The sequence below is a fragment of the Carcharodon carcharias genome, chromosome 19 (assembly GCF_017639515.1).
Source record: "Carcharodon carcharias isolate sCarCar2 chromosome 19, sCarCar2.pri, whole genome shotgun sequence".
NCBI lineage: Eukaryota > Metazoa > Chordata > Chondrichthyes > Lamniformes > Lamnidae > Carcharodon > Carcharodon carcharias.
Window position 1 is genome coordinate 50,761,915 of NC_054485.1, and position 144,179 is coordinate 50,906,093.

General features: G+C 43.9%; 2 protein-coding genes across 2 annotated transcripts; one reads left to right on the plus strand and one right to left on the minus strand.

The window, feature by feature from the left end:
• Positions 1-15,879: 15,879 nt before the first annotated feature.
• Positions 15,880-82,040, plus strand: maneal (mannosidase endo-alpha like). Its single transcript, XM_041213477.1, has 4 exons — positions 15,880-16,375; positions 51,394-51,503; positions 80,370-80,446; positions 81,308-82,040. Exons 1-4 carry the CDS (start codon positions 15,880-15,882, stop codon positions 81,942-81,944), a joined length of 1,320 nt encoding a protein of 439 aa, XP_041069411.1. The 3' UTR covers positions 81,945-82,040.
• Positions 82,041-89,285: 7,245 nt separating this feature from the next.
• Positions 89,286-105,438, minus strand: yrdc (yrdC N(6)-threonylcarbamoyltransferase domain containing). Its single transcript, XM_041212104.1, has 6 exons — positions 105,120-105,438; positions 102,135-102,330; positions 101,403-101,517; positions 101,086-101,205; positions 95,987-96,129; positions 89,286-89,899 (listed from the first exon to the last, which is right to left on the minus strand). The coding sequence occupies exons 1-6, from the start codon at positions 105,283-105,285 to the stop codon at positions 89,833-89,835; spliced, it is 807 nt and encodes a 268-aa protein (XP_041068038.1). The 5' UTR covers positions 105,286-105,438; the 3' UTR covers positions 89,286-89,832.
• Positions 105,439-144,179: the final 38,741 nt, after the last annotated feature.

Genomic DNA, 144,179 nt, shown 5'->3' on the forward strand with positions numbered 1-144,179 from the left:
GGACATGGAGGGCATCCACTGCCAGTGGCCATGAAAGTGATTACAATGCTCAGTTTCTAGGTCAGTGGCTCCTTTCAGGGCTCCACAGGTGATCTCTGTGGGATATCACAAGCCTCCTACATTCTCAGTCAGTCACAGATTCCTGAGGTTTTCCGGGGTCCACAGAAGCTGCAGGGTTGGCTCCTTGGGGACAAGGGCTACCCACAGAGGATGTGGCTGATGACACCTGTACAGTGGCCTCAGACTGCAGCAGAGCGAAGGTATAACGAGGCTCAAGCTGCAACTCGCAACTTGGTGGAGCAGACCATCGGGATGTTGAAAATGAAGTTCTGGTGCCTGGACCAGTCTGGTGGAGCCCTGCAATACAGTCCTACAGTCCACAGAGGGTTTCACGCATCATCATCACCTGCTGTGCCCTTTACAACCTGGCGCTGCAACTGGGAGAGGACCTGGCTGAGGAGGAGATGGAGGAGCTGGAGGTCGCTTGCAATGAGGATGCTGTTGGGGACGAGGATGAGGAGGTCCTCAAAGGCAACAATGACGGGGATGAGACCCTCACACTGGCCAGATGAGGCAGGTGTGCTCAGGAAGCCCTTATAGCTGCTAGATTTGTGGAGAATGATGACGACATGCAGTGAGGAGACATCATAAATCCTCACATTGCATCTATGAACGTTTGACTCCAGTATGGCTTATTGCAACACACATACCCTCTGTAATAAGGCTCCTGTCATGGAGATGCAGTGGAGGCCTTAATAGTTGTTTGATTGCAGGAGGATGATGACAACATGCAGTGAGGACACTCCATAGATCTTCACATAGCTTCTGAGAATGTCTTGACTCCTGTCTGGCTGAGGGCAGCTTGCTTGCACTCTGTGATGAGGGTCATATTATTGAGACACAGCCGTAATACTTTAAAAGCATCTGATCCTTTGTCCACCTTCAGCACCTGAGCCCTTCAGGAGCACAGCATTACTGGTCACTGATGCTGAAGAGATTGGGGCCAGCCCCGCCTTAAAGGTGCTGGGAGCACACAGACAGTATGAAGGAACTCTGTGGCACCTGCTCACAACATTCTGGCAGTGATGACCAGCACCACCAAGGTGCAGGCATCAGTAATGTTTCCAGAGAGTGTGAGGCTGCACCATCACTTTGATCTGAAGGCTGCAGAGAGCACAGGGAAGAGGCCCTGGACTGAGATGCCTGCCTTTTATCTTGTGCAGAAAGGTTTCGCATCTGAGTGACAAGGATACTGCTCATCAGAACAAGGAGCCATAGGCAGGGTGACAATCTTGGGCGTTTATTGACAATAGTGAGCAGCATGTATAAATGATTAGCGCCCGTTCCCAGGCTGTGCAACTACACCTTCTTACACTTTCCTAACTCTGCCGCTACATCTTGGTGCTCCCCCGCCATCCACAGTGGAGGTGGAGGCAGCCTACTGACTACTACAACCCATCTGTGATGACTCTGGCGGGCATCCTCTGGTGGGCAGAGACCTGGAGGGCCCCAGCCTGCTTTTGGGGTCCTGCTGAGTGGTAGTGGTACCCTCTTCGACCTGTGGAGCTGGAGCTGCTGGAGTCACAGGAAAAGTGGATTTGGATAGCCTGACACTCCCAGAGTCACCTGGCTGGTTGGCCCTGGAGGTGTGTACCTGCTGATCCTCCTTCCTATGGGTGCCCAACGGCTCCTGTCTGACTCCTTGAGCAGAAGGGGTAGCTGGCGTTGAGATTGAGCTGCCCCGCACCTCTCTTGCTTAAACAATGCTTGAGGCCAACTACGGAATCAGTGAAGGAGTTGAGCCCGTGCAGCAGTGCAGGATCGATGTCCTGGACCAAGGTCTCCATGGCGGCCGCCATTCTACCAGTGTTGACCTCGATGCAACGACATGCCAGTGCTATCGCCTCAGCCTGCAAGCAGATGAACGCCTCCATCATGCCTTGCAATCGGAGGAGTTCAGTGGTCATTCCCTTCCTGATGTTCCCAAGCTTGCCTTTGCAGCTCCAGCAACTGTGACATAACCAAGTCCAGAGGCTCATCACCTGACTCAGAAGTTTCTGGCCTCCAGAAGCCCCGTGAGTACTGGACACCAGAGAAGTCCCTGCCACTGTCTGCTGTGGATCTGACAGTGTGATGCGCTCAGATTGTGATCCCGAGGTTTCTGTAAAGCTAGGTCCCACCAGTGTGCGTCTCTGTGCTGGTGGAGAGTGTGGGTTTGTGATGGGACTTCAAGGAGGGTGCCTCAAAATTCCTCTTCAGAGGTTTCTTCAGAGCTTGATTGGAGGTCCTGGGTCATGGACTCTGTCGGCTGTTTGGCAGATGTGCCTGCAGAGGCAAGGAGAGATAATTAGTGCATGGCAGTGGCCTGTGGAAGATGACACATCACTCAGGGCATGGTTGTCTGATGGATGTTGCACTGCTGGATCCTCACTTGGTAGAGCACCCCTGACCTCCCTGTCAGCACAAGAACTGTCCAGATCCTCGCCGGCCAGCTGGATGACTCTGTTTTTAAAGTCCTTGAGGACCTTGATTTCACGCATTCCTCCACCAGCCTGCAATGTCTCCCTGTTGTTGTGTGCCAGCTTGCCCTACATGAATAGAGATGGAGAGAGTGTAAGCTGGATGCCTGCCTGGCCAGATGATATGTATGCCTGGCATGTGCGGATGGTGAGCGATCCCATAGATGGGATGAGGACAATGAAGGTGTGTGTAAGAGAGTGAATGGTGATGTCCCTTGAACTGGCAGTGAGTGAGACCCCGGTGGATGTGTGATGGGTTTGTGAGTGTGTGAGTTGAGAGTGATGAGAAGAGTAACTTACCCTGGTGGAACGGAGGAGGTCATTCATCCTCTTGTGGCACTGGGTGGCTGTCCTCCTTTGAAGGGCATTGGTGTGGACCACCACTGCGACCGCCTCCCAAGCCAGATTAGTGAGGTTCCTACCCATCATGCGGCCAGAGTGGGGATAGAGGACATTACAGAGAGCCTTCACTGCATTCAAAAGGTACTCGAGGGTCGTGCAATTGAACCTGAGGGCTGTAGTCTTTTTGCCTTTCAGGGCCATGTCTTCTTTGCAGCAGTCATGGGTTGGAAGCACTGAGAGCTGTGCACACGGCTGGACTTTAAATATGGCGCCCAGCATGCTGAAGCAGCAAGGTGATAGTATGGCGGGCGAATGAGACCCCTACCTGCCATGGAAAGGGGCGTGTGTCCCGGGAATGCATAATTAATGCGGTGGATTTGGGACTATGCAGTGTGAAAGGCCGCCATTGCTACCGCACTTAATGCAAATCTGGGACAATTTTGCCCATTAAGTTTAATGACCATCAGTGACCTTCCTCCTGCCCTGAATACATTAAAATTGAAGGGTCAGTGGGAGGACACCTTTTTTGCATGGGTCAGGTGGGTGAAAGCACTATCTTCGGTATCTCCCCACTGTCCGTCTTCCCCACGTCTGCCAGAAACTATGGAGGGGGCTCGTTAATCCATTGCTGGGTTGCCCAGGGCCTCCACCTGCCTAGCTTTAGTCCTATCAATCCCCTTATCAACACTGAGTTAGACTATAGCTCCACCTCACCTTCTGATCAGATAAGAGAATCTCTGTGTAGGTACAGAACTCCACACACCCCCAGTTAAATTTTTAACGCTGGTGCTGAACCGGTGCAACTGTCACCTCTTCATTGACTCGCATCATTTGAAAGCATAAGTCCAAAACCTCCCCAAGTGGGCCAACATTTTGAAATTTCACTTCAGACCAACTGCAGTTGCACTGTGAAGGATCAGTTACATAGCAGCCTTGCAAAAATCGAGGTGATATCAATCATGCTGAGATGTCACATCACTGCACCACCAGCATACTGCAGATTTCCCATTAACATGACACATGAAGCTTGAAGTCAAACTGGCACTGGAGAATTCCTCAAAGGGAACAAACTGACCCATGGATGAAATATGCAGAACAAACAAGAATAAATTACACATACAAGATGCCTCCTTCAATGCTAATATATTTAAAAATTGACTGACGTCCAAGTATTTATGACTTAACCTGAGATTTTTAAATTGACCTTTAAGCTCTCTGTCACTCTTGCTTGAGATTCTACTGAAAAACCGCTAAGAGAAGTAATGAAGGACAAACACACATTGAAAATTAGTTCTGCTACAAAAGCTTTACATAAATTATCCTGATATTTACATATTAGCTGCACAAACAGAAACTGTCTGTTACCTGGTGGGCTTTACTTCCATATCTTTCTCATACACAGTATCAAGTATCATTGCTGTAACTTAAACAAACAAAAGCAGAACACTGCGGCAGAGGAAAAACTGAAAAACAGCAAATGATGGAAATACTCAACAGGCCAGACAGTAACTGTGGTGAGAGAAACAGGTGCCTGGAGTATTATTGCCCATTCAAGACCCTCAGTCCGTCGACACCGCTAAAAAATAGTTGGGCAGTGGAAGGCGGGCAAAAGTAAGAAGGCCAATTTTTTTCACCCAAGCTGGTGAAAAGGCGGGAAGAAAGGGATGCACATCCTTTGGTGGGGTGTCCTGTGCGCATCGAGGGCACCTCCCCTAAGATCGTACTCCCCCTTTGTGCCACCCCACCTGCCTTCCAAAACCCACCCTCCCCCTACATTCCTCAACCCCCTCCCTAGGGTGTCTGATCCCTCTCCACCCAAAAAGCCCAGAACTTTCCTGTCTCCAGCACCAATAACACTTCATCATGGGACTGCTTCCAATCCCAGCAGCGCCCACTTCTGGTGCTATTGGGACTACAAGAGTGTTGGCAGTTCCCAAGGGCGGGACTCCCTTCCACTGACGGGTGGAAGTCCGACCCTCAGCTTGTTAAGGCCACCCACTGCGTGTTATCACTACAGGGCAGCCTTTTTTAAAGTCAGTCATTCCGGAATCCAGCTCAGAGCTAATGTTTCAGCTCAATGATATTTCATTAGAACTTGATGATGGCAGAGATGCAACAGGTTTTCAGGAAGTATGCAGGGAAAGGGAGAGAGCAAGGGTAGAAAGAGCAAGAGGGAAGGTCTGCAATAGGGTTGTAGATTGGAGAGATTAATTGATCAAAGAAATGATGCATATGAGAAAGGGAAAAGGTAATTGGACAAGTAAAGAGAGAAAAACTGGGCCTAGATAGCATGTAAATGGGAAAACAGAAACATTACCAAAAGCTGTTGAACAAAAACATTGGATGCAATGGTTATGGTTGAAATTGTTGAACTCAGTGTTGAGTCTGAGACGCTGTAAAGCGTCAAGTCGAAAGATGAAGTCCTGACCTTTGAGCTTACATTCATATTCATTGGAGAAGTGCAGGAGGCAAAGGACAGAGAGGTCAGAGTGGCAGTGGGAGGAAGAATTAAAATAACAGGTGACTGGAAGCTCCAAGTCATGCTTGTGAACTGAAAGGTCTTCCACAAAGCAGTTACCCAATCCACATTTGGTCTCCCCAATATAGAAGAGACCACATGCAGCGAATGCAATATATTCAATTGAAAGGAGTACAAGTAAATCACTTATTCGTCTGGAAGGAATGTATGGGGCTTAGGGTGGGGCGGAGAGAGGAGCTAAAAGGGCAGCTGTTGCATCTCCTGCATTTGCATGGAAAGGTGTCTTCAGGAGGGGAGGGGTTGTTGGGAGTGATAGAGGAATTGACCAGAGTATCGTGTAGGGAATAGTCCCTTCAGAATGCTGAAAAGGGGAAGGCGGGGAAGATATATTTAGTGGTGGCATCATGTTGGAGGCGGTAGAAATGCAGCAGGATGATCCATTGAATACAGAGACTGGCAGGGTAGAAGGTGAGGACAAGGGGAACCCATATCAATCTTCTGGGAGGAAGGGGAAGGGGTGAGAGCAGAAATGTAGGAAATGGAATAGACACAGTCAAGGGCCCTGTCAACCACAGTGAGGGGAGTATTTGGTGGAGGAAAGAGGAAGGCATATCAGACTCACTGTATGGAAGATTGTATTGTTTAATAAAAAGAGATAACCAAGATGGAGAAACTGGGAGAATGCAATTGAGTCCTTACAAAAAGAGGGGTGTAAGGAAGTGTTGTCAAGATAACTATGGGAGTCAGTGGGCTTTTTTTTCTTTCATGTGATGTGAACATCACTGACAAGGGCACCATTTAGTGCCCATCCCTAAATACCTTTGAGAAGACGGATCTAGCAAATATTTTCTGATAGCCTATCTCCAGAGATGGAGATAAAAAAATCAAGGAAAGGAAGGGAATAGTCAGAGATGGGTCATGTGAAGGCACAGGAAGGGTGGAAACTGGAAGCAAAGTTGATAAAATTGTCCAATTTTGGACAAGAGCAGAAAGTGACACCGATGTACTGGAAACAGAGGTGAGGGAGGGGACCTGAGTAGGACTGGAACAATGACTATACCACAAATCCTACAAAAAGGCAGGTATAGCTGCAATCCAGGTGGGTACCTATAGCAGCAACTTTATTTGGAGGAAGTGAGTGGAGTTGAAGACAATGTTGCTCAATGTGAGAAGAAATTCAGGTGGACAGAGAAGGATGGTGTTACACGGCGACTGATTGGGCTCCTGTTCAAGGAAGAAGCAGAGAGTCCTCAGGACGTCCTGGTGGGGCTGAAGCTGTAGAGAAATTTCCATTGTGAAAAGGAAATGGTATGGGCCAGGAAACTGGAAACTGTCAAAGTGACAGAGCACATCAGATGAGTGCAAAGAACCTGGACAAGAGGAGAAAAAAAATAGGGTTGTGCTGGGAAGAAATTAGTTCCATGGGGCACAAACAGGCTGAAAAGATGGGTGTAACATGGCAGCCCTTTTTGTGGATGTTGGGAAGGAGATAGAAGCCGGCTGTTCAGGGTTGGAAGACTATGAGGTTTGAGGCCGTCAGGGAAAACCATCAGAGAAAACGAGGCCAGTGACAGTCTGGGAAATGATGACTTGATTTCTGCTGGTGGGCTCATGCTGTGGGGAGGTAGGAGGAAGTGTCTGGGAGTTGGCATTCAGCCTCTGCAAGGTATATGACAGTTCACCAAACAACAACAGAACCAGCCTCATCCGCTGTTTGCAATGTAAAGGTGGACATGAGAGAATGAAGTGCTACACATTCAGTGGAAGATAGGTTAGAGAGAGTGCGGCGAGCATAAAAATTGAGACAGCCGATGTCACGCCACCAGTTCTCAATGCAAAGATTGAGAGAGGATAAAAAGCCAGAGGGAAAGGTCCAGATCGAACAAGACTTTGCTGTGCAGAGAGAAGGCTCCTGGCCGAAGGAGTGGAGGTGAAAGTGATGAAAGTAGAGCCCAGTTTCATGCCAAGTTCGAAATTCATTGAGGTGGGGTTTTAAAACATTGAAACTGAGGCCTTTGCTGTGGATTAATTGTTCAGGGCAGGACAGGTCAGAGGGCATAGTGAAAACATGGCAAGAGGTGAAATTGGAAGAGGAGAAAAAAGGATCCGGAAGCTTGTTAGTGTCAAATGTTGTTGAACTTGCGCTTCTTGACATCTGAAAAAAAGTATTAAAGTGCCAGATGAAATGAAGAATGAAATGAAACTGCGGACCAGGACAACTTTGAGGTAGAACTAGTTGGTGCTGCTGCAGAGAATGCGGCAGCTCGTGGCATTGAGTTTGGATTTCAGGAACTGCGAGAACAGCGGTTTAAGGAACACTAGAAATATCTGTAACTGCAGGCGGACCTGAAACATGAAGGATGGGGTTTCAGTTGGACTCCATGTGGAAGTCCAGTCAAAGCTTGGGACAGTTGCAGATTGAAGAGTCGTGGCTTGAGAAACCAGCTTCAGTGGGTACACGGTAAAATACAAGAAAACAAACAAAGCAATGAAGAGGAACAAGATAAAAGAAACAAATGAAAATCCCATCAGAATGAACAGAAGAATCTTTTCAAAGTGGACATACCTGGAAGAGGAGTGGGAGCGAATAACATACTAATACAAAAGCAAAAATTCTGCAGATGCTGGAAATCTGAAATAAAACAGAAAATATTGAAAATACTTGGAAAATCTTCTCCCCCATTTTTTCAGACGGTAACTGCTGGCAACGTTTCTGCTGTTCCTACTTACATCTCCTCTTGACAAATCTCTTGTTTTTTTACTTGTCCCACTTCTTTTTGACTTGTACCATCAATCCTTTCACCATTTAATCTCTCCTGCCTTCCAGCCTATCAGAGAGCTTTTCTCCCCACCCCCTTCCCTGTTTGTGTGTTTGCTTAAAACCAGCTACTTAGCTAACGTTTTCCAGTTGAGAGAGGCTATGATCCAAAACATTAACTCGCTTTCTCTCCCCATAGATACTACCTGATATGCTGAACATTTCCAGCATTTTCTGTCTTTATTCTTGTAAGTGATCCTTTGGTCTCTGTAAGTCAGAGTATGTACGTTACATGCACAATATCTGGGAGGCTAGATGCTGTATAAGTCATAAGCCAGTTTGTGATCTCCTAGGTTTCAAAGGGCAGTATGATAAATGCTCTATCAGATGGTGGCTTCATGTTTAACTTACAGTAGTAGCAAACGCGTAGTAGCAAAATCAATAAAGCAGATTACAATAGTGTACAGAATGTTGTCCATGCCTCGATGTAAAAATAACGAATGTGCAACATTTGGCTAGATCTCTCAATAGCAATGAAACAGCCTCCAGTGCATAATTTACATAGAATTACATGGGGTGGGATTTTCCGGACCTGCCGCTGCTGGGATCGTCCAGTTCCACCAAACGTCAATGGACTTTTGGCTAGGTCACCGAATCTCCCATGGCAGGCCCCGCCACGACAAGGAGGAAATTCCCAGCCATAGTATATACAGCAGAGAAACAGTTGACTCAACTAGTCTTTGCTGATGTTTATACTTTACGTGAGTCTCTTAACTATTCCATCTACCACTACTCAATCTCTCAGCATTATCTTTCTATTCTTTTTTCCCTCAAGTACGCACCAAATTTCCTTTTGAAAACATCTAAACTATTTGCCTCAACCACTTACTGTTGTAGCAAATTCCACGTTCTAACCATTCTCTGAGTAAAGAACTTACTTCTTATTTCCCTATTGGATTTATTTGTAACTAGTATTTATAGTCCCGTGTTCTGGGTTCTCCCATATCCTCTCTACATCTATTCAGTCTAACCCATGGGTAACTATAAAGACCTTTTAAAAATTACAACATGAAGTTTCATTTCACCCCACCAAACCTCAAACCTCTCTCATGACTTCAGTGGAATTGCCACAAGATAGGTCATGACAATGCTTTCCATATCTTTGAAGTTTGAACAGGGATAAACTAATTAAATAAAAAATATTTTCCAAATCAAATAAAGCTACTATTGTATGTAGAATTAAACGCACTGAGAATTTCTGCAGGCATTGGGCCAGTGGCGTGTCAGTAGATTCTATCTATTAGCTGTTCTTAATATCCGTTTTTTCACCATGTTTCAAGCCCCACTAGCCTTGATCGACCACTTCCAGAATAAAGCCAGCAATTAAAAGGAAAGTGTCCTAGTTAGATCAACTGAATTGCTGCAAGACTGCCATTAATAATTAATAATACATCAAACCCATTTTTCTCAAATTGGAAGGTTTATCTCTTAGAGTGGGTGCACTGGCCTAATGAAAATGTAGCTCTTAAACTGGATTATTCCTTTAAGTGTATCTGGTTTTAACCCTGAAGAAAATGAAGAGAAAGAAAAGAAACAAAAATACTCCATTTTGTGACGGTTCTATGGAAATTGAGAAACACATCATCTTCTCTCCTAGTAATATACAACAGATAGACTGAATTGTATGTGCCGAGAATATAATACTGTTCACTAACACATGGAAGCTTCTCATTATAAAATTCAATAATGTCAAATCTCAGAATTGAAAACTTCAAATTATCATCATAAAAGCATTAAAAGAAATGAGGAGCTAAAACCTTCTCCTTCAAAAAGCCATGCCTCCCGAGAATAACAAAATGGTTTTAAAATCTATTTGATGAAAATCATAAACCATACTGAGCTGCATTAATACCTGAAATATGTTTCAGGCCTATCACTGAATCTCACTTGGGTCTTTCAAAGGATCGCACAATTAGAATAGATTACTTTGAATGCTCCTTTGGAGGCTTCCTTGTGGATTATAGCTGTGACAACAGAAGTATGCTCTAGAAGCTCCTATTAATAATAGTTTTGTTGCTGCCTGGGCTGCCTCACAGGGAGACAAATCCTCCTGTTCCAAACACCAGCTTCCAATTTAATGTGCTGCATGCCTGGGTCAGCCATTTGGTTCAACCTCTAACTTGCATTAAGTTGGCTAATCTCAGTGCAATCAGCTTGTGTTCTCTTAGCCTGAGAAAAATAATATCAGCTGGTGTTTGCACAACTAATCACTTATTCTCCAACTCCTGTAGGACAGGGCACGTGTGAACATTGAGTCAGATTTGGCACAGCTGGGAAAGTCCACTGGTTGAATATACAGGCAAGAAAGTGGAGTTAAGGCCACAATCAAATCAGCCATGAACTTACGGAATAGCGGAGTGGATTCAATGAGCCAAATGGCCTACTTTTGCTCCTACTTCTTATGATCTTTTGATCTTATGAATAGCCACTCACCATCTCTGACCTTGCTGACCTGCATCAACTCCTAATCCCTCAATTAAATGAAAGTAGGAGAACAGCTAGGCAATAGTGGCCATAACATAATAAGCATTAAGATGGTAATTGAAAAGGACATAAGTATGACGCAAACCAAGTTAATAGATTGGAGAAAAGCTTATTTTGAGCTGAGAATAGAACTTGGGAAAATAAAATGGGCATCAATATTGGCAATACAATTTTTAAATTTGCAGATGGCACCAAATTGCCAGGCAAGGTGAGGGGTAGAGCAGAATAGTCGATCCTGAGAAGGACTGCAACAGGTTACAGCAGGAATTACTATTAATTACAGCAGGAAGTGCAGGATGGGAAAATAATTGGCAAATGAAGTTCAACACAGATAAATGTAAGGTAGTACATTTCAGTAGGAAGAATAGGGAGGCCAGTTATTACTCGGAAGTTGAAAGGCTAAGTGAGGTAGAGGAACAAAGGGATCTTGGTGTACAAACACAGCAATCACTAAAGGTTGCATCACAGACTAAAAAGGCCATAAAAAAAAAGCAAAGCAAGCACTGGGCTTTATTTCTAGAGGCAGAGAATGGGCTGCATTTTTAAAGGACTGTGGGGTTGGGAATTGCAGGCAGGATTTCAAAATCACGGTCCCAGAAGTCACCTCAAGATCCTGATGTTTCCAGGACAGTTTGTAATTTTTAAAGGTAGTGAGGAGGAAACCCATTTGCCATCAATTAACAATCTCTGAAGGTCTTTATCAAGGTGCCTGTCTGGTGCAGAATTAGATTTTCAAATTTCATTCCAGTGAACCTGAACTGCCTGTTGCATGTTAGTGAACAGCTGTCAGGTTCGCTATGGGGACAAGTGAAATTTACTTGTCTTAGTGCTGAAATTGTTTTTTAATGGAGTACCTGTGTCTTTGCGAGCACTGGGCCTTCATTTTTCCTGCATGGCCCCTTTCATCCCCATCAACACTACTGGCCCTGTATGCAGCTGCTTGCTCTATCCAGCAAGGCAAGCAGCCCTTACTTCCTGGAGACACTTGATGCCACTAATTTGCTGCCGAGCTCACTCCTGCCTAATTAGGACATTTACACTTAAGAACAGCTTTGTAAGAGTGACACAGATTGGGCATGGAGACAGGACCCAGGATTCAATTCAAAAATGCCACTCAATTTTTCAATTTTTGTTCCTAAGAAACTCCCATTCTCAACTTCAATGAGAACTGAGCAATATGGCTATGAAAAGAACATATGAGGTGGTTTCCTGTTGCCTTCATCATGTGTGCTTAAAGGAAACACAAGTCCTCATCCCAAAGGATCCTCCACCTGGAAATAATTGCTTTCTCTTGAGGTTCTTGCTCTTCTGCCATCTCTACCAAAAATTCATCGGCTCCCTCTGAAAACTTTTTTTCTAGTACATCAATGATTGTATTGATGCCGCTTCATGCTCTCATCTGGACCTGGAAAAAAATTATTGATTTTGCTTCCAATTTCGACCCCTCCTTCACCCTCACATGGTCCACCTCTGATTTTTCCCTTCCTTTCCCTGATCTCTCTGTCACCATTTCTGGTCATAGGCTGTCCACCAATATTCATTACAAGGCCACTGACTCCCACAGCTACCTCAATTACAGCTCCTCACACCCTGCTTCCTGTAAGGACTCCATCCCATTCTCTCAGTTCCTTCACCTCCGTCGCAACTGTTCCGATGATGTCACTTTCCAAAACAGTGTTTCTGACATATCTTCTTTTTTCCTTAACCAAGGGTTAACACCCACTGTGGTTGACAGGGCCCTCAACAGTTTCTGACCCATCTCCCACACCTTTCTCCTCACCTCCTTTCCCTGTCCTCTCTTTTCATCCCATCAGCCTCCACATACAAAGGATCATGCTCTGCCATTTCCGCCAACTCCAGCATGATACCATCACCATTCCCTCACACCCACTGTTAGCATACCATAGGGACCATTCCCTCTGAGTCACCCTGGTCCACTTCTCCATCACCCCCGACTCTTCATTCCCTTCCCACATCACCTTTCCATGCGATCGCAGAAGGTGCAACACCTGCCCCTCTACCTCCTCTCTCCTCAACGTCCAAGGACCCAACCATTCATTTCAGGTGAAGCAGCTCTTCACTTGCACCTCCTTTAATTTGGTCTACTGCATCCACTGCTCCCAATGTGGTCTTCTCTACACTGGGGAGACTAACCCCAGACTGGGTGACCACTTTACGGAACACCTTCGCTCAGTCCTCAAACATGACCCAGACATTTCCTGTCATTTGCCATTTCAACTCATCTTCTTGCTCTCATGCCCACATGTCCGTCCTTGGCCTGCACCAGTGAAGCCCAATGCAAACTGGAGGAACAGCACCTCATCATCCAATTAGGCACGTTACAGCCTTCCGGACTTAACATTGAGCTCAACAACTTCAGACCGTGAACTCTCTCCTCCATATTTACCCCCTTTTTTTAATCGATTCATTTATTTATTTTTTCCAAACCTCCCACCCCACCTACCTCCCAGGGTCACTTGTTTCTATGTTCTGCTATTAACACATTCTGCTATCTTACCTTTATGCCACTATCAGCACCTTCTTTAGTCTTTAACGCTACCATTAACATTCCCTTTGTCCTGTGTCCATGACATCTTTATCAAATTTCTCCTGAGCTCCCACCTATCCCTGACCTTCTATTTTGCTCCACCTGCTTCATCCCTGCTTAAACAGTATAAAATCCATCACAGTTCTATCTCTCTTTAGCTCTGAAGAAGAGTCACACGGACTCAAATCATTAGCTCTGTTTCTCTCTGCACAGATGCTGCCAGATCTGCTGAGTTTTATTGTTTTTATTACATATTAAATAGAATTGGCCATGGACCAGCCATGATCAAATTGAATGGTGGAACAGGCTTCAGGGGCTGAAGAGCTTACTCGTAGGAACATACGAATTAGGAGCTGGAGTAGGCCATTCGGCCCCTCGAGCCTGCTCCACAATTCAATAAGAACATAGCTGATCTGATTGTGGCTTCAACTCCACCTTATGCCTTCCCCCAATAACCTTTGGCTCCCTTTTTATTCAAGAATCTATCTACCCCTGCCTTAAAAATAATCATTGACCCTGTCTCTATCGTTCTCTGGGGAAGGGAGTTCCAAAGATTCACGACCTTCTGAGAGAAAAAAATTTCTTCTCATCTCCCTGTACGAACTGTTCTATGTTCTTATACATAGACTAAACCTAGAATAATATTTCTAAGTACATCTGGCTAATATGACCACTGAGCATTAATTTCAATTAGCAAAAGCCAAATTGCAAACAGACATGGGAACTATTTAAAAATAAAAAAACTGCAGATGCTGGAAATCCAAAACAAAAACAGAATTACCTGGAAAAACTCAGCAGGTCTGGCAGCATCGGCAGAGAAGAAAAGAGTTGACGTTTTGAGTCCTCATGACCCTTCGACAGAACTTGAGTTCGAGTCCAAGAAAGAGTTGAAATATAAGCTGGTTTAAGGTGTGTGGGGGGGGCGGAGAGAGAGAGCCTTCTCTCTCTCTCTCTCTCTCTCCCCCACCACCCCCCCCCCCCCCCCCCCACACACACACACACACACACACACACACACACACCTTAAACCAGCTTATATTTCAACTCTTTCTTGGACTCGAACTCAAGTTCTGTCGAAGGGTCATGAGGACTCGAAACGTCAACTCTTTTCTTCTCCGCCGATACTGCCAGACCTGCTGAGTTTTTCCAGGTAATTCTGTTTTTGTATGGGAACTATTTCACTCTTTGGGGTAGATTTTGACTTTATGCAATAAGGCGAAACAATGAGGAGAATCAGCAGCTCCTTTTACATCTCTCAGAATTGTTTCCATCAAAAACCATGGGGAAGAAGGAGGGACATATAATCCAATGCCAGGGAACCACTCATAGGAATGCTGGGGAAATCTCCCAATTGTACCAACCTGCACACAACACTCAACATTGAAAAGCAATCAATGACGGCTTGCATTTGTATAATGTTTTTATGTAGTAAAGCAGCCCAAAACTCCACAAAGCAGGTAAACACACAAAAAAAGGGGGAAAATTAGGACAAAGGTTGATCAGAGAGTTGGGTTATAAAGTGCATCTCCAAGGAGCTGAGCGCATGATGGAGAGGCCGAGAGGTTTAGCGAGGGAATTACAGAACTTAGGGCTCAAATGGCCATCAAAATTGGGGCAAAAGATGTGGAAGCGAGAAATATAAATAATTAAAGTGTCAGCATTCTCTGCGTTTCGAAGATTCTGAATGGAAAAGCTCCACCTTTCATCGTTCAAAGTAGAACTCAAAAAGTTTTAATATTTTAATCATCTGTTAAATATTTATCTATCTTGGCATTAAAAATTAAGATTTATACTGCCTTATTTGATTACCTCCTGGCTTTTGTTTTAAATCCACTTAAAAACAAGTGATTGTGTTTTTAAAAAAATTCCTTTCAAACTGGTGACAAGGATTGACGTGTGATTTCAGGGAGGGTGGCAAATCACCTCACCGCCTAACCGCTCCCTGCTTCTCCCGCCCCCCGGGAACTGCTGTGCTTTCATTTGAAAGGTGGGGGGAGGGGAGGGGAGTGGGGTGGGGGAGAGCCTCATGTGGAAACAATCAGTCACCCAGACTCAACAATCACAGCTTCAAAGAGCTTCTGACACCCAGACGCCCCTCCCAGTCAAACTGACAAGAGGCAATCAGCTTCTGCCAAAATAGAGAAGCTGCATTCACTTTACAGTGCAGCGCAATCCTCTTCTTAAATCCGACCATCAGATGCCGGGTCTGGGGTGTCTGCAACTTAAAGAAAAGAGCAGGACTGGTCTGGACATCTTCTTCGCTGAGTCTCGGGGTTGGGGAGATTTTTTTTTTTGGTGTGCGTGTGTGACTGACGATCCCTTTGCAGATTGCATTTGATCGGCGGCCTCCCTGGAAGGTACAGCTTGCATTAAGAGCATCCTTTATACTAATAGCTCCATCCACATATTGAAGAAGGGCAAGGGGGGCGGGGGGAGAGAACAGGAGAGGAGGGGGGAGAAACGAGAGGTTGTGGGGATGTTGAGACTGTCACTGACCCAAGGACCTGGATTTATGTGGGTTTGTGGAAAGCTATTTGACTGAATGTTATGTATCGCCAGAACGATGAGAGTGCATATGGAGCATAGATTGGTGGATTTAAACCGAGGCGTCTTTCTCTTTTTGTTCTAAATATATATTTTTTTGAAATAAAAGAAAAAATAGAGCAACAAAAGACTGATTTGAGAGATCATGGCCAGATTCCGCAGAAAAACCTGCATCGCCTTATCTCTCTTCACACTCTTCATTTTCGGCACTATGATGGGTTTGAAGACACTGAAACCGACCGATGGCTTCGGAGAGCTTGGCCCTGGACTTCACAGGTTGCCCTTTGCGGAGCGAGTGGACAGCAGGCGGCCCATCTCGGTCAAAGCCATCTTGATGCTTCCCCCCACCGTGACCAAGGCGAACGCCGCCCACCTGGCAGGTTACCCTCCCACAAACTACGACATCCACATCTTTTACTACGGCTGGTATGGCAACCCCCGCTTCGACGGGAGGTTCGTGCACTGGGATCACCTGCTAGTGCCTCACTGGGACCCCAAAGTGGCGGCGAGTTACCCTAAAGGCAGGCACAACCCTCCTGAGGACATTGGCTCCAGCTTTTACCCTGAACTGGGACCCTACAGCTCCCGGGATCCCCATATCATAGAGGAGCATATGAGACAACTTCGATCTGCAGCCGTAGGTAAGGAGTCTGCAAGCATTACAGTGAGACTGTGTTAAATGCTCGCCAATATTTTAACAATGACCTTGCACACTGGAGTGAACCAAACTAAATTCTTAAAAAGTGATATGATGTGCGTGCAATTTTAAAGATGCATTATTATATAAATTCGGTGTTTTGTCTTTCACCCGTCCTTGCTCCAAGGGTTGGCCGCACTACGTACAATCTTTTTCCTCTGATTTCTATTCTCCACTGCCTGCCCCATAGAGAGGCCAGTCCATGTTCTGAGATTATCCATCCATGCCATTTTAGGTCTCCCTTGTGCACATTTGCCAGGTGCCTTGCCTTGCATTGCCTCCTTTTTTTCCAAACACTCCCCTCCTGCACACATCAAGTGTCCAAAATATGTCAGCTTCCTTAGTATCACTGCCTCAAACAAGTTCCTCTTAACACCACCTTTCTGGAGCACCCACTGGTTTGTCCCCTTGGCCCTCCATGACACACGTAATATCCATCTGAATCCTTTCATTTCAAATGCTCTAATTCGAGCCTTGAGTATTGTATGTATGTGTATTGTGTATTGTTTGTGCATTGTATGTATAATATCAATGTATAACATGTGAGTATATACAGAATGGGCATAACATAATAATGGCTACAGATAAGCATCACTCAGGTTTAACCCTCTAGCACCACATTTTACACAGGTTTATTCCCTGTTGTGCCTTAAAGAAACATAATCAAGGTTTTTGTTGCAGAGTTTGATCACAAATGTAACTGCGGAGGTTAAAGTCTCTTAGCAATGAGGTGAGCTTTGCTAACTCTGAAGAAGAGTAAAGGTCCGACAATGTTTTTCAAATGAAATTAGAAAATGCTGGACTTCCTCAGCAGGCCAGGTAGCGTCTGTGGAGTGAGAGGCAGAGTTAACATTTCAGGTCAATGACTTTGTGTCAGAACTGAGGAAAGTTAGAAATGTGATAGTCTTAAGCAAATGAAAGTGGTGGCGGGGGTGTGGCGGAAGGTGGAAAAAGAACAAAAGAGAAGACCAATGATAGGGTGGAAGACAGGAGAGATTAAATAACAAAAGAGCTGGTGGTGCAGGGCTAAAGGGAGTGGTAATGGAACAAGTAAAGAGACAAAAGACGTGTCCTGACTGGCAGAATGATGAACAGCTGCTGGTCCGAAAGCAAAAACATGGGAACAAGAAGACTAAAACCAAAACCTGCAGAGAAAGGAAACAAAATGGAGGCAAAGATTATAGTCAGAAATTGTTGAACTCAACATTGAGTCTAGAACATTATAGAGTGTCTAACCAAAGGATGAAATGCTGTTCTTTGAGCTTACGTTGAGTTTCACTGCAGGAGGCTGAGAACAGAGAGGCAAGCATAACAGCAATGTGGAAAATTAATATAAAAACAAAAAAACTGCGGATGCTGGAAATCCAAAACAAAAACAGATTTACCTGGAAAAACTCAGCAGGTCTGGCAGCATCGGCGGAGAAGAAAAGAGTTGACGTTTCGAGTCCTCATGACCCTTCGACAGAACTGGGACTGTCAAGTTCTGTCGAAGGGTCATGAGGACTCGAAACGTCAACTCTTTTCTTCTCCGCCGATGCTGCCAGACCTGCTGAGTTTTTCCAGGTAATTCTGTTTTTGTTTTGGAAAATTAAATGACAGGCGACTGGAAGCGCAAGGTCATGCTTGCAGACTGAACGGAGGTGTCCTGCAAAATAGTCGCTCAATCTGTGTTTGGGCGCCCCCCCCCCCCCCCCCCCCCGCCATTGTAGAGCAGGCTGCATTGTGAATACTGTATACTAAATTGAAAAAAACTAGACACAAATTGCCATTTCACCTGGAAGGAGTGTTTGGGGCCTTGGTAAGGGAGGAGAGAGCAAGTAAAAAGGCAGGTGTTTCATCTCTGCACGTGCAAGTGAAGATGCCATGGGAAAGGATGAAGGGGGTATTGGGAGTGACTGAGAAGCTTGACCAGGGCATCATGTTGGGATGTGTCCCTTCAGAATGCTAAAAGGGGAGGGGAGAGGTAGATGTGTTTGGCGATGGCATCATGCTGAATGTGGGGAAATAGTGGAGGATGATCCATTGAATCCTGAGGCTGGTGGGGTGGAAGGCGAGGTCAAGGGGAATCCTATCAAGGTTCAGAGGGGGAGGGGAAAGGACGAGATCAAAAGTGCAGGAAAGAGGACGGGCATGTCTGAGGCCCTGTTAGCCTTGGGGTCGGGGGTGGGGAATTCCTTAGTTGAGGAAAAAGAGCTATCAGGAGCGGGCCCTCGATAATGCCTATCTTCAGCCCTCCAAATTCAATACTGTGTTCAACAATTTCAGACTGTAATCTCTGCCTCCATTTTGTTTCCTTTTCCTCTGCAGTTTTTGGTTTCAGTCTAATTTTTCCTTTGTTTTTGCTCTCAGATAGCAGATGCTCCGCATTCTACCATTCACACCTCCTCCAGACACATCAATTGTTCCTTTACTTGTTCCAATACTACTCCCTTTGGCCCTGCTCCACCAGCTCTTTTGTTATTTAACCTCTGCTGTCACAGGCCTTCCCTTTCGTTCTTTTCACCACCCTCCCTCCCCTTTCACATGCTTAAACCCTATTGCATTTCTCATTTTTCTCAGTTCCGATTGAAGGTCATTGACCTGAAATGTTAGCTCTGTTCCTTTCCCCGCAGCTGCGGCCAGAGCTGCTGAGTATTTCCAGCATTTGCTGTTTTTGTTTCAGATTACCAGCATCCACAGTATTTTGCTTTTGTGCCATGATTTTCACGAGTGCAAGGAGTTAAAAGCTTAAACAATCCAGTACTCATTTTGGAAATGTCTTGATATTTGATTTGAAAGAGAATTTATAGACGTTGACTTAATAATAGTCAATGTGGCACCAAGATTGCAATTCTGCAAATGGTTGGAGCATCTTAAGAAGTCTGCATGACAAAATTTGTAAGCAGACGCTGTGGCTGCTGAATGCGAAATTGCGTAAAACCCATAATAAGATCCAGACCCCCCAGTCCCAAAGACGAGTCAAATTGGACTCGAAATGTTAGCTCGGTTTCCCCTCTCCACTGATGCTGCCAGACCTGCTAAGCTTTTCCAGCACTTTTGTTTTTACTTCGGATTTCCATTAACCACAGTATTTTGCTTTTGTTCCAGATCTCCCTACATGCGTTCAATGCTTGGATTCCTGAAAACAGTGGGGCAGAACTTTTCACTCGCTGTATGGGTGCGTGCCCGACACGCTCGAGTGTAAAATGGGGTGCGATGGCGTCGGGTGAGTGTCCCGATGTCATCGCGCACTTGCACGATATTTTGCTTGGTAGGCACACACATGTGCCGGAGCCGCGCTAACCATTAATTAAGGGGCCAGTTAAGGCCATTAAAAAGTCCATTGATGCCAATGTTTCATTGCCCGTGCAATTTTGCGCTCATTGCACAGGCAAAACGGGCAGGCGGCCAGCCGACAATTTCAAAAACCTCATCCACGGGCAGGATAAACAGGGTCAGCCACATTGCCACTGTGAGTAGTGAGGAGTTTGGTGAATAGTTTGCTGCTGGTGACTTATTGGTATATGACAACTTCATCTCTGTTCGGGGCTCCATAGTTAGCATTTCCAGGCTTCATTTCAGGACTCCTTGGTGTCTCCAAGGACCCCGGAGAATTCAGACCGTGTAGGCCCTTCCAGCCATCAGACAGCCTTCCCTTACCCTGGTAATGGGGATTGTGGTCTCTGCTGGTGGCACCTCCTCCTCTGAGGAAGAGGGGCAGAAGGGAGAGGAGGCCAGGTGTCCCAATGCAGCTTCCAGTGGAGCGACCTATGGGACAAGAGGCGCAGGCACAGGAGACGCAGGGCCAGCTGGCAATACGAGGCAGAAGAGGCCACAGAAAACGTCACTATCCTGCTGCCAGGGTTTACAGACAGCAATGTAGCTATCTCAATATGTCCAAGGTGCAATGCCGAAGGAGACTCCGCCTCTCCAGGGAGACTGTGACCTCCATTTATCAGATGTTTGGACCCGAGATCACCTCCAACTGATTGGGTGGACACCCCATGCCAGTGGCTCTGAAGGTGACAGTGGCCCTCAACATCTGTGTCTCTGGCTCTTTGCAGCGGTCAGTGGGGGATCTGTGTGGAGTCTCCCAGTCAGCTGTCCACAATTGCGTCAAGCTGGTGACAGAAGCTCTGTTCAGGCAGGTCTTGACTTTCATCCATTTCCATACAGATAAGGCCAGCCAGGCTGAGCGAGCCAGAGGCTTTGCAGCAATTGCTGGGTACCCCTGCGTCCAGGATGCAATCGAGTGCATACATTTGGCCATCAGGGTGCCAGCAGGTCAGCCGGCTGCCTTTGTCATGCAGATAATGTACGATCATATGCTGCATATTCTACAATCTGTGCAAAGTACACTGGCAGCTCCCTTGACCCGTATATTTGGAGACACTCCCGGGCGCCGAGACTCTTCAGTGCTCCAGCCTGACTGGATGGATGGCTGCTGGGTGACAAGGGCTACCTGTTGAAAAGGTAGCTCATGACAATTCTCTGCCACCCAAGATCAAAGGCAGAGCAGCGTTATAATAGGAGTCATGCCTCCACAAGGGCAGTGAAAGACAGGGCCATAGGTCTTCTGAAGATGCGTTTCTGATGCCTGGACCATTCAGGGGGAGCACTACCATACCCCTCAGAGCCGGTGTCACTGATAGTGGTTGCATGTTGCACTCTCCACAGTCTGGCAAGTGGGGACCCACTGGAGGAAGAGGATGTTGACATAGCTGCACAGGCCACAGAGGATGAATCCAGTAGTGAGTCAAGAGAGGAGCATGGTGAGGAGAACACTGAGGGTGTGGAGGCAGACCCCTGTAACCTCCGGGGAGGCAGGGACACCTTGATCCAATGTTCCTTCAACTAAGCTGCCAAATACGCGCTACCACCTCATGCCAGGGCTGCCGTCTGTGCTGGCCCTGCCTGGGAGGGAGCGGCCAGTTCCACTGCTGGCATCTCCCCAGTCATCACAGCCACATCAGATGCCATGGTCATTACCAGAGGGGCAGAGGAGCTGCTGTTGTCATCCAAAGTACCCTGAGAGGAGACCGCAGAGATGACAGGCAGCTTGTGCACCAACGTGAGGGTGTTCTGGACCTCCCTGCTCACTAATGGTGGGCAGGCACCTAGTTTGGATCCTGGGTGCCTTATCCATCTCCCACACTGACACTGACCACCTGAGGTCATTGCCTGTGTGAGGGCTTGCAGGTCTGAGCACAACCGCCCCCGGGGAACCCTGATTGCGTTCCTGGAGCTGCCTCTCCATGAGAGTTGCCACTCTCTCAATGGAGGAGGCAGTGCGCTCGACCATGAGGGTCAACGCAATGCTGATGCTCCGGATGGACTCTTCCATAACGGAGGCCATGGCACGCACACCCTCATGGGTCTCCGCCAAATCCTGCCACACACCTCGCTGGACATCCAGCATCTGCCGCCTAATGGACGACTCCAGAGGCACATCATCTGCCTTCGACTCAGCATTGTCCTGGTTTCCAGCAGTCCTCTGACTGCAGGTGCACTGGGCGTTCCCTGCCTCTGCCTGCACCTCAAGCCTTTCATGCTCGGCGGGCCTCGATTGGCCCACCAGTGTGAAATCGCGCTCGGGGGTCAATCGCAGGCGGCGGGCCATTTCCCACCCGCTCCTGGGCCCACCAACCGTTCCCGCCCGCTGAAGTCAAAATTCTGGCCTATGAAACAATAGAGCATCAGGGCCTCAGAATGAAAGGGAAAATTGAGTGAAAAACTAGTCAGTAATTGACATAAGGGAGCCTGGTGCAGTCACAGGCAAGATATGTTAAATGGAGAGCGTGCATCCTCCATCAAGCCTTTTTGTGACAGTAAATCTTGCAGAGCCTTGATCAAACAACTGTGTGATGTGTAAATCACAACCAACAAAGGGCATGATAAAAGTAAAATGAAAACATCCATTTCCCTACAAATTAGAGAACCAGCAAATATAATAATTTCAACTTTGAAGAGAGAATCTGATACTGGATGTACCAGTGAGTTGCTACAATCCTAAACAAAATGTAACTTATAAAGAATTGCTGATTTTTGATGTGTGCAGAAAATGGGATCAGTATATGCCTGAAGGACAGACTGTCAAACCCACGAACTAACAGAATCACAGTTTGTGGTGTTCCAGATAATTGTCTGAGAAAAGAGCTGCCAGTGAAACAAGGCCTTAGCTTATCAGGAGCTGTGAACTAAGAAAAAAAAAACCTTCTGTGCTATAAATTGTAAAATGAGCTTAAATGAACAGTAATCATAAATGCTACCCACCTTCGGGAAAAGGAACTAAGAGAAATTTGTGTGGATGGTATGGTATGGATGGATCAGTATAGATCCAAAAGTTCAATGAGTAAATGGCAAACTACCAAAGCATAATTATTTTCCAAAACAATTGTAGTTACCAACTAAGATAAAAAACAAAATACTACGGATGCTGGAAATCTGAAACAAAAACAAAGATAGCTGGATAAACTCAGCAAGTCTGACAGCATCTGCGGAGAGGAATACAGTTAACATTTCGAGTCCATATGATTCTTCATCAGAGCTAAGGAGAAACAGAAATGAAATGAAATATAAGCTGGTTGAGGGGGGGTGGGACAGGTAGAGCTGGATAGAGGGCCAGTGATAGGTGAAGGCTAAGAAGAGATTGTCAATGATGTCATAGACAAAAGGACAAAGGGGTGTTGACAGTGGTGATATTAGCTAGGGAATGTGCTAATGGTGACATTAAGGGTAGAAAGCAGGACAAGCAAGTGACAGATATCCCAAGTCAGGGTGGGGTAGGGGGAAGGGATCGAAATGGGCTAAAAGGTGGAGATAAAACATTGAATGGAAATATATTTAAAAATAATAGAAATAGGTGGGAAAATAAAAATATATATGTAAAGAAAATATATATATAGAAAAAAATATAAGTTATTAGGAAAAGGGGGATCGGAAAAGGGTGGGGATGGAGGAGAGAGTTCATGATCTGAAGTTGTTGAACTCAATGTTAAGTCCGGAAGGCTGTAAAGTGCCTAATCAGAAGATGAGGTGCTGTTCCTCCAGTTTGCGTTGAGCTTCACTGGAACATTGCAGCAGGCCAAGGACGGACATGTGGGCATGAGAGCAGGGTGGTGTGTTGAAATGGCAAGCAACAGGTAGGTCTGGGTCATGCAGACAGACCGAAGGTGTTCCCCAAAGCGGTCACCCAGTCTGCGTTTGGTCTCTCCAATGTAGAGGAGACCGCATTGGGAGCAGTGAATGCAGTAGACCAAGTTGAGGGAAGTGCAGGTGAAGTGCAGCTTCACTTGAAAGGAGTGTTTGGACCCTTGGACGGTGAGGAGGGGGGAAGTAAAGGGGCAGGTATCGCACCGTCTGTGGTTGCATGGGAGGGTTTGAGGTGTAGGGGGTGATGGAGGAGTGGACCAGGGTGTCCCGGAGGGAACGGTCCCTACGGAATGCTGACAGGGTGGGTGAAGGGAAGATGTGTTTGGTGGTGGCATCATGCTGGAGTTGGCGGAAATGGCGGAGGATGATCCTTTGAATGCGGAGGCTGGTGGGGTAATAAGTGAGGACAAAGGGAACCCTATCGTGGTTCTGGGAGGGAGAGGAAGGTGTGAGGGCAAATGCGCGGGAGATGGACCAAACACGGTTGAGGGCCCTGTCAACCAACGTGGATGGGAAAGCTTGGTTAAGGAAGAAGGAATTCATGTCAGAGGAACTGTTTTTGAAAGTGGCATCATCGGAACAGATGCGACGGAGGCAAAGGAACTGAGAGAATGGGATGGAGTCCTTACAGGAAGCGGGTTGTGAGCAGCTGTAGTCGAGGTAGCTGTGGGAGTCAGTAGGCTTGTAATGAATATTGGTGGACAGTCTATCACCAGAAATTGAGACAGAGTGGTCAAGGAAGGGAAGGGAAGTGTTAGTGATGGACCATGTGAAAATGATGGAGGGGTGGAAATTGGAAGCAAAATTAATAAATTTTTCCAGGTCCAGATGAGAGCATGAAGCGGCACCAAAGCAATCATCGATGTACCAGAGAAAGAGTTGTGGGAGGGGACCTGAGTAGGACTGGAACAAGGAATGTTCCACATACCCCATAAAGAGACAGGCATAACTGGGGCCCATGCAGGTACCCATAGCCATACCTTTTATTTGGGGGAAGTGAGAGGAGTTTAAGGAGAAATTGTTCAGTGAGAGAACAAGTTCAGCCAGACGGAGGAGAGTGGTGGTGGATGGGGATTATTCGTGCCTCTGTTCAAGGAAGAAGCGGAGAGCCGTCAGACCATTCCAGTGGGGGATGGAGGTGTAGAAGGATTGGACGTCCATGGTGAAGAGGAGGCAGTTGGGGCCAGAGAACCGGAAATTGTTGATATGATGTAGGGCATCAGAGGAATCGCAGATGTAGGTGGGAAGACACTGGACAAGGGGAGAGAAAATGGAGTCAAGATAGCAAGAAATGAGTTCCGTGGGGCAGGAACAGGCTGACAAGATCGGTCTGCCAGGACAGTCCTGTTTGTGGATTTTGGGCAGGAGGTAGAAGCGGGCTGTCCAAGATTGGGAGACCATGAGGTTAGAAGCTGTGTAGGGAAGATCTCCAGAGGGGATAAGGTCAGTGACAGTCCTGGAAACAATAGCTTGATGTTCAGTGGTGGGGTCATGGTCCTGGGGAGGTAGGTGGAAGTGTCTGCGAGTTGACGCTCAGCCTCAGCGAGGTAGAGGTCAGTGCGTCAGACAACAGCACCACCCTTGTCAGCGGGTTTGATGACAAAGTCAGGGTTAGACCTGAGAGAATGGAGTCCGGCAAGTTCAGAAGGAGACAGGTTAGAGTAGGTGAGAGGAGCAGAGAAATTGAGATGACTGATGTCACGCTGACCGTTCTCAATGAAAAGATCATCTTCCGATTAGGCATTTTGCAGCCTTCCAGACGTAACATTGAGTTCAACAACTTCAGATCATGACCTCTCACCTCCATCCCCACCCCCTTTCCAATCCCCCTTTTTCCAATAACTTATATTTTTTTCTATATATATATTTTCTTTATATATATGTTTTTCTTTTCCCACCTATTTCTATTATTTTTAAATGTATTTCCATTCACTGTTTTATCTCCACCTTTTAGCCATTTCAATCCCTTCCCCCTACCCCACTCCCACTAGGGCTATCTGTCACTTGCTCGTCGTGCTTTCTACCCTTAATGTCACCATTAGCACATTCCTTAGCTAATATCACCACTGTCAACACCCCTTTGTCCTTGGCAATCTCTTCTTTGCCTCCACCTATCACTGGCTCTCTATCCAGCTCTACCTGTCCCATCCCCCTCATCTCATTTCTATTTCTCCTTAGTTCTGATGAAGTGATACAGACTCGAAATGTTAACTGCATTCCTCTCCGCAGTTGCTGTCAGACTTGCTGAGTTTTTCCAGCTATTTTTGTTTTTGTTGTAGTTACCAATTATCTGGGCTAGTTTGACTAAGAAGCTAACCATTAATGAGACATGGAAGTATTACTAATGGCTGGGTGTGATTGGCAACTTGGAAGTGGGGGTTTGGTTGTGTGTGCTAAACATGTTGATTTAAGAAGATTGATTTGTAGGTTCATACAGTGCAGAAGGAGGCCATTTGGCCCATCATGCCTGTGCCAGCTTTTGAAAGAGTTAGCCAATTCATCTTCTCCACCCTTTCCCTTTCAAACATATTTCCAATTCATTTTTAAAGTTAAGTTGAAGTGTATTGCATCGAGATATTGTATACTGTATTATATTGTATTATTATATTATATCTAAGTGTATTGGACAAGGAAGAGGCAAGAGGGCCTCAGAGTAAAAAGACGACAGAGTAAGTATTAGGAGTTTGGCCTGAATTGGAATTCAGAACTGGTTTGAAATGACCTTTAACCCATTTATTATTACAGGATAGTGAAATCCAATAGTATACGGAACATACGGAACTTGCATGATACGGGAGTTTCTAGAAACTTTGAGGGTCCAGGGCAGTCACAGTTGTAAGAAATGTCTCCAGGTAAACTCACCTGAGCTCCAAGTTACTGAACTCAAGAAACAATTTGAGTCGTTTTATACTGTATTGTGGGAGGTTGGGTTTCTACAGCAAACATTACAGGAGGCAATCACATTACAACTTGGGAGAAATAGTGAGACACAGAAAAAGAAAAGTGGGTGATCATCCCCCCAGGGAAGAAGGAGGATTCAGATGGAGGCAGTTCAGAAAAGCCCAGTCTCCGGATATTTGTGATGGAGGCAGGAATCAAGAAGCAGGTTCATTTCCACGGCTGAAACCCATCCCTGACAAGATGTAGAAACTTATCAGCGTTTTGGTGGAGAGCTGTCATTTGGGCCGGGAACAGATTTGCCGGCTAATTGGTGGCTGGAGGGAGGCAAGAAAAGAAGTGAGTCACTGAAAAGAGCATGTTCTGACTTGCTTAGGCAACCATTGTTGTGACTGCTGTTTGATAATTTTTAAATTTGAAAAATGGAGAGTGCAAACTTTTCACATATCAGAAGACAGATAGAGGCCTGGAACCCAGGATAGGGTAGGAACCTGAGAATCTGTTGAAATATTTTTAAATTTTTCTGTGATGGGTCTGCTCCATCGAGCCTCTTCATTGTCACTTATCAGTTGATCTCCTCCATTCAAAATGCAGCCGACCCTGTTCTCGCCATTCTTCAGCTGATCAACATTGGACAGCTCCTGAATGCGGCCCAGCCCAGTGAGAATTTGGAAAAGATTCAAAGGCAAGCTCTTAATGAGCTCTTTAAGTGTCTCAACTGGCCTGATAGTGACTGTAGGCGAGTTCACTAGCCTGCCCTCCTCCCAATTTCACGAAAATCACCTGAGCCAGGAATGGAAGCGGCAGATCAGCTCACAAAGCGTCAGTGCTACTTTTTTTTGGGGTTGCCCACTTCCATTCTGGCCTGCTCCCAGCACCGAAGAACCGGCCAGAGTCTGAAGTTGTTGATGTTAATGTTGCAATCCTGTCATAATGAAGTGCATGCTCTAGTTGTAAGTGAGAGCAGCTGTTACTAACTGGGGGAAAGGGTAGGGCATTATTCTCAAGTATATAAAAGAACTGGTTTCCACCAGTGTGGAGAGAAGGGAAAGGAAGTCTGTGCTTTTGGGCTTTGTGAATCAACCTATGTTAAGTAGAGACTGACCCCAGATTCTTCCCTTACTCTGTAAATGAGCAATGAATTATAATAGTTGATAGAGTGTCCAACATTGTCTAGCTATGGCACAGAGAAGGATGACAACTTGGGGTAGAACCCACAAACAATGCCCAAATTTAAAATAATCTCAAAAATAATTAAATAGTGAGATCAGTAAAAAGACCTTCACACGGAGCATAGTTAAGCTTTGGAATTTTCTGCCACAAATCATTGTTGAAGCAAGAACCACAACATAAATTCTGTTAAAGGACAGCAGAGAAAGAGGAATGTGAAAGGGAATGGGAAGTGAGTTTGAGAGTGGGGTTCGACTATGTGGCTTGTACATTGTCTCTATGCTGTAACAGTTTATGATTGCAAATCACAGAACAAGAAAAATCAAGTACAATCTATGGAGAATATAGGTCATTGGAGAAACTTTACTTTAGTGTAGCAGTTGAAAGGCAAGTGAACAAGAGCCGCTGGCAGTACTAAAAGCATTACACTACAGTATTCAAATTAAATAATGGAGCCCAGGTGAATGCATTGCCTGGGCAAGATTACAGCAGATTACAGATTCAGCCAACAATAGATTGGGGCTATGGTATCATAGTGTTTATTTTACTGGACTACTAATACAGACGCCTGAACTAATGATCCAGAAACTGGGGTTCAAATTCCACCATAATAGCTAGGGGGATTTAAGTTTAGTTAATTAAATACATCTGGAATTAAAAACTAGTCTCAGTAATGGTGATTGTGAAATATCTGCATCATTATAAAAACCTATCTGGTTCACTTGAGAGAAAGAAATTTGTTGTCCTTACCCGGTCAGACCTATGTGTAACTCCAGGCCAAAGTAATCTGGTTAACTTTTAGCTGCCCTCAGAAGTGACCTAGCAAATTACTCAGTTGTTTTCAAGAAGGCAGCTCACCAACACCTTCTCGATAGCAATTAGGAATGGGCAACTAGTACTAGGCATTCCAGTGATGCACATTTCATTTGAATGAAGAAGAAAAAATTCTTGAGAACAGACTTAACTCATGCAAAGTAGGTGAGTTGCTTACATAACATAGAAACAAAAGACTTGAATTTATATAGTGCTTTTCATGAACACAGGGCATCCCAAAGCACTTTTTGAAGTGTTCACTGTTTCAGGAAATATGATAGCCAATTTGCACAAAGCAAGATCCCACAAACAGCTATGTAACAATGATCCAATAATCTGGTTTTGTGATATTGGTCAAGAGATGCATTTCAGCTAGGACAGTACGGAGAACTCCCCTGCTTGTCTTTGAAATAGTGCTATGGGATCTTTTACATCCACCCGAGGGTCCATAGGGCCTTGGTTTGATGTCTTATCTGAAATATAGCACCTAACTAGAGTGTAGTACTTCCTCAGTACTGCACTGGATGGTCATGCTGGATCAGAGAGCCAGAACTGGCAATCAAGCAATGTTTTCCCTGGGGCTCAGGTGTTTCAGTGCTCTAATGAGTTTCTGGGCTCTCAGCCAAGCCTTAGGGAAAACATTGCTTTATTGACAGCTCTGGCTCTCTGATCTCTTCTGTCAATTGCACAATGTTCATTTACACAAGATAAAGAGGTTTCAAATGCATGCAGTTTCAGATATTGATACTATAAAGAGGGTGGATAATTGAAACTTGCATTGGCCCATAGTAAAAAGGAGTTTTTTTAAGAAAATTGAAAGTTATCAGTAAATGACTGTTTTTTAAAGCTTTTTTTATATATACTATTGTCACTATAGGATTCATTGGATCTATACTGTGTATAGTGGGTGAATGGGCATGCAAGTGCCATGGCTTGGCATGGGGGCATGAGGGACCATAGGGAGTGGTGGGAACCGTATCTCAGCATGGGGAGTCATGAGGGGCTGTTTGGGGCATGAGGTGGCATGGATGGGGCATAGGGAGTGTGTGGGGTGTGAGGGCTAGAGGGCCTTACTTTTTTCAGAACTGGGACAAAATCCCACAGCACCGAGGCATGCCTTTTAAACAGAACTGCCTCAGCACCCAGCAGCCCCTGAGGCTGCCTCCGAATGCTTTCCCAGGTCGGCTGGCCCGACTGCAGTTTGCACCCGACCACCCCACCCCCTGCCCCCAACAATGAAAATCCCGTTTTTCCTGGCACTTTCTCACAAGGCGGGTGGGCCTGAGCCAAGAATTATCCCAACTCTCGCTACCTGCCTCGAGGATGAAAATCCAGCCCAGTAAAAGGGAAAACCACAAGCTTCGAATTTAAAATGAGATTGTAGCCTAGTTTGCTATTGCAAGATACCGCAGCAAGTCAGATCCATTCTGGCAACTGAAACTGAATGAAGCATGTTTCATGTTTCGGCATTTACAGTACTTCTTATAAGAGGTAATTATAATTATGACTGCCCTTTGACATCATTCTGGAAGTTTGTAGTTAAACCACTCTTAACACACAGAGCAGATTAACCCTATCTAAACACTAATGGATGGCAAAATGATGCAGTGTTCATCCAAAGGGGAACATAAAGATCAGAAGATACTTAAAGTTATCGGAAGAATCGACATAAAATTCAGAGATAAATATCTACTTGGAGCCCCTGAGCTGAGTTTGTTGCTGACATCACCGCTGGTGACAATGTTCAATCTGGCAATGTGAAAGTCTTACAAGTACTACACTATCCATACTAACTCCACCAACAAGAGAGATGTGGGGAAGTTCCTAGGCATTATCGATCAACTAGCACATTCACGTCAAATTTTCAAAGGAGAAAAATGTATCATATTTTGCAAAGCTGCGAGAAAATACTGCTGAATGGAGCTAGTTCTTTTACAACAACAACTCTCATTTATATAGTGCCTTTAATCTAGTAAAAGTGCTTCACAGAAGTGTAATCAAGTTAAAACAAAAAACATTGAGCCAAAAGAGACATTAGGACAGGTGGCCACAGAGATAGCTTTTATGGAGAGTTTTAAAGGAGGAGAGAGAAGTCAAGAAGCGGACCTAAGGAGGCAATTTCAGAGCCAAGGCCCTATGTGGGTGGAAGCATAGCTGCCAAGTATTGGGTGAGGGATGTGAGAAATGCACAAGAGGCGAGAACTGGGGAAACGCAGATTTCTCAGAGTTATAAAGCTGCGTGAAGTTACAGAGATAGAGTGGGCCGAGACCATGAATGGAACAGTGGAATAAGAATTTTAAAACTGAAGCCAGGGAACCAATGATGATCAGCAAGCACTGGGACAATGGGTGAATGAGTTAGAATATAGGAAGCAGTGTTTTGAATAAGCAGGAAGAAATGTGGCAAACCATAAAAGGAAATGCTCAGGTAAAAACTGGTTCCAAAGTTCTATGATCCTGAAAAGCCAATAAAGATTCCAAGTGATGCATCACCGGTGGAATAAGTCACTGCAAAAGTGTGATTTATGGCATTAATTCACCGGTACAGATTTAAGATATCCAGAGATCGAGAACAAGCTGTTAATCTTAGCATCTTCCTGTGAAAGTTCATTCAGCCTGTAATGGCTCCAACATTAGTCTTGAAAAGACCCTGCAACAATATTAGGTGGCAAAAGTGAAGGTATCACACATACTGGGCAAATTTTAAGTGCAGCACTGATCCAGCACCAAGAGCAGTAGACTAGAATGCAAATGTTAAAACAGACGAGGGTACTGCATAACAAAAACAGAATTACCTGGAAAAACTCAGTAGGTCTGGCAGCATCGGCGGAGAAGAAAAGAGTTGACGTTTCGAGTACTCATGACCCTTCGACAGTACTGCATGGCTAATGGCTATTGTAGATATTGTAGAAGCTAATCAGAACTCAGAATGAAAGGAATAGGTCCTTTGTTATACTGAAGTAAACAATAATGAAGGATGGGCACACGTAAAACAAGACATGAAAAACTATTAGACTTGGAAAGAGGAATTAATAGTAAAAGATGGAATTATGCAAGTGAGACCATGCAAAAAATATCAGCAAAAGATTCATGAGGGCATACAAGCGAAGAGAAACATAAAAATTGGGTTTAGGGGGTCCTGTTTTCATCCAGAACAATTCAGGACATTGATCATTGTCTAAAATATAGACTAAACCATTGAAGCTCAAATCAACAGTACAAGAGTGTCAGTCCTGTTTTGTTCACTTGGCAAGGGAAAGACTGCTCACTTGTGACTAATTACTATTCCATTTACCCAGAGGTGAGTAAACTGCACAACGTCACTTGCAAAATGGTGATAAATTGCATGAAACCAATTTTCTCCAGACATGAAATACCTAATGGGATACAGTTTGTAAAAGATTACTTCAGGCAGCATGCCAAAGAATGGGATTTCATTTCACACCTCTTCAAGTCCAAATTTTCCGCTGTCAAATGGACTCCTGGAGGAGTCAGTGCACACCGTAACGTAGAAATAATAGGACAGCAAGAGTGATGGGTATGGAACTCCCATAATTTAGTGCGGTACCCTAGTACAGAATGGATTAGCATTCGTACAAGCACTTACAGGAAGACTGATCAGAGCAAATCCACCTGCAGGGAGAATTACTGAAGACTACTAATTCAAGGTAGGTTAAGGCAGAAAAAAGAACAAAAGTTTAAGCAGAAGTAATCTTACACCCAGACATCTCCTGATAGTGCCTGAAAAATAGAATCACAAGTACATGAATACAGAAATATACACCAAGTAGCAAATGTATCCACCATATATACACCAATGTAAGTTGGTGTGATCATACAGAACAAATAGAAGCCATTTGCTTCCACTCCCCTTTCAGGCAATGCACTCTCCATCATAACAATTTGTGGCATAAAGAATTTCTCTTCATTTGATACCCATAATGTAGCTCATAATGTGCTATAAGCATAGAGTTTTCATACCATTAGAGATGGGTTTCTCATGCACGCATATATTTTTTATGTACGATGTATGATTAAGTGCTTTTGAAAGTCGTGGTGACCCAATTCTGAAATGGATTCCAAGCTCTTTCCTGAAAACTAAAATGGTTGCTCTGAGACAATAGATTGCCTCAAAGCTGCTGCCATTCTGTCACCATAGTATCACCAGAAGCCTTAATTTTACCACACTTCTGAAGGAGTTATAGAGGGAGCAGCTTCAAGGAAATTCCCCCAACACTTTCGACTTGCAGGTAAATGTCTCCTCTGTGACTAATACCTGTTGCTTCTATCTTTCCTGGCTCTGTGGCACAGATTGATTCCCAATTCTTGATCGTTAAGTATTAATCTAAGCAGGCCATTCCCCAGGGAGTCCAAAGGAAATTAATTCACCATCCCTCTGTTTACTAAGATGCGGAGAGTGTTAATGCTATTTTTTTGTTAGACCACTGAAGAAATTGCTTCAACTTCAGAGGGGAAAATAGCCATCAATTCCATATGTCTTCCAGTATGGAGCTGTGTCAGCCATGGCTCAGTGCTAGCACACTTGCCTCTGAGTCAGACGTTTGTGGGATCAAGCCTCACTCCAAAAGTTTGAGTACATAATGCAGGCTAACATTTCGGTGCAGTACTGATGGAGTGATGCACAGTTGGAGAAGCTGTCTTCCAGATAGGCCATTAAACTGAGGCTCTACCTGCCCTCTCAGGTGACTATAAAAGATCCCATGGCACTATTTTGAAGAAGATCAGAGATTTCTCCCTGGAGCCTTGGCCAATATTCATCCCCCAAACAATATCACAACACCAGATCATCCAGTTACTCATCGCGGTTTGTGGGAGTTTACTGTGAGCAAGTTGGTTGCTATTTTTCCTAAATTACAATAGTGAGTATACTGCTAAAAAAAACCTACTTAAATGGCTGTAAAGCACTTTGGGACATCCTGGGGACATGGCAGGTGCTGCTAAATGCATCCTTTTTATGTTTGTTACATGAAAGTTGAAAACTCCCTGTGTAATATTAATGATAAGCATCTTAATATGAACTTCATCTGCTGTTTTAAAACAGCCTTTAATGTAAATGGATTGACACATTTGTTAAACTAATGGGCAAAGAACGTTTCAATATATTTGTTACTAATGTCAAGCAAAAACAACATGCATTTGTGTAGTGGTTTAACATAGAATGATGTCCCAAAGCACTTCACAGAAGAATGGTCAAGAAAAATGGGCACCAAGGCAAAAAAGTGGGATCAAATACATCGGGGTTGAATAATACAGTAGAGGGGTTGGGGGGAAACAGATTGCATACTTCCTGGAAACCATGTCAATGTGGAGCCTACATGCTCCACACCAACCTGCTCCATAATCCATGAAGCATTGCGGGACAGACTAATAAGGGCCAAGTGGAACTTCTGCCCCTCATTCTACCACCTTCTGCAGCTGCCAGCCAATCCGATTTGTCGGCAGCTCCATCAGTTCCGGCAGCACCAGGAAGGCAACAGTGGCCACTGCCGCGAATGCAGGGGAAGAAAGGACCCAAGGCCTTGGATCCCCGGAACAGGTAAGTCCAGGGTCTTGAGCTGGGAGAGTTTGGTTAGGTTAGGGAGAGGTGCAGTGGGGTTTAAAGGAGGGACCGGGTCAGAAAGAAGGAGGAGTTCAACCTAAGATGGGCCACCACGCAATCTGCAGAGGGCAGCTCCCAAAGAGTGAATCCTCCCTTCCTTCCCACCCTTTAAGCACTTGAGGTAAAAAAAACCTGGCTTCCCACTCCTGCCACACCAAACCTTTTATGACATGGATAGTTCATTATCAGGGTTAATTGGCTTGATAACAGCCTGAATTGACCCTTAATCGTTAATTTAAAAATGGCAGGCAGGCTGCTGATTTCAGCGCCCGCTCACCCCCTGTATCATGGAGGAGAGCCCAGGGGTACATATGAACATACAAAAATATGAACATGGAGCAGGAGGAGTAGGCCATTCAGCCCCTCGAGCCTGCTGCGCCATTTAATAAGATCATGGCTGATCTAATAGTAACCTGAAATCTGCATCCCGCCTACCCCCAATAACCTATCACCCCCTTGCTTACCAAGAATCTATCCACCTCTGCCTTAAAATTATTCAAAGACTCTACTTCCACTGCCTTTTCAGGAAGAGAGTTCCAAAGACTCGCGACCCTCTGAGTGAAAAATGTTTGCCTCATCTCTGTTTTAAATGGGTGACCCCTTATTTTTAAACAGTGACCCCAAGTTCCAGGTTCTTCCGAAAGAGGAAATATTCTCTCCACATTCACCCTGTCAAGACCCCTCAGGATCTTACATGTTTCAATCAAGTTGCCTCTTACTCTTCTAAACTCCAGCAGATACAAGCCTAGTCTGTCCAACCTTTACTCATAAGACAACTGACCCATTCCAGGTATTAGTCTGGTAAACGTTCTCTGAACTGCATCTAACGCATTTACATCCTTCCTTAAATAAGGTGACCAATACTGTACACAGTACTCCAAAAGCGGGCTCATTAATGCCCTGCACAACTGAAGCATAACCTCCCTATTTTTGTATTCAGTTCCCCTCACAATAAATGTTAACATTCTATTAGCTTTCCTAAAAACTTGCTGTACCTCCATACTAGCCTTTTATGATTCATGCACCAGGACACCCAGATCCCTCTGCACCTCAGAGCTCTGCAATCTCTCACCATTTAGATAATATGCTTCTTCTTTATTCTTTCTGCCAAAATGGATAATTTCACATTTTCCCACATTATACTCCATTTGCCAGATCTTTACCTATTCACTTAACCTATCTATTTATATCTGTTTGTGGCCTCCTTATGTCCTCTTCACAACTTACTTTCCTACCTATCCTTGTGCCATCAGCAAACCATACCTTCAATCCCTTCATCCAAGTCATTTATATAAATTGTAAACAGTTGAATTCCCAACACTGATCCCTGTAGCACACCACTCATTGCGCCTTGCCAACCTAAAAAAGACCCATTTGTGCCTACTCTCTGCTTCCTGTTACACAGGCAAAGTAACACACAGCAACAGTAACACAGGCACAGTAATAGACAGTCACACACAGACATAATAACACACAGACACTGACACACACGGACATGGTAACACGGGCAGACACAGTCACACACAGGCAAAGTAACAGACACAATAACACAGGCACAGTAACAGATACAGTCACACACACAGACACAGTCACAAGCAGACACAGTAACACACGTTGGCAAGGTCACATGCATAGTAGCACGCACATACATGGTAACAAACACACATATGGTGACACACAGACACAGTAGCACACACAGAGACGTTCTCACACACAGACATGATCATACGCACAGATACAGTAACACACAACGACAGTCACACACAGACACAGTAACACACACAGACACACTAACACACACAGATACAGTAACACACAGACATAGTCACAAACACAAACACAGTAACACACATTGCAGACATGGTCACACACAGACGCAGTAACACACATGGATACAGTAACACACAACATAGTAAGATGCACAGACATGGGGCAGAATTTCATGCCTTGCAGACGGGCGAGCGCCCGACCTGAACAGATGTGAAATAACGCTAGATGATGTCAGGCAGGAATCCTGACATCATCCTGCATGCGAGCAATCTTTGGGTCAGACGCACCCGCCATCGGTTAAAAGGCCACTTAAAGCCATTAAAAAGGCAATCGTTCACAATTTCACATTGCCTATGTGCTTTCACGCTCATCGCACAGGCAAAACAGACAGCCGAGCAGTCCGCTTATAACAAAACCTCATCTAAGGGTGGGATAAAAAGGGTCGGCAGCATTGCCAGTGTGAGTAGTGAGGAGTTTAGGAGATAGTTGGCTGCTGGTTGCTTATTTGAACCTGACAGCTTCATCTCCATTCTGAGCTTCAGTCTTAGCATTTCCAGGCTTCATTTGAGGACTCATTGGTGTCTCCAGGGTCCCCAGAGAATTTTAATCATGTGGACCCTTCCAGGTATCACACAGCCTTCTGTTACCCTGGTAATGGGGATTATGGTCTCTGCTAGTGGCACCTCCTCTGAGGAGGAAGAGAGGAGCAGAAGGGAGAGGAGGTCAGGTGTCCCGTTGCAGTTTCCAAGGGAGTGACCTGTGGGAGGAGAGGCACAGGCACAAGGGGTGCAGGGCCAACAGGAAGTCCGAGGTGGAAAGGGCCACTATCTCGCTGCCAAGGTTTACAGGCAGCGATGCAGCTACCTCAATATATCTGAGGTGCAATGCCGCAGGAGACTCCACCTCTCCAGGGAGATGGTGACCTCCATTCTTCATCTCCAACTATGTGGGTGGACACCCCATGCCAGTGGCTCTGTAGGTCACAGTGGCCCTCAACTTCTGTGCCTCCGGCTCTTTCCAGGGCTCAGTGGGGGATCTGTGTGAAGTATCCCAATCAGCTGTCCCCATTTGCATCAAGCCGGTGACAGAAGCTCTGTTCAGGTGGGTAATGGCATTTATTCATTACCATACGGACGAGGCCAGCCAGGCTGAGTGAGCCAGAGGCTTTGCAGCGATTGCTGGGTTCCCCCACGTTCAGGGTGCAATTGATTGCACACATGTGGCCATCAAGGCACCAGCGGGTGAGCCTGGTGCCTTCGTCAACAGGCAGGGATTCACTCCATGGATGTCTAGATAGTGTGTGATCACAGGATGCAGATTCTACAAGTCTGTGCAAGGTACCCAGGCAGCTCCCATGACGCTTACATCCTCAGCCATTCCCAGGTGCTGAGGCTCTTCAGTGGTCCAGCCCAGCTGGATGGATGGCTGCTGGGTGACAAAGGCTATCTATTGAAAAGGTGGCTTATGACGCCTCTCCGCCACCCAAGAACAGAGGCAGAGCAGCGTTATAATAGGAGTCATGCCTCCATACGGGTGGTGATAGAGAGGACCATAGGTCTTCTGAAGATGTGCTCCCAATGCCTGGACCGTTCAGGGGGAGCACAACAATACCCCGCAGAGTGGATGTCACTGATTGTGGTAACATGCTGCGCTCTCCACAATCTGGCAAGGGGGGACCCACTGAAGGAAGAGGATCTTGAGGCAGCTCCACAGGCCCCAGAGGATGAATCTGGTAGCGAGTCAGAAGAGGAGCAAAGTGAGGAGAACAGTGAGGAAGTGGAGGCAGGCCTCTGGATTCTTCAGGAAGTCAGGGACGCTTTGATCCAACACACCTTCAGCTAGGCTGCCAAAGATTTGCTTCTACCTCATGCCAGGGCTGCTGCCTCCATCCCAGATGTTCGAAATGACCCTTTCCTTTGAACCCAAAGTCCACTCAGTGCCTGTGCAATAAAGTTTAGAGCCACTCATGTCCAGTGTTAGATACTGGTGTAGTGAAATCAAGTGAAGCATACTCAGGCCATTCAGATGAAAGCAAAATTTATGTCATTTTGACATTCACAACAAATAAACAGAGCTACAGTAAACATATTATCAACACATGGCAGAACAGAAGATCACCCGTGGACAGTCCCTCTTGTGCTCATGGTGCCTTAAACTTATGTTTGCAAGTGCTGCATCTTGCTGCAGCCCCCTTGGTAGCGGCATTGGAGGCAGCCTGCTGACTGTGATGTCCCGTTGGCCTTGATGATCTTGGCAGTCTTCCTTTGGCCAATGGAGTCTGTGCTGGCCCTGCCTGGGAGATTGGCATCTCCCCAGTCATCAAAGCCTCATCAGATGCCACGATCATTGGCAGAGAGGCAGTGGAGCTGCTGCTGTCATCCAGAGCTCCCTTAGAGGAGCCCCTAGAGACAACAAGCAGATCATGTGCTAGTGTGAGGTCGCTCTGGATCGCCCTGCTCGCCTTTGATAGACTGGCACCTAGCTGGGATACTGGGTGCCTCATCCATCTCCCACACTGACACTGACCACCTGAGGTCAGTGCCAGTGTGAAGGCTAGCACAACCCCAGGAGCCCCTGATTCTGTCCCTGGAGCTATCTCTCCATGAGAGGCACCACTCTCTAAATGGAGGAGGCAGTGCAATCAGCGATGAGGGTCAACGCAGCACTCATGCACTGCATGGATTCCTCCACAACAGAGACCATGGCACACAAACACTCGTGGATCTCCAACAGGTCTTCTCTCACATCCCACTGGACACTCAGCATCTGCCGTCTAATGGATGACTCCAGAGGCTTATCATCTGCCTTCGAATCATTCTAGTCTCCAGCAGTCCTCCGACTGCCGGCGCCATGGGCACTCTCTGCCTCCGCCTGCTCCTCAAGTGAGTGTGAAGTGCCGTCACTGCTGTGCACCGACGTTCCAGCCGATGATCTAATGTCCACCAAGGTGCTGGTAGCTGCACTGGTGCCTGGTTCAGAGAGTATGACGCAGGTGCCTCTGAAAACCGGTGGTCCTCTGGCGTCGAGGGTGGCTCTTCAGGGTCCTGCATTCAAGTGTGTGCTGGCGAATCTAAGGGAGAACAATGATGTCATTAGTTTAAGTCACCATACTGTCACTGTGCCTGCCAGGCACCCTGGTGAAACAATGGAGATCTGCATCAGGGTGCCATCGTCTTTCAATGATCAATGGGGACTCCAGGTTTGAGGCTCCCATTAATGATGTGTTGCATAATCCAACACTCTCACCTCTGTGCACTGCACTCTCACCTTTGTCAGAGACTCCTGCCTCTCCACGACCAACTGACCGAGGTGGGTGGCAGCTCTCCAGCTCCAATGAAACCATTTTGTACTCTCTCAAGATTAGGATGCCTATCCGTGACCTCTCGGTGTTATTATGGCTCCTCTTCTCCTGAAAGGAGAGAGGAGCATTGATTAGTCCACTCTCTACCTGCAGCGCCATTGCAGCCTGGCCAACTCCACCTGAGGAAAATCTCACAGGGCACATCCAAGCCACGGCGCTCGAACTGCAAGACACTCAGTCCAAGCACCCAAGGCTCACCCACTTGGCCGGCTCTGACAGTTGGCACTCAGACACTAACACCCCTGAGCTTCACAAGGGGGATGGCCAGCCCTTAACACTTATCCACACTGATCCACGCCAACTCACACCAATTCACCTTTGCCGAGCACAGCAGGTCATTGAACCTTTTTGTGGCATTACACCCACGTGCACCTCACAATGTCATGGCTGCTGACCTCAGCTGCCACCTCCTCCCAAGATTTTTTGGTCTGGAGCGGTGGCCTCCTCCTGCCATCCGTGGGCACGAGGGTGTCCCACCTGACACCCACCTCCTCCACAGGGACCATGAGGCATTCGTCTGAGAAACAGGGAGACAAGTGCCCACCCAACCTGCCCTCCTGCCTGATGTTTCCTGCCACTGGTGAGGCCATTGCTTCAGTCTCCGGACTGAGTTTAATGATTCTCCCCGGCAGCCTTCAGGGAGCTGCCTTTGCCGGTTTTTTTTATTCATTCACAGGACGTGGGTGTCACTGGCTGGGCCAGCATTTATTGCCCATCCCGAGTTGCCCTTAAGAAGGTGGTGGTGAGCTGCCTTCATAAACTGCTGCAGTGCATGTGGTGTAGGTACACCCACAGTGCTGTTAAGGAGAGAGTTCCAGGATTTTGATCCAGTGACAGTGAAGGAACGGCGATATAATTCCAAGTCAGGATGGTGAGTGACTTGGAGGGGAACTTCCAGGTGGTGGTGTTCCCATCTATCTGCTGCCCTTGTCCTTCTAGTTGGTAGTGGCCGTGGGTTTGGAAGGTGCTGTCGAAGGAGCCTTGGTGAATTGCTGCAGTGCATCTTGTAGATGGCACACACTGCTGCCAATGTGTGTCAGTAGTGGAGGGAGTGAGTGTTTGTGGCTGTGGTGCCAATCAAGCGGGCTGCTTTGTCCTGGACGGTGCCAAGCTTCTTGAGTGTTTGTGGGAGCTGCACTCATCCAGGCAAGTGGGGAGTATTCTATCATATTCTTGATTTGTGCCTTGTAGATGGTGGACAGGCTTTGGGGAGACAGGAGGTGGGTTATTCACCACAGGATTCCCAGCTTCTGATCTGCTCTTGCAGCCACAGTATTTATATGGCTAGTCCAGTTCAGTTTCTGGTCAATGGTAACCCCCAGGATGTTGATAGTGGAGGATCCAATGATGGTAATGCCATTGAATGTCATGGGAAGGTGGTTAGATTCTCTCTTGTTGGAGATGGTCATTGCCTGGCACTTGTGTGGTGCAAATGTTCCTTGCCTCTTGTCAGCCCATGCCTGGGTATTATCGAGGTCTTGCCGCATTTGGACATGGACTGCTTCAGTACCTGAGGCATTGCAAGTGATGCTGAACATTGTTCAATCATCAGCGAACATCCCCACTTCTGACCTTATGGTGGAAGGAAGGTCATTGATGAAGCTGAGGACCCGGCCTGCGGACCCAACCCACCGGGCCACCATTGGACGCAGTGCCCGACAGGACTCCGCTCCCACCCAGCCCTTCCCGACCATTCAGAAACATATTTCATGCTGGGCAGACCTTAATTGACCATCCAATGTAAAATCACAGTCAGGGCTTGTTTCCCATCCACTCTCAGGCCCACCAATCGTTCGCGCCCAACGAGGGAAACATTCAGGCCATGGTCACACAAATAGAAATGGTCACACACACAGACACAGTCACACACACAGACATAGAAACATACACAGACATGGTCACACACAAACACAGTAACACACACAGACATGGTAATACACACAGACACAGTCATACACTCTCACGGTCACACACAGATCCAGTCACACACACAGACACAGTGAAACACACAGACATGGTAATGCACACAGACATGGTCACACAAACAGGCACAGTCACACACGCAGTCACACACGCAGACAGGATAACACACACAAATACAGGAACACACACAGTGGTGTCTAGTTCTGGTTGAATATATTCCTGAAGGTGAATGACCTGCTCCCCCCCACCCCCCACCCTGCCCAGAACACTCTGATCCTGTTCTTCATTGGATCACAGGTTTCATATTTCTGGAATGTAAATACTGATGTATATTTTTCAGATATTCTCACTTTCACCACTTTTATGACACTGAAATTCTGAAGCCAGATTCTGTTCTGTCTGTGGAGCAGAGAGTGTGACTCCTCCTGTGTGGTTCATCCATACCAACCAGCTGGTGAGGAAACTCACACTTTGGTTGAAGTTGATTATCTAACTGCAGACCAATCAGACACAGCTACAGATCCCAATTTAACCCCTGATTGCTGGATAAGGCTAGAGAAATGTAAACCTTATTGGCCTAATGCAACGTCCACCAGATTTAAGCAAAAAAGTAAATAGAACTTTCACCCATGGCACTGTGTAATATTCCTGAGAATTTAATGCATCTCATTCCTTAATCAATGTTAAGAATTGGAAGTTCCCCTCCAAGCCACACACCATCCTGACTTGGAAATATATCGCCGTTCCTTTGGTATCACTGAGTCAAAATCCTGGAATTCCCTCCCTAACAGCACTGCGGGTGTACCTACAACACATGGACTGCAGCGGTTCAAGAAGGCAACTCGCCACCACCTTCTCAAGGGCAATTAGGGATGGGCAAAAATGCTGATCTAGCCAGAAACACCCACATCTCACGCATGAATGAGAAAAAGAACAATCTAAGAGCCAACTATCAAAATTATCGACTGACCCGGCATTTTCTACAAGTAAGGCATGACTGAAATACTAAACTCTGATTTCATTTTTAATCGGAAAACCATTCTCTGACTCTTATCGAGTTTTTTGCCTTGGAAATTGTCAGGCTATCACAATACACCCACTTTAAGAGGACTGCGTTTGCAACAGCCATTTTATCTAAATTTCTAGCCACAATTCTTCACAACAGCAGCTTGCATTTACATAGTGCCATTCACAATCTCAAGATATCCCAAAATGCTTCAGAGCCATAGTGTTTTGGAAGCATTATCACTGTTGCAATTTTGACAAACAGAGCAGCAAGAGAAAGATGTTGACTACGGTAACGATAAATAGGGTGCATAAAGACATTGACCCAACAGGCACATCATTTAGCTAAGCTTCTATTAACTGCTTCTTCACACAATATGCTTTTCCCTTTTCAGAAACTCTGCTAATAATTGCATCAACTCACATTTAAACCTTGTATTTGGATCACCTCACAATTAAATTTCCTCACATTTAGATCAATTTGCAATATATTTTATCTGTTCTTGGGATTTTCAGAGGTCATTTACACATTGCTGTGGGTCCGGAGTCACATAGGCCAGACCAGGAAAGGACAGCAGGTTTCCTTCCCTTAAAGGCAATTAGTGAACCATTTGAGTTTTTATGGCAAAGGTTTCATGGTCATCATTAGACTTTTAATTACAGATTTTTTTTAAATTCAGATTCTACCATGGTGGGATTTTAACCCAGGTCACCAGCAAATTAACCCTGGGTCTCAGGATTGTCAACCTAGTGACAAGACCACTATGCCACCACCTCCTAATTACATTGCTTTGAATTTGTAACTCTTTCGAATACAAACACATTTCCATCTGTTCCTATTCAGATGAAGTTACATTGTTTCATAGTTTACCATTGTGAGATTTGAACTCTTGATCTTGGGGTTACAAGCCCAGTACCATAACCACTCGGCACCTCACAATTGAATCTCTTTCTAAATAGCTCACCATGTAATTAACTCTCATATTTAGATCACCTTGCCTTGTCTCTTCTCAGCTCAGAATCCCTGATGTTTCCTTTCACAAACTTCTGTTGAGAACAATAACATCCATTCTATTGGTGATAAAAATTCCACACTATTTTCCAAATGGAGTGCCGTCAACATTTATTACAAAAGTAATATAACTTTTTTATTAACTCTGCTTAAACGATCCAGCACCATTTTGCCTTTATCTGTGTGTTCATCTCTGAAAAAGATGTAGAGGTAGCTATGGCACCTTGGTGTTAATATCCTTTGTTATTATTTCTCCTTACTTGCCCTTCCCTCTTTGTAATTTCCTACATACTACCCTTGGTCTTAAAGACAGCAGACACCTGCTCCAAGGACTCTAACATTGTCACTCTTTGGCCAACTGTGAGGAGGGGGGAAAGGGTAGCAGGGGATGACTCACATGCTTTTCCCTGAAAGAACTCGTCCTCGGACTGTACGCCCCTTTGACATCACTCTTGAGAGTCACTGGATGGGATACAGATGCCTCTATTCTGTGTAATTCAGTTTCCTGGAGACAAGTGACCTCTTTTAAGGAAATTTTAATCCTCTTTTTCTTGGGTTTTCCCACACTACTCATGACCAAAAACATAAGAAATAGGAGCAGGAGTGAACCATACGCCTGGTGAGCCTGCTGCGCCATTCAGTACTATCATGAATGATCTTTGGCTTCAACTTAACTCTCCAGCCCGCTCCCCATATCGTTTAATTCCCTGAGAGGCCAAAATTTTGTCTATCCCGGCCTTAAATATATTCAACAATGGAACATCCACAACCCTCCGGGGTAGAGAATTCCAAAGATTCACAACCCTTTGAGTGAAGAAATTTCTCCTCATCTCTGTCCTAAATGATCAACTTCTTAGCCTGAGATTGTGCTCCCGTGCCCCAAAATCCCCAGCCAGGATAAACATCCTCTCAGTGTCTGCCCTGTCAAATCCCTGTGTGTCTGACCATGTCTCTGTGTGTTACTGTGTCTGGGTGTATCACAATGTCTGGATGTGTCACTGTGTCTGTGACTGTGTCTGTGTGTGTTACTGTGTCTGGGTGTGTTACTGTGTCTGTGACTGTGTCTGGGTGTGTTACTGTGTCTGTGACTGTATCTGCGTGTTACTGTGTCTGGGTGTATCACCATGTCTGGGTGTATCACCATGTCTGTGTGTGTCACTGTGTCTGTGTGTATCACTGTGTCTATGACTGTGTCTGTGTGTGTTACTTTGTCTGTGTGTGACTGTGTCTGTCCGTGTCACCGTGTCTGGGTGTGTCACTGTGTCTGGATGTGTCACTGTGTCTGTGTGTGTTACTGTGTCTGGGTGTGTTGCTGTGTCTGGGTGTATCACAATGTCTGGATGTATCACTGTGTCTGTGACTGTGTCTGTGTGTGTTACTGTGTCTGGGTGTATTACTGTGTGACTATCTGCGTGTTACTGTGTCTGGGTGTATCACCATGTCTGGGTGTATCACCATGTCTGTATGTGTCACTGTGTCTGTGTGTATCACTGTGTCTGTGACTGTGTCTGTGTGTGTTACTTTGTCTGTGTGTGACTGTGTCTGTCCGTGTCACCGTGTCACCGTGTCTGGGTGTGTCACTGTGTTTATATGTGTCACTGTGTCTGTGACTGTGTCTGTGTGTGTTACTGTGTCTGGGTGTATCACAATGTCTGGATGTATCACTGTGTCTGTGTGTGTTACTGTGTCTGGGTGTATTACTGTGTGACTGTATCTGCGTGTTACTGTGTCTGGGTGTATCACCATGTCTGGGTGTATCACCATGTCTGTGTGTATCACTGTGTTTGTGTGTATCACTTGTGTCTGTAACTGTGTCTGTGTGTGTTACTTTGTCTGTGTGTGACTGTGTCTGTCCGTGTCACCGTGTCTGGGTGTGTCACTGTGTCTGGCTGTGTCACTGTGTCTGTGACTGTGTCTGTGTGTGTTACAGTGTCTGGGTGTATTACTGTGTGACTATCTGCGTGTTATTGTGTCTGGATGTATCACCATGTCTGGGTGTATCACCATGTCTGTGTGTGTCACTGTGTCTGTGTGTATCACTGTGTCTGTGACTGTGTCTGGGTGTGTTACTTTGTGTGTGACTGTGTCTGTCCGTGTACCATGTCTGGGTGTGTTACTGTGTCTGGATGTGTCACTGTGTCTGTGACTGTGTATGTGTGTGTTACTGTGTCTGGGTGTATTACTGTGTGACTGTATCTGCGTGTTACTGTGTCTGGGTGTATCACCATGTCTGGGTGTATCACCATGTCCGTGTGTGTCACTGTGTCTGTGTGTATCACTGTGTCTGTGACTGTGTCTGTGTGTGTTACTTTGTCTGTGTGTGACTGTGTCTGTCTGTGTCACCACGTCTGGGTGTGTTACTGTGTCTTTGTCACCATGCGTGTGTGTGTGTGTGTGTGTGTGTGTGTCATGGTAGAGGTGGAGGTGGCTTAGAAGGCTGAAGAGCCAACAAATTTGCCCTACTGCCTAATGCCCCACTTAGGGGGATATTGAGACTGTGGCCGGGATTTTCTTGCCATCAGATTGGCCCCCGCTGAGGTGGAGGCTGGCAACATCTTGGAGGCAGTCACCGGCAAGGCCATTGGAGCATTATCTCACTAATCACATGAAAGCACCACAAAAGTGTGAAGGCTGCAACCTTGATCAGAACCCTTCCTGTGAAAGGGCTTCCTCTCCATATTGATGGCCCTACAAGCTGTGGGTTCTCCACATTTTAACATATTAAAAAGACTGCCAAGGGCGCCTCCATTTTGAGGCACCTTCGCTCTTCCATACCTGCTTCAGCAGCCCCACCTCTGCCATTAGGGCAGCTGTCAGTCCATTGCTTCCAGCCCTCCTACTGGGCTGACTGCATCAGGAACATGCCCACCATCCTTAATTTGATGACAAATGCAAAGGAGTCCTCTTATTTGGCCATCTCGAGAAAGATTCTAACTGTCACATATCTCTGGTCGATGTGGGATTGGGGCCTGGGAATTTTCCAAACGTTGGGGCACTGATGATGTCAGGAAAATTCAGCCCTGAGTATGTGTTAGTGTCTGGGGGTATGTGTGTCTCTATGTGTGTGTGTGTGTGTGTGTGTGTGTGTGTGTGTGTGTGTGTCCGTGTGTGTCCCTTTGTTTGTGTGTCTGTGGCTCTCTTTGTCTGTTTGTGTGTCAGTGTGTCTCCCTGTTTGTGTGTCTATGTGTATTTGTCCATGTGTGTCTTTGTGTATGCATGTGTGTGCTTGTGTGTGTGTGGTCTCTTCCTGTGTGTGTCTCTATGTGTGTACATCTGTGTGTTTGTGTGTGTGTGTTTGTGTGTCTGTGTGTATTTGTCCAAGTGTGTCTATGTGTGTCTGTGCATGTATGTTTGTGCTTGTGTGTGTGTGGTCTCTTCCTATGTGTATCTGTTTGTGTATATCTGTTGTAGATCGTGCTGTCATCTTCACCATTCATTTTCATATCTTTTCATTTCATGCCCCATATTCCAGTGGTTCTCAGAGTATGGCCCTTGGACTCACTGATGGTCTGTGAAGGTCCTCCTTTCAGCATCAAGTCCAAGTCCAGCTCCCGCTCTTTTTAAATCTCCACTCTGACACTCCACTCAGCTGCAAAACACAAGTCACTGACACACAACATCATGCTGAGGCTGTATGAGAGAACAGGCCAGAGTCCTCATCCCCATCACTTCATGATGTCCACAACCAGGCAGGCTACCAAGTGTTCAGCATAAATCAACATAAGCACGAGCAATAACAATGTTGTTTCATAAGCAAGATTTATGTTACTGTTGATATAGTTTGATTAATAAAGATGTAAGTTAAGCATTAGTTTCTCTGAAGATTATAGTTGATGGTATAACTCATATTAGAATACTTCAGACAAACATGATACTAACTCCAGGTCCACTGCTCCTATTGTGGAAAAGTTAGGCGTATTTGACAGGCTGAATTATGCTGCTCAACTTCTCGCACTTCCATGAGAGGAGTGACTGAAAAGACCACATCTTGGCTTTCATTGGTTTGATTTTAAGTTCTAGTCTTTGGATTTGCCCCTCCCTACCTCTGAAACTTCTTACAGTCCTAGAACCTTCCAGTGGTTTGCATTCCTCCAATTCTGGCCTCTCCTGCATTCCCAAAATTTTTTTTTCATGTAATATGGGCATCGCTGGCTAAGCGAGTATTTATTGCCCATCTCTAATTGCCCTTGAGAAGGTGATGGCGAGCTGCCTTCTTGAACTGTTGCAGTCCCTGTAGTGTAGGTACATCCACAGTACAGTTAGAGAGGGAGCATCAAGTTTTTTGACCCAGCAACAGTGAAGGAACGGCGATATATATCCAAGCCAGGATGTTGAGTGGCTTGGAGGGGAACTTCTAGGTGGTGGTGTTCCCATCCATGTGCTGCCCTGTCCTTATAGATGCTTGAGGTCACAGAATTGGAAACTGCTGTCGAAGGAGCCTTGGTGAGTTGTTGCAGTGCATCTTGTAGATGGTGCACACTGCTACCACTGTGTGTCAGTGGTGGAGGGAATGAATGTTTTAAGGTGGTGGATGGGGTGCCAATCAAACGGGCTGTTTTGTCCTGGATGGCACCGAGCTTCTGGAGTGTTGTTGGAGTTCTACTCATGCAGGCAAGTGGGGAGTATTCCATCACACTCCCGACTTGTGCCTTGTGGATGGTGGACAGGCTTTGGGGAGTCAGGAGGTGAGCTACTCACCACAGAATTCCCCAGCCTCTGACCTGCTCTTATACCCATAGTATTTATATGGCTGGTCCAGTTCAGTTCCTGGTTAAGTTAACCCCCAGGATGTTGATAGTTGGGGATTCAGCGATGTTAATGCTTTTGAACGTCAAGGGGAGATGGTCCTATCCTCTCTTATTTCACTTCAACATTGAGAGCCATACCTTCAGCTGTCTAGGCTCCAATATCTGATATGCCCTCCCAACCTCTCTGCCTCTCCACCTCTCTTTCGTCCTTTAAGATGTTCCTTAAACTTACTTCTTTGACCAAACATTTGATCACCCATTCTAATGTCTCCTTCTTTGGCTCAATGTTTCTCTGATAGTTCTTCTAGGAAACACCTTGAAATGTTTTGCTTCATTAAAGCGGGTGTATAAATATCAATTATGTTATAATTAATTTTTTTATTCATTCAAGGAATGTGGGCTTCGCTGGCTAGGCCAGCATTTATTGCCCATCCCTATTTTCCCTTTATAAGGTGGTGCGAGCCATTCTAAACTCCATTGACTTTGGTGGATATGTAAAATCCTGCTTCCGTCCAATTCCGTCCAATGTTTTGAGTCCATATGACCCTTTTCCAGAGCTGAAGAGAGGTAGAAATGTGATGGATATTATTCTGTTTAAGAGGAGAATGAGCAGGTGGAGAAAATAGAAAATCAGGGATAGGTGGGAGCTCAAGGGAGATTCGACAAATATGTCATGGATACAAAACAAACGGAATGTTAATGGTGGTGTTAAAGTCTAAAGAAGGTGCTAATAAAGGCACAAAGGTAAGATAGCAGAATATTTAACAGGAGAACAAGGGTCAGCGCTCTGAGAAAGCAAAACATGAAAACAAGTTACAGTTGTCCCTGTGGGGAAGGGGTTTGGGGAAAAAAAATTTAAAAGATCAAAATGGAGGACAGAGTTCTTGGTCTGAAATTGTTGAACTCAATGTTAAGTCCAGAAGGCTGTAAAGTGCCTAATCAGAAGATGAGGTGTTGTTCTTCCAGTTTTTCATTGGGCTTCACTGGAACATTGCAGCAGGCCAAGGATGGACATGTGGGCATGAGAGCAGGGTGGTGAATTGAAAAGCAAGCAGCAAGAAAGTCGGGGTCATACATGCAGACTGAGGGAAGGTGTTCCACAAAGCGGTCACCCAGTCTGTGCTTAGTCTTCCCAATGTAGAATATCAGAGAATACAGTGGACTAACTTGAATGAGCTGCAAGTGAAGTGCTACTTCACCTGAAAGGGGTGTTTGGGGCCTTGGTGAGGAGGGAGGAGGTAAAGGGGCAAGTTCCCGCGATTGCATGGGAAGGTGCCATGGGAAGGGGATGAGGTGTTAGGGGTGATGGAGGAGTGGGTCAGGGTGTCACGGAAGAAACGGTCCCTACGGAATGCTGACAAGGGGGGGTGGCATCATGCTGGAGATGGTGGAAATTGCAGGGGATGACCCTTTGAATGCCGGGGCTGATGGGATGAATGGTAAGGTCAAGGGGAACCCTATCATGTTTCTGGGAGGGAGAGGAACGTGTGAGGACAGCAGTGCGGGAGGTGGGTTGGTCACGGTTGAGGGCCTGTCAACCACAGTGGTGGGGAAACCTTGGCTCAGGAAGAAGGAAGGCATGTCAGAAACGTTGTTTTGGAAGGCAACATCATCTGAATAGATGACGCAGTAACTACTGACATTGCAGCCAGCCATGTGGGACACTATAGCACTATGCTGTTTAGGCTCAAGGCTAGGGGTTGGAGTTAGTGGTTTGGGCTAAGGGTTAAGGTTTTGGTGTTGAGGTCATTGGTAAGGATCGATGGTTCTAGTTAGAAGTTAGTGGTTAAGGTTAATGATTAGTGCCCAAGGTTAAAGTTACAACTGTTATTACCAACACATTTGTGACTAGACATGTCCTTAAATGTCCATTGCTTCCTGTGGAAATTTGTATTGAGAGCATGAAGCAGTTCAGGCTGCCCATCCCCCATCCTCTTTCTTTAGACTGGAATTCCATAACTTTGGAACAAATAAAAAGAAGTGTGTTCATTCAAAATTCCAAAATGTGGGGAAAATTTAGTTCCACAGAGAGAATTCAGTTTCAAGCAAACAATTAGGAAGGACTTGGCATCATGATGGAGGTCAGTTAGAATAGGTTTATCACATTTCTCCACTCGAATCAACCAGCAACAATCTGCAAAGCACTAACCAGCTCATTTGCAGCTGTGCAAATGAATATGCTAATAGTTCTTGTGAGCTAATCAGTTTAAATGCCTCATCATTCCTGAACTGGTCAAATGAAGTGTTGAAATAAACCTTTCAAATGTGCTATTATTGCCAACTAAAGTGATACTTTACAAAGTAAATGGGTTTGTTCCCCATGCAGTGTAGTGGGTATTCTAGATTTGTGAATAAACTCTGCAGAAAATCTGTTTTACACTTAAGTCCTTGCAGGCCTTGCTAAGAAGATCTGAACAAAAACTAATGGGAGATGAAGCCCATACTTCACATCAATGATTAACTTATTTCGGCCCATAAACTGCAGTGAGATTCCTGGCTGCATTAAGATTCTAATTTGAGAGCTGTACTGGCAATCCTAATTCAGGAGCAAGATGCTGCTGCAATTGCACATCTGCACTCATTTGCATTGCCGTAAAGTTGACGCTGTGAAAACAAAGCCCAGCGATGTTGTATCAGTAAATGTGAATTGTTTTGTTACAGTATTAATTGTGTGGCTCACTGAATCATATGCTGCAAAAGCCCCTGAAAGCTTTGTAATCTTGGGTGGAATTTTACACTTCTCCAGGGGCAGGTTGGAAGGCAGTTGGCAGGGTGGGGGGGGTGCGGGGTGAGGGGCCATAAAATTCTGTGCACTGCTATGGGTGCTGCTCCTGCCACCTACCCACCTGCCCCACCTTGCCACAATTTTACGAGCAGTGGGGATGGTGTCAGGCAGCCCGCCCTCCTGCCCACTAATTAATGGCTGCTTAGTAGGGTTGCCAACCCTCCAGGACTGGCCTGGAGTCTTCAGGAATTGAAGATCAGTCTCCAGGACACTGCTGAATGCAACCCTGGAGAAAAAATCATTAAAAAAAATTGGGTTTTTTTTGTCATTCTCTTTGAACATTTCTCTTTACCAGATATAAAAATATTGTCCCATGGGGAAGAAAATCTGCCTGTTCCGGCATACATGTGACTCCAGACTCACAGTAATGTGATTGCCTCTTAACTGCCCTCTAAAATGGCATGGCAAGCCACTCAGTTCAAGAGATGGGCAACAAATGCTGCCTTGCCAGTGATGTCCACATCCCATCAAAAGAATTTTAAAAATGCCCAGCTGACCAAAAGCAAAACATTTGCCACCAGATCTGTCATGATGTAAGGCAATGGCTCACAGCCCCTGTGCAATTGTCACTGCTCCAAACTCATCCATGGGTAATGGGACACATTGAATGACTGCAATATAATGACAGCAGCTGTATCACATTTCAAACAGCAGTTAATTGAAAATATATGGTTTCAACTTTATTTCTGTGCAAACATCACTATATGCCCTCTCATCCAATTCCAGGTGTACTGGTGTTGTCCTGGTATCCTTCTGGATTGGAAGATGACAACAGCGAACCGGTGGATGACCTGGTACCTGCTATAATGGATGCTGCAGACAGATACAGTCTGAAGGTAAAATTGTGGGCGGCCAGCAATATCTACTATTCAGCGGCACACCTTCACATTACTGTGTCTGAGTTGATTTTGTCTTGCTTTGCTGCTCCTTCTTTCACTCTTAGAAAACCTTGAGAAATACTGAAGGAGTAGTAGGGAGATAAAAAGGGAAATTTGAAATGTTAAATGTGAATATGAAAATATGCTAGCAGATAACATAAAAGGAAATGATAAATCTTTTACAATTATCAGAAAAGGCAATTAAGAGAAGGCATGACTGCTTAGGATGAAGTGGGAAATTAATTAAGGAAGGTGAAGGTATGACAGGGACATTAAATAATTAGTTAGAAGATGTTAGAAGTGATCATAGAAAGATGTACAAGTAAACCATTGTTTCACCTGGAAGGAGTTAAAAACAAAAAACTGCAGATGCTGGAAATCCAAAATAAAAACAGAATTACCTGGAAAAACTCAGCAGGTCTGGCAGCATCGGCGGAGAAGAAAAGAGTTGACATTTCGAGTCTTCATGACCCTTCAACAGGAGTGTTTGGGCCCTTAGTCGCCGTGAAGGGAGGAGAAGGGGAGTGCAATTTACTTGTACTTTTTTCAGTTTAGTAAATTGGATTCACTGCTCACGATGTGGATCCTTCTACAGCTGGGGAGACCAAATGCAGACAGTGAGACTGCTTGGCAGAACACCTCCAGTCTGCAAGAGCTTTTGTCATTTTAATTCTCAACCTTGTTCCCACTCTGAACTCTGTGACCTTGGCCTCCTGCACTGTCCAATGAAGTTCAATGCAAGCTCAAGGAACAGCACTTCATCTTTCGATTAGGCACTTTACAGCCTTCGGGATTCAACATTGAGTTCAACAATTTCACATTGTAACCTCTGCCCCCATTTTGATTCCTTTGTCTTTGCCGGTTTTGGTTTTTCTGTCTTTATTTTGCTTTCAAATGGTGTTCTTGATTCTGCCATTCACAGATCCTCTGGGTACATCATTTGTTTCTTTACTTGTCCCATTACCAAACCCTATTGATTTGCACCGTCAGCTCTTTTGTCATTTAATCTCTTCTGCCTTTCACACTATTACAGACCTTCCCTTTTGTACTGTTTCCACCCTCCCCCCCCCATTCACTTGCTTAAAACCTGCTACATCTCTAGCTCTTCCCAGTTCTGATGAAAGGTCTTCGACCTGAAATGTTGTTTCTCTCTCTCCACAGATGCTGCCTGACCAGCTGAGTATTCCCAGTATTTTCTGCAGTGGTTTACTATTCAGCATCTGCAGTATTTTACTTTTGTATTAGTGCTGCTTCTATACTGTATAGTTCACAGAATCTTAACGGCAAAGAAGGAGGCCATTTGGCCCATTGTGTCTGCACTGGCTCTCCAAATGAGCATTATGACCTAGTCCCGTTGCCCTGCCTTTTCCCTGTACCCTTGCTTTCTATTCAAATATTCATCTAATGTCCTCTTAAGTGCCTCGATTGAACCTGCCTCCACTATACTTCCAGGCAGTGCATTCCAGACCTCAACCACTCATTGTGTGAAAAGAAATTCTCACGTCACACTTGCTTCTTTTGCAATCACTTTAAATCTGTGCTCTCTTGTTCTTGATCCTTTTACGAGTGGGAGCAGCTTTTCCCTATTTACTCTGTCCAGCCCACTCATGATTTTGAACATTCCTATCAAATCTCCTGTCAGCTGCGGTCTCTCCAAGAAGAACAGTCCCAACCTCTCCAATCTATCCTCATAGCTGAAGTTTTTCATCCCTGGAATCATTCTTGTAAACCTCTTCTGCACTCTTTCCGATGTGTTCACATCCTATAATATGGTGCGCAGGGCTGTACACAATATTCCAGCTGAGGTCTAACAAGTGTCTTATATAAATTCAGCATAACCTCCCTGCTCTTGTACTCTATTCCCCTATTAATAAAGCCCAGGATACCATATGCTTTATTAACTGCCCTCTCCACCTGTCCTGCCACCTTCAATGATCTAGGCATATATACACCCAAGTCTTTCTGCTGCTGCACCCCCTTCAACATTTCACCCCTTATTTTATGTTGCCTGTCTATGTTCTTCCTACCAAAATGCATCACCTCACACTTCTCCGCATTGAACTTCATCTGCCACCTATCTGCCCACTCCACCAACTTGTCTGTGTCCTCTTGAAGTTCTACACCAACCTCCTTGCAGTTCACAACACTCCCAAGCCTTGTATCATCACAAACTTTAAAATTGTCCACTGCACACAAGGATCTAGATCATTAATATATATCAGGAAAAGCAAGGGTCCCAATACCGACCCCCGGGGAATTCCATTACTTCTCTGCTTTCTGCCCCTTCTTCCTTTCTTCCATGAACACTTCCTCCCTAACTTCCTCTATATCTATTGGCTTTCTTGTTCTCTCTTGACAGTTACATTCTCATTCACTTTTCATAACCTACTCTCTCAGTGTGATTGCTTTCCTCCTTTGTCTCTGTCTCCCTTTCACACATACCGTTGAGCCAATAACTCAAGGCGTTTCCCTTTAGGCTGATGGAATTGAATCACTGATACTTTGTTTTTGTATGGAAATGAGGAGGACAGTGTCCATGGTTACCATATTATGCAAATATACTTCCACCATTGTTATACACCTATAATAACAAAGTCATGGATTGGACAGTGTGCAGAGATGAGCAATTAGAAAGATTCCCAAATGTGAAGGACATGACCTATGATTAAAATGAAAAATTATGAAAAATAAATTTTAAACAATTATTCAGAAAAATCTCTTTATTCCAAGAATGCTGAATATTTTCAATAATCTGGCAGGCATGTAGTAAGGACAAAGACATCTGAGGAATTTAAAATGCAAATGAATACACAGTTTGGAGGCTCAGGGTAAAAAAGGCATCAATGCGATGAGTGGACTTTGTTCAGAAGAATATAGGAACAGCAGTAGGACATTCTCTCAAGCCTATTCCACCTCTCTATTAGATCATACCTGATCTTTCACTCCATTTCATAAGGGATGAGATCCCTTCAGACCATGAACTCTCTCCTCCATCCCCACCCCTTTTTGATCCCCCCTTTTTATCTTATTCAGTTTTATTTTTTAATTTTTAAAAATTTATTTCCCCTCCCCCGTACTTATTTTCATTATTATTGTTTTTTTGAATTTATTTCCATTTTTATTCATTGTTTTATCCCTAGCCTTTAGCCTTTTCGATCTTTTTTCCCGCCACCGTCCCCTCACCCCACCCCATCCCCACTAGGGCCGCCTGTCACTTTCCAGAGTGCTTACCCTGTCCCGGCCATTATCACATTCTGCTTTCTACTCTTAATGTCACCATTAGCAACTCCTTGAGCCAGTAACACAGCTATTAACAACTCTTTGACCTTTATGACATCTTTCGCAATCTCTCCTTTGCCTCCACCTATCGCTGGCCTTCTATCCAGCTTCACCTGTTATACACCCCCCCCTTAAACAGTATATATTTCACCACATTTCTACTGCCCTTTAGCTCTGAAGAAGTCATATGGACTCAAAACGTTAACGCTGCCTTTCTCTCCACAGATGCTGTCAGACCTGCTGAGTTTTTCCAGCATTTTTTGTTTTCCTTTCACGCCACTTGCCTTCAGTCCACATCCTTTTCCTAATCTCTTACCTCAGTTTTAAAAATTTTAATTGGCCCCCACCCTCAGCTGACTTTTGAGGGAGAGAATTGCAGATTTCCACCACCCTTTGTGTGTAGAAATGCTTCCAAACTTTACCCCTGAATTACCTTTGTATTTGATTGAAGGTGAGAGGAGAAAACTTTAGAGGAGATGTGCGGGGCAAGTTTTTTACGCAGAGGGTAGTGAGTGTCTGGAATTCGCTGCCAGAGGAGATGGTGAAAGCAGGTACAGTAGTGTTGTTTAAGAGGCAGCTTGATAAATATATGAATAGAATGGGAATAGTGGGATACGGACCCTGGAAGTGCAAAATGTTTTAGTTTGACAGGCAATATGATCGGTGCAGGCTTGGAGGGCCGAAGGGCCTGTTCCTGTGCTGTACTTTTCTTTGTTCTTTGTTCTTTGTTCTTGAGTCTTGTTCACACAATGGATGTCTTTGAAAAGATTGTCAAACACAAAGGCATAGAGTTTCTGTTAGTTTGACTAGGGATATCAGCATGATCCAGGCAAAATCAGATAAATTGAACCAGAAGATCAGCTCATTTCAACGTCAAGCAAATTAGCCTGAAGGCACAAATGTTCGTGTTTTCTGTGAATTTTGTTTACACCAGTTTAAGATTCATTTCTCCAGATCAGGTTCAGTCACAAGATTGACCACGGCTACAAGTCAAAATTCCGAGATTCTGTCGATCGCAGGTGGCTCAGGAAGGCTCTTCAAATTGCATTCACTTTCTTAGGTGATTTAGGCACAATTCAACCTATGCGCCTGTGTTGGCTCTTTGAAAAAACTATCCAATTATTCCCACTTACTCTGCACTTTCTCTATTGCCCTACAATTTATTTTCTCTTCAAGGGTATATCTCTTTGAAAGTTACAATCGAGTCTTCATCCACCATCCTTTCAGCCAGTTCATTCCACATCGTAACAACTCACTGCATAATAAACATTCTCATCTCACCTCTGGATTTTTTGCCAATTATTCTGAAGTTCTGTCCTTTGGTTACCAACCCTCCTGCCAGAGGAAATAGAATCTCCTGATCTACTCAAGAAAAATGCTTTGTAATTTGAACACCTCCATTAAATTTCCTCTTACCTTTCTATACCGTAAAGAGAGAAATCCCAACTACTATGGTCTCTCCACGTGATTGAATTCCCTCATCTCTGGTACCATTTCTAGTATATCTCTGTGCAGCTTCTCGAAGGCCTTGACATCCTTCATTAGGTGCGACATGCCGAATTTGACTTTTTTTGCATTAGATATTATAATTTCATGTAATTAAATTCTGTTCTCTTCCTCACTAGCTCCTGAGAGGAATTATTTGTTTCTCTGCTTCTTGGTTTAATAGTGTCTTATGCTTGATTATTAGCTGAATGAAGCAGAATGACTAAAACTGTGACTGACTCCATTGTGCTCATGAATCATGAGCTCATTGTTTTTCTTGTGACCTAAAATATGTTTTCAATAAGTGGTTAATTCTGCACAGGTTTATAAGCTAAATAGGATGACTTTGTACTGTGGACCAAAAAACAATATTCATCGTACAGTGGGCAAACATCCTGCCCTTTCATCTCAGAACTTGAATCAGTGAAGGGAAATTAGGTGGAACATTGCTGGTATCCCGCTATTTACAGCTTGCCAGTCTAAAAATGTTCTGTTTATTCCTACTCTCTGGTTTCTGCCCATTAAACAATCCTGAACCCATGCTAATATATTGCCCCTAAATCCATGAATCCTAATTTTGCATATTAACCAATGTGTGGCATCTTATTGAATGCTATTTGAAAGTCCAAATATGTTACATTCACTGGTTCTCCCTTATCCATCCTACTAGTTATATCCACAAAAGAAACTCTAACAGATTTGTCAAACATGATTTCTCTTTCATTAAATTCATATTGAAACTTTGTTCAATCATGTTATGATTTTCCAAGTAAAAACAGAAAATGCTGGATGTTGCCAGACCTGCTGACTTTTTCCAGCATTTTCTGTTTTTATTTCAGATTTCCAGCATCTGCAGTATTTTGCTTTATGATTCTCTAAGTGCCTTGTTACCATGTCCCTAGTAATAGATTTTGCTGACTACTGATGTTCAGCCATCTGGTCTATAGTTCCTCCTTTTCTCTCTTCCTCCTTCCCTAAGTAGCAGGGTTATGTTTGTTACCTTCCAATCCTTGGGAACAGTTTTAGAATCTGAGGAATTCTAGAAATTCAAAATGAATGCACCCACTGTCTCTGCAAATACTTCTTTTAAAACCTAGGATGCAAGTCATCAAGTCCAGAGGATTTATCACCATTTAGTCCCATTAATTGCTCCAGTGCTATTTCTTTACTTATACTGACCTCTAAGTTCCTCATTCTTACTAGAACTTTTGTTTTCCATTACCTCTGGAATTTATTTTGTGCCTTCTAGCGTGAAGACAAATTCAAAGTATTTATTTAATGTCTCTGCATTTCCTTATTGCCCATTATAAGTTTATTAATGGCGCAGTGTGTCTGATTTTAGTGTCCCGTCCAACCTTACAGTTGGCAGACGGACAAATCAACCAGGCGGCCTTGGCATTTTTCATCAAGCCTCATCCAAGGGCAGGATAAAATCTCCGATATGAGATAAAGATAAATATACGTGGACAGCATTTTTATGAGATGTGCTTTCAGGTGCATGATTGTGATGCATGGATATTTTATTGCAGCTTTTTAAACCTTTATTTCATCACTTGCAGGTCTGCAGCTGTCTGAGGCAGCTGTCTGCCTTCAGGGAGCTCTCTTGCAGTGCTCATCCATGCCCGCGATGACATCATCGCCCGCCCTCTTCCTTCCCCCACCCCAACAGCGCTGAGCTTTTCAGCGCGTGTTTCTCGCTGGCTGACTGTTAAATGGCCAGCCAGTGTGAAATCGTGGTTGTGGGCCGATCGCCCACCAATCATGCGCACCCGTCAAGAGTAAAATTCAGGCCTATGTGTCTCTGCCTCTAATGGGCCCACATTTGTTTCACTAATCTCTTCCTATTTGCATATTTGTAGAGAGGTTTCCAATCTGTCCTCAGATCTCTTGCTAGTCCCTCTCATATTCTGTTTTCTTTTTCCTTATCAATTATTCAGTCCTCTTTTTCTGAATTCCAAAGTCCTGTAAAACCTCAGGCTCACTTTTCTTTATGGCAGCATTATCAGCCTCTTTCTTTGATTGAATACAATCTTTAACTCCTGTTGTTAGCTGTGATTGAAGCATTTCTTCTGTAGGGCTTTTGTGCCTTAAAGGAATGTAATACCTATTACAAATTATGTTTTAGTTTTTAAGATACTAGTCATGCTTGTCTACAACATATATTGAGATGTAGTTTCCCAATCAACCTTAGTCAACTCACCCTGCATACCTACATGGTGTGTGTGGAATAAGGGAGATTCTTTGTCCTGGATGATGTCAAACCCCTTGTACTCATCCAGGCAAATGGAGAATATTTCATCACACCCCCAACTTGTGCCTTGTAGATGGTGCACAGGCCTTGGGCAGTCAGGAGGTGAGTTACTCACCACAGAATTCCCAGCCTCTAACCTGCTCTTGTAGCCACAGTATGTATATGGCTGGTCCAGTATAGCTTCAGGTCAATGTCCAAGATATTGATGATGGGGGATTCAGCAATGGTAATTCCAAGGGGAGATGGTTAGATTATCTTTTGAAGATGGTCAGGCACTTGTGTGGCATGACTGCCACTTGCCACTTATCAGCCCATGAATGTTATCCAGGTTTTGCTGCATATGGGCATAGACTGCATCAGTATCTGAGGAGTCGTGAATGGTACTGAGCATGTACAATCATCAGCAAACATTCCCACTTCTGACCTAATAATGTTTCTGCCCAATTTCAAATTGGGAACCTTTCACGTGTTAGATGAACGTGATAACCATGATGGAGGGAAGGTCATGGAGGAAGCAGCTGAAGATTGTAGGGCCTAGGACACCACCCTGAACAACTCCTGCAGTGATGTCCTGAGGGTGAGATGAATGGCTTGCAATGACCACAACCATTTTCCTTTGCGCTAGGTATGACTCCAACCAATGAAGAGTTTCTCCCTGATTTCCATTGACTCTAGTTTTAGGCTTCTTCATACCACACTCTGTCAAATGCTGCCTTGATAAAAAGGGCAGTCACTGATACCTTACCTCTTGAGTCAAGCTCTTTTGTCCAGGTTTGGACCAAAGCTGTAATGAAATGTGGAGCTGAATGGCCCTGGCAGAACCCAACCTGAGCATGGGTGAGCAGATCATTTGCTGTGTAAGTACTGCTTGGTAAGACTGTCGATGACACCTTCCATCATTTTGGTTATGAGTTGAATAGACTGATGGGGTGGTAGTTGGCTGGGTTGGATATGTCCTGCTTTTTTTTGACAAGACGTACCTGGGCAATTTTCCACATTGTCAGGTAGATGCCAGTGGTGAAGCTGCACTGGAACAGCTTGGTTACAGGCACAAGCAATTCTGGAGCACAAGTATTCAGTACTACTGCCAGAATGTTGTCAGGGCCCATAGCCCCTTGTATCGTATTGTTATTCTCACCATCCCTTTCTGATTCATTCTATTTATTTTTACCAAATACGCTGCTCTGCTCGAGAGCCTTGACATTTCCCTTGCTGGTTTTGAATTTACTATTTCCTGAATCCCCCCAACACTCTCCCTCTCTTATCGGTTTAAGTCCCTCTCTAATGCCTAGTTATTCGATTCACCAGAACGCTAATCCTAACCCAGTTTAAGTGGAGCCGTTCCCAATTGGAACAGCACCCTCTTTCTCTAGTACTGGTGCCAATGACACATGCCTCCCATCATTTTTCTTCCAGTCATAGCATTTAGCATTCTAATCTTTTTATGCCCATGCCATTTGATATGTGGCTCTGGTAACAATCCAGAGATTATTATCATGAAAAGTTTGCCTTTAATTTGGATCCTATCTCTCTCAGCAAAACATCATTCCTATTTCTACGTAAGTTGTTTGTTCCCATGTGGACCACGACAACTGGCTTTCCAGCATCCCCACCCACTTCCCTCCTCCCCCCCGCCAGCACCCGCCCTCCCCTTCCCCACCGCCCCGACTGACTCCAAGTTCTTCACCAGCTGCGAGGAGATGTCTTTCACCTCTGCAGCTCAGGTTGTAGCTCAATTAATTTGAACCTAAGTTAATTGAGCTGCAGACACTTCCTGTCATGTTGTTATTATGACAGAAAGGCACCAATCACTCATAAGAGATTGTGTAAACAAGCTGTGGGTCCATTTATTTAAACTAGGCATATGAGAACAGGTATACATGGTCAGAAAGCTTGAAGACATCAGCAGTAGAGCTTTGTGTGTATGCTCTGCTCAAAAGCAAAAAGTGAAACTAAGACTGGATCGCATGACACATTTCCCTTCTAGTGATGTCATGCTGCTATTCCTTAAAGGCATATTACAACATTTCCTAAAGATATGTCCAGGATCACAATGCCCTCCACAAGCTCCCACATATTATAGTTATGGTGTGACACCTGCTCTGCCATGTCTCTTAAATCTTATTTATTTACTTGATTAGCTAATTTGTTAACTTTTTAAATTATTATTTTAGTAGTATTAATTAATTCTAAGTTGCTAATTTAATAAAGTAATAGTGAGTTAGTTTCCTTGCTTAGAAAGAAAAAAACACTCACCGGCTACTGGGGGATAAAAAAAATCAAAAGCAACACCTCCTTCTCCCTCAGCACTGCATTCTCACTTACACAATATTCTCCTCTTTAGGGCTGTGTTAACAAAGCACTCTTTCGTAATCACATTCTGCACAGCAAGCTGCCAACACTGAAAGAGCACCAGCAGGCAGCTCACCCATGCAAGGTGCAGGACATCTGGCAACTGCTGTGTAGATCCAATCTACAAAATTAGGTGTATCTTTAAAGTGGGAGCAGGAGAAGGGTCAATCCCGTCTGAGGGGCATAGAGGGTGGGTCATTCCGTGGGAAGATTTTGAAAGGTCAGAAAGAGCATTAAAGTCACAAAAGTCACTCTATATAACTATCATTGTCACCATAATGTACTATCCTGCTTCATCTTTCTTGAGCGCTCGTCAGTCTTCAACACAATCAATCACTCCTTCCTCCAGCAGTTCATGGGACTAGTGTTGATGGGTCCTGGTCTCAGCTAACCAAGCTTAGTCATTGCACCTTCAGCAGTTGCTTCTCAACCAACCATTATTGTCATCTCAAGAGTTCTCCAAGGATTCATTTTTGGCCTCCTTCTCTTCCTCATGCTGCCCCTTAGCCATGGGGATCACCTCCTAAAAGCACGCTAATGGTCCTTCCACTGCCTCCTGTTTTATCAGAATATTTCCCCAGTGTCAGTTTTTGAATTAATCACAATTTCATCTAGTTAAACATTGGGAAGACCAAACTCATCCTCTTCAGCCCCCACCCTCTCCCTGCCCTCCACCCCACACGTTTCCTGTCATTAATCACACCCCCAACCCCTCTCCACCATTGGCCCCACCCATTTAACTCTCGCTAACTGATCCCACTCCAAACCCCTTCCTGCTATTAACCCCACCGCCCCTTCCTGTCATTGACCCATCCCTCCCGCTCCCCACAACCGACCCCACCACCTCCCTGCCACAGGCCTGATGCCTCCCACCACAAGCTCATGTATTTTTCTTTGCACCTCTTTGATACACTTTGAAACACATTTTTCCACATTATGGGTATTATATCAATGCAAGTTGTTGCTGTATTCAGTTGACCCTGAACTCAGGAATCAAGGGGTATGGGACTGGGCAGCAAAATGGAGTTGAAACCCAAGATCAAACATGGCCATATTGAATGACAGAGTAGGCTGGACCCCACTCCTATTTCTTGTATTCATATGTTCTTAGTGAGTGTACATGGTGTAAAAGATTTATGATGGTGTTTTGCAATAGTGTTGGAGGCAACATTTACATCTTTAATAAAACTATAGTGTCCAATGCACATGCACCCAAAAAAGAATCTAAATCCTGTCTTACATGGTCCTATATTAGGGGAACATAAGAGCTGGAGTAGGCCATTCAGCCCTTCAAGACTGCTCCACCATTCAATAATAAGATGATGGGTGATCTCGTTGTGGTCTCAATTTGCCATCTGGGCCCCTTAACCCTTGACTAAATATAAGGAAAGCTGATAGTCAAGCAGAGATAGAGATTATGGTGAAAGTCATTGCACCCCCATGATCTTCTCCGTTGACTTACATGCTTTGGCTAAGCCATTGCTGAGCAATACTGGCAATTGCTATATCACAGGGAGGGAAAACACCCATAGTTGATGGCTCACACCTGCTGGAAGTTAATAACCTGTCCTCCCACAAAGAGAAAAGTACAAAGAGTAAGGAGCATCCAATCTGTCTTCAGTTATGTCCAGCTCCAGCTTTGTAGCTATGTTGGATCAAGTGGACATCAAAAGAGAAAGAATTGCATTTATATAGCATTCTTCGTGACCACTGGATGTCTCAAAGCACTTCACAGCCAATGACATACCTTTGAAGTGCCATCAGTGTTATAATGTAGGAAATGCAGTAGCCAATTTGTGTATAGCCACTTACCACAAATAGCAACTAGATAATGACCAGGTGACCTGCATCTTTTGTAGTGTTGAATAAGGAAAGACAGCTCAAGCAACTTTTATGAGATTGAGAATCCTCAAAAAGACCCCTTGCATTCAAACAGTGATGGCATACATGCAGGCTGTTGGTAGTACTCCCACCTCTGAATCTGAAAGTTGTGGATTGAGGCTGTAGCTGCAGGACTGATCTAGACTGACACTTCAGTGCACCACTGAAGAAGTGCTGCACTGTCAAGATGTACTAACTTGCATTGAATTGTGTCTAGCAGATCTGGTTTGAAAGATCCCAAGACATTATTGTATTTGAAGAACATTGTAGAGTGTTCCCAGTGCCCTGGTCTCCCCTTAATTAACACAACCCAAAAAAATAAACAAATTAACTATTCATTCATTCAGTTTGCAATTTGTTGTATCTTGCTGTAGCCATAATTACTTTTATAACAAGAGTGACTGCACTTGAGAAGAAATTCAGTGAATGGGAAGTGCTTTGGAGTGTCCTAAAATTGTAACCAGTCTCTAAGTAAATTCAAGTTCTCCCTTCTTGTACTCCTGTGTGGTTCTACAAGAATCAGTCATCTCACATAAGCTGCGTAAGTGGCCATTTCACACACAAGCCTAAACATCGACATCAGCAGGTTGCTTTACCCTGGAAAGCAAGGATTATGGTTGAGTCCAACCCTATCCTCACCAGATACCCACGCATAAAATGAGTCATGCAACAACAGTCAAAAAGAACCCATCCAAACATGTACGCGTGTCCATGGGATCTAGATCTTTCTGAATCAAAGCATCACACCAGAAAAAAAGGGTTCAGCATCTAATTGCACAGGAGGTCTTTGGTGCAGTGGGCGGTGCTCCTACCTCTACGCCAGAAGCTCTAGGTTCAAGTCCCACTCTGGGACTTGATAGCCACAGAAGATGTTTTCATAACATGGTTGATTATCAGCCTGTAAATCCTTCCAATGTGCCTGAGGGCAGGCGGTAAGAGCGGGAGAGTTTCCTGGTTGCCCATACTGCAGAACAGCAAACCACTGCAGTACTTTGCCAAGCATAATGATGGACCAATCCAACGAAAGTCCATGGTTGCTTGGGGCAGGGTACCTGAAGGAGGATCTAATGTGTAAGGTGCTTAAACAGTGATAACAGGGGATGACTTTGATTAAGCTCACTTCGATTTTAATGGAAGCCGAAATTTAATTCTAATAATTCCACTGAAAAGATGATACCATGATGTATTTTGTTACTGCTTACTGATCCCTACTTCAATAGTGATGAATTGCACACACGACAGCTTAATGTACAATCTAGTCAATAGCTTCAAAATCATCAATAAGTAGACAGTCTACAGATGCCTGCAGTCACAGGCGACTAGCCCTATTGCAACATATCAGTTTGTAATTAAATAATAATGCATCTGCAGGTTCATAAACAGGTCATTTGGATGTCATGGTAGGCTTTTATTATAATGCATTTCAGGCCTGCTACTTGGGTTTCCTTCCTACAATGTTTAATTTCATTGCTACAAATTTTTTAAGATTTAATTCTTGCCCTTGTTTTCAAATCCCACCATGACCTCAACCCTCCTTATCTCTGTAACCACTTCCAGCCCCACAACCTTCCAAGAACTCAGTGTTCCTCCAATTCTGGCCTCTTGTGCATATCTAATTGTAATCACCTCACCATTGCCGGCTGTGCCTTCCATTGTCCAGGCTCTAAGGTCTGGAATACCCTCCCTAAACCACTCCACTTCTCTTTCCTTCTTTAAGATACTTCTTAAAGCCTACCTCATTGGCCAAGTTTTCGGTCACCTGTCCTAATATTCTTTACCTCCGTGTCAATTTTGTCTGATTATCGTCCTGTGGAACGCCTTGAGATTTCTGGAAAAACTCAGCAGGTCTGGCAGCATCGGTGGAGAAGAAAAGAGTTGACGTTTCGAGTCCTCATGACCCTTCGACAGAACTTGAGTTCGAGTCCAAGAAAGAATTGAAATATAAGCTGGTTTAAAGTGTGTGGGGGGGGGGGGGCGGAGAGAGAGAGAGAGAAGTGGAGGGGGTTGGTGTGGTTGTTGGGACAAACAAGCAGTGATAGAAGCAGATCATCAAAAGATGTCACCAACAATAGAACAAAAGAACACATAGGTGTTAAAGTTGGTGATATTATCTAAACGAATGTGCTAATTAAGAATGGATGGTAGGGCACTCAAGGTATAGCTCTAGTGGGGGTGGGGAGAGCATAAAAGATTTTAAAATATTTAAAAATAATGGAAATAGGTGGGAAAAGAAAAATCTATATAATTTATTGGAAAAAAACAAAAGGAAGGGGGAAGCAGAAAGGGGTTGGGGATGGGGGAGGGAGCTCAAGACCTAAAGTTGCTGAATTCAATATTCAGTCCGGAAGGCTGTAAAGTGCCTAGTCGGAAGATGAGGTGTTGTTCCTCCAGTTTGCGTTGGGCTTCACTGGAACAATGCAGCAAGCCAAGGACAGACATGTAGGCAAGAGAGCAGGGTGGAGTGTTAAAATGGCAAGCGACAGGGAGGTTTGGGTCATTCTTGCGGACAGACCGCAGGTGTTCTGCAAAGCGGTCGCCCAGTTTACGCTTGGTCTCTCCAATGTAGAGGAGACCACATTGGGAGCAACGAATGCAGTAGACTAAGTTGGGGGAAATGCAAGTGAAATGCTGCTTCACTTGAAAGGAGTGTTTGGGCCCATGGACGGTGAGGAGAGAGGAAGTGAAGGGGCAGGTGTTGCATCTTTTGCGTGGGCATGGGGTGGTGCCATAGGAGGGGGTTGAGGAGTAGATGGTGATGGAGGAATGGACCAGGGTGTCCCGGAGGGAGCGATCCCTACGGAATGCCGATAGTGGGGGTGAAGGGATGATGTGTTTGGTGGTGGCATCATGCTGGAGTTGGCGGAAATGGCGGAGGATGATCCTTAGAATGCGGAGGCTGGTGGGGTGATAAGTGAGGACAAGGGGGACCCTATCATGTTTCTGGGAGGGAGGAGAAGGCGTGAGGGCGGATGCGCGGGAGATGGGCCGGACACGGTTGAGGGCCCTGTCAACGACAGTGGGTGGAAAACCTCGGTTAAGGAAGAAGGAGGACATGTCAGAGGAACTGTTTTTGAAGGTAGCATCATCGGAACAGATGCGACGGAGGCGAAGGAACTGAGAGAATGGGATGGAGTCCTTACAGGAAGCATTCAAAGGATCATCCTCCGCCATTTCCGCCAACTCCAGCATGATGCCACCACCAAACACATCTTCCCTTCAACCCCCCTATCGGCATTCCGTGGGGATCGCTCCCTCCGGGACACCCTGGTCCACTCCTCCATCACCCTCTACTCCTCAACCCCCTCCTATGGCACCACCCCATGCCCACGCAAAAGATGCAACACCTGCCCCTTCACTTCCTCTCTCCTCACCGTCCAAGGGCCCAAACACTCCTTTCAAGTGAAGCAGCATTTCACTTGCATTTCCCCCAACTTAGTCTACTGCATTCGTTGCTCCCAATGTGGTCTCCTCTACATTGGAGAGACCAAGCGTAAACTGGGCGACCGCTTTGCAGAACACCTGCGGTCTGTCCGCAAGAATGACCCAAACCTCCCTGTCGCTTGCCATTTTAACACTCCACCCTGCTCTCTTGCCCACATGTCTGTCCTTGGCTTGCTGCATTGTTCCAGTGAAGCCCAATGCAAACTGGAGGAACAACACCTCATCTTCCGACTAGGCACTTTACAGCCTTCCGGACTGAATATTGAATTCAACAACTTTAGGTCTTGAGCTCCCTCCCCCATCCCCACCCCCTTTCTGCTTCCCCCTTCCTTTTGTTTTTTTCCAATAATTTATATAGATTTTTCTTTTCCCACCTATTTCCATTATTTTTAAATATTTTAAAATCTTTTATGCTCTCCCCACCCCCACTAGAGCTATACCTTGAGTGCCCTACCATCCATTCTTAATTAGCACATTCGTTTAGATAATATCACCAACTTTAACACCTATGTGTTCTTTTGTTCTATTGTTGGTGATTTTGATGATCTGCTTCTATCACTGCTTGTTTGTCCCTACAACCACACCAACCCCCTCCACTTCTCTCTCTCTGTCTCTCTACCCCCCCCCACCCCCCCCACACACACCTTAAACCAGCTTATATTTCAACTCTTTCTTGGACTCGAACTCAAGTTCTGTCGAAGGGTCATGAGGACTCGAAACGTCAACTCTTCTTCTCCGCCGATGCTGCCAGACCTGCTGAGTTTTTCCAGGTAATTCTGTTTTTGTTTTGGATTTCCAGCATCCGCAGTTTTTTTGTTTTTAGCCTTGAGATTTCTTTTTTGTTCATCCATGGTACGTGAGTGTCAATGACGAGGCCAGCATTTATTACCCATCCTTAATTGCCCATGAAAAGATAGTGGTGAACCACCTTCTTGAACTGTTGCCTCCATGTGCTAAAGGTCCAGGCATTGTGCTGTTATGGAGGGAGCTCCAGGATTTTGCCCCAACGACAGTAAGGAACATTTTTACTTTGTTTAAGGCACTGTACAAATGCCAGTTACTATTGTTGTAGAGGTCCAACTGCATTATTGTGACTTTACAGAGGGTAAAAGTCACACAAGGTAGGACTCCCACTCTCAATGGGCATCTAGTGATTGCTGCTGGAAAATGCATGCTAGTTAGGGCAAGGGTACAACTAGGCTCAGCAGCGATTCCTACTATAGTTGGATAGACTGAACATGCTTCATGCTCAAGGTTCAAACAAGATACCAGAGGGAAGCCACTGCTGAGAGGACTGCACATCAGGAGAGCAGGGGAGGTCATTAGAAGGTCAAAAAGAATTGAGATTTCAGTGTCAATGGCAAACACACATATCTATCCATGGAATGCCTAACAGATATTAAACCTCACTAACTACACTCCACTCATTAGTAATCCCTTTTTTAAAAATGTAATGTATGCTCTCTGAAGCTCTGAAATGTTCTTTTTTCACTTGCATAAATGCAATGTGTTGTGCCTGATGAAAGCTTTTAATTAATTTTCTGGACTGTAATTAGATGCAGAACTCTGTTGCTCCCACAGGGCCTATCTTGCGTTCATGTTTATTATCCTGACAAACAGGGAATAAGTTCAACGAAGCTGCTTTCATTTGGCTGATGAATAAGTGTTCCTACTTAATGATGCATTTTCCCCTGAACTTAGCCTGTATTACACTTAAAGCAAGCTCCCGGCAACCTCCATGTTGAGTTGGTAATGTAATATAGCTGCTAGACCCTGTAACTGGGTATGTCTTCATCCAAATTTAGGGTACGTAAAGAGCCTCTCAAAAGCAGTCCTAAATAAATAAGAAACCCTTTGTTTAAAACAATTTTTGGGAAAATATTTAATCTTCGTACACATAATTTAATATGCATGTGTGATATATTAATATTCATGCGTTTCCTTTAATTGCTCCTCCACCAAAGTCACAAGAGGGATGGCGCAGCTGTAGCCAGTCTGCCAGGGCACAGCTTTTAACCCACTGGGACATGCCCTTAAAATGTACACAGACACATTCTTCATTGCCTCAGTGAATGCGTTGCCCCTGGACACACTGAGCTAATTGCTGCGATTTACAGATTCCTCAGAAACAGTAAGGGGGGGTGCAAGCACGCATGCTACAAAACTTTTAACGAGCTGTGTTAACACTGTGTAGTATTCTCAGAATCGGATGGGATGCGGCTGCATCTGTGCATTTTAAAGCCTGTACTGAAGCTGTCAATAAAAAAAGAGAATGGTTTATACTATTAATGCACCTTTTATGTCCACACAACATTCGAAAGCACTTTTTGTAGCCCATGCTTTTCAAGTGTAATCACTGTTGTAATGTAGGAAATACTGCAGTCAACTTACAAAGCCAGCCCCACAGACACCAATGAGATAATGACCAGATAATCTGTGTTTGTGATGCTGAATTGTTTGTAGCACACCCACAGAAAATGTCACACCATCTAATAATGGGAACAATTTTGAAAGCCGTCTCTGGTCTGAGAGTAATAAGAAGGTGCTTTGTTTTAATTGTTTTTTTTTACTGTGCCATTAATATGATTGCAAAATGTAATGAGTCATTGAGGCAGTAATTAATGAGGCTTCATAAATAAATCCTGGATTGGTCCCATGACAAGGTTCCACCTCCACCACTTATGGAGGCGGGTGATATTGAAGGCACCCAGAGCATAGAAATCATAAAAATAAGAATGCATGGCTTTCAGAACTCTGTTGAACACCACTCAGGGAGTGAGACCCAAAGAATGTTACACACCACCAACACTACTTCTTCAAAAGGGAACTGAAAAGATGCCAGCAGAGTTGATGTGATTATATATCTCTCAGTCAATATTAATAGGCAGCAAATCTAATTGCATTTGAATTTCTGCCAACGCTAGCTCTCATGGACATTAGCCCCACAACGGTGCTCTAATGTCCTTTCTTACCCAACTTTCTCCCTCTATCTCACCTTTCCTTGGGCCCCTCTCCATGGTTCCTTTGTCCAATTTTTTCCTGTCTAGTCACTCAGTAACTACCACCTGAGTTAGCTTATCCCTTTTGGTCCTATCAGCCTTGGTGTCCTCTAATATGGGGCTTAGCTCTTCATCTCAATTCTTCAATTCAAAACAAAAATGCAATACTAAATGGAGAACTCACAAGCAACAAAACTCAACCTCACGTGAAAATGCTGGTGCACCTCACTGGCACACAAGACACATTCTGATCATTTTTTGTTTCATTCAGTGTTCGACTGGAGTCAGTTCCAAGGCCAGCGATATCTCTTTCTGTCGCACGAATGTCAATGTAAAAGTTAGAGATAGAGGAAAGCTATGCTGATCTGATCATGGGGCGAAATCATCCATGCGGCGGCATGAGTGGACAATATGACGAGAAGGCCAAAATCAGTTTTACGACGCCATGAAACCAGTTTGCATTCGTCCACTCAGCCCCCTGCCATCGGATGTCAGGAACCTCATTGTAATACACCTGCTGGCTGTGGAGCAGTCACTGATGGAGGCGCTCACAGCCCTTTGCAATGTCATCATGCCCATTTGGACCAGGCTCCGCCATGGTTCAAGCTAACAGCGCAGCCTTGCAGTACGGGTTAGGAGAATGCCTGCGTCTGAGCTGAGAGCACAGCATGCAGTCCAATGGGCAAAGCTGCCACCAATCGGTCAGGTAGAGTGGGGTGGAAGTAGGTGCAGATTCAGGCAGCCATGCAGTGTACTAATCTCTGGCCATCCAATTGGTGGCCAGCACACTCCAGGATGTGTTAAGGGGCCTTCAGACTTAACCAAGACAGGTTCTTATTTACCCAAACTAACCCACATGTCTCTCTCTTTCATCCTGCAGGAGGAGTACATCAGGACCATGAAGCCTGGTGAACTAGCTATATGCCTCATGGCATACAGAAAGCAGAGGCGAAGGAGAAGAGAGCGACAGAGGCATCTGGCTGTGCAGAGGGAGGAGCAGCACCCTCAGAAAGAGGCAGCGGCTGAGGCTCCCGCACACACCTCTGAAGAGCCACAACGAGCTGTTGTTGGTCAGCACCTAGCTAGACCCAGGGTCTAAAGACACTGCCTTTCATTCCTGCAGATAACCGAGAACCAGTGTCGCTGAAGACTGCACATGTCTACGGAACTGGTCGGTCACATCTGCCAGCTACTGCAGGATTTGGCGCCACGGGGACATGTGGGGCATCCATTGCCAGTTGGCATGAAAGTGACCACCACACACAGTTTTTATACCAGCGGCTCCTTTCAGGGCTTCACAGATGACCTCTGTGGGATATCACAAGCCACCACCCACAAATGCATCCACGAGATCACAAATGCCACCTTCGTAAGAGCACACAACTTTGTGCATTTCGCCCGGGACCAGGAGAGCCAGGATGCAAGAGCGATTGGATTTGCTCAGATCTCGGGTTTCCCATAGGTGCAGGGTGCCATCAACTGCACTCACGTGGCGCTCAGATCTCCATCTCAACAAGGGGCCAGCTATGTCAACCACAAGGGCTTCCATTTGCAGCTGGTGTGCGACCACCACAAACGCATCCTGCAGGTCTGTGCACGGTTTCCAGGGAGTGTGCGCGGCTCCTACATTCTCAGTCGGGCACAGATCCCAAACGTTTTCCAGGGTCCACAGAAGCGGCAGGGTTGGCTCCTCAGGGACAAGGGTAGAGGCCATGGCTGATGACACCCATGAGGTGGCCTCAGACTGCAGCAGAGCGAAGATATAACGAGGCTCATGCTGCAACTCGCAATTTTGTGGAGCAAACCATTGGGATGCTGAAAGTAAGGTTCTGGTGCCTGGTGGAGCCCTGCAATATAGTCTGCAGAGGGTGTCACGCATTATCATCACCTGCTGCACCCTTTACAACGTGGCGCTGCACATTGGGGAGACGAGCTGGCTGAGGAGGAGATGCAGGAGCTGGAGGTCTCCTTCAATGAGGACATCAATGGTGATGAGCGAGCAGAGACAGCCGGACCTGCGAGGGATACCTCTACCCAGGCAGCGAATAAATAGAAGGTGAGGCTCTGGGCCCTCACTCACCTTCCAGGAAGGGAGATGGCTGGACCTGTGAGGGACACCTCTATTCGGGCAACGGGCTGAGTTTGAAAAAAAATCTAGAAGTGACATCGCAGGAAAACTGTAAGTTCATTGGTTGGTGAGAAGCTGCTATTAGGGGAGCCTGTTTAAATAGCCTAAAACCAGAAAAACGCAACAGTTATAAAAAGTAGCCACTTGGATTTCAGTAAGGAACACTCGCAATGGGGAAGTAAACCAAGTCAAAGTGAAATAAAGTAATAAAGTAAGCCAAAGTAAGATAAAGTTAACGTAAGTGTAGTAAAGTTAAGTTACTAGTAATTTATCCTACTCATCCTACTTACTCTAAGTGTAATAAATAGATTTTAGACTTATGGGATGGCAGGTCAGCTTGGCCAAGTGGAGTGTACATCCTGGGGTACGTGTGACACACGTCGACGTGTGTCGACACACCATGCGTCTCATCTGTAGGAAGTGTCACCAGCTGCACAAGCTTGAGTTCCGGGTTTTAGAACTTGAGCGACGGCTGGAGTCACTGTTGTACATCCGCGAGGCAAACGACCATGTGGATACCCAGCTTAGGGAGATGGTCACACTGCAGGTCAGAATCTTACAGCCAGAAAGGGAATGGGTGACCGCCAGGCAACCTAGGAGAACCAGGCAGGTAGTGCAGGAGTCCCCTGAGTCTATCATGCTTGCTAGTTGGCTTTCCATCTTGGATGCTGATGAGGGCAATGGTTCCTCAGGGAAGTGCAGCCAGAGCCAAGCCTGTGGTACCAGGTGTACAGGGAGGTAGGAAGAAGAATGGAAGGGCAATAGTGATAGGGGATTCCATAGTCAGGGAATCAGACAGGCGTTTCTGCAGCAGTAAGCGTGACTCAGAATGGTGTGTTGCCTTCCTGGTGCCAGGGTCAAGGATGTCACAGAGCAGCTGCAGGACATTCTTTGGGAGGAGGGGAATCAGCCAGAAGTCGTGGTCCAAATTGGTACCAACGACATAGGTAGGAAGAGGGATGATGTCCTGAAAGCAGATTTCAGGAAGTTAGGAAGGAAATTAAAAAGCAGGACCTCAAGAGCAGTAATCTCAGGATTACCCCCAGTGCTACGGTGCTAGTGAGCATAGGAATAGGAGGACTGATCAATTAAATACGTGGCTGGGGAACTGGTGTAGGAGGGAGGGCATCAGGTTTCTGAGGCATTGGGACCAGTTCTGGGGCAAGTGGGACCTGTACAAGCTGGACAGGTTACATATTAACAGGACTGGGGCTGATATACTCACAGGGAGATTTGCTAGTGCTGTTAGGGTGGTTTTAAACTAGCTTGTCGAGGGGGGGTGGGAACCTGAGGGATGGCCCAAATTGGAAGAAAGTAAAGTTGGTTAGAGGAAGTAGTACTGGGACTAGAAGGCAGGAGAAACAAAGCAGAACATTGAGTATGCTTTGAATGCAGAATGATGTCAAAAAGATAAAGTTAAGGGCACTCTACCTGAATGCGCGCAGCATTCGCAATAAGGTAGATGATCTAAAGGCACAAATAGAGGTAAATGGGTATGATATAATTGCCATTACAGAAACATGGCTGCATGGTGACCAAGACTGGGAACTGAATATTCAAGAATATTCGACGTTTAGGAAGGACAGACAAGAAGGGAAAGGAGGTGGAGTTGCATTGATAGTAAGGATGGGATCAGTGCATCAGTAAGGGGGGTTCTCAGATTGGAAGAACAATGTGTAGTTTGTTTGGGTGGAGCTAAGAAACAGCAAAGGGCAGCAGACCTTGGTTGGAGTTGTTTATCGGCCACCAAACAGTAGTGGTAATATGGGACATGGTATTAATCAGGGGATGAGAGAAGCATGTAGCATGGGCAACACAGTAATCATGGGTGACTTCAATCTGCATATTGACTGGGTAAACCAACTGAACACTAACGCTGTGCATGACGAGTTTCTGGAGTGTGTTAAAGATGGTTTTCTAGAGCAGTATGTTGAGGAGCCAACTGGAGGACAGGTTATTTTAGATCTAATATTATGGTAATGAAAAAGGGCTAATTAATAATCTTGTTGAGAAATAACCTTAGAGATGAGTGACCACAAAATGCTAGAATGTTTGAAAGTGAGGTAGTTCACTCTGAAGCAAGGGTGTTAAAGTTGAATAAAAGAAATTATGAAGGCATGAGGGACAAATTGCTGAGGTGGATTTGGAAAATATATTAAAAGGTATGACTGTACATAGACAATGAATAATCTTCAAAGAACCATTACATAGCTCATAGCACCTATACATCACTTCAAGTTGCAAAAGCCCAAAAAGTCAGTCAACTGTGACTAATAAAGGAAGTTAAGGATTGTATAAGATTAAAAGAAAAGGCTTGTAAAGTTGCCAGACATAGTAGTAAGGCTGAGGATTGGGAGGTTTTTAGAATACAGTGAAGGAATACCAAAAAACTGGTAAAGAAAGGAAGGATAGAATATAAATGCAATCTAGCCAAAAGCATAAAAACAAACTGTAAAAGCTTTTAGAGGTATGTAAAAAGGAAGCTTTTGGCTTAGACAACTGTGCATCCATTACAGGCAGAGTCAAGAGAATTCATAATGGGGAATAGAGAAATGGTAGGGAAGCTAAATAATTATTTTGTGTTTGTTTTCACTGAGGAAGATACAGAAAATATCCCAGATTTAGAGATCCAAGGGACTAGGGAGAATGAGGAGTTGAAGGAAGTATAAATAAAAGGAGAAATTAATGGGATTGAAAGTTGATAAATCCCCAGGACCTGATATTCTGCAACCCATGGTGTTAATGGAGGTTGCTTTAGAGATAGTGGATGCATTGGTGATCATTTTCCAAAATTCTATAGATTTTGGAATGGTTCCTGAAGATTGGAAAGTAGCAAATGTCACCCCACTATTTCAGAAGGGAGGGAGAGAGAAAACAGGGAACTACAGACCTACAGAGATTGGAGCCAGCCCCATCTTAAAGGTGCTGAGAGAACACAGAGAGAATGATGGAACTCTGTGACGCTTGCCCACAAAATTCTGGCAGCAATGACCAGCACCATCGAGGCGCAGACATCACTAATATGTTCAGGGAGTGTGAGGTCGGACCATCACTTTGGTCTGAAGAGCACAGGGAAGAGGCCCTGGACTGAGACACCTTCCTTTTATCTCGTGCAGATAGGTTTCACATCTGAGTGACATGAGCACTGCTCATCAGAGCAAGGAGCCACAGGCAGGGGAGCATTCTCGGGAGTTTATTTACAGTAGTGAACATTATGTACAAGTGATTAACACCTGCGCCCATGCCTTGCAACTACATCTTTTTAACTTTCCTAACCGTGCTGCGACGTCTTGGTGCTCCCCAGGCATCCACAGTGGAGGTGGGGCAGCCTGCTGCCTGCTACGCCTTGTCTGTGATGACCTTGGCAGGCGTCCTTTGGAGGGCTGAGACCTGGAGTGCCCCAGTCCTGTGACAGTGGCACCCCCCTCGGACTGTGAAGCTGGAGCTATCGAGCTCACAGGAAGGGGGGACTCAGCTGGGCCAGACACTCCCGGAGTCACCTGGATGGATAGCTCTGGGGTATGCAAGTGTGGGTGTGCACACTTGCTGATCCTCCTCCCTGTGGATGCCCAACAGCCCCTGGCTGACTCCTTGAGAAGGGTTAGCTGGAGTGAGATCGAGCTGCGCCACACCCCTCTCACACACAAGCAGCCAACTATGGCATCAGCTTTGGAATTGAGCCCACGCAGCAGTGCAGGAGTGACATCATGGACCAAGGGTCTCCGTGGCGGATGCCATCCGACCAATGTTGACCTCAGTGTATTGTAATGCCAGCGCTATCACCTTGGCCTGAAGGCAGATGGACTCCTCCATTGTGCCTTGCAATCGGAGGAGTGCAGCAGACATCCCTTCCTGATGTTCCCGAGCTTTTCTTTGCAGCTCCAGCAACTGTGGCATGACCGAGTCCAGAGGCTGGTCATCTGACTTGGACTCAGCAAATTTCTGGCCTCCAGCAGTTCTCTGAGTGCCAGGCACCTGGGAAGTCTCTGCCTCCGCCAACTGTGGATCATAAAGTGCAATGTGCTTGCCAGATTGTGATCCTGAGGCTACTCTAAAGCTGGGTCCCACCAAGGTGTGTGTCTCTGCGCTGGTGAAGGGTGTGGGTGAGCGTTGTAACGGAACATCAAGGAGGATGCCTTCAGATTCCTCTTCAGAGGTTTCTTTGGGGCTTGATTGGAGGCCCTGGGTCATGGACTCTGTCGGCTGATTGGCAGACGTGCCTGCGGAAGCAAGGAGAGATAATTAGTGCACGGCAGAGGCCTGTGAAAGAGGACACATCACTCATGGCATGGTTGTCTGATGGATGTTGCACTGCTGGACCCTCACTTCGTAGAGCACCGTCGACCTCATCATCAGCACAGGAACGGTGCAGATCCTCTCCGGCCAGCTGGATGACTCTGTTTTCAAAGTCCGTGAAGCTCTTGATTTCAGGCATTCCTCCACCAGTCTGCGTCCTCTCCCTCTCATTGTGTGCCAGCTTGTCCTGCAGGAATAGAGATGGAGAAAGTGTAAGCAGGATGCCTGCCAGGCCAGGTGATAAGTATGCCTGGCATGTGTGGGTGGTGAGTGGTCCCATGGATGGGATGAGGACAATGTAGGTGCATGTGAGAGAGTGAACGGTGATGTCCCATGAACTGGCAGTGAGTGAAGGCCCTGTGGATATGTGCTGGGTTTGTGAGTGTGAGAGTTGAGAGTGATGAGAAGAGTGACTTACCCTGGCAGAACAGAGGAGATCATTCATCCTCTTGCGGCACTGGGCGGCTGTCCTATCTTGCCTGGGCATTGGCACTGACCACCACTGCCACCACCTCCCATGCTGGATTGGTGATGTTGCTGCCCATCTGCCCATCCTGCGGCCAGAGCGGGGGTAAAGGACACCACGGCACGTCACATGGCACTCGAGGAATGCATCATTGAACCCGGGGTGGGGGGGGCTGCAATCTTTTCGCTTTTCAGGGCTGTTTCTTCCATGCAGCAGTCCTGGGCTGGAAGCACTGAGAAGTGTGCATGCAGCTGCACTTTAAATATGGCGCCCAGCGTGATAAAGCGGCGAAGTGATGGCATGGCGGACAAATGAGAGCCCGCCCACCATAGAAATGGTATATTTCCCAGGAATGCATAATTAATGAGGCGGGTTTGGGACGATATGGCATGAGAAGTCGCCATTGCAGCCGGCTGGTAAAACGTGGTTTTACCCATCTGTTACTGCACTTAGCGCAAATCTGGGACAATTCTGCCCGTGATGTTGCAAAGTATTGGAAGGTACGTCTGAACTGACCTTAAATTGAGACCAATTCAGATTAATTGAATACATGAATTGTCCAATTTGGCTCAAATTAGAAATATCATTCAGAATTTGTACCAAATTGGAGGACAGATAATCATTGTTAACAGATAATTACTAACAAAAAAGATTACTACTGATCACGTCAAGGTTCAGAATGTAATCTTATTTTCCTCTTACCAAAGGTTCAGGTAAACGATGCTAATTTAAGGAACACATGAAGTACTATTTTGATCAAACTGTGTTGTTTCTCTCTGAGCAGAAAATTTATATGTGGATTGCTGGACAACATCCTGAATTGCCACCTCAGATTTTCAGCCCCGTTGTACCAGTGTTAATCCTATTTCCTCCACCAACCATCCTTATAGTCTGTTTCCAGGTGAAACTCATATAATGCCAATCTGCAGGCAATTTTGTACAATGAACTCTGGCTTGAAAGAAATAAGGTTTGGATCACCACAGATTTATTTACTGCACCATTTTCACAGGAGAAGAGAGGGCAGTCAATACCTCATTGATCTGGACTGTGTTTGAACCCTGCTCCCAGAAATGAAAGGATAATGTTCCAGCTCAGCACATCACTGACTTTCCAATCTTTTTTAAGTCTTTAAATCTTGCCTTCCCACACACTTAGAGGATTACAAGGACACATGGATCAATATACATAAACTAAAGCATACTTAAACGCTGACATGTTCTCATTCTAATCAATAGCACCTGACAACAGTTAAAAAAGATGAAAAATAAGCATGTCAAGGGCAGAAGGAAAGCAAGTAATTATGCATTTATATTCACTATGTACAGTAAAAGTTATTCAGTGTTTAATTATAAATAGTAAGCTATTTCAGTTTTGAGATTTTGTGAAATGCTCTATAGAGGATGACAACAATGGGCTAGTGAGATACTGAAATAACAGGGTAACTACGCAAGTCCGAAAACAGAACTTGAAACCAGCCTCACAATTACTGTTTTGACTAGCGCTGTCAAAATCTTCACAATGGATGCATCAGGTTGTCACCACGTGGTTTGTGTGGAAATATGATCGATTTGCCTCATGAGATATGTCAATGCTGGAAATTTCCTTTTTACCAGGAAGCCTAGATGAAGGACTGAGGCCATTGTGTAGTGTTAAATACCATTAAAGGTGAAAAGAATAGGAGAGCTATCAAAATGTATCAGAAATAGTGATTGGAGGTAGAGGTTTGAGTGACAATGTAAAACAGATGATATCCATTCAGCTGCTCGTTATACACTAATGGGTACATGCGATCTCCCAAAATGGTTTTGCTCACCTGACAGGCTCAGAGAGGAATTTTCCACATCTTTTTTTCCTTTATTGACCCTGGGAGAGTTTTCCTTTTTTCTGTCTGTTCCAGGAGATTACATGATTGGAGGGAGGGACAGAAAGTGGCTGGTCACAATGCATCACGAGGTGTGGAGCAGGCTTGATGGACTAGTTGGTCTTTTCCTGGCCATCAATTTCATGTATTTGTATTTCTTCAATGGGAATGGCAATTGGACAAGGAGTGATCCAGTTTAGATCATTGCCCAAAGTCAACATTACCCGCGTGAGTTTTAAAAGCCTGTTCATCAAAACAGGGAGAGAATGAAAGGAAGAAAAAAACTACAGGCATATCACAACTTATTGATGGAGGATGTAGAAGCCTTACAGGAGGCTCAAAGGAGGATCCCTAGAATGATATCTAGGCTTGGGTCTTTTAGCTCTCAAGATAGGCTTAAGGAATTTGCTTGGATGAATGCAGCTCCAACAACACTCAAGAAACTCAAGATCATCCAAGACAAAGTGGTCCACTTGACTGACAGCCCATCCATCACCTTAAGCATACAACCCCTACACCACCAGTGCACAGTGGCTGCAGTGTGTACCATTTACAAAATGCACTGCAGCAACTCACCATGGCTTCTTTGACAGCATCTTCCAAACCTGCAACTCTAACACCTAGAAGGACAAAGGCAGCAGTGGGGGAACACCACTAATTCCATGTTCCCATCAATGGGTTATTGGGGGTAGGCGGATGCAGATTTGAGCTTACTACCAGATCAGCCATGATCTTATATGGTGGATCAGGCTCAAGGGGCTGAATGGCCTACTCCTGCTCCTTGTTCGTATATTCGTAGTCACAAAACTGACTTGGACATATAAGCCACCATTCTTTCTTCTTGCTGGGTCAAAAGTCTTGAATGTCACACCTAACAGTGCTGTAGGAGTATCTTCACCGCATAGATTGCAGCAATTTGAGAAGGTGGCTCACCACCACCTTATGAAGGACAACACTGAGTAATAAATGCTGTCTTTGCCAGTGACGCCCTCACATCCTATGAATGAATACATTTAAAACAGTTAAAACTGGGCCTTTTCATAGGAGAAGCATAGACTTCAAGTTTAAAATGACGGGAATAGATTGTGTTTGAGTGAATTGGTTATTTGAGCTTGATTGGAAATGGAGAATTAAGAAGCATTAGTATAAATGTGATACCAAAGAATTAGATTAGATGCTAGGAAATATTCCCTTTCATTGTGTCAACAACCTCTGGAATACATTACCAAAATATGCAGTAAGCATTGATTTACTGCAGTCCTTCAGATGGAAGATGGACAAGTTCCTGAATTTCAAGGGCATCTCAAGCTAAATAAGATAGGGAAGGGTACCCACAATTACTGCCATCTCCTCGAGCTTGCTCGACTCTGTTTGATCATCTGAATGGATCTTGTCCATGTACCTGAGGGCAGAAAAGGTCTCAGTTTAACATGCCATCTGAAAGATGGTACCTGACAGCGAAACACTCCCTCAGTACTGCACTCAAGTGTCGGCTTTGATTCTGTGCTCAAGTCTCTGCAGTGGAACCCTCAGCCTTCTGATTCAGAGGTGAAAGTACTGGTGAGTCAAGGCTGACAACACCCATTCTAGTAAGGGTCACTGGGCTGCAACCGGCAGTGGATCCTCGCTGATTGTTTCCCTTCTCTAGAGGGGTGCTTATGTTAATTGCAGACAGCCTGACAGTTCAGCTAAAATAAGCCCACTCAGCACAGATGAAGGATTAATCTTGCTGGCATGTACAGATTCGTATGACACAACATTCTGTATCTGTTACTAAGCCACTCCAGAGAATAGCTAAATCTAAAACAAAAACAGAATTACCTGGAAAAACTCAGCAGGTCTGGCAGCATCGGCGGAGAAGAAAAGAGTTGACGTTTCGAGTCCTCATGACCCTTCGACAGAACTAGACTAAATCTAACTTGTTAAGTCGCCTGTAACACAGATAACAGATGAACATTTGCAAACACTTCAGGAAATGAAATCAAAATACTGCAGATGCTGGAAATCTGAAATAAAAACAGAATAAGCTGCAATTTATCAGCAGGTCAGGCAACCTTTCTAATGAAAGGTCATCGACCTGAAATCTTAACTCTGTCTCTGCACAAATGCTGTCAGGTCTGCTGGCAATTTCCATTATTTCTCATTTTTATTACTGTAGGAAATTAAGGGTGTTTGAGATCACTGCAGCTTTATCCAAACTATTCTGAACGTATTATTCTGTCACAGTGTCTGTCCAAAATGAAACACAGCTGATTACTGTCCTATTAATATGACTGATATTATTACAACAAAACTTTCCTCGAGTGTCCTATTCATTTCGTCTTTAGTCTAAAATAACTGTTCCCTTTCACCTTTTTAATTTTGTGCCCCATTACTTTTCCTAGGTGGCATTTCACATGTTGCCTTACGCGGGGCGCAGCGACCACACTGTGTATGAGAACATCAAGTACATTGTGGACAAGTGAGTGTTTGCAGCCAAAGAACCTCTTCGATTCCCTGGCCAACAGGTACAAGAAGCACAGGACACTAGAATAGGCAACCAGAGATGAAAATTGGAGTGGACCAATTGAATTAGAGCGGGTTGACATTGGATCCCCATCAAGCAGTTTACCAATTTGGGATTTTGAATGTGCAGTTCTAAATGAATTTGGGGATAGGTTTTCCAGGGGTGGATATAGAAGGAAGTGGGCAATGAACTCAGAGGGGAGAGAGCATGATGTGTTGAGATGGAGGCTGAAGCCGTCAAGAATGAGAAGTCATTCAGTGCAGATGTTGAGGGAGTAAAACTGTGAAAATAGCTCAGTGAGAACATTTTTATTATACTGGATATCAAACGGATTTCCGTATTTTATGCTTTGAAACTGCTAATTAGGGACAGACATATGGTGTAGAACTGCCCCAATATAACATATTTTTGAATACCAAAGGCATCATTAAAATAAAAGATGAATGACCGTGGGCAGAATGTCACACATATGATGGATTTTTCCCAGACTGTTTCTATTCAGCAGCGGTGATGAAATAGATATCTCCCTTTATATTTTAAAATGAGCAGTTTAGCAGGATATCTTTGCCTTTTAACACTCTGCTCACTATTACCAATCCACAGTCGCTCTGTTAACTGCTCTGAACCCCTTTCGTAGCAGTTTCTAAATGCAGAAAACAGGACAAGTGGTGACTCACACAGCCATACTATGACCAAGACCAGGAAGGCTCTCAAAATCCTTGTCATAAGCCAGGTCCTTCCCCAAACTTAAATGCTAGGGTCTTGTTGTCAAAGATTTCTGTTTTTTGCATGTAACAATTAATTTTCTTTTTATAGGTATGGATCTCATTCAGCCTTTTACAAATACAGGACCAGCACAGGAAGATTATTGCCTATGTTTTACATCTATGACTCCTACCTGACACTCCCAGCTGCCTGGGCCAACCTCCTCACATCCTCAGGACCTCACAGTATCCGCAATACACCATATGATGGCATGTTTATTGGGCTGATAGTGGAGGAGAAGCACAAGCAGGACATCCTGGAGTCAGGATTTGATGGATTGTACACCTACTTCGCATCCAACGGATTCTCATTTGGATCATCACACCAAAACTGGAAAACTATCAAGAATTTCTGTGATAGCAACAACCTGATGTTCATTCCAAGCGTGGGGCCTGGATACATAGATACCAGGATACGCCCATGGAACAATCATAACACAAGGAACCGGGTCAGTGGAAAGTACTATGAAACCGCCCTCCATGCTGCACTCACAGTGAGGCCAGAGATAATCTCCATCACGTCTTTTAATGAGTGGCATGAGGGCACACAGATAGAGAAAGCAGTGCCAAAGAAGACTGCACAGTACACCTACCTGGACTACCTGCCACATGAGCCGAACCTGTATTTAGTGTTGACCCACAAATGGGCCAAGCACTTTTGCAAAGAGAAAGAACAATGGCTGATGTAAAGGCTTTATGCACAAAAAGCTCCTCCTAAAATACCTGCAACTGAACATTGACTTTTGTTGTTTTAAGAATAAATTTACCATGAGCCTTTTCTGATCCATAAAGTTTACAGAATATGCCTTTAGCAGCATCCTTCACTATTTCTTCTGCGTGCTTGGTCATATTTCTCATACCAGAGTTGAGTAGCTTATGTCAACAGGCCTCAGAGGCATCTTAGCGACGTGCAAGTCCCATGGGACCATTCAACTGGTGGTACACTGTTGAGGTTTGGGATGGGATTTTGGATTGAGATAATGTAATAGCTGGGTTGGCTTGACAGGTGCTCTTATCAATGATCAGCTGCTGGTCAATCCAGTGAAAGTCCGCTCTTATTCCTCCTTTTCCACACCCAATCCACCCACACAGCCCAAAAATGTCACAGAAGCTTCCCACCCACTAGCTGGTACATGCGTGTTCTGTAGGGAATTGACTTCAAATACATATAATTCTGTTTTGGGATACAGTAGGTTACCAGTTCATAAAGAGCACAATCCAATTAATAGCACCATTCAAGACTGTGTTGCATAAGTTTGGCCCTCTTTAATTATGAGTCAGACAACGGTATTCATTGCTGAAGTACACCATCAAGAGGGAAGTATCTGAGGTTTGTGAGAGATTCCAGCCAAAGACAAAAACAAAAACATGTTATAGGATTTTATTCACTCGATATTTTATGTGATCTGTTTAAGTGATAATGCACACTGCACTAAAAAGCAATTCAACTGTGAGATTGAAGTGCAAGATAGTCAAGTAAGATCCTTCTGCAAATTTGTCCTTCATTCCCTGTCTAATCTTGTAGCAACAAAACAAAAACTATATTATATTCAACATTTTTATTTTAATCAATTTAAAAAGTTCTGAGCAGCAATCGTTGTTAACTTCAGCTGGTTAGCTGTCCTGCTTCAATGGGATTTAGATATCCTAAAATATAATATGCAGGTTAAGACCTATGATTCACCACATACTCTAAACATGAGAGGGTTGGAGAGATGACAGACATTTAACAGAAAACTAAACAGACAGCAACTTACCCTGGCTATTCCTGAACATTCAGTAATTTATTTTACACAAAAGCACCATAGCCACATCTGCTTAGAAGCTGTGTGTCATAGAGGAAAACTTGGGGCAAGTCGGAGGGAAGAAGTGAATGTAAGACAAATAACGTACAGCATTCATCCAGCATTATAGCATACCATAGAGCTATGCTTGTACTAAGTTAGGGTACTCAGTGTATGGAAGGCCATGATCAGAATATTGCCCTGGAACTTACTCAGCGGCAGAGAAGGGGGGGTGGGGGGGCTGCTGGCTAGAGAATCTCTCAAGTATTGTCGCACTTGTGTATAACTAGAGACAGCTTGTGAGTATGATATACACACATGTACATATTCAGCTACGGCAAAATAAAGAATAAAAAGCAAAATACACAATTTTGTTGTATGCAACTTCAGCGTCCTGTCAGTGTTGTCCAATATGTTAGCCACATATGGCTAATTGGGAATCCAGACATGGACAATTGCATTTCTGTTTAGCGAATAAAAAATTGAAGACACCATCATTGGTCAGGTGATCTCATTTTGATAACGTATGCAGGTAAACTTTAATCTTACTAGGCATTTGTTGGTAAACTGGGAAGATCAAAAGCCAAGTGTACAAATGTTTTTTGGTCATTGAGAGTGCTTTACATGCTTTTTGCTGAGAGGATATTTCCCCTCGTGGGGGAAATCTAGAACTAGGGGCCGCAGTTTCAAAATAAGGGATCTTCCATTGAAGATGGGGATGAGGAGGAATTTCTTCTCTCAGAGGGTCATTAATTTTAGAATTCTCTGCCCCAGAGAGCAGTGGAGGTTGGGTCATTAAGTATATTTCAAGGCTGAGTTAGACAAATATTTGATCCTACAAGGGAATCAACGATTATGGGGGCAGGAGGAAAGTAAAGTTAAAGCCACAGTCAGATCAGCTCTTATTTTTTATGCCCTTGATTAACGAATGGTGGTTAGTGTTAAGTAAACATGTATATGTGAGTACAGTACATTTACTTGGGTTGTGAGATTTGGATTTTAACTAAAATGAGTGTATGTGGCCTCACCTATGGATAATCTGCATTCTCTATTAGGAAAAACTATTCTACGCATCCATTTTATCAGATTGGAAAATATATATTTCATCTTTAAAATCGGAGAAGCTTTTTTGAATGGGACTCATATTGGGAGGAGTGGGGAAGGATGGAAAAACTGCTGAGGCAACTATGGCCTGAGGTGAGATGGGGAGGAATCTCCCAGGCGAAGGAGCCGATTCATATAACCATCCAGCAAGTCATCAGTCCCCATGTACAATCATTTGAGAAGCTGTTATCCCCCCACAAAGCAAATCATGCACTGCAAACAATATTTCAATAAGTGGTCAATCTATGGAACAGGCTCCCAAGTAAGCTGTTATTATTGCTTCATTCACCTGCAAATTTGACAGATTTCTTTTATGAAATAACATTTTGGGATATGGTATGAGTAAAGACATGATAGGTGGTAAATGTAGCAAGTGGCTTTTGTCCAATGTTTCCTAAAACTCTCCATGATTGGGCCTGCTATTATCACATCCTGCTTTCTTACCTTAAGGCCACTATCAGTGCCTTTTTTTTTAACCCTAACCACTACCATTAACACTCCCTTTGTCCATGATATCTTGATCACTCTCCTTTGTCCCCACTAATTGCTGGTCTTCTCTCTCGAGCTTCACCTGCTCCACCCCTTCAAACAGTATAAATTTTATCACATTTCTACTTCTCTGTAGCTCAAGTCATACAGACTCAAAACGTCAACTATGTTTCTCTTCACAGATGCCATCAGACCTGAGTTTTTCCAGCATTTTCTGTTTTTGTCTCCGTGACTGGATTTTCCTTCAGTTATGCCTTAGTCTGTTGTAGACTAATTGATAAAGAGATTGATTGCTATGAGTAATCAGCAGCTCCATTATCATTGCATCACGTGACTACCAAGATGGTAGAAGTCAAACAAGATAGACTGTGGTCTTTATTTGTTCAGCAATTCCTCTATTCCTATGGTGCATGTGCACTCAATAATTATGTCATTCCACCAGTTTCAGAAAACACAACCCAAACATGGAGGGTCAAGGCTTAATCACTTTCCTTTAGGCTCAGGCAACAGGATGGCTCATCTCACCCCACCACCCCCTGCCAGGAGGGTATATAGCTGACCTGCTCCACGCCAGCCTGCTCCACAGCCATAATGCACTGTGAGCAGGTTAATTAGGGCAGCAGCTCCATCAGACCTGGCAGCCCCCACTAATGTGCCACTGGCGCTGCTGGGACTGTACACGGGAAGAAGGTGGCAACCCAATGGGTCCAGACACAGGTTAGTCTGGGGCCTTGGGCAGGTTAGGGAGGAGGGTGGCAGTGTCTGGGTGATGTTTAGTGCAGCAGTTGGGTAGGAAGAAAAGGGAAGTTCCATTTTAGTGGCCACCCCCAATCTACAAATGGAAGCCTCTGAAGGTAATACTCTCCCTCCCCACCCTTTGAGAATAAAAAAATCAGGCTGCCCACTTCCACCTAACAACCCATGACAACAGATTTATGGTATGGGCAGCATATTATCAGAGTCAATTGGCTTGTTAACAAGCCCAATTGACCCTTGAATATCTATTTAAATGCCTATTTTGGTGCCCACCCACTACCCATATTAGGGAGGTGAGCTTGGGGAGGATGGTGGTGCTGTGGGCTCCTATCCAATTTTACATGCCCACTGAAAACACAGCTATTGGAGGCACATCAAACACAGTCCAGGGTCTTGAACTTGAAAGAGAAGGGAGAGAAATGGTGGTACTGCTCCACTGGCAGATTTCATCTGGACTGATTTTAGTAGCTTAGGTGTTGGAATAAAAGGCATTTCAAAATGGTTATTCTAGTCACATGACCTCTCTCCTCATAGTGAGTTGGGAATTCCACAAAATGTAATTGATTAACTCATTTCAAGACAGACCTTGGCTGTTGTATTATGGCCTAGATGATTTGTTTATTTAATGTCCCAGCTATCACTTCTGAATGGGCCATTCTTCCCTGTGATGAGCTAGGAAGGACACCTATATAGCCATTATCCTGCTAGACGTGCTGTCTCTGCCTGAAAGGTAGCCTTCTACAAATGCGAATGGTAAGACAAAGTACAGTTTCAGTTCATCTTTGAAGTAATTCTTGACATCGGCAGATGTGAGACTCCATAGGTGATTGCCTTGGTACGTCCTAATTGTAATCCATATTGGAAACTTCCAGAAGCTGATCAACTTGTAATACCAGACATGTCAGGTGACCTGTGGCAGCCATCTTAAGTCGATGTCTTTGAATTTAAAAAATCCTTTTAAAGAAGTCAAATATATATTTGACCAGCTGATGAAATAAAAGATATTACACATACACCAGCATGACACCTGCACCTCGTGGGGAATGCAATGTGGATTATGAGCATTTCATTACACAACATCCAAATGTTAAGAAAATTAAAAGTAACACATGCACACCCATTCGCACTTGCCTCAGTTATGCTCTACTGTGGTTTTTGTACCCTGATAACTCTACACTGAGTTAGACTCTGGACAGCATTCTGTTATATCGCTTTATCCTTTCAGGCAGTGATTACAAACAAAACCTATCTTCATCAGAAAAGATCAGTCTTGCATCAGGACTCTGAATGTGTTTTATTCTTTTGGAGTTAGTCATAGCTGATAACTTTGTCAGAACCCCTGTGCCTGTTCCTCTCTGTAATGTAGGATAAAGTATTACCTAAAGGTTTGGTCCTTTCACATGCCTGTTAATTCCCATGTATGTACAGGGAAGTACAGCAGGAGCTGAACATCCACTTGGGGGTCTGTAGCATTCCAGGGGACATGGAACAGCTTAGGGGAAAGCCTATTCCCAAAACAGGAGCAAGTGAAGGGGATATAGCCCAATGTAAACAACATTTGTGGAGAACACAAGGGGCCAAGTATGATTATGCAAATTATCCTGATTGCTAGCCTGGTCTGCTCTGATCAGTTTTAACCCTTCGCTGTCCACCTCTCTGACCTGTGAAGTTAATAGCTCAAACCTAGGCACTTTTATAAATTAGATTTGTAGGAGGTTAGTGGGCTGATTTTTGCCTCCTGTAGGAATTCTGGACTGTTGTTCAGCACCTCACTTTTGGTGAATTTTACATCAGTGCTTCTGGGCTTGTTGAGCTTTAAAACTTGATCTTGTTCAATTTGCTTATCAGTAGGTAACCAACATGAATTTCACCGATATTCCCCTAGTGTTCTCCACAAATGTTGTTTACATTGGGGTATGTCCCCTTCACTTGCTCCTGTTTTGGGAATAGGCTTTCCCCTAAGCTGTTCCATGTCCCCTGCTGTACTCCCCTGTGGCTCTTTGGCTGAGTGGGGCATCACCTTCACTCCCTCTTGGTCTCTTTAGAAACTTCCCTGGTCTGCATTTAAATCTGAAAAGAAGCTAACTAGGTCACTGGCTCTCTTCCTTCATCCTTTTTAACCATTACAGCCCCTTCATGAATCTCTTTTCCTTCTACTGGCCTGGCTTAGGCCTTTTTAAATTCAAGTGGCTGCTCCTTTGCCACTTCAAGACTCAGGAATTCTATTACCCACTGTAGAGCCTCTGAATCTCTCTTGGTTCCCAGCACATCAGCAGATGCATGTTGGCATTCTACAGCCTTTTCAGTCTCTCTGGATTGTCTTTGACTTTTCAGGGGTACTAACCTCCAGCCTGCCAGCTCATTCCCTAGCAAAATGTTTACCACTTGCATGGCTAAGCTTGGGATCACACCCATTGTTACTAGCCCTGTAAGAATCTCACTCTGTAAGCAAACTTTAATCAGTGGCACATCCACTCTCCTGTGAGCCCTTCTACTAGCACACAGGAACCTACCCTGTTCTCAAGTGGAAAATGCTCAATTTTCTCCACTAGCAAAGTCTGTAAACAGCCAGTGTCTCGTAAAATGACAATTTCCCACAAGGTATTTTTCTGCATTTTACCTGCATTTTTTTTTCAATTTTTAATAGGTATTAACCAAGGCACCAGTAGTTTATGAAGTACATGGTAAGACCATATTCAACAAAATTAAGTTTGACTTAAGCGAGCAAATTATCACAGCTCAAAACAGATAAACAAATGGCTGCACTCACTGAATGGAGAAGGCATGACAAAGAGCAATTTTCCTTTTACCCCGCACTCCCTGCAATGCTTCCGTAACTACTGAATTGTAAATCAATGGTACAAACCTAAATGTAGGGATATTTATTTGGATTTCTCATACCAACAAGTATTTAATACCCTATGAATCATCATAATTTTAAAAAATAATTTAACAAACATATTCAATTTTCAATGCAGCATTGAATATTATCTTCAATTGAAAATCTACATGGCTGCTCACTAGTGAGTGTTAACTTGTCACTCTATTGATCAAAATAAAAGCTTTAGGTACATCATTTTTATGTTCCTGTTCTTAGTTTTCATTATTTCAGATGCCACTTTCATATTTTTCATAAGGGTATGTCCACCCGTTGGAGCAGATGGGCGAGGCTACTATATTTAGCACTAGCCACCTCGCGGCCCACCACACCCACCCCCCAACCTATTACCCTTTTGGTGAAGGAACAGAATTCCTTTCCAGTAGGAAGGTGTCAGGGTTGGGAAAAGAGGCAGATGGCCATTGGCCTCCATCTTTGTTGAACAAAGATCATTAACTGGGGGGTGGGGAGGGGAGGGGAGGGGGGAAAAGAGAGGGGGGGAGAGGGGAGGGGAGGAGGAGAGGAGAGAGAAGAGGAAGAGAGTGGGAGGAGAGGGGGGAAAAGGGGAAAAAGAGAAAAGAGGGGTGGAGAAAAGGGGAGGTGCAGGAAAGAGTTAGCCACAAAACCTGGTCATAAACCTCCAACCTCTTGAATTAAATACAAAATCGTTGAAGTGCCAGCTACAAGTTGTCCATTTACTCAGCTTCAAGAAAGGAATGATAAGCACAACCTTTACTTAACAGAGGAGGAAAGGGTCTCCTGTTCCCCACCCCAAACTACATCCCTATCAACCATCAATTATATGACACTGCAGCATAGTATCTTTGCATTTTGTTTGCTTGTCCTTACTCCAGATAAACTTAACCTGGACTTTATGCTTGAAATTCATTCATAAAAGTCGTATCCTATTAGAGCATACTTGAGCAGCATGTTTTTACAATTAAAAACTATACGAGTAATTGTACCTGAGGTAGCAGAGTGCATTTGAGAGTCTTTCCTACAATTCCACTACAGTTATCAATGTTCAAACTGAGCTCCTGTTTAATATTTCCTAACTTATTTTGAAGCAATACAATGTGAAAGAGTGAGCTTTGGAAGCTCCGCAGCACAGGACTTCACACCAGCAGTCACATAGTAGAACAATGCACAAAAGATGACAGTCATGTCTCACAAAAGTCTCCCAGAAAATTAGGAAGTGATGAACAAAAGTGCAACTTCCAAAATATAGCCGAGTCTTGGTCAACTTAATTTAGCAGATTTCCCGTCATAGCAGGATCGGTGCACACCGAGAATGCACAATTTCTCAGACCATGACTTGCATTTCTCCTGGAACAGGCCTTCTCTTCTCTAAACTGTGCTGTGGGAGAATAAAAGCAGGGCAAACCTGCAACAGAAAATCCATCAGTGGGTACAACATAGCCAATACAAGACGGGGGACAGACGAGTTTTCTCAGGAATCAACCCTTCCCATAAAAACAGATAGAGACAAAGATGCAAGACTGAGTCCTATGTATTGAGAGATTTGTTTTGTACGGAGGAAAGAAACCGCATCCAATGAAGTTTCTGTCAGTTGTATGACTGCAAGGACAAGCCATGTTTATCCTGGAGAATTTCCACGGTAGCATCAAATGCACTGTTGGGGGTGAACATAGAGAGAAAATAAAATTAGTGATATACTTCTTCAGTAAACTCCCAAATGAGGCAAGCTCTTTGCAAACAACAAAATTCTACTAAAACAATTAACTTTTATCTATGACTCAGTAAAGCTAAGTTGATTAACCCACTACTCACTTAAACTTGAAAGGGCAATTGAAAGAGGATCAGTTACCAAAGGACACAATTGGCAAAAAAAACATGGGTGGTGGCGGTGGGGTGGGGGTGCGGCGGGGGGTGTGAGGGGAGATTTGGACTTTTTTTTAAACCGCAGTGAGTTATTATCTTAATCTTAATTTTGTCCAAAATTTAATAGTCACATGGGCAAATGTGGATTAAGAAAAGCTAGCATAGATTTCTTATGGAAAATCGTCTTTAACCAACTTGCTGGAGCTTTTCTGAATAGGTAACAAGGGGTTGATGAGGGCTATGCTGTTGATATGGTATACATGAACTTTCAAAAGGCATTTGATACAGTACTGCACAGCAGGCTTTTGAGCAAGGATATGGCTCATGGAATAAAAGGGATAATAGCAACATGGATATGAAATTGGCCGAGTGGCAGGAAATAGTAGTGGTTAATGGGTGTTTCTGGGGTTGGAGGATGGTTTGCAGTGGAGTTTCCCAGGTGTCAGTGTTGGGACCCTTGCTTTCCCTGATATTGATTGAAGATGGTTCACTGAAAGATAGTTGTGGCTGTTGGAGGACGTTCATCTCCATCCCAGGACATCACCACAGGAGTTCCTCAGGGTAGTATCCTAGGCCCAACCATCTCCAGCTGTTTCATCAATGACCTTTCCTCCATCCTAAGATCAGAAGTGGGGATGTTTGCTAGTGATAACACAGTATTCATCACCATTCACAACTCCTCAAATACTGAAGCAATGCATGCCCAAATGCTGCAAGACCTGGATAATATTCAGGCTTGGGCTGATAAGTAACAAGTAATGTTCACACCACACAGATGTCAGGCAATGACCATCTCCAACAAGAGAGAACCTAACTATCTCCCTTTGATAGGCAATGGCATTACTGTCACTGAATCCCCCACTATCAACATGCTGTGTATTGACCAGAAGTTGAACTGGACCACCCATATAAATACTGTGTCTATTACAGCAGGTCTGAGGCTGGGAACTTCTGGCTGAGGCAGGAATTAACTCACCTCCTGGCTCCCAAAGACTGTCCGCCATCTATAAGGCGCAAATCAGGAGTGGTGGAATACTCTCCCCTTGCCTAGATGAGTGCAGCTCCAACAACACTCAAGAAGCTGGACACCATCAAGGACAGAGTAGCTCACTTGATTGGCACCACGTCCAGCACCCTCAACATTCACTCCCACCACCAACACATAGTGGCAGCAGTATGTACCATCTACAAGATGCACTGCAGCAACTCACAAGGCTCCTTCGACATATTTTCAAACCTCTGCCACCTAGAAGGACAAGGGCAGCAGATGCATGGGAACACCACCACCTGGAAGTTCCCCAACAGGCCACACACCATCCTGGCTTAGAACTTTATTGTCATTTCTTCACTTTCACTGGGTCAAGAACCTGGAATTCCCTTCCTAACAGCACTACCTACCTACACTACATGGACTGCAGCGATTCAAGAAGGCAGCTCACGACCAACTTCTCAAGGGCAATAAATGCTGGCTTAATCAGCGGCACCCACATCCCATGAACAAATATGAGAAAAAAAATGTATGACCAAGACCTTAGTGTACAGGGAACAATTTCAAAATCTGTGGATGATACAGTTCACAATACTTGCAAGTTTTTTGAGGAGGATAGTGTAGAACTTCAGAAGGACAAATTGGTGGAATGGGCAGACAAGTGGCAGATTAAATTCAATGCAGAGAAATGTGAAGTGATTCATTTTGATAGGGAATACATGGAGACACAATAAAGATGCAATTCGAAAGTAGGTGCAGGAGCACAGGGATCTGGGTGTACATGTGCATAAGTCATTGAAGGTGGTGGGACATGTTGGGAGCACAGTTAATAAAGCGTACAATATCCTAGGCTTTATTAATAGGGGCATAGAGTACAAGAACAAGGAGGTTATGTTGAAATTTTATAAGGCATTAGTTCAGCCTCAGCTGAGTACTGCGTCCAGTTCTGGGTGCCACACTTTTAGGAAGGATGTGAAGGCATTGGAGAGAGTGCAGATTCACTAGAATCGTTCCAGGGACAGGAAACGCAGTTACGAAGAGAGACTGGAGAGTTAGGAATGTTTCCCTTGGAGGAGAAGCCTGAGAGGAGATTTGATCGAGCTATTGTTTGGGGGGGATGGTGGCATAGTGGTAATGTCACTGGACTGGTAATCCAGAGGCCAAGGCTAGTAAGCTGGAGTCATGGGTTCAAATTCTACCATGGCGGCTGGTGGAATTTAAATTCAACCACATTATTCTGGGTCTGAGTCACATGTAGGCCAGACTGCGTAAGGATGGTAATTTCCTTCCCTAAAGGATATTATTCAATTAATAAATCTGGAATATAAATAACATATACAAAATAATATAAATAATATCTAATATAAATAATCTGGAATATATATACTAGTCTCAGTAATGGTGACCATGAAACTATCATCGATTGTAGTAAAATTCCACCTAGTTCACCAATATCCTTTAGGGAAGAAAATCTGCCATCCTTACCAGTCTGGCCTACATGTGACTCTAGATCCACAATAATGTGGTTGACTCTTAACTTCCTTTGCAAATGGCCTAGCAGGCCACTCAGTTCAAGGGCAATTCGGGATGGGAAACAAATGCTGGCCTTGCCAGTGATGCTCACATCCCATGAAAGAATTTTTAAAAACATTCAAAATCATGAGGGGTCTGGAGAGAATAGATACGGAGAAACTGTTCCCACTCGTGAAAGGATTGAGAACAAGAGAGCACAGATAAAATAATTGATGAAAGAAGCAAAAGCAATGAGAAAAAAACATTTTCATGCAGCCAGTGGTTACGGTCAGGAAGGCAGTGCCTGAGAGTGTGGTGTGAATTCACCATTGAAAGCCCCTAAAAAGGCTGCAAATATCAATCACAGGGGTGACCAATGGGAGAAAAACCAACCTCACACATGGAAGAGACAGAATCTGTAAGGAACTTCTCCAATCAACGAGCCCATCTCTTCCATGCTCACTGCTCCAGATCCTTGAATCACAGGTTCCCTCTCTCTCACTCTTGCTGCTCCTCCACAGACAGGATCTATGACTGGAGGAGCAACACTGACAGGAGAGAGGGATCCTGTGATTGGGGGAACTGCAGCAGTTATTCTAGATGGCCCAAGCACCAGCCTTGAGAGCAGGCCATTTTAATGATAAAGGTTTGAAGGCTTGGAAGTGAGGAACTCTCTGCTAAGTTGAACATTGCTGGAGGACAAGTCATTGGAAGAGGTTTAAGGAACTTCGTAGCCACTGTTGTCCTCCAAATCCAACAAGGAAAGGAACAATGCTACGAAAATCCATCACTTCAATTGTCACAGTGCTGGGACGCTGGCAGCTGTCCTCCACAAACAAGAAACTCAAATGATCAGAACAGTGATAACAATAGCACCGATGATAATTCCTATGATCCAGGGAGTAAGAAATGGCTTCTTCTGTTAATCTACCCATAGGGGTTAAGAATTCAGTCAAGCAGGGGACTTCTTTGCCTTCGTGGTGGTGTATAGTTCAGATTACTTTCAAGCCCCAAGGAGTGAAGTGTGTATGCATGTGTCTCAGTTATTTTGAAAAAAAAACTTTTGTTGCAAGCTTATCCCTGTTGTTTTCTTGCGCCATTTTAAATACTGCAGTATCTAGGAAACTACAGCTTTCCTTGTGTCATGGCTTTAAGTTTAATGGATGGGTCGTGATTATTGAGGGTATTGATGAATTCTTCTAACTCTGTTTCTGTGCGAAACAGATGGCCCATGTGCTATTCAAATATCTATAGTACCACTTGGGAGGGTGGGACACTTTTTAAATACACTCCTCCCAATCTGCCATGTATATATAGTTGCATAGGTTCCGGCAACTTTCTCACTCATAGTTGTGCCTTTGATATGAAGATAAAATATATTACTGAATTCAAAGTCGTTTTTTTGTTAAACCCAAGTGTAGAAACGGATTATAGTTTCATCTGGTCTGCCAGGCTGGGGAAATTTACTAAAGATATTCCGAACAACCAGCATACCTCTGTCTGTTTCTATATTTATGTACCGATAGCAATGTCCATTGTAAAGCCTGGCATTGGGGGTGGAGGGGTACAGTTAATGAGTTAACCATGTCTTTAAAGTGGTCCATCTCTTTAATGTAACTAGGGTGCCCCTGTGCTAAGGGGTTCCAATCTGTGTTTCATTAAAGCACAAATGATCATGTGAGGAGGTACATTAGATTGGAGAAAAAAAAAACTGAAATATGAAGTATATGTGAACTAAACAATTTATTACTTGATGGTTAGTTTGGTGCTGAACTAATTTATGCGTATTCCCCTGTCTGTACAGTTGGGCCTTTGGAAGTCAGTATTCTGACACGTTTGTCAGCACTCACATTAAATTGAAGTATTGAGGGGAAAGAAACTTGAAATGGACAGAACAAAACCAAAGAATGCTGGAGAGTGCTAATTGCTAGCAATTATTTTTAAAAGGGGCTATAGATGTGAGACTCATTCCCAAGAAATTACCTTATAGTAAGTAGTTAGAATTTTCATTTTGGAAATGGAGTATACGAGGTTTATTTATATTAAATTAACAAAAACATTGTTTGCTTCCCTTACCCATACTTACATCATCTGAATTTACTTAAACAGTTACTGAATTTTCACACTGTTGACTCTAGATTACTATGGAAACAAACACGCACAGATCTTTTAATGGCTCAGTCTGCATTGTCTATGCTTGCCCCACTTAAAACAAAAATCCAACAAACCATTGAGTAACTTTATCGCACTGAGATTCTTGTGGGATTCTCCACTGAGTTTGAAGTTTTCAGTGTGTAAGACCTCTGGCAGTGTGTGCATGAACTACTCTTGACATCTCCCATTACCTAGTTTAGAGTACATGTCATGGGCAGATTTATGTGAGATTCTGGCGCGTTTTGTCCTTTTGAAATTGGGGGGTATTTGCATTGGGGGATTGAAGCCATTTTGGACATTCCATACCTATGTCAGCCACTCTGTAATTAGGATGCAGAATTATAGAATAGTACAGCACAGAAGGAGGCCATTTGTCCTGTGGTGTCTATGCTTGCTGTTTTGAAGGGTCACTGTTTAAAAATAAGGGGTCACCAATTTAAGACAGAGATGAGAAGAATTTTTTTTCTGTTGGAGGATACAGTCTTTGGAACTCTCTCCCTCAAAAGGCAGTGGAAGCAGTCTTTGAATATTTTTAAGGCAGAGCTAGACGGATTCTTGATAAGCAAAGGGTGAAAAATTATCAGGATAGTGGGAACATAGCATTGAGGTTACAGTCAGATCAGCCATGATCTTATTGAATGGCGGAGCAGGCTCGAGGGGCCAAGTAGCCTACTCCTGCTCCTAATGCGTATGTATGTATCAAGAACAATCCAGTTAGTCTTATTTGTTATATTCCCATATCCCTACATTTCTTTCCTTCAAGTATTTAATTAATTTCACTGTGAAAGTTATTGTTGAATCTGTATTCACCGCCCTATCTGGCAGTGCATTCCAAATCTTAACCATGTGTTGCAGAAGAAACTTTTCCTCATGTTGCCTCTGGTTCTTTTGCCAGTCACCTTAAATCTGTGCCCTCTGGTTATTGACCCTTCAGCTACCAGAAACAGTTTCTCTTTATTTACTGATTCCAAGTTAAAAGGCTTAATAACATATGTACAGTCTTTGATATATGTACTACTTTATCTACCTAAAGACAGAAACCCTAAAATTCAACCCCAATACAGAAAATTATGGTACTACATGACTACATTACGTCAATAAAGGAATTAGTGAGAAAACAAAACGTAGTCCTCAAGGAAATTGAATAAGGAGCACTTGGGGGAAAAAAATATTTTGACCCCTGAAAGGGATATTGTCTATTCAAAACATAAAATGGATGCTTACCAACCAGTCCTGATGATGCTGTATTTTCCAGGTGTGCCCAAGTTAACTACTGTTGATCCCAACCGACATTCAGGGTTCATCATGTTGCCAATAGGTCCACCATCAACAACTAGACCCAACAAAGGCCAAAGGTCCCGAAATTCCTACAGAAGTTTGGGAGAAAATCGTTCACAAGGTCAGATTTCTTTTCTACTCGATTTTTACTTATGTACAGTTAGACGAACAGAACAATTGACATCAGTAATGAACAGGAACTGGGGGAGTGCGTTGCTACAATGCCGATTCACGTCTGAGGCCCGAGTTCAAGTTTAGCCTAGCCTGAAAGAACCAAAATCTGGCACTGGTCTTAACGGAAGAGAGTTTGGAAAAACTGTGACTAGCTAGCCCCAATCAAGAGAGACAACAGTTGGTACAGCTGTAGTGCTCTTAGGAGGAAGTGACAGTAATAGTAGGTTTACTTTGCAGCCAACAATATCATGTAAAACACTAGCTTGACCCCAGATGGAGTACTGTGTTCAATTCAGAGCACCACACTTTGGGAAGGACATGAATGCTTTGGAGAGGGTATGAAATAGATTTACTAGAAAGGGGCCACGGTTGTGTGGATAGCCTGGTGTTCCTTTTAGAGCAGAGAAGGCCAGGAGGAGATTTGATACAGGTATTTAAAATCATGCAGGGTTTAAATACTCTGAATAAAGAGCAACTGTTTCTGGTGGCTAAAGGGTTGATAACTAGAGGACTCAGATTTAAGGTGACTAGCAAAAAAATAGAGGCAACCTGAGGCAAGACCTCTTATGCAATTAGAGGTTAAGATTTGGAATGCACTGGCAGATAGGGTGGGGAATACAGATTCAGCAGTAGCTTTCAAAAGGAAATTCATTAAATACTTGAAGGGAAAAAAATGCAGGAATATAGGGATAGAACAAGTAAGACTAACTAGATTGTTCTTCGAAAGAAACAGCATAAAAACCACGGGACAAACGGCTTCCTTCTGTGCTGTACAATCCTATATCCTAATTAGAGTGGCTGACACAGATATGGAATGTCCAAAATGGCTTCAATCCCTTCCAGTGTAAACATCCTTCAATTTCACAAAGACAAAACTCACTAGAACCTCACAGAAACCTGCCCATGACATGTACTGTAAGACTAGGTAATGGAAGATGTCATGAGTAGTCCATGCACACAATGCCAGAGGCATTATATATTGAAAACTTCAAACTCAGCTGCGATACCAACGAGAAACTCACTGTGATAAAGTTGCTGAATGGTTTGCTGCATTTTTGTTTTTAAATTAATTGGGGCAAGTATAGATGATGCAGACTGAGCCATTAATAGATGTGTGCATGTTTGTTTCCATAGCAATCTAGAGTCAGAGTGAAAATTCAATAACAGCTCAGGTGATCGAAGTACAGATAAGGAAAACAAAATGGATCACTATGGCCTCAAATAAATCCCGCGTACTACTCAGGGACTATTCGAGGTATTCGACACTGTTTGAAGATTCAATCTGGAACATAGGAAACAGAGTAAGCCATTCAGCCCCTCAAGCTTGGTCCACTATTCAATTGGCTGACCTTACCTTAACTCCATCTATCCACCTCGGGTTCATAACCCTTAAATCACCTGTCCAACAAAAACCTAGCAATCTCAACAGTTAGTGCTATTGGGAGAGTTTTAAGCTAACTCGGCAAGGGTGTGGGAACCAGGAAATATTGAGAGGAAAACCAGGGTGCACAAGATACTGTGAGAGACAGATAGCACTAGTATGGAGAATAGTAAGGTGCAGTCGGAGTAAGGGACAAAGTCATGAAGTCTAAATCAGGGTTACTGTGCATGTATGTGAATGCACAGTGTACAGTAAATAAGATTGGAGAGTTACAAATGCAGTTTGCCATGTAGAAATATGATGTTGTGGTGATAACAGACACCTGGCTCAAGGAAGGGCAGGACTGGGTGTTAAGTATTCCTGGATACAAGGTATTCAGAAAAGATAGGAAAGGAAGAAAAGGAGGAGGAGTGGCTGTATTGGTTAAGGAGAGCATTGCAGCGCTGGAGAAAGAGGATATCCCAGAGGGTTCAAGGACAGAATCAATTTGGCTACAGTTAAGTAATAAAAAGGGTGCAATTACATCCATCTGCAACCTCCTCATGTCCTCTTCACAACATACTTTCCTAACTGTCTTTGTGTCATCTATAAATTTAGCTACCATGTCTTCACTCCCCTCACCTAAGTCATTGATGTAAATCATAAAAAGTTGAGGCCCCAGTACAGGCCCCTGTGGGACTCCACTTGCCCCGTCTGCCAATCAGAAAAAGACCCCTTTATGCATACTTTCTGCCAGCCAGCCAATCTTCTATCCATGCTAATTATACCCACTACACCATGCACTTTTATTTTCCGTAATAATCTTTGATGTGGCACCTTATCAAATGCCTTCTGGAAATCCGAGTACAGTAAGTCTACAGGCTCCCCTTTATCCACTGCGCATTTTACTCCGTCAAAAACTCCCAATAAATTGGTTAAACATGATTTTTCTTTCACAAAACCATGCTGACTCTTCCCTATTGCCTTGAGCTCTTCTAAGTGCCCAGTTATAATCTCCTTAATGATCAATTCTAATATTTTCCCCACAACACATGTCAAGCTAACAGTCCTATAAGTTTCCTGTTTTCTGCCTCCCTCCCTTCTTGAATAGGGGGGTTATATTTGCTACTTTCCAGTCTGATGGAACCTTTCCAGAATCTAGCAAATTTTGAAAAATTAACACCAGCGCATCGACTACCTCAATAGCCGTCTCTTTTAAGACCCTAGAATGTAGTCCATCGGGACCAGAATCGCCAGCCTGCAGCTCCATCAGCTTGCTCAGTACCGTTTCCCTAGTGATTTCAATTTCACCAAGTTCCTTTCTCCCATTCACCTCCTGATTTGCAGCTATTACTGGAATGTTTTTTTGTATGCTCTATAGTTTTTTGTTCATTTCTTCTGCCATTTCCTTATTGTCTACTATTAAGTCCCCACTGTCACTCTCTAGAGGACCAACACTCACTTTACTTACTTTCTTCCTTTTTAGATACCTGTAGAAACTCTTGCTCTCCATGTTTACATTTCTAGCTAGCTTCCTCTCATGCTCTAATTTCTTTCTCCTGATTAACCTTTTAGCCATTCTCTGTTCTTTATATTCTGTCCAATCATCTTTCTGCCACTCATCTTTGTGGACCTGTATGCTTTTTCCTTAAATTTGGTGCTTTCTTTAATATCTTTAGTTAACCATGGATGGTGGGTCCTCCCCTTAGAATTTTTCTTTATAGTAGGAATGTGCTTAATTTGAATACTCCCTTAAATGTCTGCCACTGCTTCTCTATTGACCTATCCTCTAGCCTAATGTCCCAGTTCACTTCAGCTAGCTCAGCTTTCATCCCCACATAGTTGCCCTTATCTAAGTTTAAGAAACTAGTCTTAGACCCGTTCTTCTCCCTTTCAAACTGGGTGTAAAATTCAATCAGATTGTGGGGTCACTGCTATCTAGGGGTGCCTTTACTCAGAGGTCCCTGTCGCTTGCCATTTTAACACTCCACCCTGCAATCTCTTGCCCACATGTCTGTTCTTGGCCTGCTGCATTGTTCCAGTGAAGCCCAACGCAAACTGGAGGAACAGCACCTCATCTTCCGACTAGGCACTTTACAGCCTTCCGGACTGAATATTGAATTCAACAACTTTAGGTCTTGAGCTCTCTCCTCCATCCCCACCCCCTCTGTTTCTTCCTCCTTCCTTTTGTTTTTTTTTTCAATAATTTATATAGATTTTTCTTTTCCCACCTATTTCCATTATTTTTAAATCTTTTGCTCCCCCACTTCCACTAGAGCTATACCTTGAGTGCCCTACCATCCATTCTTAATTAGCACATTCATTTAGATAATATCACCAACTTCAACACTTGTGTGTTCTTTTGTTCTTTTGTCTGTGACATCTTTTGATGATCTGCTCCTATCCTAACCCCCCCCCCCGCCCCACACAGACACACACCTTAAATCAGCTTATATTTCCCTCTCCTTGTAAAGAAAGATCAGTTCTGTTGAAGGGTCATGAGGACTCGAAACGTCAACTCTTTTCTTCTCCGCCGATGCTGCCAGACCTGCTGAGTTTTTCCAGGTAATTCTGTTTGTGTTTTGTCATTAGTTAACCCTGTCATGTTACACAATACCAAGTCTAATATAACCTGCTCTCTGGTTGGTTCCAGAACATGCTGCTCTAAAAAAAACTCTCTCAAAAGCATTCTAAGAACTCCTTATTCAGGCTACTACTGCCAATCTGATTTTTCCAGTTTGTGTAGATTATTGCTACCCCTTTATCACAAGCAAACAATATTTTCTCTTGAATACTTTGTTCTACACTGTGGCTACTGTTAAGGGGCCTGTAGGCCACTCCCACTAATGACTATTTCCCCTTATTCCTCATCTCCACCCAATCCAATTCTACATCCTGATCTCCTACAGCTATCCTACAACTAAAGCTTAATTTAAAAGAGTGCACCAGATAAACATTTTCTATTCAGCTTAGTATCTCATATTCTTCTATAATATTCCTTCTCATTTATCTTCTTTCAAGACTGGAAGACAGTCCTCTTACACTCTCAGCGCCTTTTCTGCACCATTTCCAGGCTAAAGAAGTTACCTGTTAACCTCTGTAATCATGATTGAGTGTAGCATATCGCCTGGACTTCTTAAGCCTGCTCCTCCTGGTCAGTTTCTTCCATTGTCCATTTCCACCTGCCTCTCCTCCCACTGCCTCAGCAATTCTTTTATTCTTGATGTCTTGAAAATGTCTAATTTCTCGTTGTTTCTTACAGTCTCATATTTATATCACTTCTGGGCTTGTGAAAAGGAAAGAAGGGCTTTTGATTTCTTTCCAATAGCATCTGCTAGGAAGTTCAAAGGCTAAGTCAAGCTCATCTACCAACAGCCACCTGCCACGTCAACACATGCTTTGGCACATTGTCCACAATAGAAAATAGTCAAAAAGCAATACTGGAAGGCTGAGAGAGCCCAAGGAACTGTGTTGAACAAAACGTGGTTACCAGTACTGAGCAAATACCCACCTCTGTGGTTAGTGTGCTAGATTGAGAGCTGAGATTGGCACTTGTCAAAGCCAGAGGTTCACCACACATCTGTGCTAACTTCTGAATAAATGGATGCTTTGGAATACGTACTCCCACCAACTGCAAGCAAAATAAACACTATGACAAATTCAGCATCACAAGGCGGCAGCAATCATGATAAAAATATCAAGTAATAGACATTTTGAAAAGTGACCTTTTAATCTTGTCACAGTTTGAGTGTAGTCACTCTCCAATATAAAAAAACAGCAAAGCCATGTGACCAAACAAAAAGCACAGATTATTCAATTCATTCTTACATCAGTGAAAGGGTTCAAATCTTTGTTCAGCTCATCTGACCGCTGGAAGACCAATGTTACAGGTCCTGGCAGGAGATCTCTTAATACCTGATCAGAAACAGTGACCTTACAGTACCTGTGGAAACAAAGGAAAGTACTCAATCCACAAAATATCTGTAGATTAGTATTTTCTATATTGCCAAACGATAAAGGGTGATTAATCTTGAAAAATGTGTTTAGGAACAGCAAAAGGGTCAAAATGAAACCCTTTAAGATAAATTAACACCATCTATTCACCCTGATGCCATCTCTTCCAATCACTTCTCACTCCAGGGACTCAACTGATTGTCTCACGTCATTTATATTGTTGACTTCCCCATTAATCTACTGCACTATTCTATTAGCTTCTGGATTGAGAAATCCTACCAGGTATCCTGCTTGCACCCAACTATCAGCATACTTTCCTTGGTTCTTAAAACCCTTCATCATACTGACGAATTTGCTTGGATCAACCGTCCATTTATTTCAAAATTTTGACAACCTGAACTAGGCCACCTCCAAGATTGCTCTTTTCCAAAGAAGAGCCTGACCTCCTTGTGCCTTACTTAGCAACTAATAGAGCCTTTAAAAATGTGCTATGAGTCATAGACAGGAATTAAAGAACAGTCTGAAACCATACGGATTCACATACACAAATACAATGAAATATCAGACAGTATTTTTAGATTCAATATGTTCTGCCTTTGCACTCACTTATATATATCTTCGACATTTCCAACACAAATAGCTAAAGGCTTATCCTCATTCCGTCCTTTGATTTCATAAATCCTTCGGATGGCTTCAGAATTCTGCGCAAGGCAGGTGATTCCATAGATTGTGTCTGTAGGAACTGCCACTACCCGACCACACTGGAGAACCTTTGCAGTCTCTGTTAAGACCTCTTTCCAATCTGGGGTAAAGAGAACAGTTGCACATTGAGCTGTGTATTCATCAAATGTTTCGCGGGTGAAAATAAGCATGTAATCACATGCATGTTGAAGCCGACATTCTTGTACAATGGTGTCCTGATCACCATAAAAGATGTTTAGAAAAATCAAGGCTAGGACCCATCAGCCCAATGACAGAAAAGCAAAATTCTGCAGATGCTAGAAATACTCAGCATCTTTGCAGCGATAAAACAGAATTAACATTTCAGATTGAAGATCCTTCAATAGCATTGGAAAAAGTTAGAGATGAAAAGGAGAGGCTGTCTAAAGGGATAATGGTGCAAGGCAAAAGGAGATGATAATGTGACTAGTAAAGAAACAGAAGATAAATCCAGAAGAGGTATAAATTGGAATAACAAAATAATTGCCAAATTAATGCTCTCTGATGATCATCTCTCCAGTATTTCAGCTCTTCCAGCCTTGCATCCAATTGGGCTCTCAGCATCTTTAAAGTTTACATCTTTACTTCCTATCTTACAATTTATTCCAGGCAGTTAGTGTCAGTACCTGGTCAAGGTCAGTGCTGAGCGACACCAGGATTGAAAGAACAAACAGTAAATGAACTATTTCTCTGGGATACGTCTGTTTGTAGCTTAAATTGACAACCAGATTCAAAACTAAGTAATGAACAGTTCAGAAATAATCGAAGGAACATGAAAGAGTTCCTTTTTAAATTAAGTATTTGGTCAAACTTTAAAACAGGCCATTTCAAATTCTCCTGTAAGCTGGCCGAAGATCCGGAAAAGAATTTTCCCCTCAAAAACAAGTTGTCCGATTACACTTCTATGAAGCACCTTGGAAAACTATCCATATTAAAGGCACGATACAAATTCACGTTACTCTCCTTACACAGCACAATTTGTAAGGGAAGATATCGCAAACTATAGGTCCTTTCACGAACACAATGCAGTGACTGTCCAATATAGGAACGAGGAACGAGTCACTTTAATGACGCATCTGGGGCCCCACCTCTCTCTGCCAAACACTGGAACTCCAACATGACATCTCATCACTTGTGCATACTGTTTCTACACTCCATTTTAGCAGTGTGCCCAAGACCACACACAACTCAAACCAAAGAGAAAGAGTCACTGGATTGTCACTGCTAAACCTTCATCTGATGATCTGGCTGACAGCATGACAACAATGCACCTTTTCTTTAAAAATAGCAAATTATTGCTTTATGTTCCAATTTCCCACCCTCCCTGGATTTTTAAATCTACAATAAGAGACATAATGGCTTAACTAGTTAGATAGGCAGTTCATTGCTTATTATAATAGCAAATTACAACATGCCACTTTAGCAATTGTGCAGTGTTAGGCATCTCTCAACATTATGGTAAAACAGCAAATCAGAAATTACAAAAGAAAAGTTACAATAGTCTTTCTCCCTTTGAAATGGGGTGAAGCAAGAGACTTGGTGCTGCTAGTGCTCCCAGAAAAAAATATTCACTAAAGTTTGTAACATCATAGTAGAATATAGCATTGCAAAACATGTGGACCAGAAGCCACAAAGCCTACTCCACAACTTTAGTCAAATGGATCAGCTATCTTGTGTACTGAATAACCAACTCCAACCTATTTGAATACAAGGTCAGGTCCCCACACTCAAATCCCACTGACCTCAACATTTCAGCTGAGTTTGCAAAGTGCTTGCTACTCATGAATGATTCTTCATGCAGATTACTTATAACCAAACATCTAATTGCCAACCAGAAGTTTCATTAATTACAGAAACCCTGCAGAAATCAAAAAGAAAATGTAAAAAGTCATCATTCATCAATTCTTGTATTTCTTTTCTCTGATCGCACTACCTGCACCTTTGTCCCAGCTGATTTTTATTCCATCCAATGCCATCCAAGAGAAGCTATAATGCCCCAGTTGCTGCCCACGCTGGAATCAACACTGTTCAACATATTCCTTTTCCTATTGCCATCTCAGGTGTATATAACCAATAAGCAATCACAGAAGCCTAAATGGTCCAGGTTAACACACAGCAACAGCAAAACCTGATACTCAGCCAGTAAAAGGAGTATATCATGCAACTACCAGAATGGTAGAAGGCAATTTGGATGGACTATACATTTGCAAAGACATATAGAAATCTCCAACATAATTAGGGAAATGGAAAAGCAAAATCCAGAATATTACTTTTAATTAAACTGCAACAAAACAACAAGAGACGCAGTAGCAAAGGCTAAATTTAGTGGTCATATCAGAAGTTCTTCACATAAATACATGGATTGGGCATCTATATGCAATCCTAACAGTAAAAAAATCTTAATTATTTTGGAAATTAAATGCTGCAACTGGAGTAGGAAGATTCTTCATCGAAGAGACAAATAGTCTTCCTCCTGCGTAATTAACATGTGGTTGCAACGGGGGCCAAACGAATTTGAAATGCATTTGCAACTTTGAGCTAACATAAACCAGAAGAATGTTATCTCTAAGTACCCCAGCCATCATGTAGATGGGCTGTCTATGGGCAGAATGCAGGGTTATACTCTTAACATTAGCCCAGCCCACGTTACCTGGTCACGGCTGGAAACATCTGCAGTTCTCCCCTCCCTGCCTGGATGATGCAGCCCGCAGACATAGGGCCAGGCTCCCCTCCACAGTGGCCTGGGTCACAGCTGCAGCACCCCCGACATAGGGCGGGGATCCACCCTTTAAAAACAGTCCCGAGTTACCCGGCAACTTATAACGGCTGCTAAAGCGGGAGACACCAGCATTCTCCAATTCCCCAACTTACCTCCTACTCCGGCCCGAGGCTGCGGCCTGGGAATAGGCCCGGCTCCCGCAGCAACCCCGGCCGCGGGCAGCCACAGCAAGCGGGCCGGGGCCCAGGGCTGCTCACCGCCCGCCGCCACCGCTACCTGGCTCCTCATCAGCCGCTGCAACAGCCGCCAGGTCACCATGGAACCCAGTCCATGCGCACCCTCGGCCCGGCTCCGGCTCCCGTTACCCGGGGTAACCGCTGTTTGACGGCCTGGCCCGGCGCGCGCTGCTTACAACCGCTTCCGCAATCAGTGAGATGCAGCGTCCGTCGCTTTTTGCAGCGATGGGAACTGCCGCCGCTAAATTAAATAATTAAATAAATATACAGCTCGGGGAAAAAAAAGGGTCCGTGCTGGTCCTCGGATGCCAGAGGAGTCTCGTAGCCCGCCTATTACATCTGTCTTATGGATTTCAGGGGAAGCTAAACAATCATCTGAGAGAGAAAGGTTAGGATTTAGATGAGAAAAAATGGTAGGAGGCCCGAGTGGAGTGGGATGGAATCGTTGGGCTGAATGGCCTATTTCCCTATTCTAACTGCTCCCTGAGTAAAGAAATTTCTCTTTATTTCCACTTTGGATTAATTAACGTTCCTGGAAGTGCCTTATAAAAAATACAATTTTAAAAATTTAATGTTTTATTACATTAAGGCTGCTATATATATATATGTCATTCTTAGTAACTATCTTGAATATAAGACTTCTAGTAGCAGTATGACAAAATAGGTCCAGGTAGATTGTTCTTTCTCCATTCATTAATGAACTTGAGCATCAAAAGATAGACTCCAGCCGGTTGTATGTGCTGATTAAAGTCAACAACTATTGCCTCTGCTGACAGAATTTCTGGATGTACAAAAAGCACAAATTAAATCACATCTTCTTTATGTGCCTCCACTCTCACCTCCACCAACAAGTTTGAGGAGCTCATGGACGTTTTGTGAAGAAGACCAAGACCATCTGTGCAGCTGCCAATAGAACTCCCTCTCGCAATCCTTTTGCATCTCCATCACCTTAACTAAACTTTTGGTTACCACTCACGATGTTTAATTTTTTTTATTTTTGTGGGAGTCACTGGCAAGGCCAGCATTTGTTGCCCATCTGTGATTTCCCTTGAACTGAGTGGCTTGCTAGGCCTTTTCAGTGATCAAATTAAGAGCAGGCACGTGGTTGTAGATCTGGAGTCACATATAGGCCAGATAGCAGGTGGGAACTACATGGGTTTTTACAACAATTGACCATAGTTTCATGGTCACCATTGCTGAACTAAATTTAAATTCCACCAGCTGCCGTGGTGGGATTTGAAACCATTTCCCAAGAGGATTAGGCTGGAAGCTTGGGGTTACCAGTCCAGTGATATTACCGCTACACCACCATTTCCACATCATTAAGTTACATTCACCGTAGAGTCATTATAGCACAGAAAGAGGTCATTTGGCCCATTCAGTCCATACAGAGTACTCCAGTCACTTCCAATCATCTGGTCTATCCCCAGAAACTTGCAAATTTATTTCCCTCAAATGCCTATAATTTCCTTTTGAAATCATTGATTGTCTCCGTTTCCACCACCTACATGAACTGAGTTTCAGATCGTTACCACTTACTGCATAAAAAGTTTTTCCTCGCATCCCCCCTTTACCCTTTGCTCAAAACCTTAAACCTGTGTTCTTATAGCATCAGCTAATAGGAACAGCTTTTCTTTGAAAATCAAGGGGAGGGAATTCCAAAGCTTAGGGCCTAGAAGGTTGAAGGCCCTGCTGTCAATAATGAGGTGAAAAAAGTGGAGACCAGATTGGAGGAACATGAAGTTCTCAGAGGGTTGTGGGGTTGGAGGAAGCTAGAGAGGAGTGCAGATGTCTTGGAGGGTTGTGTGGCTGATGGAGATTACAGAGATGGAGAGAAAGGATTTGAAAATAAAGGTGAGAATTTTAAAATTAAGAAGCTGCTTGACTGGAGCCAATGTAGATCAGCAAGCACAAAAATAGCAGAATGAGTTAAGCCTCAGGCAGCAGTGGTTTAAATGACCTCAAGTTTACAGAGGGCAGAACATGGGAGGCCCAGCCAGGACTGCATTGGAAGAGTCAGGTGTAGGTGTAACAAAGACAGGAAGGAGAGTTTCAGAAGCAGATGAGCTGAGACAGGGACTAAGTCGGGCAATGTTCCGGAGGTGGAAATAGGCAGTCTTAGTAATGGTGCAAATATGAGATTGGAAGCACATTTGTAGCAGCTGTAGCACATGATGGGAGCTGGTGGACACCTGTGTGATCCTCAGGAACCACATTTGCAGTAAGTGTCTGCAGTTTGAGGAACTTCAGCTCAGAATTGATGAGCTGGAGTCTGAGATTTGAACACTGCAATGCATTAGGACACTTTGTTTCAGAAGGTAGTCACACCCCTTAGGCTAGGTACTTCAAACTTAGTGCATAGTCAGGGACAGAAGGCTGTGACTGCAAGTGAAGCTGGTTTGGGGATCCAGAATGTAGCACTGGAGGAGGCTCAGCCCTTGCTATTGTCCGACAGGTTTGAGATTCTTTCAGTTCACGTAGACGAAAGCAGGGACTTCAGGGAGGATGAGCAAACTAACCACAGCACCATGGTGCAGGGGGCCAATCAAATGGGGGAAATAAAAAGAAACGTAGTTATGGTAAGGGACATTATAGTTAAGGGGGATGGATACTGTCCTCTGCAGCTGAGACTGTGAGTCCTAAAGAGTGTGTTGCCTGCCCGGTGCCAGGGTTAAGGACATCTCAAGGCTGGAGAGGAACTCAGGAGTTGAAGGGGAAGGATCCAATTGTTATGGTCCGTGTGGGTACCAACGACATTGGTAGGACTAAGAAAGATGTTCTGCTAAGGGAATATGAGCAACTAGGGGCTAAATTAGAAAGCAGAACAGCAAAGATAATAATCTCTGGAGATTATGAGCCATGAGCAAATTGGCATTGGGTAAATAAGATCAGGGAGTTGAATATGTGGCTTAAAGATTGGTGTGGGATAAATGGATTTAATCATGGGACACTGGCACCAGTACTGGGGAAAGAGGGAGCCCCACCATTGGGACAATGTTCACATGAACCACATGGTTCCAGAGTACTGGCAAACTACGGCTGTGGAGAGGGTGTTAAACTAAATAGAGGGATTGGGGGGCAGTCACATGAGAGTTGATTTGGAAAGTTAAAGAGAAAGGACAAGGCAATAGTACAGGGTAATGATACAGTTAATGGTAACCAGAGTGTCAGGAAAGGACAGACCATGCAAACATAAGAGTGCACCAGTAATTAAGGTCTGAAAAGACAAAAATGGTAAAAAGACTGAATTAAAGGCTCTATCTGAATGCTCACAGCATTTGTAACAAAACAAGTGAATTGATAGCACAAACAAAAATAAATGCATACAATATGATAGCCATTATAGAGACATGGTTGCAAGGTGAATATTGGACATTTTGGAAAGACATCAGGAAAGGAATAGGAGGTGGGGTAGCTGTGTTAATAAAGGATGAGATCAGTACAATAGTGAGAAATCATCTTAGTTCAGAAGATCAAGGTGTAGAATCAGCTTGGGTAGAAATAGGAAATCGCAAAGGAATGAAGTCACTTACAGGAGTAGTCTAAAGGCCCTCTAACAGTAGCTACACTGTAGTACAGAGTGTACATCAAGAAATAATGAGGACTTGCAAGAAAGGTACTGCAATAATCATGGGAGATTTTAATCTTCACATCAGTTGGACAAATCAAATTGGCAAAGGTAACTTAGAGGATGAGTTAATAAAATAGATTCAGGAGGGATCCATAGCATCTGTTTGGAGTGGCATCTGTCATTGGTTTCAGAGTGTAGTGTGTTTAAGCACAGGCTGCCTATTGATTTACATGGACTGTGTACTTACTGTGAACTTAAGAGTATAAGATAGCTTTTGTGACTTGTGTTATCCTTACAAATCTGTATATATCTGTAAAGGTATAGTTGCAGGTGAAGAATTATTGTAATATAATTCTTCTTTTCTTGTTTATTAATGTTTTATTCTTTTTCCAGAAGTTCCTCAGCTGAGCCCTTTGACTCTGTTCAGTAACCACTCTCCCAAGTTTCTAAACAAAAAATAAAAGTTAGGATCTGTTAAGCCGGGTTTCTCCCTGGGATCTAACATGTCCAATAATCAGCTAGGGTCATAACATTTGTATCCTTCTTCACAGTAGAAGACAAAAAAGCACCCCAAGAATATTGGAAGATCAAGAAGCAAAAGGGAGGGAGGAACTTAAAATAATCACTATCACTAGAAAAAATGTATGAGGAAAACTAATGGGGCTAATGGTTGATAAGTCCCCTGGACCTGATGGCCTTCACCCTAGGGTCTTAAAAGAAGTGACTATAGAGATAGAGGATGCCACTGTTGTGATCTAGCAAAATTATCTAGACTATGAATAGGTCCCAGCAGCTCTGTTCAAGAAAGGAGGGAGACAGAAAGCAGGAAACTATAGGCCAATTAGCCTAATATCTGTAATTGGGAGAATGCTAGAATCTATTGTTAAAGAGGTAGTAGCAGGACACTTAGAAAATCATAATACAATCAGGCAGAGTCAACATGGTTCTGCCAAAGGGAAATTGTGTTAGATAAATTTATTAAGGCTCTTTGAAGCTGTAATAAGCAGGATGGATAAAGGGGGACCAGTAGATGTAGTGTATTTGGATTTCCAAAAGGCATTTGATGAGGTGTCACATAAAGCATAACTATACGAGAAAGAGAACACAACTCCTCTTCTCTGCCCATTTCCCATATCCCCTGAATTCCTGAGAGACTAAAATTCTGTCTGCCTCAGCTTTAAATGTATTCAATGATGGAGCATCCAGAACTCACTGAGGCAGAGAATTCCAAAGGATCACAACTCTTTGAGTGAATTAATTTCCCCTCATCTCTGTCCTAAATGATCAGCCCCTTATCCTGAGACTGTGCCCCTGCGTTTTAGATGCCCCGACCAGTGGAAACAATCTCTCAGCGCCTACCCTGGTAGGACCCTGGGAAGTACCAAGGATCAGAGGGACCTTGGTGTGTATGTCCACCGGTCCCTTAAGGTAGCGGGATAGGTAGATAAGATGGTTAAGAAGACATATGGGATACTTGCCTTTATTAGCCAATGCATAGAATATAAGAGCAGGGAGATTATGCTAGAACTGTATAAAACGCTGGTTAGGCCACAGCTAGAGTACTGTGTGCAGTTCTGGAATCCACACTATAGGAAGGATTTAATTGCACTAGAGAGAGTGCAGAGGAGATTTACCAGGATGTTGCCTGGGCTGGAGAGTTTTAGTCATGAGGAGAGATTGGATAGACTGGGGTTATTTTCCTTGGAGCAGAGGAGATTGGGGGGGGCGGGGGGGGGGGGGGGGTGCATGATTGAGGTGTATAAAATTATAAGGTGCATAGATAAGGTAGACAGGAAGAAACAGCTCCCCTTGGTGGAGGGATCAATAACCAGGGGGTGTAGATTTAAGGTAAGGGGCAGGAGGTTTAGAGGGGATGTGAGGAAGAAATTTTTCACCCAGAGGGTGGTGGGAATCTGGAACTCACTGCCTGAAAAGGTGGTAGAGGCAAAAACCCTCATAACATTTAAGAAATATTTGGGTGTGCATTTGCGATGCCATGGCACACAAGACTATGGGCCTAGTGCTGGAAAATGGGATTAGAATAGTTAGATACTTATTTGACTGGTGCCAACTCGATGGGCCGAAGGGCCTTTTTCTGTGCTATAAACCTAAATGACACTATGACCCTGTCAAACCCCTTCAGAATCTTGTACATTCAAATGAGATTGCCTCTCATTCTTCTAAACACCAGAGAAAATAGACTCAATTTGCTCAGCCTCTCATCATAGGACAACCCCCTCATCTCAGGACCAATTTAGTAAAACTTCATTGTACCACCTCCGATACAAGATTACACTTTCTTAAATGTGGAGACCAAAAACTGCACACAGTACTCCAGATGTGGTCTCACCAGAACCCTGTACAACACTAGCAAGACTTCTTTATTCCTGTACTCTAATCCCCTTGCAATTTTTAAAAAAATTTATGGGATGTGGGCATTGCTGGCTAGGCCAGCATTTATTGCCCATCCCTAATTGTCCTTGAGAAGGTGGTGGTTAGCTACCTTCTTGAACCGCTGCAATCCATGTGGTGTCAGTACACCCACAGTGCTGTTCGGGAAGGAGTTCCAGGATTTTAATCCAGCGACATTGAAGGAACGCAATATATTTCCAACGTCAGGATGGTGAGTGGTTTGGAGAGGAACTTCCAGCTAATGGTGTTCCCATGTGTTTGCTGCCCTTGTCCTTCCAGATGGTAACAGTCATGGGTTTGGAAGGTGCTGCCTAAGGAGCCTTGATGAGTTTCTGCAGTGCATCTTGTAGATGGTACACACTGCTGCAGCTGTTCATTGGTGGTGGAGAGAGTGAATGTTTGTGGATGGGGAGCCAATCAAGCAGGCTGCTTTGTTCTGGATGGTGTCAAGCTTCTTGAGCGTTGTTGGAACTGTACTGATCCAGGCAAGTGGGGATATTCCATTACATTCCTGACTTGCGCCTTGTAGACAGTGGACAGGTTTTGGGGGAGTCAGGTGGTAAGTTACTTACCGCAGGATTCCTAACTTCTGACCTGCTCTTGTAGCCACAGCATTTATATGGCTAGTCCAGTTCAGTTTCTGGACAATGGTAACCCCCAGGATACTGATAGTCAGGGATTCAGCGATGGTAATGCCAACGAATGTCAAAGGGCGATGGTTAGATTCTTGTTGGAGATGGTAGGAGAGGGAGAGAGTTTAGGGAGATAGCTCCTGAGCCTAGAGCCGAGGCAGCAGAAGGTACGGCCGCCAATGGTGGAGCAATTAATATTAGAGAATGCAAGTTTGAGGAAGACAGGGACTGAGAGGGTTGGGAGTTTATCCTGTGATCTGCATTTGCAGAGAGGCCACTCCGCTTTGCACCCTGCTTTGTGAAGAAGCATCCCAAGGTATGAGGAACTGAAATCAACTGAAGTCTAACTAGAGAGATGAGCACCTAAGAAGAAAACTTGAAGAATAAGTTGAAGAAGCTTCAGTACAGATTTGGAAGTTGAGGAATCCACCAGAGGGAGTGGAATTCCATTGCAAGACCCCTGAAGAAATTGCTGCAGTTTTAAAGGCTTTTTTTTAAAAAAAAGAAAACCTAGGGACCAAATGATAATAAACAACAGTACCAGTGAAATGAAACACAGGCTGTGAGTACAACCCTTCTAAGCATTTTGGAAATGCTGAAATCTGAGTTTTTATAAGCACTCTAAACTCAAAGGGAATAGCTTCAAACACTCGTTTTAAATCAGGAGAGCAGATTTTCTCCCAAACTAAAACAGGCATAACCAAGTTCCAAGCCAGGTCAGTACAAAAAACACTATGTACTTGCATTGATAGATTTGTTGCAAAATACAACACCTGCAAAGCTTTTCAAAGATCTGCCCAGCAACAAGAACCCAGAAAAAACAGAGGGAGGCTTAATGTACCCTAGCAACTGCAGCCTGAATAAAAAAAGGTTACTGCCGTAAAAGGGCAACACATTTAAAGCAGTAAATGCAAAAAGAAAACGGTTATGGATAGCAAGTTAGAATTTGCTGTTGGAGATTTGAAATAAACCAGCACGAAGACAGAGTGTGAGTTCCAACGAGAATCAGGGCTTTGAAAATAAAACTGGCGCTAGGACAGAGCAAAAGCTCTAGCGAGAATTGGGGCTTTGTGAAAAACTGGCGCAAGGACAGAATGAGAGCTAATTAACATTTTATTGCATTTACGTAAATTCCAATTTTGGTGCAGTAAATAAATAATTGGAGACATGACAGGGCTGCTCATACCCGTTGAATGCACATCCTGTGCTATGTGGGGACTCCAGGACCTGGACAACTACATGTGCAGAAAGTGCCACCAGATGGAAAAACTCAAGCACCGTATCATGGAACTCGAGGAGCAGCTGGTGTCATTGAGGAGCATTCACGAGGATGAGACCTACGTGGATAACACATTTCAGGAGGTAGTCATATAGCAGCTTAAGAAAGAGCGGGCAGAGAGGGGCTGGGTGGCTGTCAGATAGACAAGAAAGGCAAGACAGGAAGTGCAGCAGACCCCTGAGGACATCCCATTTTCTGAGTGCCAATGGGGGAATGGATTCCTCTGGAGGGAGCAGCGAGAGTCATGACCAGAGCTTCATGGGTGGCTCAGCAGTGCAGGAGGGGAGGAGAAAAGAGAGGAGAGCAATTGTGGTAGGGGATTCTATATTTCAGGGACCAGACAGGTGCTTCTGTGGTTACAGACGTGATTCCAGGATGGTATGTTGCCTCCCTGGTGCAAGGGTCATGGGTATCACCGAGCGGCTTCAGAGCATTCTGGAGGGTGAGGGTGCACAGCCAGAGGTCATGGTTCACATTGGTACCAACGATATAGATAAAAAAAGGGATGAGGTCCTGCAGGCTGAGTTCAGAGAGTTAGGAAAGAGATTAGCAAGCAGGACCTCAAAGGTAGTAATCTCCGGATTATTTCCAAGGCCATGTGCTAGTGAGTGTGGAAATAAGAGAATCCACCAGGTGAATGGGTGGCTGGAGAGATGGTGCAGGAGGAAGGGCTTCAGATTTGTGGGGCATTGGGACTGATTCTGGGGAAGGTGGGATCTGTACAAGCGGACCGGGATGAATGTCCTTGCAGGGAGATTTGCAAGTGTTGTTGGGAAGGGTTTAAACTAGATTGGCAGGACATGGGAACCTGGGGGCAGGTTCAGATAGGACAAATTCAGAGCAGGGAGCAGGAGACAGAAAATTAGCTGGTGACTGAAAGACAGAAGAAGCAAAGGTTAAAAGGTTTACACCACAGGAATTTGGTGGTGTTAAAATTTAAATGCAAGGAGTATAGCAAACAAAGCCGATAGCTGAAAGCACAGATAGACACATGGCAGCAGGATATCATTGCTATAACGGAAACTTGGCTTAGAAAGAGGGGCAAAAGTGGCAGCTCAACATCCCTGGATATAGGGTTTTCAGACAGGATACAGAGGGGGGTAAAAAAGGTTGGGGTGTAGCATATTGATTAAAGAATCAATTAAGCTATGAGGAGGGATGGTATACTAAATAAATCATCAAATGAGTCTATATGGGTTGAGCTCAGAGATAAAAAGGGGGCAGCCACACTACTAGGAGTTTACTGTAGACCCCCAAATAGTGAGAGGGAGATAGAAGACCAAATATGTAAGCAAATTGCTGTGTGGAAAAACAGTAGGGCAATAATAGTTCGGGACTTCAACTACCCTGATATCAACTGAGATATGAACAGTGTAATAGGCACATACAAACATGGAGCAGTGGGCCATGCACCCTCAAGCCTGCCCTGCCATTTAATAAGATCATGGCTGACAGTAACCTCAAATCTGCATCCTGCCTACCCCCGATAACCTATCACACACCCTTGCTTATCAAGAATCTGTCCAGCTCTGACACGAGCATACGAACAAGGAGCAGGTGTAGGACATTCGGCCTCTCGAGCCTGCTCCACCATTTAATAAGATCATAGAGGGCACAAAATTCTTGAACTGCATTCAAGAGAACATTTTTAGCCAGCACGTAACAAGCCCAACGAGAGGGAGTGCAATTCTAGATTTAGTATCAGAAAATGAAGCTGTACAAGTGGATTAAGTAGCAGTGGGTGACCATTTCGGAGATAGTGACCATAATACAGTTAGATTTAATATAATTATGGAAAAGAATAAAGAAAAGGAGTAAAAATCCTAAATTAGGGAATGAGACAGGATAAATTGTCACTTGGAAAAGAACGGATTAATCAGAGATATTCAGCATGGCTTTGTTAGGAGATGGTCTTTTATTACTAATTTAATCAAATTTTTTGACGAAGTAACAAGGAGGATTGAGGAGGATAGTGCAGTGGATGTTGTCTTCATGAATTTTAGTAAGGCATTTGACAAGGTCCCACATGGCAGACTGTTCAGAAAAGTAAAAGCCCGTGGGATACAGGGGAATATGGCAAGTTGGATGCAAAGTTGGCTCAGCAACAGGAAACAAGGTAATGGTCATTGAATGTTTTTGTGAGTGGAAAGCAGTTTCCAGTGGTGTTCTACAGGGCTCAGTATGGGACCCTTGCAATTTGTCATATATATTAATGATTTGGACTTAAATGTGGGTGGCATGATTGGGAAATTTGCAGGTGACACAAAAATTGTCTGTGTAGTTGATAGTAAAAGGGATAGCTGTTGCCTCCAGAATTATATCAATGATTAGGTTGAGTAGGCAGAAAAGTGGCAGATGGAATTCAATCCAGAGAAGTGTGAGGTAATGCATTTTGGGGAGGGCAAACAAAGCAAGGGAACACACAATAAATGAGAGGATATTGGGAGGGTTAGAGGAAGTGAGAGACCTAGTAGTGCATGTCCACAGGTCCCTGAAGGTGGCAGGACAGGAGGATAATGTTGTAAAGAAAGCGTATGGAATGCTTTCCTTTATTGGACAAGGTTTGAATACAAAAGCAGGGATGTAATGATGGACGTGTATAAAACACTGGTTAGGCCACAGCTGGAATTTTGCGTACAGTTCTGGTCACCAAATTACAGGGAGGACATAATTGCCCTGGAGAGAGTACAGAGAAGATTTACAAGAATGTTGCCTGGGGTTGAAAATTGCAGCTATGAGGAAAGATTGGATAGGCTAGGGTTGTTTTCTTTGAACTGAGGAGTGACCTGATTGAGGTCACCTCAAGGTTATAAGGGGCCTAGATAGAATAGAAAGGGGTGTCCTGTTTCCCCTAGCGGAGAGGTCAATTACTATGGGGCACAAATTTAAGGTAGAAGCATTAGAGGAGACATGAGGAACAACTTCTTCATCCAGAGGATGGAGGGTGTTTGGAATTCGCTTCCTGGTTTGGTGGTGGAGGTAGAAACTCTCAACTCATTTAAAAGGCACCTGGACCTGCACCTGAAGTGCTGCAACCGACAAGGCTACTGACTAGGTGCTGGAAGGAGGGATTAAAATGGGCAGCTAGTTGTTTTTTTTTTGGCTGGCACAGGCATGATGGGCTGAATAGCCTCTTTCTGTGCTGTAACTTATCTATGGTTTCATGGCACTATCATCATTGCCTGGTATTTGTGTGGCACAAATGATACTTGCCACTTGTCAGACCAAGCCTGAATATTGTCCAGGTCTTGCTGCAAGTGGACATGGACTGCTTCAGTATCTGAAGAATCACGACTGGTGCTGAACATTGTCCAACATGCCATTTGCCTTCCTAATTGCTTGCTGTACCTGTGTGTTAACTTTTTGCATTCCTTGTACAAGTGCAGCCAAGCCTATCTGAACATCCACACTTAACAAATTTCTCACTGTTTAAAAAATATTCAGCTCTTCTATTCTGTCGACCAAAGTGAATCCCCTACATTATACTCCAACTACCATCTTGTTGCTACTCAGTTAACCTGTCTTTGCAGCCTCTCTTTGTCCTCCCCACAGCTTACCTTTCCACCCAGCTTTGTATCATCAGCAAACTTGATATATTGTTCTCTGTCTCTTAATCTAAATCATTAATTTGGATTGTATAAAGTTGAGGCCCCAGCACTGACCCTTGTGGTACTCACTACCTGCCAACTTGAAAAAGTCCCGTTTATGCCTGCTCTCTGCTTCCTATTTGTTAACCAATCCTCTATCCAAAGAGCTTATGGTGTTGTGGCCAAGATATTTAGCATGGATATAGGACTGGCTAACTAACAGGAAACAGAGTCAGGATAAGTGGGTCATTTTCAGGATAGCAAACTTTTACTTGTGCAGTGCTCGAGGGCTCAGTCCTGTGGCCCCAGTTATTTCCAATCTATATTAATAAGTTGCATGAAGGGGTATTGTACTCAAATTTATTGACAATACAACAGTAGATAAGAAAGCAAGTTGTGAGGAGGATACAAAGAGCCTGCAAAAGGATTTAGATCGGTTAAGTGAATGGGGAAAAAAATGGCAGATGGAGTATAATGCAGGAAAATGTTAGATTGTCCACTTTGGCAGGAAGAATAGAAAATCAGAATATTATTTAAATGGTTGGAGACCACAGAATGCTGCAGTACAGAGGAATCTTGATGTCCTTGTATATGAATCACAAAAAGGCTAGAACAGGGTGGGAAGGCAAATGGAATGGTGGCCTTCATTGCAAGGGGAATGGAGTATAAAAGTAGGGAAGTCTTGCTACAACTGTGCACGGTATTGGTGGGACCACATCTAGAGTGCTGTGTACAGTTTTGGTTACCTTACTTAAGGAGGGACATATTTGCAATGGAAGCAGTTCAAAAAAGGTTCACTAGGCTGATTCCTGGGAGGAGGGCTCTGAATGATGAGGAAAGGCTGAGCATGTTGGGCCTACCCTCGTTGGAGTTTAGAAGAATGAGAGTTGATCTTTTTGGAATATATAAGATTCTGAGGGGGCTTGACGTGGTAGATGCTGAGAGATTGCTCCCTCTCATGGGGGAATCTAGAGCTGGGGGGACAGTTGAAAAATAAGGGGTCTCCCATTTACAATAGAGATGAAGAGGAATTTCTGCTCTAAAAGGGTCATTAGCCTTTGGAATTCTCTTACCCAGTGAGCAGCAGAGGCTGGGTGATTATATATAATCAAGGCTGAGTTTGATTTTTTATCTGCAAAGGAGGCAAGGGTTATTGGTGGAGGGGCGGGTGGGGGGGCGCAGTGTGGGTGTGCAGGCAGGAAAGTGGAGTTAAGGCCATAGTCATACCAACCATAATCTTATTGAATGGCAGAGAAGACTCAAGGGGACGAATGGCATACTTCTGCTCCTATTTCTTATGTTCTTATCTCAATATCAATTGTGACACCAAGATTTCAAACAGACTGGCTTAATCAGACTGTTTTCAAGGAGCGGACTAGCAAACTCAGTTTGGAGCCGGGTCCGAAAACAATGGTCGCAATCTTCCCAACATTTAATTGGAAGAAATTTATGTTCATCCAGTACTGGGAATCAGATAAAAAGTCTGATAATTTAGCAATAGTGGAGAAGTCAAGCGATGAGATAGAGCTGGGTGTCATCAATGTACATCTGAAAATTAATGCTATTCCTTTGAACAATGACACCAAGGGGCAGCACGTAGCTGAGAAACAGGAGGAGGCCAAGAATAGATTGTTGCGGGACACCAGAGATAATGATGTGGGAGCAGGAAGAAAAGCCATTGCAAGTGATTCTCTGACTATGAATAGATAAATAAGAATAGAGTTAGGTGAGAACAGTTGCACTCAGCTGGATGACAGTCAAGCAACGTTGGAAAAGATGGTGTGGTTAACCGTGTTGTCATGATGATGTGCATGAGGGATATTAATCTGTAATTTCACTGGCTGACCAAATGTATACTGAACTGTTTAAGAAGGACTTTTTAAATACAGGAAAAGATATTGACTAAAGATGCTGTCACAAGCCACCTGATGTATGGTATTGCCAGTTTCTGGAAAGTTCCAATGTGGATTACAATTCAGACATGCCACAACATCCTTCTCTGGAATTTCACATCTGAGGATGTCAAGAATGACTTCAAAAGGATTTACAGAAGAATGAAAAAAAAACTGCGGATGCTGGAAATCCAAAACAAAAACAGAATTACCTGGAAAAACTCAGCAGGTCTGGCAGCATTGGCGGAGAAGAAAAGAGTTGACGTTTCGAGTCCTCATGACCCTTCAACAGAACTGATCTTTCTTTAAAGGGTCATGAGGACTCGAAACGTCAACTCTTTTCTTCTCCCCCGATGCTGCCAGACTTGCTGAGTTTTTCCAGGTAATTCTGTTTTTGTTTACAGAAGAATGCGCTGGATTATATTTACATTTCTATAAGACTATCTCTCCAGCGGTCAGAAACTACTCACCCCCTGGCCATGAAACAAAAAAAACTGTCAGTTCAGACATCAGACAAACAAACTCCTTCTGAAATCATTATGGGGAGAGAGAGGTCATGTGACTGAAGTAACCATTTTGAAATCTCTTTAATACAAGCTGCTAAAGACAAAAGCAGAGAGTCATCTAGAAAAGCTGCCAATGGAGCAGTAAGGGCCTCCCATGTCTCCTCTCCCAAGTTAAAGCCCTATCTATTACAATTTAAAAACCCAGCACAGAGATAGTGGATTTTCATTTGAAAGGAACCTCAGGTGTAAAACTCAGCGACTTCTGGAAGAGACTGATGACAGATTAAAAAGAAATTGTCTCCATCAGTTGCAGTTACATGGGCTTCAACTCAAGTCCTGAAATCCACAGGAACTTGGGAATATTTCTGCTTTAGCCACAGTGACCAACCAATGACTCATAAACAGTGAGCTCTCAAGTTTTTATTTTATCTTTCAGCATTGAACTTTAATTTGGCTATAAAGTATAACTTGTAAATTTTGTATGCTTGTGTGTGGGTGAACGTGGGTTGCAGAAGCTCGAGAAGTGCAGATTTACCTTTTTAAATATTTTGCTATCTTTACCTAGGTGGGTTTTTAACCCAATAAAAACTAACCACATTTTGTTTTGAAGCTCAAGAAAGCCTGCCGGACTAGTTTCTTTACAACCAGCACATAAATGATTAAGCACAGATTAGTGAGTAAACACCTTCATCCTTCTAAATCTTTCAAGAAACCTGTTACGGTCAGAATTGGAGTGGTAGAACAGGGAAGTCATCTTTATCCCTCATCATGTGACTGTAACAGTGTCAAAAGGTAGGAATTTTACCTCGTCGGGCAGGCGCAGCGGGTGAGCCCGGGAGTGGTCGCAAAACCGACCGCTGCCCGCAATCGGGTCCCAACCACGATTTCACACTGGCTGTCCAAGTAATGGCCAGCCAGCGTGAATCGCGCACTGGGAGCCTCCACACTGCCTGAGTTGGGGTGGTGGGGGAGGGCAAGCACGGACATTTGCACATGCATGCGGGTGCCGCACTGAAAGCTCCCTGAAGGCAACATAAATAAAGACTTTAAAACTGTTAAAAGTATGTCCCCTCATGTGACTCTGTCACATGAGCAGGGACATGTTATAAATGAGATTTCAACATTTTTATTTTATTTTTAATTCCTGTTGGAAACCTCATCCCGCTCGTAGATGAGGTTTCATAAAAAATCCAAAGGCTGCTTGGCCTTTTCGCCCGCCTGCCAACCGAACAGCTGAATGGGCAGCGAAAAATCAGATTTACTTAATTGATTAAGAACCTTCATATGCCTCTTAGTTGTCAGCAGACACGTTGCCGCCTCCCGCTCGTGCCTGCCAAGATAAATATCACGAGAGTGCATGATGACGTCGGAACGCTTGCCCGACATTATCGTATACTATTTTTCTCTCATTCGGGTCAGGCGCACGCTTGCCCATCGACAGAAAAGTTCTGCCCAAAGGCTGCAGGCAGTTGGAGAAGGACAAGTAGGCAAAATTTACCTTTGTTACAGTCACATGGGATGTCATTCATGACTTTAAGAGCTGTTACAGTAATGTATACCCAAGATTCAGACAGTCCCATTTAAAACCAGTTAGACAACACTACAGATAATTATTGGACCCATATGACCTGCACTAATGCTGAGGCACCGTCACTTTACTCCCAAAACCATGTTGCACTGCTCTTCCAAAGATGCCACATAGCTGAAATTAACATGGTGCTATAGTGCTGTCCATCGAGCTGAGTTCTTGGATCCAAAAACATATCTGCCAAATGTCAGTCATATTTCACTTTGTCAGTGTTTAACATGATTATTTTTTATCACATTAAGGTGGTTAACGTTACTCAATCAGCTCATTTTGAATGCTGAAATTGAGATGGTCCAAACTAATTAGATTGTTCAGAAGGTGTATTGAAGTCTCTTAGACCCAAGCACATTATTTACTCCCATCGCTACACTCCTGCCTCAGCTCATCTGCTGCTGAAACCATCACCCAGGCCTTTGTTACCTCTTGACTTAACTGTTCCAATGCTCTCCTGACAGGGCTCCCGTCCTCCATCCTACTTATACTTGAGCTCATCCAAAACCCTGCTGCCCATATCCTAACTCACTGAAACTCACCCATTCACCATCACCACTTTACTTGCTGAATTATATTGGCTCCCAGCCTGGCAATGCCTCATTGTTAAAGATTCTGTTCATGTTTTCAAATCCCTCCATGGCCTCACCCAGCCCTAGCTCGGTACCCTCCTCCATCTCTACAAACAAACCTTCGCGATCTCTAAGCTGCTTCCATTCTGACTTCTGACATATACCTCAATTTTAAATTATTTCACCATTGACAGTCATGCCTTCAACTGCTTAGGCCCTAGGCTCTGGATTCCCTCCCTAAACTTCTTTGCCTCCCTCAAAAACGCTTCTTACATCTGTTTTTTAAAATCATTCATGGGATTGGGCATTGCTGGCGAATCCAGGATTTATTGCCCATCCCTAATTGCCCTTGGGAGGGTGGCTGTGAGCTGCCTTCTTGAACCACTGTAGTCCATGTGGTGTAGGTACACCCACAGTGTTGTTAGGAATGGAGTTCCAGGATTTTGACCTAGCGACAGTGAAGGAACGGCGATATATTTCCAAGTCAGGATAGAGAGTGGCTTGGAGCTGAACTTCCAGGTGGTGGTGTTCCCATGTACCTGCTGCCCTTGTCCTTCTAGATGGTAGCAGTTGTGGGTAGGGAAGGTGCTGTCTAAGGAGCCTTGGTGAGTTCCTGCAGTGCATCTTGTAGATGGTACATACTGCTGCCACTGTTCGTCGGAGGGAGTGAATGTGGAAGGGGTGCCAATCAAGTAGGTTGCTTTGTCCTGCATGGTGTTGAGCTTCTTGAGTGTTTTTGGAGCTGCACTCATCCAGGCAAGTGGGGAGTATTCCATCAAAGTCCTGACTTGTGCCTTGTGGACAGTCTTTGGGGAATCAGGAGGTGAGTTACTTGCCACAGGATTCCTAGCCTCTGACCTGCTCTTGTAGCCACAGCATATATATGGCTGGTCCAGTTCAGTTTCTGGTCAAAGGTAAACCCCAGAATATTGATAATGGGGGATTCGGTGATGGTAATACTATTGAATGTCAAGGGGAAATGATTGGATTCTCTCTTGTTGAAGATGGTCATTGCCTGGCACTTGTGTAGCACAAATGTTACTTGCCACTTGTCAGCCCAAGCCTGGATATTGGCCATGTCTTGCTGCATTTGGAGAAGGACTGCTTCAGTATCTGAAAAGTCGCGAATGGTGCTGAACATTGTGTGATCATCAGCAAACATTCCCACTTCTGACCTTATGATGGAAGGAAGATCATTGATGAAGCAGCTGAAGATGGTTGGACTGAAGACACTACCCTGAGGAACTCCTGCAGTGATGTCCTGGAACTGAGATGATTGGTCTCCTACAACCACAATCATCTTCCTTTGTGCTAGGTATGACTCCAACCAGTGGAGAGTTTTCCCTCGATTTCCATTGACTCCAGTTTTGCTAGGGCTCCTTGATGCCACACGTGATCAAATGCTGCCTTGATGTCAAGGGCAATCACTCTCACCTCACTTTGGGAATTCAGCTCTTTTGTCCAGGTTTCAACCACGGCTGTAATGAGGTCAGGAGCTGAGTGATCCTAGCGCAATCCAAACTAATGTCAGTGAGCAGGTTATTTCTAAGCAAATGCCACTTCATCGTGCTGTTGATGACCTTTCCATCACTTTACTGATGATCGAGAGTAGACTGATGGGGCAGTAATTGGCCGCTTTGGATCTGTCCTGCTTTTTGTGTATAGGACATACCTGGGCAATTTTCCACATTGCTGGGTAGATGCCACTGTTGTAGCTGTACTGGAACTTGGCCAGGGACATGGTAAGTTCTGGAGCACAAGCCTTCAGTACTATTGCCAGAATATTGTCAGGGCCCATAATCTTTGCAGTATACAGTGCCTTGTGCCATTTCTTGATATCACGTGGAGTGAATCAAATTGGATGAAGACTGGCACCTGTGATGCTGGAGACCTCCAGAGGAGGCTGAGATGGATCATCCACTCGGCACTTCTGGCTGAAGATTGTTGCAAATGCTTCAAGCCTTTTTTTTGCACTGATGTGTTAGACTCCCCCATCATTGAGAATAGGGATATTTGTGAAGTCTCCTCCTCCAGTGAGTTGTTTATTTGTCCACCACCATTCACGACTGGATGTGGCAGCATTGCAGATCTTAGATCTGATCCGTTGGTTGTGGAATCACTTAGCTCTGTCTGTCACTTGCTACTTATGCTGTTTGGCATGTATGTTTTGTAGTTTCACCAGATTGACACCTCATTTTTAGTTATACCTGGTGCTGCTCCTGGCATGCCCTTCTACAGTCTTCACTGAACCAGGGCTGATCCCCTGGCTTGGTGGTCATGGTAGAGTGGAGTGTAGCCAGGCCATGAGGTTACAGATTGTGTTTGAGTACAATTCTGCTGCTGCTGATGGCCCATAGCGCCTCATGATTGTCCAGTCTTGAGATACTAGATCCATTTGAAATCTGTTCCATTTAGCACGGCGGTAGTGCCACATAACACGATGGAGGGTATCCTCAACGTGAAGATGTGACTTGGTCTCCACAAAGACTGTGCGGTGGTTACTCCTACAAATGCATCTGCGGCAGGCAGCTTGGTGAGGCTGAGGTCAGGGAGTTTTTCCCTCTTGTTGGTTCCCCCATCAAGTTGTTGTTATTGATGTACAGGAACTTGAGGCAGACAATGAATGGTTGGTTTCAGAGAATCCGGGTTACGGGTGTGTTTGTTTAGTTTCTATGCCGATGTAACAAATAAACGGCTAAAATGCAGTTTTTAAATCCATTTCATTTTTCTCATGGGAATTTCCTTGGGCTCACCTGGCTGTTGTCCTTCTTGAAGGTTTATTTTCTTCACGTCCAGTTGGTGCAACTTTTTTGATATAAGGAAATGTTCCCAGTATCTGTATGAGAATCACAATAGGCTTGGAAATGTCAGAAAATGCTTCATAAAAGATTTAAAACTGAAATCAACATTCTCAGGAGAGGAAGAAATAAACCTTGTGCCTTCAACATTCACATCTACCTCAGTGACTTCTAAATCTACTGCAAACTCCACTTTCATCTACTCATCTTCATGTGTTGTGAGATCCATACCGAGGCACTTTTGATTAACCTGTGGACAGACATCACACCAAGATAGCACCAAACAGAAACATTACATCTGTATAACAAGTGCCCTTGGGCACCATTAATACAATAAACAAACAATAGATCATGATGAATAAATATGTCCAATAGACCAACATCTAAACAAATCAGCAATTGTAATATTGTTGTTGGCATCTAAAACACATTCCACAAACTGTGATGCCCACTGATTGTGAAAGGGACCCATATCTCAGGCTTTTTCTGAGGTAAGAACATTTCTGGGGCTGTGTCATCTCTTTTGAAGCTGAAGTTTCCTCAATTGGCAAAAAACAATTTAGCCAGGAGGAACTAAGTAAACATCCTTAGAAAGAAGGAAGGTAGGTATCTGGATCCCCTATGATATCAGTAACTCACAATCGATTAAGATACACATGATCAAAAATGAGAGCTGCAATGGAGAAATTTACAAAAAATACCTTTAACTTTTGGATTCGCAGCAGCTTCACTGAATTCTGCCCTCCCTTCAATAGCTATGTTCTGTTAAAGACTAGACTTGATACATTGGCCCATTTTCAGCATGGCCTGTTGTGCATTTACAGTATTTCTTCCTTTATATTTCAGATCTTAAACATCAATGGTTTACTTTTTATCTTAATTCCATGTTAAAAGACAGGATTTTCATTTATACAGCATCTTTCACAATCCATAGCACTTTACAGACAATTGAATACGTTTCTTTATAATGTGTAGTCACTACCATAATTCATAATGAAGGAACATGGCAGCCATTTTACAAACACTAAGCTTGCGATAATAAACAGTCTGTTTTTGTGATGTTGGTAGAGGTATGAATATTGATCAGGATGCTGCTTTCCATGTAAAGAGTGCTACAGGATTTTTTATATTCATCTGAAAGGGCAGACAGGGTCCAATTCTCATCTGGTAGAAAGCGCCACTGGCAATTGGTGTGGCATTGGACTGTCAGCTGAGGTTTAAGACCTTGGAGTGAGACTTGAACCCACAACTCAGAGGCAAGGGTATTACACCTAACACCTAGAGGTCCCCTCCAAGCCACACATTGTATTAGTCCCATGACTTGTAGGAAGTCTGCAAGCAGCAAGATAGAGATCAGATGTACTATACTTAGCTCCCAGTGAATACTATCTGTATACAGTCTTATCTTCAAATAAAGAACCCATATTATTGTTTCACCAATCTTTGTGCATGATTGGTACGCTTTACGTCAAAGAGAAGAAGAACGTAACATGGTGGCAGGGTGACAGCGCATTTTTTGAAAACTTGGCCGAACAGAATACAAGCCTCAATGCCTTCACATCCAACAGAAGAAAAGAGCTGGTGTGAAGGTGAAACAACTATCAAGACTCACCATGTGTAAGGATTCTGCAGTTTTGTAGGGATTCTACTCAGCATCCCTTCATTTGAGGATTGCAACTCTGTCCAGCAAGCAGGCATTGGGTCCCAGTAAGATTGTTCAAATCTGGGAGAGTTCAATTAGTAAAAGTCTAGCTACTGCAAAGTTTAAGCAAGAACAGAAATTAACTGTCAGACTGCAGGTGGTCTCATTTTAAGTAGAACTCCACAGACAGGTGAATTCATTACAGCAGATGAAGTTAGGATGAAGAATCTATACTATAACAACCTCTAACAGTTAGAAGAAACCTCTACAAAATAGCTGTTTTCACTGTTTGCTTTCATTTTTGAAGTTTGTAGCCATTTTCCCACTGAAATCACTGCTTCATGGGTGGATCTTAGAATTAAACAGGGAAAAATCAGAAAGAGCTCAACACTGCCCCAATTGCAGTCAAGCAGTAACCAGCTTTGGCACGGGCCGCTAAAGGCACTGAAACTCAGAGCTAAATTAATTCTAAAAGAGCAGGGAGAAACATGAATAGCTGTCAAAAGTTCCAAATAGCATTAAAAATCTTACAAAAAGCTAAAAAATGACCACAAAACTTCCAACACTCAATTGGAAGGCAATGGATCTCCCATCTGAGTTGGCTATGTTCCGACAACATATCAAGCTGTGTTTTCTGGCCCTCAATATCTCCGAATCAGAAAGAAAACTCTTAAAAATTAAAGTTGCTATAGGTAATGAAGGCCTCCAGAGACTGAATATATCAGGTCTATCCAGTGACCATCTGAAAAATCCGAACAAAATATGGTCAACATTCGAAGATCAATTAGAATGAAGCTTAACTTCAGAATACACTGTCTGGAATTCATATCTTTTAGGCAACAACCAACAGAAACCATTGACCAACTCAGAAGAGGATGCAGAGACAAGAGGTGTGATTGTGACTTCACGGCAGCAGAGCTAGCCGACAGACTAATCAAGCTCATGATAGCATCTATCCCAAAGGAAGCATTCCAAAAAGACATCTTGGAATAACTCAAAAAGTTACACCTTGGAAGCACTACTGCAAACATATGCAAGCATGAAACCATACTAATGAGTATGCATAATTCATCCACCATTGGCCAATATAGGCAAGCCACTATGCAACTCGGGTGATGCAGCCTCTTTCATAGGCCCAGAGATCTTTCTAGCTTTTATCACTGTCTGCAAGCATGTGGCACTAGAGGACACTGGAAGCACCAATGCAGAAAGTAGAGGTGAAAGCAAGTGGTTCAACATCATGAGAAGCCACCAACAGAGGCCAGATACGTACAGCATTCCAACCAACCAAGGGCACGTACCAAACAGTGTCAAGACATGATCAACAAAATGTCAAGCCAAGCTATGCAGTCAGGTGATGAGGAAGTCAGAACATCAACACTCAAAGTGAGCAGACATTCTGCACAGTGAAAATATTGGCACAGAGGTACCAGCAGAAGCCTTCACCACTGTCCAGATTATATGTCACAGATAAAGGGCCAGGATAACCTATATGCAAAATTGTATACCGGTACAGGTGCAAACACCCTTCCACTCCATACAATGAAATGTAATAACCCACAGAAGTGGCAAGTGATGATTCAACCATCCCGTGCCAAACTCATCATGCAGTCTCGAAGATTCATCCCTGGGATCCATCACACTCAAGTATCACTACAAATGTTTTATATTGTGGACACCACGGGCCCAGTGATCACAGACCTACCGGCATCCAAGGACCTGTCCTTGGTCACCATCCATGGCAACATGAAGACAATGATGAGGACCAGAGACCCACGAGGAGCACCATCGGAAACCTTCTGTTTACACTGGGAGAGGATCACCTAACTCTGCCAAGCAGATCATCAGCCTGAGTGGCACAGTTTGAATCAGTATGTAAACTGTCATGAGCTTTTTAAAGATACAATTTCAAATTTTTCTTTTCTAACTGGATTTTTTTAAAAACTGGAACCCTCTAAGAGACAACACGAAACTGCTCAGACTGCTACAATACACACAGTCTCGCAATCCACCAACTGGGATTGAAAAACAGACACTCAAACCCCTAGGAAGCATGGAAGACCTCATCATTTGTTGGCTTCACACTATCCTGAGACTTTTTAAATGCTTTTGAGATGAGACATCAAAATGCAATTACCTATTTGAAACATTAACTGCAGCAGACATGAACAAATAGAATTTCTCTGGCATATACAGCCAACAAAGTACAATAAGGACACCTTACCAAGCAGGAGAGAGAGAACAAAAGGCAATGCTGTACTAAGCATAGGCTCTTGATGCTGTGTGCCTCTCTGTCTCTCTCTGTCAGAAATATCGTGCCCAGTCTTGCAAAGTAATCATCCTGAGAAGAGAAATCTACTGCAAATCTTTTGGGAATAAAATGTGGAAATCTGCTCCATACAACTACACCCAGGAAGATAGCTGAACAAAACAATCGCAACTAGGAATCGTCACATCAAGACCAGCCAAAGAACAGCTAATCATATACTCCTCTTTTATTTTTCATGAACTATAAATTCCTATGAGCCTATCCTCTTACTCTGCCATCTGAAATGGTGTGTGTGTGTGTGGGCCCAGGTGAATGCTTGTGATGTGTGAATGGTGGTCGTGATTTACCTATTATTTATTAGTTTGGGAAATAGTTTCAATGAACTTACCTTGTTCTTTGTTTAACCTAAGAAAATGTATCTGACTAATTCTTTACAACCTAAAGGCATAAATAATGGGAGTCTTACAGAATTGGCAAAGTAAATCCTCGCTAAATGCACTAAAAACCCTGTTACAGTCAAACATAGAGTGGATGAATAGGGGTGTCATTTCACCCCTCCTCACACGGGCATAACAATACCCATTCCAAATGTGCAGACTTCATCATACTGCTGAACCAATGTGGAATTATTGTTCAGCAGACAAGTACAGACATTCATTCTCCAGTCATTACTCATCAACACTCTCAGGAGTATGTGATGCACTACTCGAGAAACAGGGAGAGATGAAAAATGTCCATGACCATCATGCAGGTAATGAATTAACCAACCTGAACATCAGACGGAAAGTTTAAGTTCAGCACCAAACTGATGGCACCTGGAATCCAGCAGAAATCACCAGCTCATGCCCAAAACCAAGATTGTATCAAGTGCAAACACCAAATGGTATGATAATACAACTAAACTGATGTCAAATCAGAACAATACCACAACCAGAAACACAGAGCAAGTCTACTGCAAACAGAACACGGTCTCAGAAGCAACAAAAAGACACCTAACCAGCGTTCTGAAAATGTATAGCCAACACCAGAAAAGATCGCCATAACTAAAGCTGAACGGATAAGCAAACCACCGATACATTTCAGAGATTTGTAGATTTATTACTCTGTGCTAAAGTATCTTCAGACACAGTATTATTTTCTTCTGCACTCATGTAAATTGATTCTTTAAAGGTAAAACTTTAGGTAGAGAAAAGGATGTTGTGATATGATGTGCATGCACCTTTAAGGATATGTATCTTAAAATATTGTCAATCATTACCACCTCAACTGGATATGACCTATTAGTCCCATGACTTGCAGGCAATCTGCAAGCAGCAGTTGGGTCAAAAACCTGGAAATCCCTCCCTAACAGCACAGTGGGTGTACCTACATCACAAGAACTAAACTGCAGTGATTTGAGAAGGCAGCTCACTTTCTCAAGGGCAATAAGGGATGGGCAATAAATGCTGGCCTTGCCAACAATGCCCACATCCCGTGAGCAAATTTTTAAAAAATAGCAGTTCATTAAGTTCTTTCAACTACTGGGCTAATTGACTCATCCAAGTTGATGTCATTAATCAGGTGATGAACATAAATATTTCTGAAATCACACAATAGAACAATAAAAATAAAATCCCTTCGTTGATTAGGGCTGATGAATTTTGAAAGGAGTAATGAGGGTGAGTTTAGTTAACTTTTGAGGCAATAAACTTATTTCAGTATCACACTCAATGTTAATAACAACTAATCTGAGTTTGATTCAGCTGTTGTAAAGGGACAATGATGGGGAATTCTGTGTTGTGCTTTCCCCAACATGGCTACTGACAATCTTTCTCATTGTGTATTAATTCCTCTCCAGCCTGGTGAAACTGAGCTTCACTGTGCAGCTACAACCACAGTCCAGAAAAGAGAGGTTCAATTGCCAGCCCCTGTACACAGCCACCTGACTGATAGTTACTAACTCTAGTTAGTAATTTAACCAGCTCATCAGGTGTAGGATGGAACAGACACCTTGTGAGGAGAGTTATTTTGAGTTCAATCTTGAACTGTATTTTAGCAGCCAGAGAGCAAAATTGAAGATGGTTAACCTGTGGTCATTTACTTAGCAGTTTTAGCATAGTACACTGCATCTTTCTGAAACATTTATTATTCATGTTGTTTTAATCCAACATGAAAAGGCAAATTAACAACAGATTTATTCTAGTTGTAAATAACTTTGTAACTCTTTCGAGTACAAACACGTTTCCATCTGTTCCTATTCAGATGAAGTTACATTGTTTCATAGTTTACCATGGTGAGATTTGAATTCTTGATCTTGGGGTTACAAGCCCAGTACCATAACCACTTGGCTATTTAGGCCAAGCCTTAAATAACTTTATATTCAGGCAACATTCAGCAATTTGCTAACGATCTCAAATTTTTCTGACAAATCCCTCCAACCTGTTTATGAACAGTTAACAACATGGCCGTGATTCAATCCCTGGAACATGCCTGGGTGCTCAGAGAATATAACTTTCTGCAACGGGGGAGATGACAGAAGATTTTGGCTGTTTCATTGAGTCAAAACTTAATTTTTTTTGGCATTTTAAATTCCCAGTACCTATTTTTAATATGAACAGGCCAATTAGATCATGGCTCATCTGTACCTCAACTCCATTCACCTGCCTTTTCTCCATATCCCTTACCTAACTATTATCTATTGAAATCTGTGTGGAAAGCTCCAATTATCTTAGCTTCCTTTTGGAGAAAGATCTTCCTGATTTTTACTACCCTTGTGGCAAAAGTGCTTCCTGATTTCATGCCTTGGCTTGGCTTAGCTCTAATATTAAGATTTTGTTCCCTTGTTCTGGAGGAAAACACTAGAGGAAATAGATTCTCTGTATCGACCCAATTGGAGGTCTTGGGTAGTGTCCCTGCCTCTGAGTCAGAAGTTCCAGATTCAAGACCCACTCCAGGACTTGATGATCAAGGAAGATATGTTCATAACATAGCAAAACAGGTCAATAATCATAAATCCTTACAACACATGCCAATGGCAGGCAGTAAGAGTGGGAGAGATTCCTGGTCAGCCATGTGATGGGAAAAAATTTGGACCCTCCATGATTGCTATCCATAGCTCTGGACTACAAGAAGAAATGCACATTGTCACTGCAACTCAGACTTCTTGGAGGGATGTATGGCTGGTGTGGTTCAGATTGCAGCCAACAGAATGGGGTTTGATCCCTGCTGGGGTGGATTTGGGATCTGCCTCCTTGTCCTACCTGTGGTGCTTTGGGTTGGACCTGCCTTTTGACAGAGAACAGAAGAAGACCTACCCTCTCCAATTTTTAAAAAATAATTTTAAGCACCTCAAACAGGTAATCCCTCAATCTTCTTCATTTAATTTTGCTTTTCTTCCAGTTTGTGGATAAAACTGCAAAAATAATTTTAGGCTGTTTAGTCCATTTGCATTTTCCAAAGAGACTGTGACCTCTATCTTAAACCTGCCAATTGTTGATTAGATACTTATGGCAAATGAGGTAAAGTTTGCAGCTAATCACTTTCAATTAGGTAAACTGATTAAAATCCATTGAATCTATGGTGGGTGAAATGTGCTTTGACTGATCTGGGACAAAATTAACTCAATCAAATGAAGGTTAAGATTTTTTTGTGCTATTCAAAAGACGAAATGTTTTGTATGTTGGGATTTATATTAAGAAAAGCAATAGTGCTGTTAATCTAGAAATTGGTGTTTTGCTTGACATTTATTCTTTGTTTTTTCCACATCTAATTGATAAAGGTTCAATCCCTTGCGAAATGTTTAAATCACATAATAGTTTCAGCTATGGGTGCTAAAATTAAGCACAATTCTGAATGGGAGTGGTTTCAGCGTTTCCCAGTGGAACAAGATTACCAACAGCCCCTCCCAAATAACATTTCTCCCTGTTGTCTCTAGGCCCAGGTTTCAGCCCAACCTGAGTCACACAAGTGAGTGGGACTATAAACAGATTTTTCAGCACAGAAAGTGGGCTATTTAAACAATCCTCCATTAAGAGCTGTTACAATTTCTTGCACCTATGCCTCTCAGTTTGAAAGGTTTTTCTTTATGTCATCAACTTGTGCTGCAAAGTTTTCCTGACTTTCTAATGTTCAGTTCTCTAAAATTATTCAAGCAGCTCTGGACTAGGGGGAGGAAAAGCAGGAATTCAGTAACCTGGTAAAAGAAAGTTCCTTTCATTCGCTCTCGGGGAAATTCTTACACCCCAAAGAGAAAAGTTTGATGAGAAAACTGGTCATTTTACCAGTTGGTTCTGCTTTGGAGAATGAGTGTACTGATGTGTGTGTGTTGCACTGTAAAAACAGGACAGGCTGGACTATCCAGTGAGGACTGGAACATAAAATTGAGAATTGAGTGTGGGCAATTGTTGCTCCCACCTTTGTGATACTTGAATGAAAATGTTTCTGATTTAACAACTTGTTACATTTTTTTTAAATGAAAATCTAAAGTTTGATGGTGAATTTGGCCTCTTGAATGCTAATTGATGCTAAATTGAGAATGGTAAAGCAGATTTCAGATTACTATATATTACTAATCTATTCATTTGGGGAAATAGTTAAATTATGTTAACTCTGCGGTACATGCTACTGTTAGGAGCTGTATGAAGATGGTGACGTAATTGCCTCTTGTCCAAAGTTAAAAGTTGTTGTCTTTCCAAGACTTGTAAATACTCTGGTACATCACTGATACTTTCAAAATTAATCTGTCCGGTGTCTGTTTTGCAGTTGGAGAATTCTGTTTCAGCATTGACAATAGCTGAAAAAATCATGGACCTTCAGCCCCATTTTCCACTGCAATCCACACCTATTATTCAGGAAGAGAGCCTTGACTCCGTACAGCAGCCAGCTTTTGATTCCACTCAGGAGGTATGTGATACAGTTTAGTTGGCGAGGCAAGGAATGGATCAAGTGTAGAAACCATTTAGTTGGTGAGGCAAGGAATGGGTCAAATGTGGAAACCATTAAAGTTTGTTGCTCCCTGCCAAGATGTAATCTCATTAACATATACTTCACAGGGCAAAAAAAAAAAGTTCCAATTTAAGTGTGTAGGATCCAGTAATGTTTTTATTAATGATGTTACGGACAGGAGGGAGATTAATTTGAACAGCCCTGGTTTCTCCTCTCACTACCTGTATGTAAACAGAAAAGTGTTTTTGATTTCTGATTTCCCCCTTTATTTGTGGTGGTGTGTTTTCCCCAACTCTTCAGTTGGAGTGATCCAATCCTCTATTAATAATCCCATAGCAAACTCGAACTAAGATAAAATAAGAGGGTTGTTTATTTTTGTGTGAACACACAACATGGGAAGGGGTGTCTGCCCTTGTTTGCGCTCATTCAACGATAGAGGGATAAAGGTAAAAAAGGGGTACAGGACAAGCCCATGATAAAAATAAGAGTTATGATTTTACGTGAGTCCAGAATCAAAAGTCCAGTAGGGGTATTCCTTCAGAGGTTAGAAGGATGAAACTCCTGTAAGGTGACTGATCTTCCCAGAAGCAGGGACTTCCACGATGGAAGAAGATGGATAGAGATGCATTGGTTTTATAGACCCAGATACAGGAGTTCCAATATTCCAGTAATTCACAGTGTAGATGAGGGCCAGGCAATTTACCTGGACAGAGCTCTTTCTGCTGCTACCTGTCAGATGGCAAAATGATAGACTGCCATGTGGAACTGAACCCAGGCAATTTTACAGGCTCTAGCAGCTTGGTGGAGGTCATATGACATACCTTCCACCACTTCTCCTGGTTGTTGGATAAAGGATGTATTTTTTCAGGCCTGGAATCTTGAAATGTTTAATGGAGGACTCAGGGTCTCTTTTGTCCTTACAGACATACAATCTCCATTGGCCAGAGCTCTGCCTTAGAATGTAAAGAGGGTTGGTGCATTTCTTTGGAATTGTGATTTTTTATGGTCACGGGGCATTAGCGCCTTTTTAAGGATAACGGGGTCCCTGCTGGTTTCTGAAGCTTAGAAATTCCTCTACTATGAGTCTTAGCTAGTCAGGGATAAACCTTTACCCATTTAAAAAAAGTGATAACTTTATAGAGTAGCCAGACATAGATATATAGTTTCTTTCCAGTTTTCTGGATGGGTCAAATCTCCCACGTTGGAGAAAAATGAAATTAATTCCATTTCATTTCATTTTTTCTAATGTAGTCTTGAGGAAGGAAGATAGGAAGTGGAGAATTTTACAGGCATTCTCCCATTCGTGCTGGTACATCAGACACAGTTGGGGGGTGCATGAGGGGTGGTTGGTTGGTTGGCAGTCCCCTCCTGCATGGGAAGTCTATTCAGTCTTCCTTCTGTTGGGGGTCAAGCATTCCAACGTCCTAATTACGTATCCTCAAGAAAGGTCTGGGGGTTTTACAGGGAGGTTAGCACTCAGGGGCCGGGTGATGGTGAAGCTGCTCTGCATGATTCTCAGGGGAGTGCTGGACATCTCACTCTGTGGGTGCCAGGCCCTCGGATCATAGGGCTGAGCTGCTCTTGTCCAGCCTAGCTCCTGCCTGTCCACTTCGGTAACCTGTGGGCTCAGGTGTTTACCCAAAGACTGGGCTTTGGCTGAGGGTCAGGAGAGTGGGGTGTTTTAAAGGGTCCTTAGCCTCTTCAGGGGATTCCGTTTTGGGGTCCGGCTCAGGCGTTAGCACAACTGGAGAGTTCCAGTTTCCAGTGTTAGGTGCTTTTGACTGGCACAGCAACAGGTGGGTAGTTGGCCCTTGAACTTGGGACAGCCTTTCTGGATTGGGAAGACAGGAAGGTGGCCTTCCGGCAGGGGCCTCTCCTGCATTCATACCAGATATGGCTACAGGGTTGTAGTCTGGTGGGAGGGTTATAGATAATTTTAAAGGGAGTAGTTAACTCTGTCTGGCCATCTTGTAATTCTGATGATGGTAGGTGAACATGGGGTCCAGTTTGGTTGGGGTCCCTTTGCTTGTCAATTGTGGGATAGATTCAGTGTCTTTTGGGACACCACTGCCCACTAGGAATGGTTAGCTCGCTGTACCTCCAAGTGACATATCAACTATGTGAGGCATCACCATCACTCTTTCTGGGCCACTTTGGGAACTTTCCAGCTCCACATTTAAATTCGCTGTAAAGTGGTCAGCGAAATTAATCACTGGCTTCCTGGCTTCCAAAGCCTTTAGCTTTGGAGGGGGTGCTCTCCTAACATGTTCTTTGTCCTCTAGAACACCACTGCCCTGAAGTTGAGGTGCAGCTCTAGCTACCCTCTCTGGTGGTTTTTTGGTTAGGGGAGGCATCTGCCTCCCTCTCTGCTTATTGGTTTGGGAACTCCCTTTGCCCCTATTTAATGCCAGAAAGAAGGTTTCTGCCAGCCATACCTCAGGCAAGTCTTTAACCTTTTCCTTTCCAGGCATAATAACCTGTCTGTTTTCAGGCTCTTCCACAACATGGAGCATCTCCCTCACTATTTCTTTCTCTGCTTTAGGACTTCCCTGTTCCTCTTTAATTTGGGGATATTGGGGAATCTATTGCAGATTCTAGGGGCCTGCTCTGGACCCCGTTTAGTTATACTGGCCTGGCTCCGGCCTTGCTACCTTTGAGCAGCTCTCGCTCGAGGTCTATGGGTGCTATCCCACCCCTTTGGGTCTTGGGACCTTCTCCAACTTTTTGCCCTTCTGCAGTTTTCTGTTGCTTGGCATGGGCTTCATTTCTCCATTGGGTAGCACCATGCTGCCAGCCAGATCATTTCCAAGGAGGGAATCAATTCCTGCTACAGGTAGTTTAGGGACAATTCCAACTGTGACAGGGCCTGAAACAAGGTCACAATCTAGGTGTACCTTATGGAGGGGTGCAAACACAGAACCTGCTCCCACTCCATTGAGGACTTTGGCCTTCAGGGAGGACTCTGATGGCCGGGTGGGTGGGGGATTGGGTGGGGATGGTGTAGATTTAAGTTTCCCTCTAACATCAAGGTCTGAGTGGCCCCTGTGTCCTGGAGTAGTACCACAGACTTGCTCACATTTTGGGCCAGGTAGAGGGACACTGTCTCTCAATGTACAAAACTCCAGAAACACTCTGGGAGTTTGTCTGGCTCAGACAAACACAGTTCCTTGCCCTTGGAAGGTGTAAGTTTCTGTAGTGAGTGGCTCTGTCTGCTCTGCTGCACCACCCATTGGGGCATTCCTCAGGGAACTACTCATGTGAAGCCTGACCAGGCCAACTGGCTTGCCTTGCAATCTCCAGCATTCAGGTCTGGAACGGCGTATTTTGTTGCAATGAGAAAGCACCGGCCTCCAGGAGTTCTCCTTTCAGGCTGCCTGGAGGCTTTTTGCACCCTCTCTTGTGTTTTTTTTTCTGGGTGGGGCCCTTTTCTATCTAGATCGCCCTGCTTCTCTTTCCAATGTTCATGGGTACAGTTTGGAAAGGATATGCCTGAGTTTCCAGGCCTATGGGTGAGGTCATAGCTGTCTGCTGAGACTGCTGCACCCCTGGCTGTGAGGGTTCTCTGCTCCTCTAAGTGAATTCGCAGGTTGGAGGATAGGCAACTTTTGAAATCCACCAACAGTATCAGCTCACGCAACCCCTCATATGTGCGTGGGATTTTTAGGGATCTTATCCATCGGTCAAACATGATTTGTTTCAGCCGTTCAAACTCCATGTAGACTTGGGTTGGCTTCTTACAAGCATTCCAGAATTGCTGGTGGTATGCCTCCAGGGATAACTCATGGGTACTAGGATGGTAGCCTTACTCTGCTCATAATTTCCGAACACATCAGAAGGCAGCATGGAGTAGACCTCTTGGGCTCTCCCTGACAGCTGCCCTTGAATTAAAAATGTCCAGGTCTCTGCCGGCCATTTTAGCTGTCCTGCTATTTTCTCAAAGGTGGTTAAAACATGACTTCACATCACTCTCTTCAAATTTGAGAAGGAATCTCATATATTTGAGGGCCTCAGAGTGGTTCCAGGTTAGGGGAATAGGGGATGCTACCGGGTAGAGAGAGATTTTCCTTTGCTTCAGCTAGTTGTCGGCCCTCTCTCCCTTCAAGCTACTAGTTCCATTTCCAATTTCTTGTTCCTTTGCTTTCTTTTCCCTCTCTTTCCCTCTCCTGTTTCTTTGCCCATTCCCTATCTTTCTCTCTCTCTTTCCTTCTCCTTTAAATTCTAGCTCTAATTTAAACTTTTCCAGCTTGAAATTGGTTAAGGGAGGGGATTTGGAGTCATGATTGAGCTCTTCATTTAACTACTCTACTGGTAATGTCAGATCCAGATGTTTTACCAACATTGGGATTACTTCTTTTCTTTTGGTCTTGCTGGGCAAGAGATGTATCTCCCTAGCTACAGCTTTTAATTGATCTGAACTAGTGGTCTCCAAACTTTCCCCACTTCGATTCTCTTGCTGAACAAACATTTTGGCATCAAAAGTTATCATTTTCTTAGTGTTAGGACAGGAACTTGCTGTGGTAAGTTACTTGTCTTAAAATTAGTTCCAATCGCCGAATTTTACCTCTTCTGGCTTCCAGTTGACTTTTACCTCTAATTTGGCTCAATTCTTAACTTGGACTCTGGTCAAATTCAACTTGGATCAATCCTGGATGTGAGCTCCTAATTTCTGTTATGGACAGGAGGGGGATTAATTTAAACAGCCCTGGTTTCTCCTCTCACTACCTGTACGTAAACAGAAAGGTGTTTTTGATTTCTGATTTCCCCCTTTATCAGTGGTGGTGTGTTTTCCCCAACCCTTCAGTTTGGAGTGATCCAATCCTCAATTAATAACCCCACAGCAAACTCGAGATAAGGTAAAATAAGAGAGTTGGCTTATTTTTGCGCGAGCACATGACGTGGGAAAGAGTTTCGCAACGTCCGCCCCTGTTGCACTCATACAATAAAAGAGGGGAAAGGGAAAGAATGGGGTACAGGGCAGGACCACAATAAAAATAAGAGGTACGGTTTCACGTGTGTCCAGAATCAAAAGTCCAGAGGTTAGCAGGCTGAAACTGCTGCAGGGTGAGCTGACTTTCCAGAAGCGAGGACTTCCACAATGGGCGAAAGCACATAGGAATGAATGGAACTTCTGTACCTGTGCTTATAAGACTCAATGTTCCAGTAATTCAGTGTAAATGAGGGCCAGGCACTTTACCTGGACAGAGCACTTTCTGCTGCTACCTGTTCCATGGTAAAATGGTAGACTGCCTGGGTTCAGTTCCACGCGGCAAGATTGCAGCTTGGGGGAGGACCTCCCACTTCTTCTCCTGGGTGTTGGAGAAAGGATGTATTTTTTCAGGTCTGGAATCTTTTAAGTGTTTAATAGAGGAGTCAAGGTAACTTTGGTCGTTTGCAGACATATCATCTCCTTTGGTGAGAGCTGTGCCTTAGAAATGTAAAGGGTGTGGGTGCATTTCTTTGGAATTTGATTTTCTGCAGCTACAGGGGCATTAGCAAAATCCCTGCTGGTTTCTGAAGGTTAGAAATTCCTTTGGTATGAGTCAGGGCTAGACCTTTTTCCAGTTAAAAAGATAATTTTATAGAGTAGCCAGGTTGACATATATATTTTCCTTCCTGTCTTCTGGATGGGACAATGACTCCATTCTGGTCAAAAAGACAATTTGTAACTCAAGGTTTCTTAAACAACTCATGTCACCATGTTTGCACACACAATATCAGAATGTATTTCAAATATAGTGAAGATGAGAACTGAGGCTGAATCCTGTTCTGATTCATCCTGCACTAACTAATGGATGCCACTGGAGGGCGAACTGAATCGAATTAAACCCGTCACCCAGAGACTTGGGAGGAAAACGTAGCACCCCATTATTGCCTCCAAGCCCTTGTGTGTGAGAACACATGTTGCTGCACCTCCTCTCTCCAACCCCCCCACCCCATTACAACTTCTAGCGCAATAACATTTGAATGTGGGAGAGGTAATTCTGCTCCCCAAACTGAAATCATCCCAGATTAAATTAGATTCTCTTGTGATCTGCACTGCTCAGATCAGAATCACACCTCCTAAAAACTTCAAGTAATAAATCCATTAGCACCAATTATGTGTGAATGGTGGTTTGGAGTTTATTAAATGATAAATTGATACACTGCAGGAACTCACCAAGACCCTTTAGACAGCATCTTGCTAACCCACGACCACTACCATCTAGAAGGACAAGGGCAGCAGATAGGTGGGAACACCACCACCTGCAAGTTCTCCTTCGAACCACACACCATCCTGACTTGGAAATATATCGGCCATTTCTTCACTGTCGCTGGGTCAAAATCCTGGAACTCCCTTCCTAACAGGGAATTATAGAGCTGTGATCTTGTCTGAAGGCTGAGTTTTATAAAGATTGTCACTTTCACGCTGTCGTCACTCTTGGGTAGAGTATGTACTGCTTGAGGTGTATAATATATAGAAAATGTATTATGTAAGATAATATGGACATCTCCATTAACAGATTCACAAATCATTTGAAGTAGCAATGCAGGATAATAAGGTCATAAAGTGAACACAAAGCACTGGGACTCATTTCTAAAGGCATTGAATTTTTAAAAAGTGAAGACACTGGTCTATAACTTCTGAACTCCAGGGCAGTGCAGCTGGGCGGTGTACCCCAAAGATGCACTCGGCCCCCCCACCCCCACCCCAGACGTTCCCAGATAACAATTGCATGGCAATTGCCCGGAAGTGCAAACTTCGATGGGTAATTACCCTGCTGCACTAGGAACCATCCGAAAATGTGATTTAAGTCACAAACTTAAGGTTGTTCCGACTGGGCTACGTCAGTAGTTACCCAGACAAAGTTAGAAGAATTAAAACCACTTCTAGCTTCTGGGTAACTATTGCACAGACCCACATCGCCCCCCCCACCCAACTCATGGAATCCCACCGCCCATCCCCCCCACCCCGGGCTGACTGCCAACCACCCTATGCCCACACCCCCACCCGACCCCAAAATCCTACTCCCTTACCTTATACACTTACCTTCTCTCTGACTTGTCAAAAACCTTTAAACCTGGCTGGACCTTTAAGCTTACCTGGTTTGTGGCAGCTAGTGCCGTAAAAAAGGGAGCATGGCTTCCTTACCTGCGACTGAACTACCCTCGACGTTAGGCCCCGGGAGCTCGCTGCACTGCACTGATCTTGCCTGGCCTGAGTCAGAAGGTTGGGCCAGGTAGGATCACCTGGATTTCCAGCTAAGTACTTTCAAGCGGTGTGACAATCCGACTTGATTGCTACTCCATCAGAAGTTGCGGCCAACACTGTAAAGCACCTATAGCATCTTGGTTTGACCACATTTGGAGTGTTCTGATCTCCATATTACAAAAATGACATGGAGGTATTAGAGTGAGTGCAAAAAATATTTTCAAGGATGATATCTGAACGGAGAGGTTGTACCTCAGGAAAGTCTGAATAACCTGAGGCTCCTTTCTCTAGAAAAGAGAAGACTAAGGGGTGACCTGCAAGAGGTCCATAATATTATGAAAGGATTTGATAGGGTAGATGTAGAGAAGATGTTTCCACTTGTGCTAGAGTCCAAAACTAGGACCATAAACATAAGAGAGCCACTAATATATCCAGTAAGGAATTCAGAAGAAACCTCCTTGCTCAGAGTGGTGAGAATGTGGAACTTGCCGCATGGGATGTTTGAGGTGAATAACATAGATGCATTTAAGAGGGAGCCAGATAAGTACATGAGGAAGGGAACAGAAGGATAAATTGGGAGAGTTAAATGAAGTAAGGTTAGAGGAGACTCATGTGAAGCATAAATACCAGTGGAGACTCCTGTGCTGTGTGTAATCATTGAGCCCAGGGTGCATAATATTAAAAAAAATTCTCCAAAATAAAGAAACTTGCGTTTTTAACTATTACTCTTGTCATTATCTTTCCACAAAAGAACCTTTGTGCCAATGAAAGTAGTTGGCATGAGAGAAACACCTTTCTCATCAGACACTTTGCTGTCCATTAGGAACAGAAGGAGGCCATTCATCTCCTTGAGTCTGTTCTGTCATTCAATCAGATCATGGTTGATCTGTTTCTCAACTCCATTCATCACTTTTGGTTGCGTATCCCTGGGTATCTTAGCCAACAAAAATCTATCCACCTTGGATTCGAACTTTCAATTGACCCCCAGCCTCAATAGCTTTTTTAGTGGTCTGACTACCAGAAGTACACCACCCTGTGTGTGAAGAGAAGTGTCCTGGCATTACTGTTAGACCCCTTCTATTTAGAACAATGTCTTCTAATTTTAAGTTTCATTGCATAGTAGAAATGACTGCTTAGCTTGCTGGTAGTCTAGGTCAAAGGCATCTCTCTCAAACACGCTATCTATTTTCTGCTATAGGCTGTGCCTGGTCATCCTGCATACCAACAACTACTGCAGTACGTTGAAGCTCGGCAGCAGGTTTTATTGTGTAACATTAGCTATTGCAATGCTATGCTAGAACAACTGGAGCAACTCCTGAGTGTCAATGAGGTAAGTGACCAATTGAATATGAGCTGCCACTGCAACATATCATTTCCATTGCCTCTTGATCTACTTTTTTTTGTGCCAGAGCTTGGGGTGAAGAGTTTTCCAGCCCATTCTGCTTGTTTTCCTACTGCCTTTCATTGAGAGGATGTGCATTTACATGGCGCCTTTCATGACCGCATTCTGTCCCAAAATCAGTGAAATGACTGAAGTTGTAATGTTGGGGGGGTGGGGGGTGGGGGGGGGGGGGGGGGGGGGGGGTGGGGGGTGGGGGGGGAAGTGTGACTGAGAAAAGGATCTCAGCATAAGGGAGATCATATCTGCATTTCATCACAGTGCTTCCCAGCAGATTGATGCACAATATAATGCACCACTAAGAAAAAGCATCTTTTGCTTTTGTGAAACCACTCTTGTGAAACCTACATGTAAAGATATCTCCTCCCCTCTTAGAAATGTCCCATTCCCTTTGTGAAAGTTTGCAAAACATGAATTGGATTTTCTTGATTCACCATTCATTCACCTTTCTTGGAGAAATCAATGAATTTGACATGGAAGAACCTAGACTTCCAATGGTCATGCCGTGCAACTAAGCACTGAGGTCTCCAAATACAACATATTGTATCCCATATCATGCTTTCAGTTTTCCTATCAGAGCTCATGGGTCTATAAGTTTCAATGTCAGGTTTCTTCCTCTTATTGCATGAGAAGTTAAATGATGTCTGCCCTGTCAAGTGGATGAAAATGATCCCATGACATTATTTTGAACATCAGGGGTGGGAGAGTTCAGCCTGGTGTTCTGACCATTATTTATTCCTCAACCAACATCGCTAAATAACTGATGACTTGGTCATTATCATATTGCAGTTTTGTGGAACCTTGCCTGCATGCAAATTGACTCCTGCATCTCTTACAACAGTGATTTCATCAAAAGTATTTCATTTAATGCAAAGTACTTTGGGACACCCTGAGATTGTGAAATATAAACCTTTCTTTCAAATAATGAGCTGCAGCCTGATTCTGAACAAGATATACTGAGTATTGGTATAATAAACTCTGAAAATCCCAGTTCAAACTATAATGTATAATGGCTCTTGAGTTGTTACATCATAGGCACGATATCCTATAACTGCCCTTCATCCATGTGACTGAAGACAGTCAGTTGTTATGGAGGAGCACTTGGAATGAGTACTATGTACAGTGGTACCAATATTCCTGGGCACAAAGGAGAAATTACCCAATTGTTTCCAAACAATCAGGCCAGGAAGTCAAACTAAAATAAAAACAGAAAATGCTGGGAAAACTCAGCAGGTCTTACAGGATCTGTGCAGAGAGAAACAGAGTTAACGTTGAGTCCATGTGACTCTTCTTCAGAGCCAATAGACTCTTGGACAGAATATTTATGCATTTAGCTCTGCACTCACTAAACGTGCTATATAACTGACGACTTAAACTAGGGCTCTCAGTTGAGTGAAGGTTCTAACATATCACATAAGTTTATATTAATCTGAATCACCAGCTTTAGTTCGTGATTGGACTTGGCATGGTGCTGCCACACAGTGGTTCCCCAGGAACTGCAGATGTGAAGATTCACATTTTCTCTCTGGTTTGTTCACGTAAACAGAGTCCATGCATTCTTCTTGCTGAATTACACAAGGGAAGTGTACCGATCAATGGATAATGCCCTTTCATTTGGCAGCCTATATTAATTTGGTCTAGTGAGCCAGGAGTAGCAGATTAATCTGTCATTCATCTTGATCATTGTGTTTCTTGGTGCCACTTGGGAAAATGTCTATAACAGAACTTTGGGCTTTACAGGCACCGGGTGATGAAAATCTCTTCGACACAAATGTTCAATCTCATGAATACAAGGAAAAGCAGAACAAGAGCCTCTGACTCCAGTGGCCTCTTAGATTCAATATTAAATGTAATATACTTGGGACAGCTCCAAAAAAAAGAAAGGGAACATGGTGAGGGAGGCTAAAGCAAGAATTCAAACTCCTTGGATCCTCTTGAGTTGTGACAATTAAAGACACTCATTTAGTGCCTGATACCCCAGTGCTGGAGCAACAATGGTTCCAGTAAATTAGTATCAAGGCACATAAGATCCAATATGTGATTCCAAACTCTATCCCAGACAGATCCTTTTGACCTGACTGTAGAGGGTTTAGCTGCATATTCATATAACCAAGGGTTACAGGCCCCCAAATTTATCCCAAGTGTTTGGCCAGCGTAGTGGGACCATTTCCTAGTATAGAGCACAGGGATAGCTTTCACTGGTCCAGTCTCCAGGGGAATGCCACCAATGGCTGTCCTCCCAAGTCTTGGAGATTCCCCTTTTGGCCAGAAATGTGGCAACTGCCTTCAGTGGGGGGTGTGTGAGGTTACAAAGGACATATGGAGGGCATCAGCCACCATCACATTCTCAATGTTTAAATTGAATGGCATTCACCAAATGCATGATCCTGCGTTAAAAGGGTTTATAGCAGAGAAATCTTCACTTTGGCATTGATACTCAATCAGTTTGCTTTTACCCAGAGTCTTTCCTCATTTGAAACAAGTTTCCTGTGCCTGAAATCCACCCCCTTGGTTGTGGATCTGGGAAATGGATCAGAGGGAGTCCTTCGACTACATATCTAAGGGTTTAAATCTCCTCTCTTGGCAGAAACGTTGCTCAATACCAGCAACAAACCTCATTAAGCAGAACAAAGATAATAAATAAATGTTTAATTGTTTAACTAATTTTTATACTGGAAAATCTATTTGTGCTACAAAGGTCCATGAAGTTTTTATAATGTGGAATG

Excerpts from the sequence above, each read along its gene's own strand:
- yrdc (XM_041212104.1), bottom strand. The coding sequence starts at position 105,285 with ATGGTGACCTGGCGGCTGTTGCAGCGGCTGATGAGGAGCCAGGTAGCG. Across the intron at positions 101,518-102,134 it reads AATGTCGAAGATATATATAA|GTACTGTAAGGTCACTGTTT; the intron begins GTGAGTGCAAAG and ends TTGTTTCCACAG. Across the intron at positions 96,130-101,085 it reads CTAGCACACTAACCACAGAG|GAATTTCGGGACCTTTGGCC; the intron begins GTGGGTATTTGC and ends AAACTTCTGTAG.
- maneal (XM_041213477.1), top strand. The coding sequence starts at position 15,880 with ATGGCCAGATTCCGCAGAAAAACCTGCATCGCCTTATCTCTCTTCACA. Across the intron at positions 51,504-80,369 it reads CAGACAGATACAGTCTGAAG|GTGGCATTTCACATGTTGCC; the intron begins GTAAAATTGTGG and ends TACTTTTCCTAG. Across the intron at positions 80,447-81,307 it reads ATCAAGTACATTGTGGACAA|GTATGGATCTCATTCAGCCT; the intron begins GTGAGTGTTTGC and ends TTCTTTTTATAG.